A 144179-nucleotide genomic window follows, 5' to 3' on the forward strand; every position below is an offset into this window, starting at 1 on the left:
ATATATATATATGCCACATTTTGTGGTTTTGTATTTTGTCTGTGTTTTTATCTTTTTATTAAAAAGATCAGCCAGACATGGCAGCACACGCCTATAGTCCCAGCTACTTGGGAGGCTAAGGTGGGAAGATCACTTGAGCCCAGGAGTTTGAAACTAGCCTAGGCAACATAGCAAGACCCTATCTCTAAAAATACATGTTATATATGAAAAGTCACTGATTATATGTGCTCCTTCAACCTTTGATCTACATCTGCATTCAGTCTCAAGAAGTAAACTCGGTGCGGACAGTATTTCTCGTTTATTTCTGTCTATTTTGTATAACGTAGAGGTTTGTGCAAGGAGTTATGTTTTGTTAATTATATTTTTACAGGTTAATATTAAAATGAACTGGCATTCCCTAAGCACACACTGATGTAGATGTCCAATCTAATTTATCACTTACTCCTCTGGCTTAACGTTGAAACCTGTCTTTCCCTGCCCCACCTTCCATGGCCTCTGTGGCCAGCGCTATCTCTACCGCTGGCTCCTCCTGAGGCTTTTGGCTTTGTATTATGGGGTGGTTGCTGGCACCAGTTGCTCTGCACATCTGGGGGACCCTTCTAAGGGAGCACTTTTATTTTAAAATTAATTTACCTCGTTTGATTTCCTAGTTTTCAGCTGTTGTAACAAAACTGTTCATGCACTCAATCACTCAGATTTGGATGGAAATATTTGTCCTATTAGCCTGAGTAATAGCTAAGGCAGGACGCTCATTTACTCCCAACAAACCACCTGGGACTTGTAAAGGAGAAATGGTTTCCAAATCTCTATGTCTAGTAATATCCCCATTGCCCTAAGCCTATCTCAATGAAAGAATTAAAATTTGTTTTCCCAGCTGCCAGCTGACATCCCCAAAAGGGAAGCGGAGACAAATACAAAGGGATACTTGTGAGTAGCCCCTTTTATTAAAAAAAAAAAAAAGGCTTTTCATGGTTTTAATAAGAAATATACAAAAACAGCACTGAAATTCAAAACCAACAAAACGCTGCCCAAGCAGACCTTCGGGCAGAGGATGGCATGGTATGGAGAGGAGAATAGCATCGTAGCTAAAACATTGTCCCTGGCCCACTCCTCCTTGCCATTTTGCAAGTACATGACCTTGAGAATGTAACATGACATCTGTATACTTCATTAATTGCACCAATAAAAATAAGGTTAATTACAGTATCTACCTAATAAAATCAATGTGGAAATTAAATGAGTTTCACAAACACAAAGCACCTAGTGCCCCATACAAAGTAAGTGTTATATACATGCTGGCTACTGGAATTAGTATTTAAGAGCTTAGGATCCAGAATAGGCTGCCTGAATTCAAACCCTGAATCTGCCACTTATTACCTGCATGACCTTGAGCAGGTTACCTAACCCTTTGAAATGTGCTCCCGCATATGTTAAGTGGGGATGATAACGGTATGTCAGGGAATTCTTTGAGAAGCAATGGGTAAGCTATACAGTGTTTGACATTTAGAAGGTGCTCTGATATGAAATATAATACCTACTGATATTAAATATACAAAATATAATATATCATATAATATATAAATATTATATATAAATTTATATATAATATATATTTTATATGATATATAAATAAATATAAATATAATATATATTTTAACATATATTTATATATAAATATATCAGTGCATTTTTTTTGTTAAACTATATTGCAAGATATTTGTGCCATGTCTACAACAAACTCTTCTGGTATGAGCTGACATGGATTCCTGCACTCTTTCTTTCTGCCTTTTGGTTTCTTACAGAGTTTGGTTTTAAACAAATGAAATCCCACAGAGGACTATGTGGCAGCAAAGAATGCCATTCCTTATTAATATATCATTATTGTATGGATGAGGCAACATGCAACCAGGGGACCTTGGGCCTCAGCCAGAGCAGTCATCTCAAGTAACAAACAGGCCTAATTATAAGGTGGCTTTACCTAAAAGGTCAGCCTCAGCCCTGTCACGGGAGGCTGGCATCATAGGAAGCTTCTACTGTATTATATTGCACATCAGTATTAACATGTGTTCTATGACTGTTATGTGAATGTTATTTAGAGGGCTTAGCTTTCTGCTCTGTGTGCACAATCATGCACACACACACACACACACAAATGCTTTTAGTGGATGCAGTAGACCCTCTAAGTCCCATAATTCTGAAAGCTGACTTTGTTTGTTGCTTGGGGACTGATTTTGCAGGCTAGTTGCACTGTTGAAATGAGTCCTTGCTGCTTGTAAGTCTTGTTCCATAATTTCATTTGGCTGAAGCAGGAGACAAGTACCTCATTTTAATTAGAATTTCAAGCAAACTTCATTATGTTGTTATGTGTTATTCTACAAAAAGATACTGTATCAAGGACAGCTGTTGATGGAGTAAAGCATCCTGTTAACTCTGCCTGAGAAACAAAAACACTTTCATTCACTTCATCGGTTCTGTCGCTATGCTGCTTCTGACACATCCCATGGAAGAGAAGGATGTGCCCTGGAGCTCTCCAAGACAGCAAATGTTTGAAACAAGGTGCTAGGTAGTAATCCCAGGGCCCGTGAAAATGTGACATCACCATGTCATTAGAGGGCAAATTGCAGGTCCTATCCTGCTCTCTGTCTCTGCTGGCTTGCTACAAATCACAGTACTCTCTAAGGAATCCACTCTCTGCCTGTTGCTCTGAGGAAAGCTGTAGATTGTGTTGAAGAAAAATGGAGGCTGTGCTGCCTTAGACCTGCAATTAAGTCCCTGCTGCTCTCCAAACCAATGAGTCCTTCCAAGTAGTAATCTAATTTATTTTTCCCATTTTCTAAGTAATGCTAGGGTAAGCGTGTTCATCATTTTAGACTCACTGATTCTAATTCCTAATTCAGACTTGTTTGTTCAGTAGAAGGTAAACAACCCCTAAGCTATCACCCACCCTTATTTATTTGGAAAGAGAGAATTTCAGTGGGAGAAGATAAATAGCATGTCAAACATGGTTTGGAGGGGCTGCAACTGAGTAATTTCTAGTTTCCTATGTCTGTCTCCAGCTGTTGTGGCCCAGTGTGACTCTGGCAGCTGTGTGCTGGTTTGGCTGAGCTGCTATTTGGTAAAATCAGATCAATACTTGTAAGCATTTGTTTGATATAACAATCTCAGGCCAGTCCAAGAATTCACACATTGAACCACATGCATGGAAAGGACTGTTTTGCAGTTATCTGTGTGTGCATACAAGATCAACTGGTTGATGCCTGTAATCCTAAAATCCCCTAGAAAATGAAAGGAAGACCACATTTAGAGGATTGGTGGACTCGAGTAGCCCTGGGGATGAATCAATTCAATTCCATGAACATTTATTGGGTGCTACTATAGACAAGGAAACATACGATACATAAAGATCAGCAAAACACAGTCCCAATTCTTGAGTATAATTTAATACCAGGTTATAAAAACATCAGTAGTTAATTAATTATTATTTAGACTTGGCCTTGTTCCAAAAGGACTTAAGATGTAAGAATCCTCTTGAAAATATATACAGTGGGTCAAAATGAAATAAAATAAGATTACATGAGAAGAGTTTAGGGAAAATTAAGGGTGGGGAAGTTCAATGAAGCTGGAAGTTTGGAAAATGTAGATCATGAGAACTAATGCTTACTTACCAGTGATGGATCATAAATTTGACTCAGAGCTTCTCAGAAGCCTGAATAAAACTGGAAACAAAATGGATTTATTATATAATTGACAATGTCTATGTTGATCTTGCTCACGAAGGAGGAGGGCTATACCAGGTATGGAAATGACACAAATCTTTCTCACATAAAGATGACTTTGATTTGTTCTAGTCAGCAACTACAAAATAGTTACGTAGAATGCAATGATTTTCATAGGCTGGTAGCAAGGACTCTTTGTTGCTTATGTAACAGCCATTCTTTGTCACCTTTACCCTTATTGTAAATAACCCCTTCCACCATCATGTGCACACACACTGAAAATGCTAGATAATGTCTCTTGCAGACTCCCCTGGACATATGGCTTAATCATGGCCAATGGAACCCCAAAAGAAGGATGCTGGGAAGCTCCTGGTTGAGATTTTCCCCTTTGATAAAAAGACACACTGAGGGAGAAGCTGCCTTTCCTACCTTTGGATATGGTTATAAGAAGACATACCCTGAAAGGTGTCATCATCTTGTGATGAGGGGATGAGCATCTGAACTAAGCCTATATGCTGAGTTGGGAAGTAGGGCAAGTGTTTCATGAAGCCACAGAAAAAATAAAAGCTCAGATTTCTGCTCCAAAACTAAGATGGGCAAGAAAACTCATGCCAGAATGTAGAAAAAATTTGATGTAAATTATAAGGAAATAGATCTGGATGAGAAACATCTACTCAGGTTTCATAGAGATGATTTTTTAAAAAGAAAGATGTTTTTATGGCCCAATTAGAAAAGCCAAGTATTTTTTCCACCCTTACTATATGATGTTATTCTATGAAATGAGCAGAGTCCTGTTGGCCTTGCCCCTCCTTCCCATCTTATCCTTCTACATCCATGTTGAGAATGAAAACCCCTGTAAACAACTGCATTTGTGAGATAGACTGGACAGGAGGAGGGAGAAGAGGCAGCAGCATAGATAAGCTGGGAGAGGAAGGTCTTAAAATCCTCGTAGGTAAAGTCTATGGGAAGAAATAGGCAGATAACAATCATTGCAGCGGCACAATCTCTTGTTTTTCAAGCAGTAAACCTACTTGAATACCAAATAACCAGGCAGTAGGTGATGGAGGAAATGACACCCTGATAGAGCAGTGACACCCTAAAAACTCTGATAGGGACAGAAAATTAGACTAGAAGATATTCGTGTCAATCTTCCCTCCAGCTCAAGATCTGAGAAGGGAGTTCAACCATCAAACAGCTAGGCAAAGAGAATAATTCACTCAACCTGTCTTGATAAACATGAAGTCTGGATATATTTATCCGTGTTCTAGCATCAGTAAAGATACTAGAAACACAAATGAGACTGATGAAAACATATTATAGCATAAAGAAATGGGAATATTTGGCTCAAAGGAGTTCATCTCTGAAAATGATCTATGACACGATTAAGAAGATATTATCAAGAAACCATTGGGAATCCTTGAAAGAATGCCAAAAGACAGGCCACTAGAAATTAGGAGCTTAATGAGAAAGATAGCTCAGATTAAAGGTGAAATTAAAATTTAGATTAGTGAAATTAACAAGGAGCCCCAAAGATCTAAAAAGATCTAAATGGAACTTCCAGGTAAAGATGGAGCTTTGAACAAACACATCTAATTTTGCTCCCTCCGCAAACCCTTGTAACACTATAATAGAGAGATTTTGTTTGGTCTTGTTTTCATATAGTAGCCCACAAGGGTACAGAAAATGCAAGAAAAGAAAAAGTGGCAAAATTTTGATGCCATAAAACAGACAGACATATGGAAATAGACTTAACAGATCTGAGAAAGCGGAATCCTCAACTGTAGGTAGGGAAAGCTGAGAACCAACCCAATTTACACCACAGTCCCCCTCCAGAGACTCAGAAATTAGCAGCACTAGTCCTTCTAGAAGCCAGGATGAAACAGTGCAGGACAAAAGATCAGGAGGATTGAGAGAATTAGGAAGAAACTAGATCTCTGTGCCTTCCCTTTCCCTTAGATTGCCACTGGATGCCATCTCTTCTCCCCAGCAGAAGTCTGGAGGTTTACATTATAGACAGGGTAAAATAGAAACTCTCAGCTTAAAGACAACAATGGAGACCCCTCAGGTTTTGTACAAAAAATAGGAAGATTAAGTATCTGTTTGCAAACTGACTGCTGAGCACTAGTTTCTTCTTCCATTGGCTCCCAGAATGGAACTTTATTTCTCATGAAAGAGATGGATGAGTCTTCTCTAGGGGACATGATCAGCCCATGGTGCTGAAAGCCCCCAACATATAGTTGGCTCTCCTTTTCTGTGGTTCCTCATCCACAGATTCAACGAACTGCAGATTGCAAATATTCAGGAAAAAAAATGGTGCACATAAAAATCCCAATAATATATAACAAATATTTGCATAGCATTTACGTTGTATTAGGTATTATAAGTAATCTAAAGATGAGTTAAGCAGGAGGGTGTGCACAGGTTATATGCAAATACTACACTCCATTTTATACAAAGGACTTGAGCATCTGTGGATTTTGGTTCCACAGGAGTTTTGGACCAATCCCTGCTTATACTAAGCGATCACTGTATTGACAATGGGAATAGTAAGCACTCTTCAGTGATTCACAGAGGACAGTCTGCATCTAGGCACTCAGAGTTTCAGGCAGCCGTTTAGCCCTCTGCTCTTTAATATAAGCAAATAATCAAGGTTTTCCATAAATCCAAGAAAAGCAGGGGGTGGGGGAGGAGAAAACAAGAGGAAAAAGGAAACTGGATGAAAAAGGCAATGTGCAGGGAAAAGAAAACATTAAAAAGTAAACTGTAATTAGTATCTTTCAAAATATAAAAGATTTGTATACATGAAACAAGAACAGAGTGCTCTAAAAATTGAACAACGCAACAAACAAATGAAAACATAAAAAAACATAAAAAAGCCTTGGGTATAAAATGCAATGGAAAAATGTAATTTACATGAGTGTTAGAAAAAATCTGAATGATGCTGTGAAACTTTGAATCAGTCATATGAAAGTTAAACTTGAAAAGTGTTCCTGGATTGCAGAAGCGAAATCAAAGAGATTTAAATGGCAAACAGAAGATAGATATGGAAGATATGTAATGGAGAGCAAACACAGATCACTGGTGTTCTTAGATCAGTATAAATAGAAGAGAAACCAAAGCGAAGACAAGAAAAACATTTCTGAGCTGAGAAAAAAGATCTGTACTTACTGATTGAAAGCACCCACTACACTGAAGCAAAATGAATTTTGAAAGACCCAAATGAAAGTACATCCTGGCCAAACTTGAAAACTTGAAAGAATGAAGGGGATTTATGAGCCCCTTGGCAAAATAAATGAATAGATTAAAAGGAATACAAATAAGACTGACCTCAAATACCTTTTCTGCAGCTTGACATACCAGAAGACAGTGGACTAATGTCTATAGAATTTTAAAAATAAACAATGGCCGGGCACGGTGGCTCATGCCTGTAATCCCAGCACTTTGGGAGGCCAAGGCAGGTGGATCACCTGAGGTCAGGAGTTCAAGACCAGCCTGACCAACATGGAGAAACCCCGTCTCTACTAAAAATACAAAATTAGCCGAGCATGGTGGCACATGCCTATAATCCCAGCTACTCGGGAGGCTGAGGCAGGAGAATCACTTGAACCCGGGGGGGCAGAGGTTGCAGTGAGCCAAGATTGTGCTATTGCACTCCAGCCTGGGCGACAGAGCGAAACTCTGTCGAAAAAAAAAAAAAAAAGAAACATTATCATGTAAGAATTTTGTATGTAGCCAAATTTTGTATGTGAAGGCAACAGAAGAAAGTACTCACAAATATGCAGTGTATCATTCATGTGAACTTCTTAGAAAAAATTATTTGAAGCTGTAATTGAAATGCCTGAGAGAAAAAACAAAATTATCAAAGTTTCGAAATACGAAGATAATTGTGTAAACCATCTGGCTGCAAACATTGAACCGTTTAGAATTGAGAGATATCCAAATTAATTTTTGTAAATGTTATTATAAAAGTGGATGCCAATTTCAAAACTCATTTTTAAATTAGAAGATATATAATGGTTGGAAGGAAAAAAGAAGAGCGAGTGGGAAGATAGAAGGGAAAGAAGAAAAGGCAGAGGGAGAGCAAAAAAGTTCACTTTCGTTTTGATTACATGAATGATGACAGAGAGGTGGCAGGGTAAGTCTTAAACTACTGAGTTTAAGCACAATCTAAAATTGTGCTTAAACTCAATAGTTGTCAAGTGTTGTGCATTGGAATCAGCTGGGGATCTTTATGATCCACTGATGCCTGGCTTTCACCCTACAACGGTTTCTTTTAATTGGTACGGGGTGCCCGAAAGCTCCTCTGCTACTTCCAATGTGCAGCAACATTTGGGATCAACCGGCTTAATTCAATAAATAGAAAGAAGTAAGAATGGCAAGTAGATTTCAGCTTGTGCTCCAACCCTTCTTAATTGGCAATGACTGCCTAGGGCTTTGCTGGGGTCATATCAGGCTCAGTGGGAAACTGCTCTGATTCATTTATACGGTCTGCACTGGAAAAGGAGAGAATGACATCACACACTGGCCATCCCTGGGTTGAAGAAGATTTCTAAACTAAAGTAACAATTAATAGATTTAAAATAGGCCGGGCACGGTGGCTCACGCCTGTAATCCCAGCACTTTGGGAGGCCGAGGCGGGCGGATCACGAGGTCAGGAGATCAGACCATCCTGGCTAACGTGGTGAAACCCCTGTCTCTACTAAAAATACAAAAAATTAGCCAGGCGTGGTGGCAGGCACCTGTAGTCCCAGCTACTTGGGAGGTTGAGGCAGGAGAATGACGTGAACCCGGGAAGCAGAGCTTGCAGTGAGCAGAGATGGTGTCACTGCACTCCAGTCTGGGCGACAGAGTGAGACTCTGTCTCAAAAAAAAAAAAAAAAAAAAAAAGATTTAAAATAATGATAGATTCCTTCAAAAATATTGGAGAAGGTAAAAGTAAAAATCATATAGTTATGTGATAAAAGGCATTAAAAAGGAAGGAAGGAAGGAAAGAAGGAAGGAAGGAAGGAAAGAAGGAAGGAAGAAAGGAAGGGAGGGAAGAAGGAAACATAAGGAGAAATTTTTAAAAAGGTGGTGAAATATAATCAAATATGTTCATGAAGTCTATAAATGCAATTGGAGGAATCCCCTTCATTAAAAGAGAATATCTTTAGGTTGTATAAGAGAAGGGAAATCCACCTATGTGACATTTTCCAAAGACCCATCTACTATGAAATTACTAAATAAAAAATACATTAAAAAATTAAAACATGGGCAAACATATCAGGCAAATACAATAAGAAAGAATTCCATTACTAACAACAAATATGATATAAATTAAAGTAGAAATATTAAATGAGATAAAGATGTCCTGTCAGAAAGGATATTTCACAGTGAATATAAAACTGTCATGAAATTTTGTTCATCAGATAACATTATATCAAAATACAAAAAGTGAAATCTGCTATAAATTAGGAGAAATGGACAGAAGTACAATATCAATGGGACATTTTAACATACGCGTTTCTCTTTTTGACAGGCTAATAAAAAATATAAATCAGTTTATACACATAATCATAAAATACACCTTTATTTTCAATGTTAATAAAACACCTACTAAAACATAAAAAGATCATGCATCAATACAATCACAAAAAGGCAAAAGTATATAGTTCCTGCTCTCATTTATTGAATCAAGGAGACAATTAACACTGCAATTTAAAAAATTTAGAAATTAACAATGATGAGAATAGTACATATCACAAATGCCCTACGACAGATGTGACTATGAGAAGAATGTCATTTCAAGAGGAAAGTTTAGGTTGATGCTGAGGGTGATGGTGATTTCAGTATATAATAAAATCTGCCCATGCCTCTTATGTTCCTTCTTCTGAAGAAAAAATCTTGGATTCCAATTCTACCCCTAGAGCTACAGTGATATTCTCCTTTCTTCTTCATTTTGGATTTTGTGAAAATTTTAAAATTCTGCTCTGTGAAAGCAATGTGAACAGAATGAAACAAAAAAAAGCTACAGACTGGGAGAAAAATATTTTGTAAAACATATGTCTGATAAAGGACTTGTATCTAAAATACACGAAAACCTCTTAAAACTCAACATTAAGAAAGCAAACAACCCACTTAACAAATGGGCAAAAGATCTGAAACAGATACTCCACTACAGAAGATATACAGATGGCCAATAAGCATATAAAAAAGATGCTCGACATCATTTATCATTAGGGAAATGCAAATTAAAACAAGAAAGCAACACCAGTACATACCTATGGCTAAATGACTAAAATCCAAACAAACTAACAATTCCAACTGCTGGTGAGGATGCAGAGCAACAAGAACTCTCATCCATTGCTGGTGGAAATGCAAAATTTACAGCCACTTTGGGAAGATAGTTTGGTTGGTTACAAAGCGAAATAGAGTATTACCATACTAAACAGCAATTGTGCTCCCAGATATTTACCAACTGATTTGAAAACATATGTCCATACAAAAACCTGCACGCAAATGTTTATGACAGCTTTATTCATAATTGCCAAAAACTAGAATAACCAAGATGTCCTTCAATAGGTCAGTTGATAAACAAACTGTGGAACACTCATACAACTAAATATTATTGAGTAATGAAAAGGAATGAGCTAGCAAGCCATGCAAAATATGGATGAATTTTAAATGCAAGTTCTAAATGAAAGAAGCCAACCTGAAAAAGCCTACGTATTATATGATTCAATTTACATGACTTTTTGGAAAAGGTAAAACTATAGATATGGTAAGCAGATCAGTGGTTGCCAGTGTTGCAGGGGAAGGGCTGGATAGGTAAAGCACAGGAGACTTTTTAGGATGGCAAAACTATTCTGAGTGATACTGTTACAGTAGGTAGCTAGTCAGGCAAGGGCAGTGCAGGAGAGGGCTCCTCCTCCTCACCCCCAACCAGGAGTGTCAGGTGACTGTCAGGTGATGGTCAGGTGGTTATTAACTGTCTCTCTAAAATAATAATTGGTCATAGCTGGTGCCAGGGCAAGGCAGGCTCCCAGTAGAGGAAACCTGAAACTGGTGATCAGCAGCTTCTTAATAAGATCTCAGGAGCTGGGTGAGTGGGCTCAAGCATGCACATTAAGGGGCAGAATGGCAGAGTTTAACTGGTATATGACCTTCTAGGAAGATTCAGCTGGTAAGGGAAGAATGTCTCAAGTGAGCATGTGTACAAGTCCAGTAAACACACTGCACAGGTTCACCTCCCAAGCGCTAGCAGACCACTGTGCATGTGGACAGCCCACCCCAAGGGAAGAATCAGGGAAGTAAGAGATGCAAGACCCCAGAGGCATGCTAACGTATCAAACCCCAAGTCAAAGTTTAAACAGGGCATTTGATCTTGCAAGTCACCTGCTTGGCCCTCTTCCAAGTGTACTTTACTTCCTTTCATTCCTGTTCTAAAGCTTTTTAATAAACTTTCACTCCTGCTCTAAAACTTGCCCTTGTCTCTCTCTCTCTGCCTTATGTCCCCTCGGTTGAATTCTTTTTTCTGAGGAGGCAATAATTGAGTTTGCTGCAGACCCATACAGATTCACTGCCAGTAGGTAACAATACTGTAAGGGTGGTTCCATGGCATGATACATTTGTTCAATACACATAGAACCTTATAAGAAAAAGAGTGAACCTTAATGTATGTGGATTTAACAACAACACAAATCATTAGGCAGATGGGGCATCCTAGGATGGAATGACAAAAGAATTTAACTGCATCTCAAAAGCATGTAACAGCATTACCAATGTGTCAAACAACCTCATGGAAGAGGGTAGGGGAAAAGATACTGACCCAAATAGCTCTGGAAATGAGTGGGGTCTGTAAGGCAAATGAAAGTGCACAAAACTACTATACTCTAATTGATAAAGTTGTTCTGCATAGAAGTGTGGAACAGCATAACAACATACATGTATATTAGAATTGAATAATAACAGTAAATAGCTGGCAGATGGTGGGAGCTGGGTTTCTCACTGCAGGCGTGGTGATTTACAGATGAGCAAGGGAAGAAGGCTAGAATGAGCCATGTGGAAGTGGATTAGAGTTGGAGACATCAGTATGAACTCATGCTGACATGAGAGCCAAAGAGAGAAATATTTATAGATATTTGTATATATATGAGTTAGTATGTACACATCTATTTCCTTGCTCTGTTAGTTGAGAGGTACTAGAAAGACACCCCAGTAGCAACAAGCATACCTAATCCAGATTTAGTTTATAATTCCATTCTTCAATAAAAGGAACCAGGACTCCTGGGAGAAATGACTATTGTAAGCCTGAGGAAGGAAATATACAAGATGGGTCTGGAGTATCTTGTAGTGCCAGAAACTAGAGAAGTAAAAAACAAACAAACAACAACAACAAAAAACCCTGCCACAATAACAGTGGTATGTCAGAGAAAAGGAAGGGCTAATTGAAAGAACTTCCAGTGGCCACAGCCAGAACAATTTCAGAGGAACAAAATAAATAAAGTAGCATTGTTTATAATCAACAAGAAAAGAGACAAATCTCCCAAACAGCATTCCAAATAATTTTTGTACATATTCTGCCTTCAAGCAGGTGAGTATAAATCCCATTTCATAAGGGTGGGTTGTACATAGTGACTTTCCCACAAAGTGTACATTATGGATGGGGTGGAGAAGACAGGAACTTTGCAGTTGAAGAACCTGACAAAGGCAGTCTTATCAAGGTCATTAAGGTTAACATCAGCAGTGATAAGTTATGCTGATAGAATGTGTCCTTGATATGATGCAATGAGAATGGCACCTTGTCTCTGTGGTCTTCCTCCCTAAAACCAAAACCCCAATGTGATCATGAGAAAAACATTAGATAATTCTATGTGAGGGACATTTACAGAATAGCTGATCAGTACTCCTTTAAATTGTCAAGGTCAACAAAAACAAGGGAAGTCTGAGAAACTGTCATAGCCACCAGGAGCCTAGGGAGACATGATGACAAACTTTAATGTAGTATCCTGCTTGGGGTCCTAGAACCATAAAAGAACACTAGGTAAAAACTGAAGAAATCTGAATAAATAAAGTATGGGCTCGAGTTAATAACATATCAATATTAATCATCACAAATGTACCATACTAAGGTAAGATGCCAGTAGGGGTGAGTGGGTGAGAGATATATGGGAACTCTCATATTCGAAACTTTTCTGTGAATTTAGATCTATTCAGAAACCTATTGTAAAATAAAAAATTTATTTTACAATCTTTAATGAGAACTAAAATATAAATCTCTGTAGTGAAAAATCTATAGATTTCATTATACTGATGTTACTTCGTACCTGCCGTCTCCAGGGTCACATAGCCACTGATAAGAATGAACCAATTGAGAGCCTGTGCCAAGTGCCAGACTCTGAATCTGGGCCAAATAGACTGAAACCCTTCCTCCACATCTGTTTAATGTTTTTGACATTCCTTGTATCCTCCTTGCTGAATCTCCATAAACTAAAACCAAAAACTGCTGCTGTCCTAAAGCACCTGCAACTCCTCCTCACCCCATTCCCTCCAATCAGACCCCTCAGATACAGACAACAACATCAATCAGACTCAATGGGACGTGATGATCAGTTAATTTCCCCTATTACTAGCTCACTCCTTCTTCCCTGCCGGGAGCTTACAGCATGCTGAGTGGCCAAGGCCAGGCTACTTATGATAGAGTTGATTAACCAAATTAACCAAGTGCCTTGCTTGTGCATATTTTCTTCCCACTGTTTGCTCTTTGGCCATTTTAGTACTTGTAAACATATACCAAAGGCAGCAATAGCAACCAGCCCTGAGCCTTTGACATGGCATCGTACGTCATGGGGCACAAAATATATACATGTATATGTGTTAAAAAGAATCTTCAAGAAATCACATTAAACTGTTAATAGTGGCTACTTCTGAGAGGAAGAAAGGGAAAGGAAAAGAAAATAAATTTTGCTGCATTCTATTTGCTTTTTATTTACATCTGCAAGGATTTCTTTTTACACATTTCTATACTGGATTTTTTTCTACAGTGAACACAATAGTACTTTCGTAATTAAAAACCTACTTGACTGTGGGATATACACTGTTAGTTAGAATTGTTGGTGCTGACTCTCAATAAAGAAAGTATTTCTATTGTACAATGTGGATAGAATTCAAGGAATTTTGGGGGTGTCTTATATCATTATGGCCAAGGGTAAAGGTTAATGGAAAACTGGTATAACCTACAAATAGGCTCTCTCAGGGCTCAGAACTACACCAAGCAAAGAAACCAGGCAAGATAAGGTTTTGAGTAAAGGTAAGACAATGATGGAGTAGATAATGAAGAAGGAAGGTCATAAGTTGCACCAGTAGCATTAAGAACTATAGCTTCCGTTTCTCTGCCCTTGCTGCTAGAGTGTTCAAAGGCTTAATAATTTCATCATTTTCCCTTTTCTCTTTTCCCTTTGGATTTGGAACTATCATTGTTCTTTGTATCTTTTTTCTTCCTTTTCTTCATACTACTGTATATCAAGTCTGTTGGTATAATTATTTGATTCATTCACTGGTTGAAGAAAAGAGTGAAGAAGGAATCACAACAAAAGTACAGAAGAAATGCAAATCTGAGGGAGATTATGGTCTGTGAAGGGAGTGGTCCATTGACATCCTGTACCTACATATTGCTCTTGGTGTGACCTTGGGTTACTTCTTGTTGGAAAGTGTTTATGACTGCCTAGAGGAGTTTCTTTAGAGTTACATGTGTTGACAAAATTATGTGTGTTCTGAGCAATCAAAGGGTAAAACAGCAGAAATTGTGGGTGTTTCTTCCCAGATACATGTACAATTCTAGAAAAGTCATATATCAAAAGTCAAAGAAGTCATACATCTCCTTTAAGGGAACTTCCCCAGCTTATAGGGGTAGGACTCCTTAGTGGTCATGGTTCTATTCTGTGATCCTGTCCTTTTGGCCATAACGAATTGAAACAATCTTAAGTCAGACTGATTAGTGATGGTCAGGAGGGTGGTGTCATGTGATTTTAAAAATGGCTGCTGAGCACACATGCCTTAAGGAAAGGAAAAGACTTTGCTCACTGACAGGTCAGACATGTCCTAAATGATCCTTATTAATTTTGGTAAAGGGTATTCAATGGTATATGGTAAGATCAATATAGAATTTTCCTTTAAGAGAAATACAAGAAAATACAGCAGTAATGTAAATAATGATTTAAAGTTCTCCCAGAGAGATATGTCCCTATTAATGTATACCTATGTATAATGTATCTAAGATTTTTCATAGCACAGATATATTAGCTATATATAAAATAATTGACTTCATACACAAATCAAAACAGAAAAGGAGTGAGTTTGAGAGAGTAACAGGATAAGGATATTTTATTTTTTAGGTATTTCAACTTTAGTGAGCTCTAATTTACATACAACAAAATGTACATACATACAACCCATGTTAGGTGTACTGTTTGATGCATTTTAACAAATAAATATACACATTTAGTAACCCAATACAATCAAGAGAAAGCATTTCCATCACTCTCCAAGATTTGTGTCTCACACTCATAATTCGTTTGAAAATTATTTTTTTAAAGCTGCTATGAACACATGTTTACAAGTCTTTGTATGGATATTTAAAACAATTTTTCTCAGGTCAAATCTTAGAAGTAGAATTTCTGGGTTGTGTGGTAAATGTATAGAAACTGCCAAGATGTTTTCCAAAGAGACCGCACATCATTCTACATTCTCACCAGGATTTTATGAGTTCAGTTGCTCCACATCTGTATTAGTTTCTTCTCATGCTGCTAATAAAGACATCTGAGACTGGGTAATTTATAAAGGAAAGAAGGTTATTGACTCACAGTTCCACATGCCTGGGGAGACCTCATAATCATGGTCAGCACGGGAAAAACCTGCCCCCATGATTCAATTACCTCCCACCAGGTCCCTCCCACAACACATGGGGATTATGGCAGCTACAATTTAAGATGAGTTTTGGGTGGGGATACAGCCAAACCATTCAACATTCTTGTTGCTAACACTTAGTATGTCAGTCTTTTCCATTTTAGTTGCTTTAATGAGTGTGTAGTAGCATCACATTATACTTTTACATTTCCCTGATGACTAATGAAATAGATATTTTTTATGTGCTTATTTTCCATTCACGTCTTCTTTTATAGAATATAGGTTCAAATCTTTTGCCCAGTTTTTATTGCATTGTCTTCTAATGATTGAATTGTATGTGTTCTTTATATATTGTGGTTACAAATCCTTTGTTAGCTATATGTATTATGAATATCAGCAACCAGTCTGTGGCTTACCCTTCTGTTTGGAGAGTGTTTTCTTATAAAGAGAAAAAAATGTTAATATTAAGACCAATTTATTAATATTTTTCTTTTATAGTTAGTGGTTTTTGTGTCTAAGGAATCTTTGCTGATTCTAAGGTCATAATTTTTTTGCCTATATTTTTTCTAATGGTATAATTTTTAGTTTTTATTCTTAAAAATGTGATCATTCAGATTAACTCTAAAGGGTCAAAGTACAAGCAAGGAAGGGGTCAAAATTTGTTTCCTTTATTGACATCCTGTTTCCAATATTCAATTATTGGTTAAAATGACTACTTTTTTCATTGAATTACTTGGGCATGTTTGTTGGAAATCATGTGTGGGTCTATATCTGTACTCTTCATTCTGTTTTAATTATTTATATGTTAATTCTCACAAAAATATTACCATGTCTTGATTACTTTAGCTTTATAATAAGCCTTGAAATCAGAGAGTATAAGTCATCCAAATGTGCTCTTCTTTTGCAAAATTGTCTTGGGCATTCTAGATCTTTGTTTCTCAATATAAATTTTAGAATTAGCTTGTCAATTCTACATAAAACCCTGCTGGGGTTTTTATAGGGGTTGCATTAGATGCAAAGATCAATTTAGAGGAAAAGTCTTATTTGATCTTTGATATACTTCCTCATCTGTTTATGTTTTCTTTAATTTCTCTTAGCAGTGTTTGGTTTTCAGTGTACAGATTTTGCATATAACTTGTTAAATTTATGTCTAAGTATTTCATGTCCTTTGATATGTTTAATGGCACATTTTAAATTACTTTTTCAGTTGTTTATTGATAGTATATAAAAATGTTTGATTTTTAATATTGTATACTATTACCTTGATAAATTTGACTTATTAGTTCTAGTTTCTTTTTTTAATCTACTTTAGAATTTTCTACATGCATGGTCTGCAAATCAAAAAGTCTTTTTCAAATCTGTATATATCAGACTGCTTTTCAATTCTGTATGGTTTTTATTTAGTTTTCTCCTCTTATTGTATTGTATTGGCTAGCTCTTGCAGTACAATCTTAAATATAAGTGGTGATAGACAATCCTGCCTTCCTCTTCATATAAGGGAAAAACTTTTTTTATCACTAGGAGTGATATTTGCTCCTTTTTTTAAATAGATGCCCTTTTCCATATTGAAAAAGTTATCTTCTATTCCCAATTTGCTGAGAGAGTTTATTAAGAAGAGGTATTAAATTTTGTCAAAATGGTTTTTTTTTTCTGCTTCTGTTGAGAGATTCTTATGTGTTCCCCACTTATTATGTTAATGGAGAATTGCATTAATAGATTTTCAAATGTTAAACCAACCTTGCTTCCTGAGAATAGCTCTTTTTGGTCATGATATATTATACTTTGTATATACTGCTTTGCCCTATATCAAGAATAAATCAAGGATACATATTGTAGGTCTTAGAACAATCACTGAAAACATAGAACAAAGAGGCTTAGAGAATAAGAAATAGTGGAGTTGGAATTCATTATTGGAGTTGTTTCTCTTCATATCTTTCTCTTCTCCAGTACTTTTTCTTACAAGACAAATCCCAGCTACCTCATCCTGCCCAAATTCCAATCTCCGTATTTTAAACTTAGTAAGACCACTGTATTCCTTTTGGGTTTCCCCTCCCTGGGAAAGGAAAGCAGAAAGCTAAGGGATGAGTGTTCTGTGTTTAAAAGAGCAAAGAGTTAAATTGATGATTGTTTTACATTCATGCATTAATTAATTTTTTCAACAAACATTTTTAGAGTTAGGCCTCAAATATCTAGTCAAAGATAGTTAGTTTTTATTATAGCATTTAACATTTAAATTTTTCTGCCATTTAAAAAATATAAATGCACTACCCATTGTGTAGTACATTTATATGTTTGGGACATGTACTAATGGAGGAATATAAATGTAGGTTGGACTAGAGATACCTTTTTAATGCCAGAAAATGCCCTCAGATAGAAAGCCAGTGTGAGGTGCAGTGGCTCACCCCTGTAATCCCAGCACTTTGGGAGGCCGTGGCAGACTGATCGTCTGAGGCCAGGAGTTCGAGACCAGCCTGGCCAATGTGGTGAAACCCCGTTTCTACTAAACATTAAAAAATTAGCTGGGCATGGTGGCGTGCGCCTGTAATCCCAGCTACTGGGGAGGCTGAGGCAGGAGAATTGCTTGCACCCAGGAGGTAGAGGTTTTAGTGAGCCAAGATCGCGCCACTGCACTCCAGCCTGGGTGACAGAGTGACTCCATCTAAAAAAAAAAAAAAAAGTCAGTGTGAGTGTAGGGCTCCACTTGCTTTTGGCCTTCTACTGTGGATCATAGTACTGTATTGCCTATTGTCTAAAAATGGCTGGAAAAGTGCCTTGCTTTCTAGTTATTTTCATTGGGTGGGAAATTCTAATACCAGTAATTACGATAATGGCCAAAAATGAAAATCACATAATAGTGAGTTTTGACAACATAGTCATTCTACAAGTAGGTAATATTAATACATAAGCCTGTGATGTTACTGTTACCTGGAATATACAGCATCAAAGATTCGAACTCTTATTTTTAACATAAATAATTTTTTAAATGGCATAAAAATAAACTATCTTTGCCCAGATATTTGAGGCCTAACTATAAAAATAGTGTAGGTGAAATGATGGCTTGACGAGGAAAGTTCAACTCAAGATTGGGTAGCTATCCTTTAAAAACCAGTGAAAAGAAAAATCTGGTTGAGAGAGGGAACATGACTAAGCCAATTAAAAATGTACTTGTTAATTACTGAAAAACAGTGACCAAAGTTGGGGGGTTTTAAAAGATAAAAGTGAAATTAACTACTTTGAAGCAAGTCACTGAGGGGAAGAAATGGTGATCATTAGTCCGAGAACGTTTAGGTTAAGGCAGAGGGCTAGAGCCTCAGACCCCTTGAGAACTTTTCTGATTTAAAAATTCTATGATTAAAAACAAAAATTTTAAAAGCCATTACATTAATAGGCCTCATTTATAAGCCATCAACTAAAGTATCACGTATCGACATCCTGTTTCTAGTTTTTAAGAAAAGGAAAGGGAAAGTCTTTTCTTCATTGTGTAGTGCACTTATATATTTGGGACATGAACTAACGGAGGGATGTAAATGTAGATTGGACTGGAGATACCTTTTGTAAGATATTATAAAATCACATCATTATTATAAATACCACTCTACTTTCATATTTCTCATCTCATCAATTCTTCTCTACTTTCCTGTATTTGAAGAAAAACAAGAAAGTAACTTTCTGCATAATTCTCTATGCCTTTATTTTTTACTTTTTCTTACTTCTAAACAGCAACCACAGCTATCAGCAGTAAGCTAAGAGATGAGTGTTCTGTGTTTAAAAGAACAAAGAGCTAAATTAATGGTTGTTTTACATTCATGCATTAATTTATTCTTTCAACAAACTTTTTTTTTCTGCTGGGTCAGGAATGACAAATAGATTTCATATTTAATGTCATCTCCTAGTGACTGATAGTAGCTGATTGGAACCCTGTACTAAGAATGAAAACGCCTTTCTGGCTCAGCCAGATTGATTTTCAATTGAATCCTGCCCTAGACAATGAAGGAGGAAGTAGCACAAAGGTGTATTGCCATCTCTTCACAAGTCACCATACTTGCTTTAAGGGATATATGGTGTATAAGACAAAATCCTGTTCCTAAGACCAATGGGGAATAATTCTTGGAATAATGAGAACTATAAAAGCAATAATAGTGTATCAATGAGGGCTAGGTCAGAAAAACAGAAATCAGAGCCAGGCATTTCAAGTAGAAAGGGGCTTAATGCAAGAGATTGGGTAGTTATAAAACTATTGGAAAGGCTGGAGGAAAGCAAACCAGAGAAAGCTACCACCTAATTTCAGCTTTGCTTCCAGCTTTCAGAGAGTGAGGAAATTGCAAGATCATTTGAGAAATGCTGGCGCTGATTACAGCTGCCTACCGCATTGATGTACGTGAAACTGAACTTCAGGGAATCAAGCAATTCATTCAGCCGCTCATTTGAAAATGGAGCCAGGAATAGAACTCAGGTCTTCCTCTCAGTTCACCAATCTTTCTGTAATACAGCTTGGTTTCTTCTCATTCAGCTTGCACTGTCATTGTTCTGATGTACATACCCAAGTCTTTATCATTGTTTTGCTATGTCATTTCCTCTGAAGTCCCCAGCTTACTTTTTAACACACACACACACACACACACACACACACACTTTCCTGTACTATTAAAAACTATATAGGTTCTTGGAAATCTTACTTCTGGAGGTTCCACCCTACACCAAAGCAAATGTATTAATGTGCATCTATTTTTTGGATAGAAAAAATGTAATTTTGCTTTTGAAATAATCTGGCTACAGATAACTAATTTAATTTGAGATTGGCTATGATTTCTTGGCAATTACTTTGCATAGTTGGAAATTCTTGCAAAGTGAGAAAAATTTAATCTTCAAGTTGTTTTAAGTGTAATGAAATATTTAGGAGTAGTGAGCATGACAATTAATGAAGTTGGCCCAATGTTACATTTTGTAGATGTTTAAACATTTGTTAAATTCAGTTTTGCAGTTTTCCTCTTGGAACCAATGCTTTTTTTTTTTAGGCCCATAATGCTAAACTCCAGCTTTTCTAGTTCTAGTTGGCAGAAGTGGGCCAGGGCTGTCTCTCATGGATATCACCAAAGATAGCTTTCTGTGAGCATCTATGCACGCTGCTCCCACGGAATGGAATTTCATGGAATTTCAATCTCGTGAGTGGTGCAAGGTCAGAGATAACGAGGTCCACACACGTTTGTGTCTGTGTCTTTCTACAATGGCAGACTTCCACTGATGCTATTTAATCACAATAGCCATGGACTACATGGTTCCCAAGGAGGCAGTTCTCCTTAGTACTTTCTGTTTACTCAGTGGTCAGAGCCTTGGACACACAGGCCCAAGTCACTCCACAATTCAGTCAATATTGCAAACCCTACATAATAGTATACTTAATCGATATATAAATGCTATAGATTAAACATTCCACAACAAACAAAGTAACATTTAACATCAAGAGAAAGGGGATAGGAAAAAGGGGTTAACAAACTAGTCCAGGAGGAGTCACAAAAACAAAAAGCATCTCCTGGTCTGAGCCAAGAGGTCCTTCAGTCTTGCAAGGAAGAGTCTTTGATGTGGGCAGAGCCTTCAGCAGGAGATGCTGGGTTCACCACGAGTAACAGGAAGATGGTGTCAGTTAAGACAGCCATATCGAACTCCTGAAGCCCTGCTCTGTTTATGGCCGCAGAGTCCTCTGGTGAGAACTGATAGTGGGAGGGTGTGCTTGCTTATATCGTTATCTGGTTGGATGCAGTCTTTATAAATCAGGCAAAACATCTTATCCCTGTTGGCAAAGTGCCCTATGAAATGTAAGATGGAGTCTTTTTCTAAGATGGAGTTACTTATGGCAAGGGTGCGCTATATACTTGTTATCCCCAAACCCTCCCAATCCTGGTGCACACTCTTCAGAGTTTACCTTCTCATCAGCTCTTTCTTAAATCCACCCACACCACCACCTTCCTGTAGGGCCAATGCCTTCTTCTTCTATCATGAAAAATGTGAAGTTTGATTGAGAGTTATTTATTTACATGTCTGCAGCCCTTTTCAAGACAGGAATATTTTGAATGTTGTAAGAGTTTATTATCTCCGCACAGTTCCTCATGCATGTGCAACACACTACTAAAACATTGTATGTTAATGTAAATTCATTAAAGATACATTCAAGCACCTTCCATGTGCAAGATACTAAAGGGAGTTTATCAAAGAAGAGTTGACTACCATTCTTATCTTCAAGACGCCTCCAATTTTTCTTGAAGAATTTTAATGTATGAGATAAGAATAATTTCATTTCTTAGATTTTAATTTCTTGGTGAATTTAGTCAGTAGATTCACAATTCTGTGGTCAGTGTTGTAAGCGTGAACATTTGTAGCTTATTTTCATATGGATTCTTTTTAAAATTCAACATACAAGAAACGTGTGGACAAAAGAATGTGGCGAAGGGGTTAAATTGTGTTATTCTGGCATATTGACTATTTAAGTTAAAGGCACTCGAAAAATGCACGTACAAAAAGGTCACTTTGACCTTCATGTGTAAGATGAAATTCTTGTGTGAAAAATGCCCTCCCCAATACTAGAAAGATACAATATTCTCCCCAGGATGAGAAATCAAAACCAAGAGAATACTGTACAGACCTTGTTAGAATAACACTTACCTTTTAAACTTTCCTGCATCGTTTAGCTGCTTCTTTGCCCAATTCACTGTGTAAGTAACTGACTCTAACTACTTCTTCAGGTCTTCATTTCCTTCTGAGGACTCCCATGCACGTATAATTTGTATTATGCTTTTCTCCTATTAATCTATGTTATGTCAATTTACTTCTTAAACCCAGCTGGGAACCTAAGAGAGTGGAGGTGGGGTTTTTCTGCCTCTACAGTGGTATAATAATAATGTGTTACTTTACAGTAGGTTTTAGGATACCAAAACATGTTTAGGTACATAATTTTATTTGATCCATACAACTATGTGGCAAAAGCAGAGCTGGTAATATCATTCCCACTTTACGGATAAGTAAATAGAGGCTCCGAAGGCTGACAAAAGGCACAGTCAGAACTTAGGTCGACATCCAAGCCTAGCTTCACACTGTCACTACACACTTTGCCCCAGGTTCTAGAATGTTAAATTTAAGGCAGAATGGTTATAAATTAGCAAGTTGGATAATTCAGCAGTGAATGTAAATGAGAGTTATAAGATAAATGACATTTAGTGACATTAATTATCTGATTAAATTAAACCTGATATTTTAATCAGAATTTGTTTGTGCAGTGCTAGATAAAATGAAATGTAGTTTAACCTAGTTACTTTAAAAAATTCCAGTTACCATAACAACTTCTTGTGATTTCAATTAAAGGTGGTCTTTTCTTTATATTATTTTTAGAACTTTAGTTACCATAACAACCAGATGCCGTGTATTTGATCAGTTAAATCATTCCCAAAGAGTTAAAATATGATGTTCTCTTGGAAACAATCAAAATATGATAAGTGGTGTGTCAGGAATTAATGCCCAAATGGCAACGCAGACGCAATTTTTCAAGGAGCTCACATGTGAAATAAAAGACCAATGAATCTTCCTTTGTATGTGGGCTTATGATGTTTCTCAGTTGCAGAAATCAAAAAGAGATTATTTATCAATTGGAGGAAAGTGGAGATGTCAGGTTCTGGGGTAATATGAATTGTCAGAGCTACAAAGAGAAATGATGTAAATGATAAATTCATTTTCACAGGGTTTGGGGGCTTTGCTGGAAACGGTATTGCCAGAGCTTTGCCCAAGCTGGGAGTGGGGAGAGGAGTTTGGCTTCATACAATAGAAAACAGCTCTGCCTTTCTGTGTTCATTTCCTCCCCCACGCCTTGCCCTGTAAAGGAGAATTTTTAAAGGAGTCTCTTCCTATCTTTAGAAACTGGTTTCCTAATATCAATGAGGGGAGCCACCACTCCTATACTAATCGGCTCTGCAGTTAGTGAAATAGAGATTGGGAGCAAGATGACCACAGAGGAGGTCCAAAGAGGAAAAAAAAAAAATGAAAGCAAGAGAGTTCAGAAATAGGAGAATGGCAGACCAAGGAGATGAAGGAAAGAACACAGGCAAGGGGTAAAGCACCGGATGAGACAGCCCAAGTGAGGAAGGCAGAACAGAGCAAGGGGCAAAGCAGAAACCAGCCTCACTTGCAGCCATGTGTCCCTGGAAAGAAACGAGGAGGCAGAATCAGTTAACCGTGCTGACGGCTATCTACCTTCAATCATGTGAAAATACTTCTGACATATTGGGCCCAAATGCATGGCAAACGAACATCAGGAAAATTCCCTTGCTCTCCGAATCAAAGGCCTCACCTGTTTGAGGTAAATTGGCCCTGCTAGGCAGATGTCTTGCCTTATTTGATGGGCAGCCATCCACGTGGAGGTGGGTTAAGGACAAAAGATGCATCTGGTTGCCCTGAAGGAAGGGCCAGGTTGCCCATTAAGTGACAAATAAAGATGACCTCTCCCTGTTATCACCCTCTGCCCATGAAACGAGGAGAGAGCCACTTGTCTTGCCCACAGCCTGTGCAGAAGCAATAGACGGATGGTGGGAGTGTCAACCGTGGATTTCGGGCTTAATTGTAGTCCTTTTGCTTAATGAGGTTTCGTGAGGAGGAGGAGGTGGGGGATTGGTGTGTGCTCCTGTGGCTGAGGGTTATTTAATTAAAAAACAATAAAGCTGCCAGCTGCCGCTGGTTAACAATCTGGAACCCTCCCTTTCTTCCTCCCAGACGTGAACACAACACAGGGAGATAAAGCCTCTCTAACTGGCTTGTGAGCTGAGGCCCTGTTAGCACCCCCAGATCAAACCACCCGATTTTCTTCCTAAGCTCTCCTTGGTTGCCAAAAACATTGCTAGCTGATCTATGGAGAGTTAAAGACCCCCCTCATAGCCAAATTACAAAAAGGAAAACAAAACTCCTATTCACCCCTTTTCCTTGGTGCTTGTTTTGAGACAAAAAAATATATACCCTGGAGGCTGGGCGCGGTGACTCACGCCTGTAATCCCAGCACTTTGGGAGGCTGAGGCAGGCAGATCAACAGGTCAGGAGATTGAGACTATCCTGGCTAACATGGTGAAACCCTGTCTCTACTAAAAATACAAAAAAAATTAGCCGGATGTGGTGGCAGGCGCCTGTAGTCCCAGCTACTTGGGAGGCTGAGGCAGGAGAATGGTGTGAACCCAGGAGGTGGAGCTTGCAGTGAGCCGCGATCTTGCAGTGAACCAAGATCGCCCCACTGCACTCCAGCCTGGGTGACAGAGTGAGGCTCTGTCTCAAAAAAAAAAAAATTTATATATATACGTTATATAATGTACATTATATAATACGTTATATAGTGTACATTATATAACACGTTATATAACGTGTTATATAATGTACATTATATATGTTATATAATATACATTATATAATATAAAAATGTATATAATATACATATATAATATAAAAATATATAATACGTAATATACATAATATAATATTATATATAATATAAAAATATATATAATAAATAATATACATTATATATATAAACACACGCACACACCGTGGAAATGGACACATGGGAGGTGATGCAGAAAGGGGGTATCTTCCAGCTCCTGTCTCCTGTGTGTCTCCTGATATGAACACATGGACGTGGAGGCTCTCCCAGGAAGGATGCATAGTCTCCTACCAACAGGGTTTCTGTCCTCTGTGTCCAGGGCTTCACCACTTCCAACAGTCACCTGGGGAATTTGCTTTAAAAAAATACTGCTCCTCCCAGCACTTTGGGAGGCCGAGGCGGGTGGATCACAAGATCAGGAGTTCAAGACCAGCCTGGCCAAGATGGTGAAAGCCTGTCTCTACTAAAAATACAAAAATTAGCTGGGCGTGGTGGCAGGCACCTGTAATCCCAGCTACTCGGGAGGCTGAGGCAGAGAATTGCTTGAACCCGGGAAGCGGAAGTTGCAGTGAGCTGAGATCGTGCCATTGCACTTCAACAAGAGCAGGACTCTGTCTCAAAACAAAAAAACAAAAAAACGCTTCTTAGGCTCTTCCCTGGAGATTCTGAATAAATTAGTGTCTGAATCTGTATTTTTACCAAGGGCCTTCGTTGATGTTTCTGATCAGAAATGTTTGAAAAATTATCTTCTCATTACCTGTTTACTCGAGAGACCTGAGTGGAGACTGGAGAGAAGGGAGTGAAATGGAAAGTTCCTTCAATGGGGAGGGTTTAGCCTTGCGTATATTTCGCAGTTACCAACAAAGGCCCAAAGGCTGTCTGTGATTTCTCTGTTTAAAGAGATCCCTGTCTCCTAACACCTCCAGCTCGGCTAGGGAAAAGCAATGTAACAAAACTGCAGGGTGTGTTTCTAGGGAGTAAAAACTAGGTACTGATTAACTGTGGTATCTTAACAGCATTCTTGTTTGAAGCATCCCTGTGGCAAATTATTAACACACTATAGTGAGGCTTAAACCAGGAGACCCCCACCTCCTTACTAATTAGTCAAACTTCAAAAGTTCACTCACTAGTAGGTGACAACCATGTCTTTCTGCCTGAGGCTGTGTCACTTATAGCACTGAAAATCCCATTCTGGGAAACCTCTCAGTCCCAGGCAGACCAGGGCATGGATCACCTCTAGTAACCAGCTCACACTATTGGTGCCTCTCTTGGGATTATTCAGCTTTTCTTTCCCCGCATCCTAGGCGCATCATGAATTTCACAGGGGAATTGTGAATCTGGGGATACTCAGGCCTCACGCATGCATTCTCTGCACCCCACTTAGCACCCTCCTGAATTTTCTCTTCTTCAGCACCTATCAATTGGCTAAAGAGCCAGCTTATTCTCTTCCAATTGGCTATAGACCCCGCTTATTCTCTTCCCAGCTTCCAATTATCTTTTCCCCTGCCTAGTAAAAAAAGCCCTATATTCTCCAAATCGAGTTCTCTGATGACTTTTGATGTCCTCTTAAGTCCACCAAATAGGCTGGCCTAGGATTAAATAATCTTTGTAATTGCATTTTATTTGCATTTCAAATGTACAATTTGCATGACATTTGCTTATGCCTCAGTCAGATTGGTTCAGATCTCATCCATATTTATTTAGGGGGTGGGAAAGTGTAAGAGCAAAATATTGTGGACTCCTGGTCAGAAACGCTGACTCCAAATCCTGGCCTTGACATTTATTTGATCAGCAACCTTAGATCAATCAGTTTTGCTTTATGAAAAATTGAGATGGTTGAATTATTTTCCTTCCTAAAAATTATATGCTGAAGTCCTAACCCCCACGACCTCAGATTGTGACCTTATTTGGAAATAAGGTCATTGTAGATACAATTACTTAAGTTAGGATGAAGTCATACTCATCTAACTCACACTCTTCATTTTGGAGTAGGGTAGGTCCCTAACCCAAACTGACTGGTGTCCTTATAGAAAAGCGAAATTTGAAGACAGACACACATGCAGGGAGAACGCCATGTGAAGTGTGGGGTTACACTGCCACAGGTCAAGCAACTCTCAGAAGACAGGACCAGAAGGTAGGAGGAGAGAAATCCGGAAGGAACAGACCTTTTCCTTGCACCTGCAGAGGGAGCACGACATGCCAATGCCTTGATCTTGGACCTGTACACCTTGGAGTCTCCAGACTGTGAGGTTTCTGTTTAGAAATAAATTTCTGTTGTTTAAGCTACTCAGTTTTTGGTACTTTTAAATGGCAGCCCTACTAAACTAATGCAAATGGTAATACCTACTTCTTAGGATTTTTCTGAGAATTAAATATATAAGAATATTTATGTGAAAGTACTTGGTCCATAGGAGTCATTAATGAATAGAAGAAAAAAATAATAGAGACAGCAGTGAGTTACCAGAAAATGACACCCTTGGAGTTACCGTATCAAGGTTCAAACTCCATTTCCTTCTCTGTTATACCTTATATGGCAACTGCAAACCACTTCAGTCTTTCATCTCTTTGATCCTCATTTCCTCATCTGTAAAACGGATATAATAGTACAAACTTCCTAGGGTAGTTGGGATGATTAAGTAAGAGAACATGTGAAACTACATCAACCAGCTTTGTAACGAGAGGCCACGTGGCTTTTGTCCTTGCAATGTAGAAGGCACAAAAATGTAAACCTCTCTTCTCTCAGCAATTGCCTCTACCTTTGCCCCCTTAGCCCTCGACTGAGGCCAAGAGCTAAGAGCTGACAGATGGATGGAGCTTGAGATCCTGCCAACCGTTTGTGTGTTGGACATGACGGCACCACAAGGACTTCCCCTTTCCTTTCTTCCTCCCTGCCCACCCCCAATTCAAGAGCAAATTTCATGCTTCTTTCCTGAGGATCAAAAGAGCTATGACTCTGATAGTCAATGTTTTAAATCCCCTTTCCTTTCTTTTTCAGAAGAAACAATTTGATAGCTATAATTATTGCTGCAGACCCAATTTTTTTTTCACAGAAATTAAATATGTCTGTGGTAGTACTTCAATAGCTCAATGTGTTTGCTACGCTATTAAAATCATGTTTTTTCCTACTCTGTTGAAGAAATGAACAATTGAGTGCCAGATTGCAGAACTGAAGTTTTGTTTAATATTTACTGCTAGCAGCCACATTCGCTTCTGCAAAGGTATACTTATACCCAACAAAACCCCTGACGGCAATTCACACACAACCTTCCTCCAGGAGTAAGCATATACATACTGAAATATTTGTTCCAATCTTAAACTATGATGCCTTTTTACCAAGTGACTCCATTTATGGAAATTTATCTTAGAAAAATACATATTCAAGTGCACAGCAATGCATAGCTTTGTGTAACCAGCATGTTCAGTGGAGATTATTTATAATTTTTAAAGAAAAGTCCTAAATTCTAACAATAGGAAATGGATTTCATGAAGTACGTTTCCTCTTATTAGTTACACAGGATTGGCAGTCATTGAGCTGAGACTTTCCTGCTACATTATGAAGGTATCAGTTAGTTACAGCATCAGATCCATAAGCAATTTGCCATCAATCAGTGTCTCTTCCCATTTTTTCTATTTCCTACTGCTTCCTGGGCTGTCACAGAACCCATGCCATGGAATTCTCTGGAAGTGCCAACAATCTAATAGAAAATGGAAGCTTTGAAGGGACACACTACCCTTCTTGGCTTAGATTTTTCTCCAACAACTTCCATCTCATCAGTCAAGTGACATCTGCCTCAAATGTTGCCATTAAATCACCAGAAAGAATTTTGCTGAGAATTTAATTGGAAATATCAATGCTGGCACTCCAGTTCCTTTTTCAATATGATAAAAGTCCTCCTAGAAAAGCATCCATGTTGTACCTGTAAATCATGTCTCAAGAGGCTCAAGATTCCATCTGCTGGTGCAAAGTCTAATTTCTAGCTACAAATAGATCTTGTGTATATATCAGCATGGTTGGATGTAAAGGGCTGGTTGAGCCTCTCTGCCTTGGCAAAAGCAGGCAAGAAACAACAGGTCAACAACCTGGATACAAGTCACGATGTGGGTTGGGAGAGTGGGTCAACAAACACAAGGGATTATCTACATTATTTATGGACTTGCAAACAAATTTGGGATAAAAGGTATGTTACAATATGTACACACACACACACTCTCGATAGATAGATAGATAGATAGATAGATAGATAGATAGATAGATAGATAGATAGATGATAGGCAGATAGATAGATTTTAAGCAAGGGCCTTCTATTAGCTACGTGTACAGATGCCATATGTCCTGGGCATGTGCTATATCCTCAAATGTAGACATACGCTACTAGTTCTCACTACTAAATAAACCTAAGCAGTAGTTTCTCCCTGCTCTATGAGCTGGAAATGGAGACAAAGTTTGAATAAGTCTTGTTTCCAGTTGGCAGTCACTCCAGCTCAGGGTTTTTCAACCTTGGCACTGCTGACATTTTGGACCAGATAATTCTTTGTTGTGACAGGCTGTCCTGTACATTGTAGGATGTTTAGCAGTATCCCTGGCTTCTGCCTACCAGATGCCAGTAGCTGCCTCCTAGTCGTAGCAACCAAAAAAAGTCTCAAGATATTGCCAAATGTTCTCTGGGAGGTAAAATCACCCCTGGTTGGGAATCATTGCCCTGGATTATTCTTACTGTGGTTGTGTTGTGCTTTAGCAACTTAGTTAAACTGGAGCTAATTCTCTCCAGAATTTCCTCCCTTGTGTGGTTCCAGATTGGCATTGACCATGAGAGACATTTTGCATGAGATTTGGGAGTTAGAGTGAAGCCTCAACTGTTTGGGTATGCTCTGAAGTTTGGTGCAGAGCCCCAGGCACTGTGGCAGCCCATGCACACTGTCGCTGGTTTACTGGCTCACCTTGTTGGCATAGGTGGCACTCAGACCAACAGCTTCTCTAGATCTACTCCTTTAGTTTCTGAGTCCTGCGTCAAAGGGTACCAGCTTTCTTTCCCAACTGCTAGTCTACTTGACTATAGTGACTTCAGGCTCAACACTAGATGTAGAGGCAGCAGCCTACACAAGGGCTTCACCAGTGCCTTCCAGTGAAAAAAATCAAATCACTATAATAAATCCTTTATTCTATGTCACTCACAGCAGTTTTTCCTCTCTGATTGAACCTTGACAGATAGACTAGGTGGAGATTTCAGGTTGTAGTGACAATTTGGAGGAGACCTGGAAAACTTCCCAATATTTATTCTACCCCAGAAAATTAGTTTATGCCAAACATCTTGCCAGGGATTCGTTCAGGCTGAACTAAGTCAATTTAAGCCAATGAGATGCAAGAAGAAGCTTGTTTGGGGTTTCTGGAAATAAAAAGTCAGTCTGTCCCTATCCAACTAGAAATAAACACAAAAGTATGCTGTACCAGTTGCTGCTGGCAGCCACCATGTGACCATGTGGGGAACCAGCTTTAGGATAAAGCTGATACCACTGACAGCAAAGCGAAAGCCAAAAAGAACCTAGGTCTGAAAATATCTCTGAGCTGTGGAATCAATAAACCCTGAAGCCTTCTCTACTTCTGAACTTCCTTTTGCATGAGATAATAAATTGGCCTATGGTTTAACCAAATCTGGCTGGAATTGTATTCTTAAATTAGCTTTATAGTCTAGTTTAAACCTTGGATACAAATTATTCTCGTTTATTAAAAATGATTTGACCTGATCACCCTGAGATGAAGCCTCCGTTTCTTTTTAAAATATACTATACTGCTCTTCATCACCTCAGAACTAGCAGTCCGGATGGTCTTGCTTTGCTGCTTCTACCAATTTTGTTGGCGTCCTCAGTATGTAGGAAGAGGAGTCGAGCCTCGCTGCCAACTCTTTTAGCCCTAGATTCTTCCTAACACTTCTGAGCTAAAAGCAAAGGATGAAGAAAACTGAACAAATACATTCTCCAGGAAGTTCAGGCATGTGTGGACTTGTTTCCATCGGAACCAAGAATCACCCAAACAGCTTGGGTCTTCTCCAACTGTGATCAACAACAGTCCCGGGCCATCCACAACCAACAGGAAACCAACATACAATAATAGAGGCAGCAAAGTAAAACTCTCCCTGTAGTATCAAGGCATCCTCATACCTGGGGCAACCTTTGTCTCCTTGTCGACTGTAAGATCTTGGATACAGAGTAGATACCCTACTCTTTGGCTACTCGGTCCATGGACATACTGGGATGAAGTAAAAGAGTCACGAAGGGGCTGCTGCTAACAAAAGCTGCCTTTGTCTCCAAATAAATAGTGTGGTGAGTCCTGGCTGGATTTCATCTCCCATTTACTCCCTCTGCCTGGCATCTGTGCACCAGGGCACAACTGGTACAGCCCTCAGTGATGCCCTGGTCAAGAGTGTTGGGATCAGACAAACTAAGACTCTAAGCCTTATGCTTTTACCAGAAAGTGAGCATGTCATGCATCTTCCCAAAGCCCCATTGTCTCGTCAATAAAATGAAATAAGAAAACCTCTCATCATGTGCAGCACATGGTAGAAACACAATAAATATCATTTTCTTTGTCTTCTCCTCCCTCACCTCCTCACTGCCGCAGCTGACCTCCCTGACCCACACCTCCTCCTCCCCCGGGTATTCATCAGATTCTTCAGCTTAGCTGGGTGCTGGTCCTCCCTGCAGCTGCCCACACTCTGACAGCTGGAGAAGCTCATATTAGGAAAAGCCTACTGTCCAGGTTCAAAGAAAGCCCCACACTTCCTAGCTCTGTAAGTAAAGGGAGACACACAGCGCAGAGGGCCAGAGTGTCACACTTCTCGGGGAAGAAATGGAGTTGTCAGGAAAACTTGCTGCCATGTACCAGTGGTGCCTTCACCATGTATTCATGTCATGCCTGACTCTGGGCACCTAAGCCTGATGTTTCAACCCTGGTCACACCAATGATTGTCAAGTTCACTCGTAGACTAATGGCTTGAAAGAAGTATAATATGCACATGGCTGTGATCCAGCAACCCTGAGCTTAATCCTGCTCTAGTGTTGATTAACTGTGTGACTTCAGATAAGCCATTTCAGCCCAGTTTCCTCCAGAACCTAATTGGGGGATTATCTCACACCATCTCAGATCCTGTATCATTTGGGGGCAGAGGTGGAATGAGCACATTATGAAAAGTGCCTTCCTCTGGCCTGTTTTAAGGATTCAGTGTGTTTTAGACCAGATAATCCCATGAAAGTCTTGGTTTTCCCAAGAGTCAAACAGAGTGTTTGTACTAACCCGCACCACTGAGGTGTAGCCCATATTTGGTTAATTGAATATCATTATGTGCTTTGAAACTGTCGCTGCATTTAAAAATGCCTGTTTCTTATTAAGAAAAAAATATATACAATCACTCAAAAACGTGCTATAAGAAAGAAGCTGCCTGAAGAATATTTCTGCAGAGAAGCCAATTGTTTGGGAATTGGGATGCATTCTGCCACTTGTGAAAAGAAGCAAAAAGAGAAAAAAAGAGGAGAGAGATGAGGAGCACAAATATATTGACAGATGAGAAGAATAAATGTTTTTGTTGCATGCGCCATACAGAGGTGTTCCACACACCAAATTATGACATAACTGTTGGAGTAATGGCTGCAGCTGTTGCCTTTGTAAAGTGATCCACAATACCCCACTCTAATAACCACAGCAACGTGTCCAAGTCACTTCACACAATGAAGACAGCCTAATCCCATGCCACGTGAGCTCTGTGCCAGCCATGGCCATATCACAGCAGCAGGATCAAGCCAGGAATAATCATATCCTTAGGAAAAAAATCCCCTGTGTAACACACTGAAATCCCTCTTAAACAAAGCAAGCATGTGAATCTGCTAGTGAACAGAAAAATCCCTTGACGAATTGCCAAGTAAGAGTAAAGGGTAAACATTCCATATGTTGCCCCCATTTCCATGGGATAATAATTTCTCGAAGGAAAAATTGGCTCTGATGAAGTAGGAAGATGCTGCTGGGCCATATTCATTCATTCATTCATTTGCTCAACAAATATTTCTTGAGCATTTACTGTGTCTTGAGCATATTCTGATGTACACCAGAAATTCAGTGATGATCTCAGCAAGGGAGGTCCACATTGAATAAATAACAAGTAATTCACTGCAGTTGTGATATTGCTCTGAGAAAGAACCTGGTACTGAGTGTGAATTACAGACTCTATTTTCTCTCTAGTGCAGGCTGAACTGTACAAACTTGAAATCACAATAAGCCTACTTAGCATAACAAAGGACTTGGGAGTTGGTACCCGGGGAATAAGAAGTTCCATTGAAGATTAAAAAAATCATCTTTTAATGTTTTATTTGATAACATGTTCCTGTCATTGAATATTTGAAATTTGGCAGTGAATGTGTCAGAACCAGCTTCTCAATTCAGGAAGCGATAAGCACTGAAGGTAATTGTAGATATGGAAAAATCCCCTTTAATAAAGACAGGAAAACACATTTCTATATCTGAGTAGGTTCCTGTAGCAGCCAAGATCACGGGCTCTGGAATCAGCCTGCCTGAGTTCAAGTCTGTCTCCACCACTCGCTTGCTATAGAAGCCAACTTGCTTAAACTGTCCAAGCCACAGTTGCCTTATCTGTAAGATGGGAATAACTATTGCCTCTCTTACAGGGCCATTGTGAGAATTAGGTAATTAATACACATAAAATGTTTTAAATAGCATCTGGGGCATACTAAGTGCTATGTTATCATTGCAAATACTACTGTTACTTGCAAATACTACTGTTACTTGAGCCAAAACCTAGGATCCAACACTGTAGCTATATTATTTATTATTATTATGTCATCTCTAAATATTTTCTTTCTTATTTTTTGGGAATCACTCAGATTTAAGTTGTTCCTTGATCTCAACCCTGGATTTCTGTTTCTTCCAGATGTGAAAACCTCTTGACCCTTAGACCATCCTTAATTGTTTTCATTTAATCAGTCAAAAATATGAATGCACATATATAGTCCATCCTTGAGTGATCATTTTCCTATTTCTCAGGTTTTGTCAAGAATGGTTTTGCTAAAAACATCACCTTCTGCATGGGCCAGAAATCACACAGCGGAGGTGCCACCAGATAGCTCCATAACTGCTGTGTCACTGTTTATGAGTTAAAATTAAGCAGCAGACGGCACTACCTAACTCCTCTAAACCTCACCCCATTTCCTGGCCACATGGCCACCTACAAAGAATATAGACAATTTGGAGGAACCATGGAAAGGTCAACCATAAATATATACATGCTTTGTTCTTGAAGAGTGCAGTCAAATATATGAAGCCCCCAAAATAAAAGAAAAAGTCTTAGGAAGTCAGATAAATAATTAGTTTTTTAGCCTTCAGCATTCATTGTTTATGAAGGGTCAAGGACATTTCTGACATCTTGAAAGGCTGTTGGGACAGCAGACTGAATTTTTGGCATAGATGATAGAGGAAATTCTGCTGAGATTTGATCATTTGTGTATTCCAAGTTCCTCCACACAAGCCGACTGTGAATGAAAGCAACACTAAAGATGTGTGAGCACTATGGTTATTTGTGTATGCAGTAAATACAATTTACTTCTGAAGAAACAGTTTGCTGTTTATTCACTGGGGGGAAAAAACAACTTGATAACACTGACAGAACAGGAATATTGTGGATTAGGTTGCAGGAAAGTTCTCTTTAAAATGCTTTTGAAAGGACAAATAAAAGCAATTTTACTTCTTCTTCCTTTTGTAAATCTTCACTCCATTCCCTCATCTGTTCTTTCCTTTCTCTTTTCTATTTTCTTTCAGCTTATTCTTCTGCACTTTTCCCAAACAGAGTTTTCTGAGAGCATATCAGCTAATTAGTTATTTCTTCAACACTATTTCTATGCCTGACTCCCAACCTCCCGGGAGCCCTACAGAATACCTTGCTGCATCCTTCATTTACCCATGAAAGATTCTGGGAAGAGGTGATTAATTGAAAAATGGGGAAAACTATGTTGTGTTGAGAGAGACAGAGCGCATGTCAGTATCATTCAGACCCAAGTTCTTGTGCCTGGTGCTGTTTCCCTTCCATGTACAGAGGCCCCACGGAAACCTGCTACATCTTCTGACTCCGAAGGAAGCCTCCTCTGGGTCAAGGCAGCAAGTGAAGCCTGTTTTGCCCCTACCCTACGCGCTGCATGCTCAAATCTCCCCTGCTCTCATCACCCTTACTCTTGAGTTCCCAAAACAAAGGCATGGTATTGCCTGACAGGTACCACTTATCTTTGGCCAAGCAGGCTAGTGATGCCTGCAGATAATTCTTGCTCATTGCTGACACTGTAAGTTAGTTCCAAATGGCGTTCTGAAGGCGCTACCTGCTGCTTTTGGTGATCAGAGGCCTGTCTTCCAAAACATACTGCCTTTCCTCTTGTCTTCTACCCATCAGAAGCACATTTTCTTTTGATTTCTGGGGGAGTCTCTCTGATGCAGAGTGTTGTTGGGCATTTTGCTATCGTGGTTTTCCATTTGATAAAATAATTGAAGTGATATAGATGCTACTTGGCATCCGGGAGGGTGGATAATTTCCTTTACAGGGGTTAAAAATACAGCCTCAACCCCTCCAATTCACTACAAGTTATGGAAAATGAAGTCTTTTTTGGTGAAATGAAGTTCTGCCCACACTGGGGAATAATTGTCAGCAGCCACCAGCAATGGAAAATAAGGAAGCTATGACCAATTTCAGGTGTGCAAAGCCACGTGCTATTAACAATAACAGCCCCCCTTTTTGTGGTAGGCCTGATACCATGACCAAAAATCACCACATGGATAAGAAACTGGGACCATATTTGTGGTGGACAAAATTCCATCATAACTGCGTCACTTGCATATTCAGTGTATACTGACTCTATACATATGCCCAATCAGCCCAAATTAATTTGTACACATATGACATTCAGTGTTGCAACAAAGTGAACATGCTAGTTTAAGCCATAAGGAATCTACCCTTCCAAAATTTTGCTTTTCTTGTCCACTCAGAGCAGGATGTTTCTCATTACAGAGTTGTGAAATGGGAACCTTTCCTTTCTTGTGAATAATAAATAGAATCATGAAAACTAAAAAGAATCTGATGGAATCCTACAAGTGAAGCTAAGATGACATTTAGTTAGCAGAAGTAAAATTATTTCTTCAAAAAGTCAATATGCTTTGTGAAACTTTCCATATTTTTAATTCACTTGCAACAGATAATTAGCTCATATATTTAACTAAGCCTGATACATTTTATTCAGCATTTTTTAAAGGAAATCACGTGCTATTTTATTCTTGCACTAGTTCAGCCACTAATACAGTACACAGAGACAGCCTCCACTCCCCTAACCCCTGCCTCTCCTTAAAAGGCTATTTAGGGCTCCGTTTTCAGCCAAATGATCTGAATAGTATTTTCTCAATGCCATGCATCATTTTCCCAGTGAATCTTTAACTTATCCCAGGGAGGGGGCAGAAGGTGAGAGGAGGAAGGGGCAGAAAGACAAGGGGCTAAAGGAGCATTTGGAGTGAGAAATTTCCATTTGGCTTCATTCTGATTGACTGTGGGTGACTCTTGGTGAGTGCCCATGGCCTCTTTTCTTCCTTGTCAAATGGGAGTACCATGTGTGATGGAAATGCCTTGCCAGGCAGGAAGGCTTTCAGGAATGGAGGGGGCATAGGAGACATAGCATTCCCCCCTTAAGAACCAAAAATAGACCACATTTTAGGGGTTGGGGGTTGGGATAAATTTTCTATATTTTGTTTGATTTGTATCAGAGCATTCTCTCAGAGTGCTCATAAGTTGCAGAGAAACTAATTATGCATAGTTACAAATATCATGCAAAATTTTATTCATATCTAAAGTGTTCTTCCTTCCTATTTGTTCCCCTTTCCTTTCTCTCTAAGGAGTCTCAGGTCCTTCTCTCTTCTTACCACCTTTCTTTATTTTCAGTACTTCTCTGTTCCCCATCACAGAACTTGCCTTCTTTCCTTTTCTGTTTCTGGTCAATCCTTCAGGAACCACCTCCCCCTCCTCCCCACAGCCCCATCTCAGATGAGAACGATTTTGCCCGCACATTTTCAGCAGGCAGGGCACATCATGAATATGTCTATATTAAGGGAGGGAGGACCAGATTGTTTACTTTCTCAGAAGGCTAAACATCTCTGCTGGGAGTCCTTGACTATGTGCTTAAGGACACAGACAGAAAGGACAAAGGGCAGCAGAAAGTGCTCCTGCCACTGTGATTTGCATCTGAGTTCAATTCTACTTTGCTTTAAAGAGTCTCATTTGAATACACAGTACATTAGCTCCACTCCTGCTTCCTATCCAATATGGGAAATACATTCATAGCTCAGTAACCTCTCCCCCGTCTAGTCCAGACAGTTGGAGAGAGGGTGGGGAGGGGGATCCAGCAACTGCAGAGAAATTGTATTTCAAATGAATGTCTTTTCATCAATTGCTTATGTATCCCTCAGCTGCACTGCACGATGAGATTTGCATATTTTTTCTTCCTAATGGAAATAAATATAGGATGAAGATTTTGTTTTGTCCATTTAAAAAGATGCTTTGCCCTGTGTGATTGGGGCCTTCTAAATATGTGAGGGGAAGAGATGACTTGTTAGACTAAGGGAAATCAGAAGAATTTTAGATGACATGTCTATCATTATCATCTGTGTGAAGAACCCTGACTGGAAATTTTCTCCAGAATACTTTCTGGCAAAAATTAATAAGTAGATTTATAATGTAAGGCTATGTGAATATAGTCACATGAAGGACCAGTGATCTAAACCAAATCAGTCTGCAGAGAGCCCTAAATTATGCACGAGGCTGAAATGACATTAATGCACATTGTCTATTCCCTTTCTTTTCCATTTTCATGGGAATTAATACATGCCTCAGGATCTTTGTGTATATCTTCTTAACCCCTTGTCTTCTTCCAGGCTGAGAATGCAGGAAGGTAACTAAAGATTAAGTGTATTTATGAGTATAAGGGTGATATTGTCAAATGTTTGAACATCATAATAGTCCTTTTTTAAAAAAAAAATCAAGTTAGGACCTATATATTTGAAGTATAGTATTAATAAGGGAATAGTGTTTTTTTTTAAAAAAAAAAAAACATGCCAGAGCTTGTATATACAGCCCAGAATTTTACGTATCAGTGCCTTAAAAGTAGACAACTTAGAAAGCCAAGTTTTTGTCATTTTAGCTTTTAATTTTCAACCATGGTTTTGTTTTGTTTTGTTGTAACACCATAGTCAGAATTGCTACTAAAACTTGTAGTAGTTTTGATTGAATATCATCAATGGAGGAAATTTTTTGTCATGTGAGTGTAGATTTGATTTTGGCAAATAGTCAAATATATCTGGACCCAAGATAACTAGTGAATGAGCAGCTACGTGTTAGTTTAAGTAACATCTTATGTCTACTGAGCTCAGTTAATTTCCTGGGGAAAATTGCAAGATATGTGGAAATTCACACTCACTGTGCCTGACAATTCCTCATGCCTTTAATCAAAGAATTGTAGCATTAGAAGAAACCTTAGGGGTTACAGAATTCAACCTCTTAGTTGAGGGAAATAAAAAGGCTATTATAAGGGTAAAATTTTACTTAACGCAATGTTTTTTTCTTGACTGTAGAAGTGCAAGTAATTATCATTTTGTTTAACTAGTTATTAAATAGTGGTAACATTCGGATGCTGTTCACTTGCTGGGAAATGCATGTATGTGTGTGGTCAATGCGTTTGTGTTTGTATTTATAGGACATTTCAGGGCATCTGCCCAGCTCTCAACTTACAATGCTTTACTTTGGGACTGTCCTCTTCCACCCCACATCTGATCCTTGAAGTCACAGGTGTGGGGCCCTGTCAGCCATCTTGGAAGTGTAACACCTATTCTTAGAGATGGCTGATTGGACCAGCAGTAAAACCTGACCCAGGGCAGGCCAATCAAATCCTCTCTTGAGAATCTGGAATTTGCACTTAGGCAGGTTTTCAGTATGACTGCATCTGTAACAGAGAGTTGGAAATTAAAGTTTTCTACATAATTCCATAAGAAATGGGAGTAAGGAAAGCTTGTTTATGGAAAAGAAAAAAGTACAGAAGATATGAAGAAAAATACTTTTAAAATTAGGTAAAGGGAGAGAGTACTGGCCGTGCATCTCTGAAGGTTCCAGTTCCCACTTAGAGTTCTTCTTGAAGTCTAATTACATCACTGCACTTAGGTTCCTTGAGCTACCACTGCATTCGTAAATAATATATTTTAAAATGTTTATTTTTCTTTATTAATTTAAATTAAGTTGACTTTGCTACTTTCAGCCAACCAGATTATACTTAAGGGATTATGCATATATATTAACCCTCAAGAGGAAACTGAACAAGTTAACCTCTCTCAGGAACCAAAGTCTTTTTCATGAAGACCTGAAGGGTTCCCTGAGAGGAAATTGGAATGGGACAAAAGGTCAGGCCCTGGGCCATAAGGTTTGAGGCACGTGCCAAGGACAGCTTTTCAGAGAAGGATTCCCTCTGAAGTATGGGAGACTTGAAGCATCTGGACCATGGCACATTGATTGATGATTGTGGGAAAGGAACAATTTTGGGTGTGATCTGCACGGTCCTATGAACAGGTTCTTATCTGACACAGTCCTAGGGAAACTGGGAAGAGCAAATATAACATTGTCATTCTCCTGTATTCAACTGATTTAGCAATGGCCCCTGCATTGGCCAGAGTAGAAGATAAAAATCCAAACTCTAAATAGACACATAGTCCAGGCATGGTGACTCATGCCTGTAATCTGAGCATTTTGAGAGGTTAAGGCAGGAGGATTGTTTGAGGCCAGGAGTTCGAGACCAGCCTAAGCGACACAGTGAGACCATGTCTCTATTTTTTAAAAGTAAATAAATCAACAAATAAATAAATAAACACACATAAGGATCATCATCCTATCTACAGCTTCACCCTCATCTTCCTACTCACTTTATGATCCAAAAACACAAACTACTAATGTCCTCTCCTTCACTGCAGACCTCCATGCCTTTTGCACATGTCATTCCCTCTGCTTGCAATGCGGTTACCACTCTACCGGTCCCCCCTCCATCTTAGCTTCCTATTCCCTTCATCTGGAAAATTCCTGTTCAGCTTTCTAAACCCTCTCCAAAAACATTCTACTCTGGGAGGCCTTCCCTGGCCAGGATAGAATTAATCCGTCAATTCTCTACACTGCTTTAGTACCTCATCAATACTTCCATCATTGTCCCGTATTGCGCTCTATTATAATTATTTCTGTGTTTTCTTCCCAGCTAAACTGCAAACAATGTGAAGGCAGGAACCACGTCTCATTCACTTTCGAACGTCCAACAATGAATAGTAGTATGTGCTCCATTATTGATCTGTAGCACATGCTCTGGTAGTTAACACCAGGTATGTGTTTAATAAATGCAGAAATAAATGAACTGAAATGGCATAAAATAATCTTTTGAGGAAGCTCTAAAGTAGCGGTCCCCAACCTTTTTGGCATCAGGGACCGGTTTTGTGGAAGACAATTTTTTCATGGGCAGCAGGTGGGGATGGTTTTAGGATGATTTGAGCCCATTACATTTATTGTGCACTTTATTTCTATTATTATTATATTGTAATATATAATGAAATAATTATAAAACTCACCATAATGTAGAATCAGTGGGAGCCCTGAGCTTGTTTTCCTGCAACTAGATGTTCCCATGTAGGGGTGATGGGAGACAGTGACAGATCATCAGGCATTAGATTCTCATAAGGAGCCCACAGTCTAGATCCCTTGCAGGTGCAGTTCACAATAGGGTTTGCACTCCTATGAGAATCTAATGCTGCTGCTGATCTGAGAGGAGACGGAGCTCAGATGGTAATGCAAGAATGGGGAGTGGCTGTAAATACAGAGGAAGCTTCACTCGCTCACCCACTGCTAACCTCTTGCTGTGCGGTCTAGTTCTTAACAGGTCACAGGTCACTTCCTGCGGGTGGGGACCCCTGCTCTAAAGTATTTGTTCTAGAGTCATCCCCTACCTTAGTGAAAGTAACTTTTGAAACTTATTGCATTATTAACTATGTTGCCTGTTGCTTCTCTAGGAGGTGAAGTAGATGTCACATGCAGGAGAGTTATTCAGGGCTATAGTGCTTGACAGGGATGTTTCTGTGTAAGGATTTCTTACCAGTCTGGGGACTCATAATAGTGAATGAAATGACAGTTATTTTCCCCTGGTTTATCTAGCCCTCCTTAATATGACTGGAAGAGGTTATGCATTGGCCCAAAACCCCGAAACTCTATGAAGCAGGAACAATGTCTGTTTTTTGTTCGCCATTGTATACACAGCATCCGAATACCAACTAGGTAGCCAAAAAAATATATGTTAAGAGAGAAAGTGGGGGATGGGGTGACATGGAGAGAGAGCTAAAGGGAAGAAGCAAGGAGGGACTTTAGGAGGAAATTTAAAAATTACTTGAGAAAAACTAAATTCACTCTCCAAAGTGGACCACACACAGCAAAATCACAGTTCAGTGTAAACACACAGAGCACAACATAAATATTGTAAAGTACTATTCTACTGTTTGCCATGCATCATTCCTTACCAAGGCTTTGGTGAAGGTCTTGGGTTAAGTGATATTATCAGGCCGTAATCAAGATCACTGTGCCATTCTGTATCTCCAACCCAACTCCCTTCCTTGAAGATCCTGCACTGGCACTGGTGCTTTGGTGTGAATTTCAAAAATCTTTCAGGGGCCGGGCACGGTGGCTCACGCCTGTAATCCCAGCACTTTGGGAGGCTGAGGCAGGCGGATCATGAGGTCAGGAGATCAAGACCATCCTAGCTAACACGGTAAAACCCCGTCTGTACTAAAAATACAAAAAATTAGCTGGGCGTGGTGGCAGGCGCCTGTAGTCCCAGCTACTCGGGAGGCTGAGGCAGGAGAATGGCGTGAACCCGGCAGGCAGAGCTTGCAGTGAGGCAAGATTGCGCCACTGCACTCCAGCCTGGGCAACAGATCGAGACTCCATCTCAAAAAAAAAAAAAAATCTTTCAGTTACTCTGTCTGAGTAAATGAACACTCAGCCCCTAAGCTTCAGTCTTTCTTTCTCAAGGGTAAAGAGTTCAGTAATGTTACTTCTCTACACATACAATTTCTGGTTTCTTCTCAGCTGTTCTTACCCAAAACCATGTTAACATTGGAGCAGTGGGCGTCCCGCAGAGCGATATATTTGTAAAAAACCTCTCTTCTCTCAAAATACCTTCTGCCTTTGTATCAAAGGAGTGGCATAGATATTCTTGGCTTTGGGAGCACACATACTCACAAAAAGTGTCTTTGAGGCTGAATGCATCCCCTTCACTGAAATTCTCTTTCTTCTATAATTGTTCACTACCTCACTTTTAAATCTTACCTTGGCTTTGGAGCAACGGTTTAAAAGTGGTGGCAACTGTTCAATGAAATGTTGCCATATGACTTTTCCAATTAAGAGTTTTGTGGCAACTGCAGATGCATTAAATCATGAAATGGAATAATGGAAAACCTGAGCTAAAAAGATTATATAAAAGATAATCTAATATAAAACTTTTATTTTACAATCGACCTAATTTAGTCCTTAAGAAACTGGGGACCCTGCCTAAAATTACAGATGAAGCCAGTGGCAGAACAAAGAGAAGAATTTTAGTGAGCTATACTCCAGGCCAGGTGTTTTTTTTTTCTATATAATATATATAGTAAAGGCAGGTAAGGCCCGATAATACATGGCATGACAGCGAATGAGGCTAAGGTCAAGTTTTTCTGATATTTTAGACTGGAGAGACCTGAAGGCAAAAGTTGACAGGGTTGTAGAGCGGTGAAGTGAAAGGTCTTTGAATTTCTGTTTGAATTCCCCATTCAAGATTAGTTATGTGACCTTGAGAACAATAGACTTTTCCAATCCTCAGTGTTTTTATCTGTTAAAGGAGCCTAATAAGGGTGCCTATGTCCTACAGTTGTGAAAACTAAATAGTAATGCATACAAGCAAATAGCACAATGTCTGCACATAACAAGTACTCAAGATAGTAGAGTCCTATCTTAACACATTTAACCTGGGCTAATTCAGCCTGACATACATCCTTAACAGAACAAGAAAAAAGAGAAATAAATATCTATTTATTTGTGTGTGTGACTTGGAGTAAGCACAAGAAGGGATCTATGAGTTTGTGGGTCCCACAGTCAGTGTCAGCCTCTGCATGCCTCTCATACTGTGAGCATCTCTATGCCCCCTAGAAGGTCTTTATAAAGTTTATGTTTGTTATACACCAAGTCCTTTAAATGGAAGCCAGAGACTTCATCTGGTGCACACATGAGGAAACACCAATCTGCTTTAATAATGGAAGAACAACTAAAGTTAGGCTTATGCAGAATTGTGGTTGGTTTGGTCTCCAGCATGACTCTCTAAGATATCAAGGGGAAAAACTAATAACATGTCATTTTTGCCTTAGGCTTTGACTTAATATCCAAATTCCTTCATAAGATACATTGGCACTTTAAATGCCATCATTGTCAACATTATCGTCGTCATCCCCATCAAACATCATCTCTACTAATAGTCTGTCAAAACTTTCTATTGTCACTTGGAAAACCCCTCTTTTGGCATTGTGTTCAGATTTCCCCTTAAAAGATTACACTTAAAGCATCAACCTTTTTCACACATTGTATAATCAGAAGCATTTCGAGAACACCTTGGGAAGAGATGCAGCAGGTCTTCCAGGCCGTCTCAGCACATATTTAGTGACCAATTCCAGGGCCCTTCACCCCTCTTTCAGGATCAGGACTAGGGGAGGCCAGTGAGGCACTTGCCTCAGGCACAAAATTTAAGGCAGCACAAAGAACTCAGTAATCACATAAATGGTATCTTAATACAATATTTTGAAAAATAAAAATTATGCAAAAAAAAATAAATGGTGAATAAAATATCAAAATGTTAAAGACAAGACAAATGCTACTACCTTTTTCTTTCTTATCTGACCCCAAATGTCTTGACCCAGCATTGACTTTGTGTTCCTGGGCCCTGAGCACTCCCCTGAGTATATCCCTAAAATGTTTCCACCCTTCAAAGACCCCAATGTGATTGCAGAATCACAAGCTCAGCTCAAGTTAGTTATTGATTTCACAAAGTGTATTCTATAAGCCAGGCACTATTCTAAGTGCTAGAGATAGCATAGTGAATAACCAGACAAAAACCCTGTCTCCATGGGGCTTGCATCTAAGTGGGAGGAGGAAATAGAAAATAAAGAAATAAATAAATGAAATACACAGTACTTCAGATGCATTAGACGAAGATGATAGGGAATTCTATGGGTGGAGCTAGGAACTGAAATTTTAAATAGGGTGGTCAGAGAAGGCCTTGCTGAGAAAGTGACATTGAGCAAAAAGCTAAAAGAGTGAGGAAACAAGTAATAGGTTATTCAGAGGGAAATTACCCCATGCAGAGGGACCAGCAAGGGCAAAGGGCCCGATGATGGGTGATATGGTTTAGCTGTGTCCCCACCCAAATCTTATCTTGAATTGTAGCTCTCATAATCCCCATGTGTCATGGGAGGGACCCAGTGGGAGGAAACAGAATCATGGGAGTGGTTTTTCCTGTGCTGTTCTTGTGATAGTAAGTCTCACAAGATCTGATGGTTTTATAAAGGGCAGTTCCCCTGCACATGCTCTCTTGCCTGCCGCCATGTAAGACACGCCTTTGCTCCTCCATTGCCTTCTGCCATGATTGTGAGGCCTCCCCAGCCATGTGAAACTGTGAGTCCATTAAACCTCTTTTTCTTTATACATTACACAGTCTCAGGTATGTCTTTATAAGCAGCATGAGAACAGACTAATACAATGGGTTTTCCAGGATGGGCCCATGAAATATAGCAGCTTCGCTGTCAGAAAGGAGGGCTTTATATAGGTGGAGGGTAAAATTCCATGCCTGACAGAAATTGGCAATAGTGAAGTAGATTTCTGGAAGGAGGAGCAGCCATATGGAGGTGATAATACTGACAGGAAAGTGGGAAGGAATACAAAACAACACTGAGTTTGGGAAAAACAGGAACCTCTTCTCACTTCTTATGCTCTTTCTGATTGCTATAGTTTGGATATTTGTTCCCTGAAAACTCATGTTGAAGTTTGATCCCCAATGTTGGAGGTGGTGCCCCATGGAAGGTGTTTGGGTCATGGAGGTGAATCTCTCAGAAATAGTTTATACCCTCCCCGCGTAGTGAGTGGGTTCTCGCTCTGCCAGTTCCCGAAAGAGCTTGTTGTTAAAAAGAGCCCCGTCCACCACCTCCCCCAACCCCCGGCTCTTGCTCTCCCTTGCATCCACTCTCACCATGTGACCTCTGCACACACAGGCTCGCCTTCATCTTCTGCCATGAGTCTGTGGTCATCACCAAATGCAGATGCTCAAAATTTTGAACTTTTCGAGACATCAGAATTTTGAGCCAAATAAACCTTTTTTTTTAAAATAAATAAATTACTCAGCCTCAGGTTTCTTTCTTTTTTTTTAGATGGAATCTCCCTCTGTTGCCCAGGCTGGAGTGCAGTGGTGCAATCTTGGCTCACTGCAACCTCTGCCTCCTGGGTTCAAGTGATTCTCCTGCCTCAGCCTCCCTGAGTGGCTGGACTACAGTGCCACCATGCCCAGGTAAGTTTTTAAAAAATGTTTAGTAGAGACAAGGTTTCACCATGTTGACCAGGCTGGTCTTGAACCCTTGACCTAAGGTGATCTGCCTGCATCGGCCTCCCAAAGTGCTGGGATTACAGGCATGAGCCACCACGCCTTACCTCTGGTTTTCCTTTTTAGCAACATTAAACAGATTAACATACTGGTGATTAGGAAGAAATGTCAGACCAAGGGCTCCAGCAAGTAATTTCTGATCTGTACTTCAATTTCATAACCAGAAAATCATTAATTATTTCAATGACTAACAGAGCTTTCCCTTGTCCATATAATGTTGACCATAAGATAATAGTATAGAGTAATGGGACACAGAGTCCAAATTGAACATCTCAAGGCTTATATCAGCAAACTGGTTAATATGGACACAGCTGTGGTTGTCTTTCAAGCTTTATTAACAGACTAATACAAATTCCAATTTCCAAATATATGGGCCAAATTCCATATATATGGGCAATATGAATTGCAGCAATGTATACACAATCATTGCTTCAGACTTTCTTCTGGGACCAGAACTGTAGCATCCTATAATGACTAGTCTTTCTTTTAGTTTTCAATCAAGAAATGACAAAAAGATTGATTATAAAATATAATATAATATCTGAAACAGGACTGTTATACCCAGATGGTTGGTGTTGGATTCTGCCATGGTATAGTTACTTTATATCATTTGATAATAAAATATCCAGAATTTCAGGCAGTAGTGTCAGTCTACAGAATTGTCAAAGATTTTGAAGATGTTTACAGTTTAAAGAACCCCACATTGTTCATTTTTTTTGTTAAACTTGATGCTGTAATTCTTGAACAAATCTCTTCCCTGACCCAGAGATGAAAGAACACTGCTAAAAAATTTTCTCAGGCAAATTCACGGATTTGTGCGTCAGAAGAGAAAAGACTAAGTGTGAAGACAAACCTTATGCTGAGGAGGCAAGATAAATCTAACAGAGTGGCTGAACCAATACTTACGGCAATGGCAGAGTGCAATCGTTTTCAAAATAGCTTTTTTCCAAAAATTGTTTGGATTTAATTTCCAGTTTATATAAAATATCATCTCACAAAATTCTAAAATCATATTTTACTTTGTATATAATTTCTACTATGAAATAAAAAAAGAACTCTGTCTACCCTCATTCCAAATTTGCTTAGAGCCAACTGTCTGTATAGTTTCAGCCTTAAATGGGAACAGGTATACTTCAAAACCACTCATTTTCCTAGCCTTGAAAAGTATCTCAAAGTTCTCCACATTATTAATATTCTCTGATAGAATAGGAGAGGATATTATTCAGAATAGGCTAAGCTATGGTGTAGTTACCAATAAACCTTAAAATCTCAGTGGCTTAATTGAGTATACATTTCTTTCTAGCTCACACAAAGTCCAGTATGTGTGAGGTAGTCTCTTTTGTCTTGTCAACACACCATCAGGAACGTGAGGCCTCCAAGGTCACTATGATAGAGGAAGAGGAAGCTGGAAAATCACAGGGAGGGATTCTACTTACGTCCAATAGTCACGACCCAGTCACATGACCTCATCCTAACTACTAGAAAGGCTGGAAAGTCCTCAGGAGCATAGGCATAGGGCACCAGCAGCTCTGCCTCAATCTGCTTTATGGTAACTGTTAAAAGAAGAACTTTAGATACATTTAACAAAGTTTAATCAAGCAAAGAACTATTGGCACATCAAGCAACCCTCTGAACCAAAAGAGGTGAAGAGAATTCTGCCTTGCAATGTGGGCAGGCAGCATTTAGGAACAGAAAATTTAGGAACAGAAAATGGAAGTGAGATACAGAAACAGTTTAAATGGCCACACTCTGCATTTGCCTTATTTGAACATAGTCTGATCAGTTGGCCACCTGTGACTGACTGAAGCTCGGCTGCTATGATTGGTTGAGATTCAGCTATCTGTTACAGGAGTACAGTCCTGAATTAGGCTTTCAGTTAGTTCTTGTACTAAGTTAGGTTGTAGTTTGTTCTGTAGGGACCAGAAGTATGGAGGCAGCTTCAGGCCAAGTTAGTTTAATTCAACATTTCTGAATACCCCTCTGTCCCTTTATCCTACACATAGATGTTAGTTGCCCCTCCCCTCCCCTCCCCCTATGTGAACTAATCCTTAATTCAGTGCATTTAGCTTAATGTCCAGGATCTCTGGGTAATACACATTATTGTCTATCAAATCTAGATGTGGCTTCAGAGACTTATGAACTTTAAAAAGATGAATTCTCTCTCCCATCCAATGTGCACTGGTGGAATGGGTACCACCCTAACCACCACCTTAATAAATGCTCCTATTAAGAAAAGAAAGGGAGGAACAAAGCAGTCACAGATCTGGAATTCTGAAATCCTGATGGACACATTTTGAAGATTCCTATCCTGGGTGATGGATGTTCCTGGATTAACCCTAATTCCGTCCTCCAGGAGGTCTTCCCTTATTTATTATCTTCTTTGTCATCATCTGAAATTTGTGAGGAATCATCTCCTCCTCTGGGTTGCATAGCTTCAACACCTGCTTCTGCTCACGGAAGGTTGAGGGACCAAGGGTTGCTGTATGTCTCAAAGCATCAAAGGCCATTTTATACTCCATACTAATAGATTTTTAAAAATGTTTATCTTATTTTAAGTTCTAGGATACATGTCCAGGATGTGCAGGTTTGTTACATAGGTAAACATGTGCCATGGTGGTTTGCTGCACAGATCAACCCATCACCTAGGTATTAAGCCCCATATGCGTTAGCTATTTATCCAGATACTGTACCTCCCACCTTGTCCCCCTCCCTCCCCTGACAGGCCCCAGTGTGTGTTATTCCCCTCCCTGTGTCCATGTGTTCTTATTGTTCAGCTCCCACTTGTAAGTGAGAACATGCAGTGTTTGGTTTCCAGTTCCTGTGTTAGTTTGCTGAGGATAATGGCTGTCAGCTCCATCCATATCCCTGCAAAGGACATGATCTTGTCCCTTTTTATGGCTGCATAGTATTCCATGATGTATATGTACTACATTTTCTTTATCCAGTCTATCATTGATGGGCATTTGGGTTGATTCCATGTCTTTGTTACTGTGAATAGTGCTGCAGTGAACATACGTGTGCATGTATCTTTATAATAGAATGATTTATATGCCTTTGGGTATATACCCAGTAATGGGATTGCTGGGTCATATGGTATTTCTGGTTCTAGGTCTTTGAGGGATTGTCACACTCTTCCACAATGGTTGAACTAATTACATTCCCACTAGCAGTGTAAAAGTGTTTCTATTTCTCCACAGCCTTGCCAGGATCTGTTGCTTCATAACTTTTTAATAATCATCATTATGACTGGTGTGAGATGGTATCTCAGTGTGGTTTTGACTTGCATTTCTCTAATGATCAGTTATGTTGAGCTTTTTTTCTTATGTTTGTTGGCTGCATAAATATCTTCTTTTGAGAAGTGTCTCTTCATGTCCTTTGCTCACTTTTTAATGGAGTTGTTTGTTTTTTTCTTGTAAATGGTTTAAGTTCCTTGTAGATTCTGGATATTAGATCTTTGTCAGATGGATAGACTGCAAAAATTTTCTCCCATTCTGTAGGTTGTCTATTCACTCTGGTGATAGTTTCTTTTAGGCTCTTTAATGTAATGAGATCTCATTTGTCAATTCTTGCTTTTGTTGCAATTGCTTTTGATGTTTTCATCATGAAATCTTTGCCCGTGCCTATGTCTTGAATGGTATTACCTAGATTTTCTTCCAGGGTTTTTATAGTTTTGGGTTTTACATTTAAGCTTTTTGATGTGGGCATTTAGTGCTATAAATTTCCCTCTTAAAACTGCTTTAACTGTGTTCCAGAGATTCTGGTGTGTTGTCTCTTTGTTTTCATTGGTTTCAAAGAAGTTCTTGATTTCTGCCTTAATTTCATTATTTACCCAGGAGTCATTCAGGAGCAGGTTGTTCAATTTCCATGTAGTTGTGTGGATTTAATTGAATTTCATATTAGTGACTTCTAATTTGATTGCACAGTGGTCTGAGAGATTGTTGTGATTTCAGTTCTTTTGCATTTGCTTAGGAGTGTTTTACTTCCAATTATGTGATTGATTTTAGAGTAAGTGCCATGTGGTGCCAAGAAGAATGTACATCCTGTTGTTCTTGGGTGGAGTGTTCTGAAGATATCTATCAGGTCCACTTGATCCAGAGCTGAGTTCAAGTCCTGAATATCCTTGTTAATTTTCTGTCTTGATGATCTGTCTAATGTTGACAGTGGGGTGTTAAAATCTCCCACTAATAAGTCTCCCACTATTATTGTGCGGGAGTCTAAGTCTCTTTGTAGGTCTCTAAGAACTTGTTTTATGAATCTGAGTGCTCCTATATTGGGTACGTGTATATTTAGGATAGTTAGCTCTTCTTGTTGAATTGATCCCTTTATCGTTATGTAATGCCCTTCTTTTTTTTATTTTTATTTTTTATTTTTTGAGATGGAGTTTCACTCTTGTTGCCCAGGATGGAGTGCAGTGGTGCAATCTCAGCTCACTGCAACCTCTGCCTTCCGGGTTCAAGAAGTTCTCCTGCCTCAGCATCCCGAGTAGCTGGGATTACAGGTGTCTGCCATCACACCCGGCTAATTTTTGTATTTTTAGTAGAGACTGGGTTTCACCATCTTGGCCAGGCTGGTCTTGAACTCCTCACCTCATGATCCCCCTGCCTCGGCCTCCCAAAGTGCTGGGATTACAGGGGTGATGTAATGCCCTTCTTTGTCTTTTTTGATCTTTGTTGGTTTAAAGTCTGTTTTGTCAGAAACTAGGATTGCAACCTGTGCTTTTTTCTGCTTTCCATTTGCTTGTTAAATTTTCCTCCATCTCTTTATTTTGAGCGTATGTGTGCCTTTGCACATGAGATGGATCTCTTGAATACCGCACACCAATGGGTCTTGACTGCTTTTCCAGCCTGCCAGTCTGTGTCTTTTAATTGAGACATTTAGCTCGTTTCCAGTTAAGGTTAATATTGTCGTATGTGAATTTGATTCTGTCATCATGATGCTAGCTGGTTATTTTAGAGACTTGTTAATGTAGTTGCTTCACAGAGTCATTGGTCTTTGTACTTCAGTATGTTTTTGCAGTGGTTGGTAATGGTTTTTCCCTTCCATATTTAGTGCTTCCTTCAGGACCCCTTGCAAGACAGGCCTGTCTGAAAGGATTTTATTTCTCCTTCGTGTATGAAGCTTAGTTTGGCCAGATATGAAATTCTGGGTTGGAAATTCTTTTAAGAATGTTGAATACTGGTCCCCAATCTCTTCTGGCTTGTAGGGTTTCTGCTGAGAGGCCTGCTGTTAGTCTGGTGGGGTTTCCTTTGTAGGTGACCTGGTCTTTCTCTCTGGCTGCCATTAATATTTTTTCCTTCATTTTGACCTTGGAGAATCTGATGATATGTCTTGGGGTTGATCTTTTCAGGGAGTATCTTACTGGAGTTCTCTGGATTTCCTGAATTTGAATGTTGGTCTGTCTTGTTAGGTTGGGGGAAGTTATTTTGGATGATATTTTGAAGTATGTTTTCTAACTTGGTTCCATTCCCCAATCAGTCATAGGTTTGATCTTTTCACATAATCCCATACTTCTCAGAGGTTTTGTTCATTCCTTTTCATTTTTTTTTTTCTCTAATCTTGTCTGCCAGTCTTATTTCAGCAAGATAGTCTTCAAGCTCTGAAATTCTTTCCTCTGCTTGGTCTGTTTGGTTATTGATACTTGTGGTTGCTTTGTGAAGTTCTTGTGTTGTGTTTTTCAGTTCCATCAGGTCATTTATGTTCCTCTCGGAACTGGTTATTCTGGTTAATGGCTCATCAGTTGCTGGTGCAGGATTCACTCACTGCTTTTGTCCCATTTGGTGGGAGCCTCTGACCACAGTTGTTCCTAGTCAGCCATCTTGGCCCCTCCCTTTTGCGCATAAAGTTTTGTGGGGAAAATAACATCCTTCAAAAATTCAGTAGACCTTTTATCTATTTGATTCTAATCAGTTCCATGTGCTAATAAACACATCTAAAGTTATCTTCTAGATATAGTCCTCAAATTTACTCTTTTCTTACCTCTATTTTTTATTTTAACTTAATGGTGGCTATGTTCGTATTTCCAGTGTGGAGAGAAAGGTCACTCCTTTAATATGATCTGTGCTCAGAATAATATTATTCACATTTTGCCAGATATTTGCTGATCAAAATCTTTTTAAATTCCACCTTCACCTTTTGGAATCTAGAAACAGTAGGCTTTTCCAATCTTACAATGCCTCAAATTTCTGGACTTGATTTCTGTTTATAAACTCATCAGTTCTCTTCTGAACTCATCTCTTCTATATAACATCTTGCCAAACACAGCCAATAGGAACAAACACACAATACTAACTTATTGTTTTCCAACCTTTTCCCCTAGAGATGTCACATCAGTAATCATATAAGCCATCTTGCAAATTATTGCAGGAGCAAATTTTCAAATGTTTTGCCACTGCATGACATAAATGAAGACTTTTCCAGCCTCCACTATAGGTTTCTTCACCATCTACTGGCCACCCATGAATCCAATGCTATGTGCTAGTAGCTTAAGTACCAGAGATGTAATGAAAAACAGAAACAAAAATAAAAAATCCCTAATTTACAAAATGGTCAACCTCCCAGCTTTCAGTGACATTGACAATGAAGACTATTTTCAGCTCACACAATGTGTAATGCATGGTAGGTAGCTCTCTCCTATCTTACAGCTGTGTCATTGTGAATACTTGGCCTCCAACATTGCTGAAGTTTTGGAATGAAAGGGCTGGATAACCACACTGGGAAACTTTAGGGATGCTCTGGAAGAGGCTTACATTATTTTAACTAATTTCTCATTGGCCAGGACCCCATTAATTAGTTCCAACCAAACTGTAGGAGAAGTTAGGAAACATCTTGGAGCATATGGATTTAAAGGAGAGTACTCAGTCTCTGTCACATATATCCCCAAAGATATTACTACGATTTAAATGTTTGTCCCCTCTGAAACTCATGTTGAAACTTAATCCCCAATGTGGCAGTATTGAGAGGTAGGGCCTTTAAGAGGTGATTGGGTCATGAGGACTCGCCCTCATGAATGAATTAATCTATTCATTGATCAATGAATTGTTGATTAATCAATGAATGGATTAATGGGCTATTATGGGAGTGAGATGTTACAAGAGAAAGGGAAGCCTAAGCCAGCACACTGCTCCCTCACCATTAGATGCCCTCTGCCATCTCAAGACTCTGCAGAGAGTCCCTACCAGCAAGAAGGCCCTCACCAGATGTGGCCTCTTGACCTGGCACTTCTCAGCCTCTGTAACTGTAAGAAATAAATTCTTTTTCTTTATAAATTACCCAGTTTCGGGCATTCTGTTATAAGCAACAGAAAACAGACTGACACCAAATCCAAAATTATCCACACAAAAAATCTAAAGTTTTGCACAAGTTGTTTTACCATTAATTCTTTGTGTTCTCAACTAGAAAATGAGCTTAATTTTATTTAATCATAATAGAATGATTGTGAGGATTTAATACCATGACATATAAAATCTTAGCATAATATCTGATGCAAAATAGCCTCTTTTAAAAAGGTTAATAAAATCTCAATAGAGTATTTCTAATTTGTTCTAGGTTTTATGCATAGGGATATTCAGGCTTAATATTCAGACTTAGCATTCTTTATAAAATAATTACAGAAAGCTGTTTTGACCATTGGCAGCCCTGCAAGTCCCCTTTCAGTAGTATGTGGATTGCAACATTGACGTTAGGGTTTTAGCTTTTTGTTCTGCTCTTGGCATTCCTTAGTGGTGTTTTTAAAAGCCCTAATTGAAGTGTAGGTTGGTTAACTACTGAAGGATGTGGTAGGAAGGACTGACCCATGAGCTAGAGGGAATAATATTGTCTCTGGATTGGGTTGCCCTTAAGGAAGTACTTAGGATAAGGATTTCAGTGCAATTAGTTTATTTGGGGGTGATCCCAGGAAGCATGGTGAAGTAATGGTGAGCTGAGAAATCAGGAAGGAAAGTAAAGGCTGTAAAAGGTGTATTAATGACTGGGCTACCATGTGGGAAACTATGGGCTGCCTGGGACCTTCTAGGTCACTGTGGAAGACACTTCATAATTGTCCCATCAGGGCTTGAAAAACCTGGGTGTTTATCCATCAGTTCCTGTCTCTCCATGGCTGAAGTTCTTTTTCTCTATCCTTACTCTCCAGCACTTCCAGCCTGCCTTGTGCACAAATGAGCATGCCAGAGGAACCCCACAGGCAGAGAGAAGCAAGACACCATTAGCATATCTGGGAACTATATGCAAGTGACCTCTGGAGTGGGCCTGGGGGATGGGTGGGACCAACAGCAGAAACCTATGTTTAAAATGATGCCCCTCAGAATTTCTCAATCACTGGGGCCATGCATCCCAAAGCCCTTCCTAGCATTCCTTTTTTATTATTACCAACTTGTGAATGTACCTTATAATTTGGAAATTATGATTTCTGACAAGGAATGAAAAGGTTACACTTGCAAAATTTGCTTTATTTCCCAGTCCACTGCTGTGTTTTCTCTCTGTACTAGGTTCTGTTACTCTTTTCTTTCTTTGTCTATATTTTGTAAGGACCAAATTCTTCTTTGGTAGGAGCATATTGAAGGGCTCAGACCTGCCCCGCTGGTACATTCACCCAGTTGGTACAAGGGTAAGCCACTGAGGTTATAATCCCAGGATGTGGCAGACAGCAAAAACTTCTAGCCTGTTAAACATTTTCTGCATGCCCCATTCTCAATCCCTCTTTCCCTTTTATTATTTTCATTATTTTTAAACTAATTTCTATTTGCTTTTTTTCAATTTAAAATGTTAAATTTTAAACATTTTAAAATCTGGGTTAGAATCCCCTTTTTATTCTGAATTAAAAAGTTACATTTTTCATAACTCAAACAACAACATTTTGGCAGGAAGTTAGCAGAAACATATGGGCCTCCGCATTTTGATGCCCAGACTGGCTTCTGCCAAAACATTTCTTTGCTGTCATATAGACAGCAGCAATGTTTGGGACTGTTGGGGAATCATCCTACACAGCTCAGGATAGGAAATGCTTCTGCTTAACAGCCTTTGTGTGTACAGAGGGACTTCCCACCCAGATTTTGAGAATTCCCAGAAGTGAGAGGGATGGAGAATCAGTCATCATCCCCTTCTTCAAGCTGCACAACTCCAGGCAGTGTCCCTTAACTTCATCAGCCCACAGAGAGTAATAGGATGGCTGGGATAGGAAAGGAGAGAGTATTAGTCTACTGCAAACCAGAAAACAGAAACCACTCTATTTTTCAAAAGTGAGAATTTAATTCAAGGGATTGGCTGCACAGGTAATGGAAGACAAAAATGAAATAGGAAAGAGTGAGACAACTCAGAGATTAGCCAAAGTAGGAAGCCCCTTACCACCTAGGAGTGGAAGGGAAAAGGGAAAGGCAGAGTTACTCGAGCTCCATGGAAGTGGGAACCATGATGGGCTTGTCCGATGACATCCTGAGCCAAGGAAGAGACTCAGTGACTGCCAGAGACACCTCCTGAGCAGACAAGGAGAGGAAGAAATACTCTGGCCTCCCTTCCTCCCACCCTCCAATCTTCTTGCAGTGCCTCATGCTAAATGAACCATAAGGCAGCGGACATGGTAGCCTGGGATGCTAGCCTGCAATATAGAGCAAGGAGAAGACTGGGAAGGATCTGAGGGCAAATAGGCCAAGACTGAGTAGCATAGAGTGGAAAGAATGAAATTGCTGGGATAGAGCAATGCATCCAAACCTGCAATTTTTTTTTTCACAAAAATGGCATAGTTGGCTTTTTTAATGAACAATTTTTAAAGAAATTTTTGAAATTAATATTCTTTTTAGTTGACACAAAACCATTGTACATATTTCTGGGGTACAGTGTGATATTTCAATATATGTATACAATGTGTAATGATCAAATCAGGGTAATTAAAATATCAACCTACAGTGCTACAGAACACTAGATCTTATCCCTCCTAGCTGTAAGTTTGTATTCATTAACCAACTTCTCCCTATCCCCCTACTGTTCCCAGCCTCTAGTAACTACTCCATTTCTATGAGATCAACATTTTTAGTTTCCACATATAAGTGAGAGCATATTTCTCTCTCTGTGCCTGGCTTGTTTCACTTAACACAGTCCTCCAGGTTCATCCATGTTGGCAAAAATGACAGAATTCCATTCATTTTTATGGTTGAATAGTATTCCTTTGTTTGTATATACCACGTTTTCTTTATCCATTCATCTGTACATGATCTCTTAGGTTGATTTCATATCATGGCTATTGTGAATAGTGTTATAATACACATAGAAGTATAGGTATCTCTTGGACATACTGATTTCTTTCCTTTGGATATATACTCAGTAGTGGGATTGCTGGATCATATAGTGGTTCTATTTTTAGTTTATTGAGGAACCTCCATTCTGCTTTCCATAATGGCCATACTAATTTTCATCCCTATCGACAGCAAATAAGAGTTCCACTTTCTCCCCATCTTGCCAGTATTTGTTATTTTTTTTGTCATATTGATAACAGCTAAGATGGTATCTTAACAGATGATATATGTTTTGATAACAGCCATTCTGACTGATAAGATGATATCTCATTGTGGTTTTGATCTGTATTCCCTTGATGATTAGTGATGTTGAGCATTTTTTCATATACTTGTTGACCATTTGTATGTCTTCTTTTGAGAAACGTCTATGTATTAGGTTGGTGCAAAAGTAATTGCAGTTTTACCATTGAAAGTCATGGCAAAAACCGCAATTACTTTTGCACTGGCCGAATAGATAATTTGCATATTTTTACTCTTATGGTGATGATGATGATAATGATGATGATTTTGCTGTTAAGTTCCTTGTATACCCTGGATACTAATCCCTTGTCAGATAAATAGGATGCAAATATTTTCTCCAATTCTACAGATTGTTTCTTCACTCTGTTTATTGTTTCCTTCACTGTGCAGAAGCTTCTTAGCTTGATATAGTCCCATTTGTCCATTTTTGCTTTTGTTGTCTATGCTTTTGAGGTCCTGTTCATAAAATCTTTGCTCAGACCAATGTCCTGAAGAATTTCCCCTATTTTTTTCCTAGTGGTTCTATAGTTTTGGGACTTACATTGAAGCATTTAATCTATTTTAAGGTGGTTTTTATATATAGTGAGAGATAGGGGTCTAATTTTATTCTTCTGCAAATGGTTGTCCAGTTTTCCTAGCCACCATTCATTGAAGATTGTGGTCTGTCCCCGGTGTATGTTCTTGGTGCCTTTGTCAGAAATCTGTTGGCTGTAAACAGGTGGATTTATTTTATAAATCTCAATCTGTTCTATTTGCCTTTGGGTCTGTTTTTATGCCAGTAGCATGCAGTTTTCATTATTCTAGCTTTGTAGTATACTTTGAAGTTAGGTAGTGTGTTGTCTCCAGCTTTGTTCTTTATTCTCAAGACTACTTCGTCTAGTTTGGGTCCTTTCTGGTTCTATAAGAAATTTTAGGATTGTTTTTTCTACTTCTGTGAAGAATGTAATTAGTATTTTGAAAGCAAGTGAATTGAATCTGTAGATTGCTTCGGATAGTATGGTCATCTTAATGACATTAATTTTTCCAATTCACAAACATGGGATGTCTTCCCATTTGTGTGTGTGTGTGTGCGTGTGTGTGTGTGCTTGTGTTTATGTTTATGTGTGTTTGTGTGTGTCCTCTACAATTTCTCTCATTAGTGTTTTATAGTATTCTTTATAGAAATCTTTAATATCCTTGGTTAGATTTATTCCAAGGTATTTTATTTTTGTATCTATTGCAAATGAGAGTTTTTTTTATTTATTTTTCAGCTAGTTTGTTATTAATGTATCAAAATGCTACTGATTTTTATATATTGATTTTGTATCCTGCAACTTTATTGAACTTTACAAGTTCTGGTAGAAGCTTTAGGTTTTTCTATATATAAAATTATGCCATCTGCAAACTGGAACAATTTGACTTTCTCCTTTCAAATTGGCTGTATTTTGAACTCTTGTCTAATTGCTCTGACTAGGACTGCCAGTACTATGTTGAATATAAGTGGTGAAAGTGGACATCCTTGTCTTGTTCCAGTTCTTAGAGGAAAAGTATGATGTTAGCTGTGGGTTTGTCTTACATGGCCTTTATTGTGTTGAGGTATGTACCTTCTACACCTAATTTATCGAGAGTTTTATGTTTTTCATGAAAGCATGTTGAATTTTATCAAATGCTTTTTCTGCATCTACTGAAATGATCATATGGTATTTGTCCTTCATTCAGTTGATGTGATGTATTACGTTTATTGATTGTGTATGTTGAACCATCTTTGCAGCCCTGGGTTAAATTCCACTTGATCATTGTGTATAATCTTTTTGATGTGCTATTGGATTTGCTTTGCTAGTATTTTGCTGAGGATTTTTGCACTTATGTTCGTCATGAATATTGGTTCATTGTTTTCTGTTCTGTTGTGTCCTTGTCTGGTTTTGGTATCGGGATGATGTTTGCTTAGTAGAATGCATTAGATAGAATTCCCTCGTCTTTAATTTTTTGGAATAATTTGAGAACTGGCATTCATTATTCTTCCAATGTTTGGCACAATTCAGCAGTGAAGCAGGTACATCCAAATCCCCATTGATTTTTCTTGAGCCAACTCAGTGCTAAGAATGTTGGCACAAGAAGGAAAATAATAATCACATCACCATCATCTGAAATTTATTGAAGTCTGTATGTTGAGATAGCACTTTACACCAGTTATGTCATGGGATCTTCATTATATACTGATGTATCATGATATCCTCAATGAGTATATGAGAAAACTGGGGCAAAAAAAGGTTAATGATTTGATCTAGTAAGTGGTGGAACCAGGATTCAGAAACAAGCAGTCTGGCTGCAGAAAAACTTCTCCACCCACTTCATCACACCCCTAAGGCCCCACTCCTCACCATACCAGCCAAACTTTTGCTCTGCTGCCTTCACTTACCAGAGATCTGAAGCTCCTCTTATGTCATTCTCAGAGAGGCCTGAGGCTCAAACCATGATTTGGAACCCTCTTCTGAGGATCCCTCTTGAACAACTATCTCAAAGTTACTTCTAGGGTACCCCAGCAAGAAATACTATTTCTTGGCTCCTATATTTCTACACTGGTTATTGTTTTCTATGTTGCTTTTTCTTGCTCCCTCCCTCCTTGTGGCAAAATTTGCTAATTGGGGGTTCAGTTTTTCCATTTGCTAACTGTAAAGCCATCTTATTTTCCCCCTTAATTTGTGCCAACAATTTCTGCCAGACATGTACCTAGGTTATAACCTTAAATTATACATTAGTAACCATCCATCTATCCCAAATCCTTGGTATAATTATCTTGATGATGTTTAATTTTAGGTAGCTTGGACCTTAAGTGTCAATTACTATTAACGTGGAAAGCAGAGGCCAGTAGGTGTCAAGAGTATAGCTCTTTAGGCAGTTTTGAGCTTGCAGCTAGGGAAACTCCAAGCTGAATTAAACTGGGTATGGAGATTACATGGGATAGAGTGCTTTCTGCAAAGAGGCCCAATCTGCAGGCCGATGCTTACATTGTCAATGACAGGAAGTATTAGGCCAGTGAGTGGGGTGGTAATAGAACATCACATAGGAACCACAGCAAGACTTTATATATGATAAAACCAGTCTACTGAGGACTGAGGAAGAGCAAGAATGTCACACTGAGGCATAGAAAGCCCCAGACAAAAAGTAGAATAGTCAGTCAGTGTCAGCAGAGTAGGAAGCTCGGCTGTGGAGGGGGACTTCATTCACTCACCCATTAAGTAGGTGCCAACAAAACTACAGAGGTTGGAGGCACTAAAGTCAACTTGCGCTTGCCCCAAGGTGTCTTCAGGGTAAGAGAGAAGGCCAGAAGTCAACACACAATTAAAATAAAGCACAATGAATAACATATCAGGGTAGGAGGGAAGCACAAAAAAGAAGCATTCTAATTAGCAGGAAGAAGAAATGGCACACGATATATTTCTTAGGTAAGGGAGAGCTTGTCTCACTCAGGAAAATGAAAATGGGAGTCATAAGAAATGACATTAGAGATTCATGCCTCCTGAATTGTTGAGAAATCATGTTATGAGATGTGTTTTCTTTCCCCCCAAAGCCAGTGGGATGCTGTTGAAGGGTTTTCAGTTGTGGGGGGCACATGAACAAATGTGGCTTTAGAAAGGTTGTTCTAACAGTGTGACAGATGATGGATTGGAGAGAAATCAGGCTAGCAGCAGGAGGGAAGCTAAGGGATTGTTTCAATAAGCAAAGAAATGAGAAAGATCTGGAACAAGATATTAGCAGGGGGAATGAATAGAAGGAGTATGTATAAGAGATTAATTAATCCTGTTTGAAAGTAGTAGTAGGAGAGATCTAGGCTTATGTCCAATTTTCAGGCTTGAGAACTTTTCAGGTAGTTCTATTCCCTGAAGTGGACAACATAAAATATGAAGTCAGTTTTAGTTAGGTTGGGTTTGGGCTGCTGTTGGATAGGCATAATTCAAGGGGGATCCTGCTATGCCATTAGGAAAAATATCTGAGCTGGTAGTAAATATTTAGGGAACTATTAGCTTTGGCTTGGGCCACTGGCGTGAAGAAATGTCATTACTCAGGGAAGGCATCAATGAGAGGAATGCAGAAATTGAAACTCTAGGGAATACCGACAACTCAAGAGATGAGAGATGAGGAAAAGGGGCCAGAGAGAAAAGAAAAACAATTCAGTGTCATAGGAGTTAAGAGGGAGGATTTTCGAGAACATTGCCAAAATGTTGGCAGTGAGATAAGAGCTGAAGTGTTTTCATTGATTCTGGCAAATAGGAGGTCACTTGGGCCTTTTTCCATTTACTCTATACTGGTGGGAATTAGGCTCTGTGACCTTGAACAAGTAATTTAATAAAAATCTCTACTTCATAGAGCTGTTGTGAAGGGTAAATGAAATCTCTGCCCATCTAGGAAGGACCTATTGCTTTCTGTAATTTACTTCCTATGGACTTATTTGCATCCACAGTGTTTTAATATGTTTTCAAACATTATGATCTTGGAGAAAGATGGCCTTTTTAAAAAATGGTGCTGGTGCAACTGGACATCCACATGCAAAAAAAATGAACTGAGATGCAGACCTTATACTCTTCACAAAAACTAACTCAAAAAGATCATAAACCTAAAAGTAAAACAGAAAACTATGAAACTCTTAGAAGATAATCTAGGAGAACACCTGGGTGACCTTGAGTATGAAGGTGACTTTTTCGATACAACACTGAAGACACAATCCATGAAAGAAAGAATTGATAAGCTGGACTTTATTTAAAATTAAATATTTCGGCCCTACTTAAAAATACTGTCAAGAAAATGAAAAGCCAAGCCACAGACTGAAAGAAAATATTTGCAAAAGACATCTGATAAAGGACTATTATCTAAAATATACAAAGAACTCTTAAAATTCAATGGTAAGTATCTTACTCTGTTCAGGTTGGTATCACAGAATTTTATCATAGACTATATATCTTACAAACAAGAGACATTTATTTCTCACAGTTCTGGAGGCTTCAAGTTCAAGATCAAGGTGCCAGCAGATTCAGTGTCTGATGGAGGCCTGCTTCCTGGCTCATAGACAACCATCTTTTTGTTGTGTTCTCACATGGTGGAAGGAATGAGGGAGCTTTCTGGGGTCTCTTTTGTAAGACAATGAATACTATCCAGGAAGGCTTTATCCTCATGACCCAATCACCTCCCAAAGACCTTAGCTGCAAATACCATCACACTGGGAATTAGGTTTCAACTATGAATTTTAGTGGGGCACAAATATTCAGTCTTCAGCAAAGAAAAAATGAACAGCCTGTGTTAAAAATGGGCAAAAATCCTGAAAAGAATCTCATCAAATAAGATATACAGATGGCAAATAAGAATATGAAAACAGCTCAACATAATATGTCATTAGGGAATTGCAAATTAAAACAATAACATACCACTACATATCTGTTAGAATCGTCCAAATTCAAAATGCTGACCACACCAAAATGTTGGTGAGGATGTGGAGCAATGGGAACTCTCATTCATTGTTGGTGAGAATACAAAATACTACAGCCACTTTGGAAGACAGTTCGGCTGTTTCTTACAAAACTAAACATACCCTTACCGTACAATCCAGCAATCAAGCTCCTTGGTGTTTACTCACTGAGTTGAAAACTTATGTCCACATGAAACTTGCATACAGATGTTTACAACAGCTTTATTCATGTTTGCCCAAACTTGAAAGCAACCAAGGTAGCCTTCAGTAGGATAAATTGTGGTATGTACCGGCAAAGGAATATCCAGTGCTAACAATAAATAAGCTATCAGCCACGAAAACACATGGAGGAAACTTAAATGGGTATTACTGAGTGAAAGAAGCCAATCTGAAAAGGCTACATACTGTATGATTCCAACTATGACATTCTAGAAAAAGAAAAACTGTGGGGTCAAGAAAAAGATCAGTGGTTGCCAGGGCTTAAGGGAAGGGAGGGGTAAATAGGCAGAGCACAGGAAATTTTTAGGGCAATGAAACTGTTCTCTACGACAGTGATGGGTGCATGTCATTACACATTTGTCAAAACCCTTAGGATGTAAGACACCAAGAGTGAACTCTAATGTTAACTATGAACTCTGGTTGATAATGGTGTTTCAATGTAGGTTCATTAATTATAACAAATATACTACTCTGGTATGAGATGTTGATAGTTGGAGAAGCCATTTGTGTATGCGTGTGTGCAGGGAGTGGGGAGGCTATATGGGAACTCTCTGTACTTTTTGTTCCATTTTCCTGTGAACATAAATGTGCTCTAAAAATAAATCTATTAGAAATATGACTTTATTAAATTTAATTTTTCATTTTCACCCTAGGAACAATGATCTGTTAAAGTCTGCATACTGACTGGAAATGGAAATCCAAACAGCACATATCATAGTTTAGAATATTGCTCCAAACCTTTTACTAGATGATTCAGAAGGCTGAGAGCTGTGGAGGGGGGTCAGCACATTTTCTCCAAAGTTTGGGAAAGTACTTTATATTTTAACCTTAAATATGACGTTAGTGGGAGGTCTCCTTACAAGTTAGTAAATCCGATAAAATTGGTAACAAGGCAATGATTTTCACTATCTCTAGTTTTATTCAACTCTTGTACTTGTAGTCTTAGCCAGCATTAAACAGCGAGAAAAAGAAAGAAATAGATATAGATTAGAAAGATAAAACTGTCTTTGTTTGCACATGCTATGATTGTATCCATAAAGAATCAAAAGGAATGTATAATCTATTAAAATGAGTGGGCTAAGAACGTGAATAGACATCCTCGAAAGAAGATATACAAATGGCCAAGAAATATATGGAAAAATGCTCAAAATCACTAATGATTAAGGAAATGCAAATTAAAACCACAATGCAATACCACCTTACTCCTGCAAGAATGGCTATACTCAAAAAATAAAAAAACAGTTGATGTTGGCATGGATGCAGTGAACAGGGAACACTTCTACACTGTTGGTGGGAATGTAAACTAGTACAGCCACTATGGGAAACAGTGTGGAGATTCCTCAAAGAACTAAAAGTAGAGCTACCATTTGATCCAGCAATCCCACTACTGGGTATCTACCCAGAAGAAGTCATTATTCAAAAACAATACTTACACATGCATGTTTATAGCAGCACAATACACAATTGCAAAATCATGGAACCAATCCAAATGCCCATCAGTCAATGAATGGATTAAAAAACTGTTTTATATGTGTATATATATATATATATGAATACATATATAATGGAATACATATATATGCATATATATATATAATGGAATACATATATATATATATATATATATAATGGAATACTATGCAGTCATAGAAAAGAATGAATTAACAGCACTTACAGTGACCTGGATGAAATTAGAGATTATTATTCTAACTGATGTAACTCAGGAATGGAAAACCAAACATCGTATGTTCTCACGGATATGTGGGAGCTAAGCTATGAGGATGCAAAGGCATAAGCATGATAAAATGGACTCTGGTGACTTATGGGGAAGACTGGGAGGTGGCGAAGGATAAAAGACTACAAATATGGTGCAGTGTATATTGCTTGCATGATGGGTGCGCCAAAATCTCAAATTCACCACTAAAGAATTTACTCATGTAACCAAATACCACCTGTACCCCAATAACTTATGGAAAAATAAAATTAAAACATAAATAAAACAGAGTAGAAGCAAGGTGAATTAAAAAAAAACCCACCAAATTGACCTATAGATTTAATATAATTCCAATCAAAATCTAGCAATATTTACTTACGTAAATTGGCAAGATGATATTAAAATTTATATGGAAAAGCAAAGGACTTAGAATGGCCAAGACAATCTTGAAGATAAATTTACCGTATGTACACTGTCAGAGTTTGAGACCTTTAATAAAGCTATGTAATTAAGACAGTGTAGTGTTTGGATATGAATACATAGATCTATGGAACATAAGAAAAATCCAGAAATAGACCCACATCCATTTAATTACTTGATTTCAACAAAAGCCCCAGTGCATTTCAGTGAAGAAAGGGATGTCTTTTCAATAAACAATGCTGAAACAACAGGGTGTCCCTATGGGGACAAAGTAAATGTTGACCCCTAATTCATACTGTACACATAAATTAATTTGAAATTTATCAAAGACCTAAATGGAAGGACAAAAACTATAAAGTTTCTAGAAGAAAACATCAGTGACCTTGGGGTGAAGAAAGATTTCTTGGGTGGAATGCAAAAAGTACTAACCACAAAAGAAAATGTAATAATAATAGGACTTCATAAAAATTTTAAACTTCTCATCAAAAGATGTGTTTAAGAAAGTAAGAACGGAAGCCCTAGGCTATGAGATAATATTTTGAACACATATATTTGACAAAGGATTCATATCTAGAATATATAATGAACTGCAAACCAATAAGAAAATGACAAGTATTCCATAAAACAAATAGCAAAAGACTTGCTAGGCACTTCATAAAAGAATATATCCAAGTGGCCAGTAAGGATACCAAAAGACATTCAACATTATCAATCATTAGAGAACAGAAAACTAAATGAGATGCTATTATGCATACACAAAATAGCTAATACTTTAAGAAGATTGTCAAAACCAAGTGTTGAAAAGGATGCAGAGCAAGTGAAACTCTCATATATTACTGGTAAAAGTACAAAAGGGTAAAATCACTTTGGAAAATTGCTTGGCAGTTTTAATAAAGTTAAATATATGCTCACTTTTTGGCTAGCAATTTTTCCCCTGGCTATATTCCCCAAATAAGTGAGTGCATGTATGTCCACAAAAAAGCGTTCAAGAATGGTCATAGAAGCTTTATTCATAATATCCCAAAATTGAAAACAGCACACACATCCATCAACAAGACACTTGATAAATACAGTTTAATACATCCATACAATAGAATACTATGCATCAATAAAAAAGAACAAATCACTGTAACAAAAAACAATATATATAAATATCAGAAACACATTGTACAAAATAAGTAAAATACAGAAGTTATATACACTATGATTCCATTTAGATGAGGTGAAAAATAGGTCAAGTTAACATAAGGTAATAGAAGTCAGAATAATTCTTACCTTTGGGGGAAATTATTGACTGAGCAAGGCATGAGAAAACTTTCTGGGACAATAGGAATGTTCTTGATATGCATCATGAATATTTGAGATGTCTCTCTCTCTCTCTCTACATGTATATATATATTTATATATTTATATTTGTATGTAAAATTCATCAGGTTGTACACTTAAGAGTCAGACTTCTTACTATATGCAAAAATTTAAAAAAATACATAATTCTAAAAGGCTTATCTCTTCCTTGGTGATAGAATGTTCAAGATGCAATAACTCATCTTTTATATTGGAGGTAATGTCATGGCACACTGCAAACAACTGGACCCCTAAAGACATCACCAATGTGGTCTTCATAAGACTTCCTTCATAAGATTTCCTTCTCACCCTGGTATGCACATGAGTTTCAGAGCATTCAGAGTGCTTGACATTTCCTGCTCACCAGGTCTGGTTAACATGGTATCATTAATATGTTGGACCAACATAACGTTCTTTGCAATATGAAGACTACCATGACTAGCAAAGTAGCATTGCTCGGACACAGCTGTAAATGAATGTGTACTGCTGTCATTCCCAAGAACTTCTTTTGATCCTCCTTCATGACAGGAATGGAAAAGAATGCATCTCCTAGCTCAACAGCTGCATTCTGTCCACCAGATAGAGTTTTGGTCTATTTTAGTAAAGATAACACATTTGGCATAGCAGCTGAAACTGCGGGTCCCACTTGTTTAAGTTTATGGTCGTTCACCATGCTCTGCCATGAACCATTTGATTTTCAGGGTGTTCTATTTTAACTCATTTCAGTGAGTTGAAATAGAATATGATGTGCCACCTCAACATCTTTTAAGTCCTTGAGAGTGGTGCTCATCTCTGCTATTCATCTGGGACATGTTATTGCTTAAGTTCTAATTTCTCGCAGGGATGGAGGTTATTGGTACAAATTTAAGAGCTTCCTATATTAGTTTTCTATTACTGCTGCAGCAAATTACCACAAATTTAGTGCTTAAAACAGCATAATTTGTTATCTTACAGTTCTGGATATTAGAAGTCCAGAATGGGTCTCAATGAAATAAAATCAAGTTTTCAGCAGAGCTGCATTTATTCTTGAGGTCTAGAGAATTTGTTTCCTAGACTTTTCCAGCTTCTAGAGACTGCCTGCATTCCTTGGCAGGCGGGGAAGAACTCTCATGAACCCTTCCTCCACCTTCAAAGCTAGCAGCGTAGCATGTTGAAATCTGACTTCTTTTTCTGCCTCCTTCTTCCGTTTAAAAGGACTCAGGATTGTCGGGAGCCACCTAGATAATCCAGAATAATCTCTTCAACTGAAAGTCAGTGATTAGCAACTTTAGTTTCATCTGCAACTTTAATTACCCCTTGCAATGTAAACTAATATAGTCATAGGTTCCAGAGATTAGGACACGGACATATATAAGGGGCCATTATTCTGCCTACAATACTTCCACTAACTTCCCTTATCATACCACTCCTACTTCACAAAATCAAGTCATAAATATGAGGGTTCTACCAAGTTCTAGGTATATTCATCCTGATGATGCATCTGGGGGCTGGAAAAACATCATCATAGGGTGGGACAACATATTCATTGTATTCACTGTGAGATAGACCTGGGATAAGACTCTATTTATCACATGGCTTCCATAGCCCATAGGTATTTTGATTCTCTTCATTTATAGGTATCATCTACAACTCAGTACCCACAGCCCTTGAAAAATCTCCTTTCCCCGAGTGTACAATTATCTGGTAAATGAACATAAATCCATTGGGAATGGATTGGGAAAATAGCTACTGTAGCATCATAGCATATTTCCTCAAAGGGAAATAGCCTTCCCTTCAATTAACTCTGGGCCTGAGAACGGTGTGAAAGATCATGATTTTCCAATATGGCAGCTTTCTGCTGACCCACAATTGATCACCAGCTGCCCAACTTCCTTAATGCTAAATATACCATGGTCTATTGAACATCTTCACAGATTCCTATGGATCCAGGGCTCCTTATTGTCATTCCAGCTGCACTGCCTGTTATGGAAATTACGTTCACTTTACTTCTGATGGTTAAGTGTTACCACCTGGCCTCTCTTATGCCAGAAGTTTATCATCTCCATTGATACTAAGTAAGCCAGGTCTGTAACAACCTCCCATGCCACCCCTGGCCCACAAATGCCTATAACTATTAACTCCTTCCATTCCTCATTTTTTTAGGGAGGGGGTATCCTCTGGGCCCTCCTGGGGAACATAGATAGCTGGGGTTTGTTGTTGTTGTTACTTTTATTTTTGTTTGGCACATCTCTGATCCTTTTCATCCCTTCCCTAGTACTCTGCCAAGAGTTCTGGAATCTCCATTTCATTTACTATAAGCCTCCAAAAATGGTAGGCTTAAGAGTTAAGAAGCCATTTGTTAAGCTTGGCTCCAGAAGTCCTTTCTGGGATGTTAAATCTTGCCTGCACTCATATCAATACACTCTTTCCCATCTAACCTTGTAATCATCTCCTCTGAGCAGTTGCAGGATGCATTCCCGGGCATGTTGTCCTGAAACACGTCGGTACACATAAGTCCTTCAGTGAATAATTCCTTTTCTTTCTGTAGTGTGAACAATACTTCCTACTTGCACCATACTAAGAGTTGACCCTAGTTTTTGGTGTAGACCACAGATAGGCAAACTAAGACCCTTTGGCCTGATACTTAAAACTGTTGTAACATTAAGGAACACAGCCACACTAATTTATTTATATATGGTTTAGGGCTGCTTTCATGCTATGATGGCAGAGTTTAGTAGTAGTGACAGGAATCATATAGCCTACAAACACTGTAGTATTTACTATCTGATTCTTTCAAATAAGTTTGCCAATTTCTGGTCTAGATCAGCGCTGTCCAATAGAACTTTCTGCAAAGATGGAAATGTTCTATCATCTGTGCACCATCCAATGTGGTAGCCACTAGCCACGTGTGGCTATTGACTTACTTTAAATGTGGCTACTGTGAATAAGACCAAAAAATTTGATTGTATTTTACGTTAATTGCCTTATAGTTGTATGTGGCTAGTGGCTATTGGATTTGACAAAACAGATCTAAATGCAAAGAAAGGAGTCAGGAAGGAGTAGAAATTTTTTTTTTTTTTTTTTTTTTTGGCTTTTTTTTTGCTGTTGTTCTTTTTTTTTTTTTTTTTTTTTATACTTTAGGGTTTTAGGGTAGAAATTTTAAAGAGAAAAAATACTATCTTGAAGGGAATCCATCTCAAGTAAGTATTCTGTATGGCCTCTGAAAAATGGAAGGTTGCTTCCTACTAGCCAGCAGAAGGAGATTACCCTACCTGTACCAGAGGGCCCAGAGGAATCTCTGGGCCTTGGCAGTGGTCAAGCACATCAACCCAGAGGTTCTCATTATAGGTCTTAGGGTCTGTCCTGACTTTAGTGTAGGAGACACTGTAGTGTAGGAGCTGTGGACTTAGCCTTTTTTCAGTTCAGCCACTAGGTGCAAGAGATAGTGGTCTGTATAAACATGGCACCCAGATATTTTGCACAGCCTTCTGGATGCAGGAGATGGTGGCCTCTATAAACACTATTATTAAAGCATTCTAGCTTTCATATGATGTCCTGAATTAATAGACTACTGATCTCAGTCTGTTACTTTCTTTCCTCCTGTGGCTGTTAGCAACAGCTAATTCCCCAATCCTCATAATTTCTCTTGCCCTATATTTTTCAACCATTAGATCTATTGCATAAGCCAGTACATTCCCTTCTTCATGTTCCCCATCTCAATCCACCATAGGTGTAATCTAAGAAATTGTAATGGTATGCCATGCCAGAGGTAATCATTGCCCCATTTACCAGTTGTAGGAGCTGTTCCATCTCACCAATCAGCTTCCTATAACCACTCTTGGATCAACTTTCTTAGAATGGGTTGCCCAAGAAGCAGACCCCAAGACAAGGATTTGAGTGCATGTGGTTTACTGGGGAATGACTGCAGGAGACAAGAATAAAGCGAGACAGGAAAATGTAGGAAGCGAATATAAGGTGTATTAATAAGCAGGTTACTGTGCAGGACAACAGGGGCTCAATCCTGCCGGGACTCCTGGGAAATGGTGTGGAACACACCTCAGACTTGTCCTCTTACATTACTGATGGAGGGAATCCTAAAAATATGTTAATTCTTTGGCACTTCTGTCTGCCTTGTGCATTGGAGGACATAAAACTCTAAGGTGGGGAGTTGCAGGTGCTTTCCTTCTTTCTATTCAGGAATGGTGAGTGTTGGGATGACTTGCGCAGGGAATTGACAATATCTGCCACAAAACTGAATATCTAAAAAACCACGAGTCTGTTATGGTTCTCAAACAAAAAGAGGGTAGTCGAAGCAATAAAAACAAAATCAAAATGAAACATACACACACACACACACACACACACACCTCCTTGGTCAGGTTGGAGGTAACTTGTATATTATACTACACTCTCACAATTGATAATTTGGGGAAAATTAAGCATTTAACCTAACTTAATTAACTATTTGCTTTAACATGCTTCAGAACAAAAAGGGGGGAATAAATGAAAGAAGTGAAGGAAAATCTTGATAGATATTGAATCTGGATTGAATCTGCCACTTGGAGTGTCACTATACTATTGTGTCTTTTTGTTGTTGTTTGAAATTTTTTACTGAAAGTCTTTTTCTTTTCCAATCCCCTCTAGAACTATCATTAGCCTTGGGTTGTGTTCTTATAATCCTGATGACCTATTATTAGATAAACAAAGCACAAAATAATGCAGTTAAACTGCAAGTGACAGCTTTTCTCCTAAGACCCAAGTTCCAAATTATGGTTCTAGTTCTTGCTTTGATCACATTACAATCTTAAAGTTTCCCTAATGAATTGATCCATTTATATATCTCCAGTGCTTGTTATGAAATCTTGCACCTGTACATACCTCATATGGATTTGAAAAGCAACGAATGTGGAGTTCCCATTAGAGTGTACATAAGGCACTAAGTGTAGACACGCTTTCCAGCTTCTTTTCCCCTTCCCTAACCCAACTAGGAAAAGCTCCTTTTAATTTCTTCCTATTGTAAATGTATTACCTGAAATGGCCATTAAGTTAGCTCATTAGCACCCCCAACATATAAGCAGTATTTAATTTATCAGATTAACTACTGGAAACAAAGTCCTGAGGCAACGAGACTTCAGTTGCCTAAATGTTGACAAGTTGGTATAGAAAGTAAATACATAATACTTCATCTTACACTTGTAGGTGGATATGCACTTTCTGGATTGCTTTTGTTATCAATCTCATTTAACTCTCACAGAACTTTAACAGAGGAGGCCCAATAAGCTTAAAGCATGGATCCAACCTCAACCCACTAGAAAATGGTGGACCTAGAATTGGTGGTTGAGGAGCCCCGAATGAGAACACTAAAGAACAAGAGAAGAGCAGAGTGAGGACATCTTGAGTAAGGTACGGGAGGTGTGGGTGCTTGTGCCCTTCATAATGGGGCCTCCTTAGGCTGCCCCGGTGGGCCTGGGGTTTCCATTTCTATATTTGTCCTCATCTTCTTTATGTTGAACCACAGAACAATCCTCTTGGTGTCCTGAAATCACCTAATGTTCCATTCTGAAACAGGTTCCTCAGAATACTCACAATTGTGTTGTTTTTACACAGTGAGCTAAACACACAATAAGATATTTCAAATTTTCTCAAAAGCAGCTTTAAAATTATATCTATGGAATATGATATGATTCTGGAAAAGTCTAGCTTTAGTTTTCCTCCTCTCTGCTACAATGTGATATTTGAGTTTTTTCTCCTTGAAAATCTATTGATAATTACCCCTGTTTTAGTCATCTGAAATCCAGGACACAGTAAGTTTTAAAGATAAAATGTAGCCTACTGTCACATCCCTTCCTGTGGAAAACAGGAAAAAAGGGAAAGATTCTTATCTATTTTCCTGATTTTATGAGAAAGACATATTTGTAGCTTTAAAATTTTAAACATTAGAGAAGGGTAAAAGTTAGACAGTGAAGTTTCCCCCACAATCTCGTTTTTCAGCATGAACCACAGTGAATGGTTATGCAGCTCTTCTTTTAGACTTTTTACTTTACAGAGTTTACAAAGCACTTTCACGTACTTTATCTCGTTGAAACTTCACAACAGCAATATTCAATTATAAATGTGAGATTGGGGAAATTGTTTTCCAGTGAACTTTAATAACCTTCTCACAAAAGGGAGCTACCATGACTGACTACCTTCTAGTCACATTTTTGCAAAGCTAGGCCGGCATTGATTCACTGTGACCTTTCGTGCTCAATTCATACAGCAAAGAGCCGACTGGGCTGTGGAGAGCAGAATCAATCCAAAATCTGCTAAGTATTTTGGTTCTATCAACTACAGCCTTAGCTAAATACAAAACATTTGCATGGGTAATAGATAAAGATGGAGCAGTCTTCCAGAACACTATAAAGGAGGCTTCTTCAGCATCACTAACAAAGAAAAATGTGGGGCTAGCGAGTCTAAACTGTAAAATATTTAATTCAAATTAGAGTAAATTGTGCTATTTCCTCCCATGTAAGTAGACAGAGATAGTCCTGCACCAATTACCACTGGATATAAAGTAGCTGTTCTCAAATTAATGGAATAAAACAAGTCCCCCCAGGCTAACAGCATAGTCTTGGGGTTAGCTGCTTAATTAGTGGGCTCTTTGTTCTAATAGATCTCATAGACAAGATCTTGAAATCAAATCTAGGAGGGGGAGGAGAGAGTCAGTGTCTTGGGTGAATCTGGTTACCATATTTCTAGACTAAACTAATGGAAAGATAAGGACCTTGATTCCAAAGAGCCAAATCAACCTTATCTCTTGAATTTGTATATAATGAACTGTTTATTTTGGCCCAGGAATCTGCTTCAAATAACCCATTATGATGGCCAAGGACTAAACCATAATTACATTTCTCTCCAGGACAAACTGAAGGATCTTTCCTTTTTTTCAGTCTTCATTCGTTTTCCAAATTGTGAACAAAAATGTTTACTAGGTACTCTGGCCATCTTTATTATCGTGGCTTTAATGTTTGACACTAGTATGTTTCTCTTAATCTCTTTGGTCTCAACCTGAAACAGGAGGAAATGGTGACACAAGTGGATTTCATTTCCAGTGAAACAAAAAGGCAGCAACAAGTCTCTAAGCTCCCTCGCCTCTGAGCAAAATGCAGAGTGACTTGGAGTCCTGTGACCTAGCTTGCAACGTTGTAATGGTCCTGATAGTGATTCATGTCCTTACAAAACAAACAGCTATCTTTCTAACCCTTCACAACTTAGGCGGGGCCTCCACCACAGAGCTGCCTTTGGTCGGCTCTGCAGACTTTGATGATGAGACTCTAGCAGTCAGTCTAAGAGAGAAAAGGACATTCAGGGAATTTTAAGTGGTTTGGATCAGCATTTGTCATATACAATTGATGTTCATTTATATTTCACTAGCCAAAATCTAATGCTGTCCAAAATTGGGGAAGAAATATTTCAAATACTGATCAGGCCCAATCTTGCTTTAATGTAAAAAATGAGCCTTGTCCTACCTTTTTTCAATCCTAGTCTCAGAAGGGAGATTTAATATTTCCTGACAGTGCTTTAAATTCTTTGCTGTTCAGACTTCAATGAATCCACAATAATTATGTCAGTTAAACCAGCTTGGTTTTTCCATAGGTGTCTTAAGTTTAGGGTGCTTTTTGAACTCCGTATCATGGCATTCATTCTTTGATATTAGGTTTGTTAGAGAAAGGGCCAATACTCAGATGGATCACCACTTAAACATTTAACCCATTTACCTGTAGTTGTTGTTGTTTTTAATCTATTGATTTAGTGGTCTACAGCTTCCCAGCCCCCTCCTTTCCAGGAAGTTTAATTACACAGAATCTAGGAGCCATTGCTATTCCCAGTGGAGAGTTTCGGGGAAGGCCAAGTGGTTTTTAATTCTCAGAAGATCGAGCCATAAAGACTCCAGTAGTTTATCATTAAGCACTGACTTAACATTTAGTGTCTTACTAAGCTTTTTATAGGAGCCTTTGCCATTTTGATGAATGAGACTGAAAAATTATCTTTGTTTTACAGATGGAGAAAATATATCAATATACCATTGTTTAGGGGTGGGGAGAGAAGTACCAGTTTCTTCAAGTGGAAATTAATTCTACCTATCCTTCAGCACCCTCTCAAAAATATCCAACAACTTCATCATAGTTTTGGCTTCAATCAGTGTGTGCATTCTTCCTGAATCATACTCTCCAGTAAAACAAGATCTTCTTGATAGGCTTTGTTGGCAATATCCAGCCTTCACCTTGACAACAATTAAGCCAGGGAGCACAATTGATAATGAGTTTTCTTCAGAAGAACGCCAAAGGGCACTAAACACATTTACACAAAGTCATAAAGCAAGTGCCGGAATTAGAAGGCGTCCTCTCTATGTGGGTGGGGTGGTGAGCCTGGCCTGGGGAGGAACGTGGTTTGCTAAGTAGAGGCCTGGGGATGGTAGATACAGACCTTCCTTATTTCTTCAGAAGAACATATCAGAATCACCCATGGGAATCCCCGCACTGGACTCTCTTAGCTTTTTAGAAAGCATAAGCAATGCCACTAGAAATCATTGATCCTATTTAGGAATTATTTCATTGCTTTCTCATAATTTGCCATGTAAAAATAAATTAGAAGTCATGGAGTGGATGCTTACTAATAAAAGAGAAATTATCAAAGAGATGAACATAAATAGTAATGAAATCAGCATGGGCCTGCAAAGTACCGACATTGCAGGGTCAAAATAAAGGAGGGATGAACAAGACAAGATTTGCTTTGAACTTCTTAGTCAACACTTATTTTGTTTTCTTTTAGTTTTCTAGGAAGCAGCTTTGTTATTTTACATTTGACCACCTCTTATTAAATCCAAACGTTTACTATTTGATGCTCTGTTTTTTAACCCTGCCTTATTCTATGTGCAGACTGCTCCAAGAAAAATATCAGCAACTAAATTTGCTATTTTCACTCTAAGTGGGGACATTTTCTATGATATTAATAGTCTGACTTAGAAAAGGCTACTTAAGGCAATGAGTGTGGACAGTTTGTCAGATTAACACTGAGCTGGGATGCTACAGTGGTAAGACTTTGAAATTTGGGAGTCAGAGAATACAAGCGCTCCTTCTGATTTTACCTTTTGCTAACTGCATGGACTACTTAACAGAATGTCTGTAATTTAAACCTCCCTTTAATGTATAGGCAGTATAAAATTATGCAAATGTCAGTTAGCTTAAGCCATTCCTGAGGGGCAGTCATTTGCCCAAACCAAAAATTCATACCCTAGGTGTCATCACCTAGACTTCCAGTTAGAAGCCCACCTTCCAGAGGTGATTCAGCTATCTTAAACTCCCAACACCACCCAAGTTATTCTTAATTAGCAGGGTGCATGTTAAAAATGGGTTTTCGTTGGTGAAATTAATAGCTTGTCAATTAGCATTATGGATGCTAGAAATGGGGTTTCACTGGTGAAAATAGTGATGTTCAAATTCTAGACTCTCCCTGCTTGCATAAACAGAATAAAAATGTAGAAAACTCTGTGTCCTATACCTTTAGGGATATTTTCTGGAGACTGATTTCCGCATTGTTCTGAGTCTGACCATTGACTCAGTCCTCAGTTCTTGAGTTGCCAGATATCTACTATAAGACTAATTGAAACCAGCTTCTAGAATATGATCGTATCTGCTTCAAGTGAACATTGCATGCACCAGTGCAGTTAGAATACCTAAAAGGCCAATATTATCAAATTTATAGAATAGGTTACATGAGCTGTTTTGTGACTGCTTCCTAATAAATGTTTAATATACATTTTTATATGTGGCCAAATTTGGTCAGAGATTTGCTTTCAATATAAACTAGTGAAGAGGTTTTGGGGGAGACAGTTATTCATCACCCATGTCTAATTATCGGTAGTTACTGTTATTGACACAATCATCTGCAACATTACCCTCCACTCAGCATTTGATCTCGCTTTAGCTTGTCCCAGATGTTCTTAATGTTACCTAGGTGCCTATGGGCAATTAGAGGGTAAAAAACTCACAGATCTCCAGACTACAGATCCAGAGGGATTCAGTGTAGGCACAGGGCTCTCCTGGAAATAGCAGTCACTTCAGGACCCTATAACTTGGTCTGACTATTGCCTGGTCCTTGCCCCCAAGTCACAGAGGCTGTTAGGATTTTTCCTGTCCTCTCCAGAAAAATGAAGACCCTAGAGGAGTTCTCATCAATATTTCTTGCCAAGTTTCTTTCACAAAGCCATGATCAAACCCTTTGGCAAGTGCTGTAAGAACAGAATACAGATATGGATATTCTGGGGCGGGGGGGGGGGGGGGGGGGGTGTGGTCCTGTCATAGATACAGGTGATGATGATGATGATGATGATGATGATGATTACTGTTAATGTAATTTCCACCTGACAAAAAAACCTATATTAAAAACCCATTCTGTTTGACTGCACATAAAATAAAACTCAGGAATATTGGCCTAAGGCAGTTAGGTTTGTTTTCTTCATATTATAAATCCAGAGTTGGGAAATGTGAAGATCAATGATGCTGTCAGAGACCCAAGGTCTACATTCCTGCTCTGTCATCATTTGTTCATGGCTCTTGTCCTCATGCTTTGAAAATGGCAGCAGCATCTCCAGGTGTACAAGGAAGAAGGAGAGAGGTAAAAGGGCTTTCACAAGGTAAGCTTTTGCCAGTTTATTTAGGAAAGAAATCTCTCTCCTGAAAATTCCACTTACATTACATTGGCCAGAACTTTGTCATCCCCTAGCTGCAAATGGGGGTGAAGTTATTTTAGCAGAGCATATCACTGTTCTGAACAAAATGAAATTCTGACAGGGAGAAAGAGAATGGATATTGCCAGATAACTACTAGGGTTTACCATTCCTACTATTCATCAGCCACTTTACTGGGTACTTTCCATATCTACAATCTATAACCTTGCAAAGTAATAATTTTCCATATGATCCACTGAGGAACAAAGACTTTTACTAGCTTGTCCAAGAAAATGGTAGATAACTTGACTGACAGAAATTATTATAATAACAGTTAACATTGCTCAAATGCTTGCCATAGGTCAGGTATTTCTCTGGGTGCTTTGTGTACATTGACTTGTTTCTTCCACATAGAAACCCCTGAGGAAGGTGTTTTCATTGTCCTCATTTATAAGATGAGGAAATCAAAGTTTAGAAAAGTTAAGGAACTTGCTTAGAATCACACAGGTTATAAGAGGTGAAGCTCAAGTTTGAACCTAGTTCTGTGTGACTCCTTAGCTCTTGACCACTGATTTGGTTTGGCTGTGTCCCCACCCAAATCTCATCTTGAATTCCCATGTGTTGCGGAAGGGACTTGGTGGCAGGTAACTGAATAATGGGCAGGTCTTTCCCATGCTGTTCTCATGATAGTGAATAAGTCTCATGAGACCCAATGGTATATAAGGGGGAGTCTCCCTGCACAAGCTCTCTCTTTCTGCCTGCTGCCATTCATGTAAGATGTAACTTGCTCCTCCTTGCCTTGCCTCTGCCATGATTGTGAGGCCTCTGCAGCCATGTGGAACTATAAGCCTATTACACCTCTTTCTTTTGTAAATTGCCCAGTCTTGGGTATGTCTTTTTGAGCAGCGTGAAAATGGACTAATACAGTAAATTTGTATCAGTAGAGTGGGGCATTGCTGAAAAGATACCCAAAAATGTGGAGTGACTTTGGAACTGGGTAACAGGCAGAGATTGGAACAGTTTGGAGGGCTCAGAAGAAGACAGGAAAATGTGGGAAATTAGAAACTCGTTGAATGGCTTTGATAACAAAGCTGATAGTGATATGAACAATAAGGTCCAGGCTGAGGTGGTCTCAGATGGAGATGAGGAACTTGTTGGGAACTGGAGCAAAGATGACTCTTGTTGTGTTTTAGCAAAGAGACTGGCAGCATTTTGCCCCGCCCTAGGGATTTGTGGAACTTTGAACTTGAGAGAGATGATTTAGGGTATCTGGTAGAAGAAATTTCAAAAGCATCAAGGCATTCAAAAGATGATTTGGGTGCTGTTAAAGGCATTCAGTTTTATAAGGAAAGCAGAGCACAAAAGTTTGGAAAATTTGCAGCCTCACAATGCAATAGAAAAGAAAATCCCATTTTCTGAGGAGAAATTCAAGCCAGCTGCAGACATTTGCATAAGTAACAAGGAGCTGAATGTTAATCCCCAAGACAATGAGGAAAATGTCTCCAGGGCATGTCAAAGGTCTTCATGGCAGCTCCTCCCATCACAAGCCTGGAGGCCTAGGAGGAAAAAATGGTTTTGTGGGCTGGGCCCAGGGTCCCCATGCTATGTGCAATCTAGGGACTTGGTGCTCTGTGTCCCAGCCACTCCAGTTGTGACTAAAATGGACCAAGGTGCAGCTCAGGCCATGGCTTCAGAGGGTACAAGCCCCAAACCTTGGCAGCTTCCACATGGTGTTGAGCCTGTGGGTACACAGAAGTCAAGAATTGAGGTTTGGGAACCTCTGCCTAGATTTCACAGAATGTATGGAAACACCTGGATGTCCAGGCAGACGTTTGCTGCAGGAGCAGGGCTCTCATGGAGAACCTCTGCTAGGGCAGTGAGGATGGAAAATGTGGGGTTGGAGCCCCCACACAGAGTTACTACTGGGGTACTGCCTGGTGGAGCTGTGAGAAGTAGGCCACCATCTTCCAGACCCCAGAATGGTAGATCCACTGACAGCTTGCCCCATGTGCCTGGAAGAGCCACAAACAGTCAATGTCAGCCCATGAAACAGCTGGGAGGGAGACTGTACTCTGCAAAGCCACAGGGGCAGAACTGCCCAAGACAATGGGAACCCACATTTTGCATCAGCATGACCTGGATGTGAGACATGGAGTCAAAGGACATTATTTTGGAGCTTTAAGATGTGACTGCCCTGCTGGATTTCAGACTTGCATGGTGCCCACAGCCCCTTTGTTTTGGCCAATCTCTCCCATTTGGAATGGCTGTGCTTACCAAATGCCTGTACCCCCACTGTATCTAGGAAGTAATTAACTGGCTTTTGATTTCACAGGCTCATAGGTGGAAGGGTCCTGCCTTGTCTCAGATGAGACCTGGGACTGTGGACTTTTGAGTTAATGCTGAAATGATTTAAGACTTTGGGGGACTGTTGGGAAGGCATGATTGGTTTTGAAATGTGAGGACATGAGATTTGGTAGGGTCCAGGGATGAAATGATATGGTTTGACTGTGTCCCCATCCAAATCTCATCTTGAATTCCCATGTATTGTGGGAGGGACCTGGTGGGAGGTAATGGAATCATGGGGGCAGGTTTTCCCATGCTGTTCTCATGATAGCAAATAAGTCTCACAAGATCTGACAGTATTATAAGGGGGAGTTTCCCTGCACAAGCTCTCTCTTTTTGCCTGCTGCCATCCATGTAAGATGTGACTTGCTCCTCCTTGCCTTCGGCCATGATTGTGAGACCTCCCCAGCAATATGGAACTGAGTCCGTTAAACCTCTTTCTTTTGTAAATTGCCCAGTCTCAGGTATGTCTTTATCAGCCGCATGAAAACAGACTAATACAACCACTCTCCTGCACAGCTTCTGCAAAACACATCAAACTGTGCACAGAAGTACCATCTCACTAGTGTTGTAGAGGTATTACGTGAACAGGCTAAAGGTCAAATACCAATCAGGTAGCCAATCAGTACTCCAAATTAGAGAAAGTAAACAGAGGAGCCTCAGAATGGAAACTGAAGATTCAAGAAATAGCAAGAAATGAGTAATGTCCAGCTGATGTCTAACTGTGTGCCAGAATATGCATTTAGTGATTTCTCTTGATGCAAAGGGCCCTTTTCCCTACATCAGTGTGTATTTTGATGAGGTCACATGGAAATATCTATCACAGATGACAGCTGCTCATTGCCCACTTAATAACCATACTCCAATTCTTCTTTACTAAGAGGACCCTCATTTTACTATGGGCAACATTAGGCTGAGTTAAAATGACTCACTCCATAGATTTCCTTTCCCTTCCTGGTAGCTATATGACACAAGACTGGCCAATGACAATTAAGTAAGCATGGGTTTTGGGTTACAGCTTTCTGGAAAGTTATTGTGAAAAAGGTTGGTGGAGAAACAAGTAGGGAGAAGAGAAGAAGTCCATAAAGTATGGACCCTAGGCATGGATGGCTTTGCTTCCAGACAGAAGAGAACTTATGAGAAGAGGGAAAGCAATATCTCCCTGCTTCTCAGAACTTACATTCTTCCCATATGAAAAAGAGAACCCAGTTTGTGACCATCTCTTTAGATTCACAAAATATACCAGCATTCTAAATTAGGATTTTCCTTGAGAGCTAATTCTTTGGAGATGTGCTCTTAGAATACAGTCATAATCACCTATAGCATATATTTATAATACACACATGTATACATATGACATACATATTTATGTATAACATTAGACTCTGTTACCATGGAAACTATTATAGTACTAACAAATTTCCACTGTAATATGAAATAAGAAATTCAAATGAAATACCAAGCATTTGTTTAAGCACAAATAGCTTTAGTAATTAAATACATAGAGACAATACAGAAAACTGCAAATTAATACTTAGAAGGCTTTTGCAGTATGAAAGTCAGCTTTGATGTTGTTTTCCCTTTTCCACTGCATTATGTTATACATCTTTATAAATTAAATTTGGCATTGGGTTAACAAGAATAGATCTGCTTGCTGCATGGGAGCTTTCACACACCTAAAAGCTGAGCTCTTATTCTAGATAGTTACACCTTCCATAGCCAGTGAGAAAGATTTTATGGCTCCTTTTATTACTCAGAAGGAGGACTTTTATAAAAGAAAGCTCAAATGTGAAGTTGGTCTTACATCCCCTATTTCATTCAGACAATATGTAGAACTACCCCTGGGGTTTTGAATATATTAACATCCTTTCACAATTAACCCTAATGGGACAAGTGTAGCATTTTTTTTCCCAAGCAGATATATTCAAAGCTGAAAAATACATAGTGTTTAAATAGATCTCATTATATCAGCTACACCAAATCTCTCCTCTTTATATACGGAGGATTGTACCTCTCTTCACTGTCATGCAACATTAAAATAGGAAGGCATACACAAGGATGACATATATTTGACAAAAAATTAATGATTTGTACATCACTTTAATGCTTCAAATCTGCAATTCATGTATGCTAATTAGTTCATAATGGGCTGTTGAAGAACAGAACTGTCATCCTGCTGCTTTGCAGGTTTCTGGAAGCTCCGATTCAGCACAGACTTGCCTGGTTGGCTGCTGGATTCTGGGCTGTAACATGGCAGATCTGTGATAGCATCCCCCCCCCCTCAACACACAATTGTTTCCTGGATGTGGTGCTTTAATCTATCAGAGTTATGATGGCATATCTCAAATAAGTGGTTCCTGGGTGCGGCAATACATACCAGGAGCAGTAGCATGGCATCACTATATCTAAATGATTGATTTCTGGATTTTAGACTGTCAGGCTATACCTCAGAGGGCAGCTGTCAACTTCCTAAATGTATGAAGTTGTATTATGCAGCACATTTTGAAAATGTATGTACAACTTTTTTTTATTATTTACAGATAAAAAGGGCTGTAAAACTTGGAGAGAGGAAACAAAGGGGACTAGAAAGATCAGATGTCTTTTCTTACTGTGAAATCACGTATATCTCCCCACTGCAAGAGACGCAGCTACTCGTCGCTTTTTCTGAGATCTCCTTTGGTCTTTGCACTGCAGAGGCAGAGACAAAGACTCTCACAACAGCAGGAGAGTGTGAGGCTGGGCTGCTTCACCAAACAAATGGAAGCACCAGGGCTTATCGGAAGCTGGGAGATTTGAAAACAAGTTGTTCTGTTTTTATTGGAGTGCAAACTGATTTTCCCTGATTCCATGATAGAGCCTTGACCCAATGTATTTCTCTTATCACACCTACTGATCTGTAAACCCAGCTTCTTTGCATGTCCAGAGTTACAACGACACAAAGGAAACAAGAATCGAATTGGTTTTCAGGCTCAAAGTAATCAGTTAGTTCCTGATGGCTAAAATTTTTGTCTTGAAGACTCCAGAATGAAGATGCATTTGTTTTAAAAAATGATTTTTTACACACTAGAAAATATGAACTTGACATCATAATAGAAAAACTGAGCCAGGCCAGGGAAACCATACTCCAAATGTAGTTAAACTATGGAAGGATTTCAGATTTTAGGAATAGTCACTTGGCAAATATGCAAAATAATGGTGTATCATCAAAGGGAGTCTCAAAGTGCTCAAGTTAAAGAATTTTTGTTCAGACATGTGTTTAAGACCTTTAAACATGCATAGAGAAAAAATTGTTATTAGAAGAATTGATACTTAAAGGTTGAATGAATGATGTTCTTCAAATAATGCTGTGGCTTGAAAGACATAAAATGACATTTCAACCTAGAATTCTGTATGTGGCTCTCCAGCCAGCAACAGGAAAGCCTATGTTCAAAGTAACCATAATATTTTATCTACATTAACATTTGAATAACATTTTCTTGTGAGGAAAACCAAACCACAAATTTGAAGCTCCCTTCTATGGTTGGGTTATTCAAATTTGCAGATTTAATGTTGGGTTTTAGTGAATATTTAGAAGTGGGATGGCTAGGTCATTTGGGAGACGTATGCTTAGCCTGTTGAGAAACTGACAATCTGTTTTCCAAAGTCATTGTACCACTTTACATTCCCACCAGCAATTCATAAAAGACCCAATTTCTCCATATCCTTGCTGACACTTAATGTGGCCAATCTTTTTAATTTTTGACATTCTAGTAAGTATGTAATTGTATCTTGCAGTGGTTTTGTGTTTCCCTCATAACTAATGATGTTAGCATCTTTTCATGTCCTTATTTGCCATGTTTATCTTCTTTAGTGAAGTAACTCTTCAAATCCCTTGCTGATTTTTTACTTGAGTTGTTTCCTTATTCTTGAGTTTTGAGAGTTCTTTATATATTCTGGATACAGCCTTTTATCACATATATGATTTGGAAATATTTTCTCTTACTCTGAATCTTCTTTTTTCATTCTCATAGCACTATTTTTTTGAAAAGCAGAATTTTTAACTTTCGATGAAGATATATTGATATCAATAATAATATAGATGTATATCTTTTGGTGTCTTCTTCCTTCTTTAATCGGTCTGCCAGAATTTTATCTACTTTATTGTCTTCTCAAAAAACAGATTTTGTTTTCATTGATTGTTATCTGTTGTTTTTGTCTTCTATTTCATTGATTCGTGCTCTAATTCTTATTTCCTTTCATGTGCTATCTCTACCTTTCATTTGCTTTTTTCCTGCATGTCAAGGTAGACGCTGAGGTCATTGATTTTAGACGAAAGAGAAATGAAATCACACATGCACACAAAGACTTTTATACAAATGTTCATAGAAGCTTTATTTTTAATGGCCCAAACCTGGAAACTACCCAAATGCTCATTAACAGGTGAATAAATACATGAATGTGCTATTATTTATATGACAGACTACTACTCAGCAATAAAAGGAGACAGATTATTACACAAACAATGTGATGCATCTGAAAATAATTATGCTCATGAAAGAAAACAAACAAAAAGAAGACATACTATATGATTTCGTGGATATAAGATTATAGAAAATATAAAGTAGCTTATAATGACATAAACATATTAATGGATGTCTAAGGATGGGAATGGAAGAGTAGTAGGGAGGTATTCAAAAGGGGCACCAGGAAACTTGGGCAGTGGTGGATATGTTCATTAAGTTGATTGTACAGAGTGTTTCAGGGATGTACACAGATGTTAAAACTGATAAGATTTTATATTGTAAGTGTATGTAGTTTATTGTATGTCAATTATATCTCAAAAACCTGTTTAAAAAGTCATCATTACAAAAATGATGAAGGCCACAGAAAAGGAGAAAATATGTGCAATAATTAAATCTGACTTGTATCCAGGATATATAAAGAACTCTTACTCTTCATGAGACAAATATCCCAATAAAACAATAAGCAAAATATTTCAGTAGACTTTCATAAAAAGTATATATGTGTATATATGTATGTGTATATATGTATATGTGTGTATATATGTATATATATATATACACACATATACATATATACATATATAAATATATACATATATATACATATATACATATATATATACACACATATATATATGAATAGCCAATAAACCCATGAAAAGATACTCAACAATATTAGCCATCAGGGAAAGCAAATCAAAACCACAATGAGATATCACTACACATCCACTAGGATAGCTGAAATTAAAATGAGTAATGATACTATAAAATGTTGGTGAAGATGTGAAGAAGTTGGAATTTTAATCCACCCTGGCAGGAGTGTAAAATGGCAAAATTTCCCTGGAAAATTGTTCGACAATTTCTTTAAAAGTTAAATATATACAATCCCTAGGACGCAGCAGTTTCTTTCCAGGGTATGTACCCAAGAGAACTGAAAGCATATGCCCATATAAATAAATAAATATTCATGGAAGTTTTATTCAAAATTGCTCAAAACTGGAAACAATCCCTCTTGTCCTTTGGGAACTCCAATTACATGTATATTTGATGTTTGAAGTTGTCTCTTGGTTCCCTGATACTCTGTTCATTTTCATTTTCTTTTTTTTTTATTCTCTCTGGTTTCATTTTGGATAGCTTTTATTGCTATGTCTTCAAGTTTACTAATCTTTTTTTCTCCAATGTTTAATCTGCTGTTATTTTTCACGTCACATATTGTAGTTTTTATCTCTAGAAGGTCTTCCATGCCTCTAGTCATCATGTGCCATCTTTCCTCTAGCTTCTTGAACTGTTGTACTAACTCTTTTAATGTCCTGTCTAGTAATTCTATCATCTGTGTGATTCTTATGTCAGTTTCAATTGATTGATTTTTGTCCTTATTACAAATCATAATTTCCTACTTCCAAATGCCAATTTGGAATGTTAATTATCCTAATTGCTGAATGGTTATCAGACATTGTAAGTTTTACCTTTTTGGGTGGTGGATATGTTTGTATTCCTGTAAATATCCTTGAGGTTTTTTTCTGGGATGCACTTGAATTACTTACACTTCGATCCTTTCAGAACTTGCATTTGAGCTTTGCGAAGTGGAACTAGAGCAGCCTTTAATCTAGGGGTATCTTTGTTTCAAGACTCAAGCTAAGCCTTTCTGAAAACTCGACCCAATGCCTGTGAATTATGAGGTTTTCCACCCTAGCTGGTAAGAGCAGGAACTATTCCTGGCTTTATGTGTGGCCTATCACTGTCCCTTTCATCTTTTGAGAGAGTTCTTTCCCCAGACCTGGATAGTGTTCTCTGAAATATACAGGAATCAGGATTCAGCTGAAGATGGAAGCAGAGCCCTCAGTAGATCTCTGTTTTCTTCTCTCTATTCTCTACCCTGTAAACTCTAGCCATGCAGACTCTTGTCTCTTCCCCACTCCAGGAGGCCACTGTTCTCTGCTGGGATCTCACTCTGTGCCTCAGCCAGAGACTCTCTCCAGACAGCAAACTGGGCCAACTGGGGCTCACTGCATTTGTTTCCCATCATTCTGGGTTCATTGTTTTTATTACTAGAGTCCAAAGTCTTTCTAACCATTGTGCCATATATTTTGTCCAGTTTTTAAATTGTTTCAGTAATAATAAAAAATACAACATCTGCTTTTCTAAGTAACTCTCAATCTTGTAAAGAAGTAGGAAATTTACAAATAATACTTTAAGATAAAAGAAAAGTCAAATGGTAAGTTAAGTGGAGAAAAAAGGGTTAAGTATAAAAATGGCCAATAGCTTCTGGTTTGAAAATGGAAAAGGATATTGTGTTAGGCAGAAGAATGTCCTTCCCTGCCCCAAGCCCACAAAGGTGTCCAAGTCCTAATCATGGAAACTGTGAATTTTACTTTATATGGCAAAATAGTCTTCACATATGCACATATGTGATTAAGTTAAAGATGCTGAGATGGGAAGATTATCCTGGGCTATTTGATTGGACCCAATGTAATCACAATGTTCCTTAGAAATGGAGGGAGGAAAGCCAGAAAAGAAGATGTGACAATGGAAGCAGAAGTCAGAGGGATAGGATTGCAGGCTGTAAGGGGTCCATGAGCCAAGAATTGACAGCAACCTTCAGAAACTGGAAAGGGAAGGGAATAGATTTCTCTAGAACTTTGAGAAGGAACATAGCTCTGCCAAAATCTTGATTTTAGCCCAGTGGGACCCATTTTGGACCTCTGAACTCCGTGACTATAATAAATTTGTGTTTCTTAAACCATTAGGTTTGTAATAATTTGTGACAGTAGTGATCAGAAACTAACACAGATGTTGAATAAAATGGTTAATTTTTGCTCCTGTCCAACAGTGAAGTTGTTAGGGTAGTAAACCACCCATCTGCAGGAACTTCCTCAGATAGTGGTGATCGTCATTCACCTGCTGGTATATGAAGGACTAAATTCAAAGTGTGTGTCATTTGTCATGAGTCTCTGTTACTATAATAAATGTCTGGAATAAAATTATGGGTAGCTATTAGGCAGATGCTTGTAGCAACATTGGCTTCCTGTGAGTCAGAAGAATGTCCCCAGCCTCCACCTCCACCTCCAGAGGGACCCAAATTACACAAGAGTCGAAGGGAGGCAATGGCTTTACAAGACCTGGAATTAGAAATTTTATAATATTTTTAACACTGTAAAGGGCATACCATTATCCCCCTTGATAAAATTTACGTCCATTCTTCAAACATGCTACCTGTGTTCAGAAACATGGGTTTCAATATTTTAAAATAGGGGATTTGGCCTTAATTTTTCTTCAGCTTGATTTCCCTTTGCTTGAAGTAATTTTCCAGCATTTATCTAGTGAACTTCTGGTTATGATGTTTGGATACTTTTGTCCCCATCTGAGGTTAAGTCAAATAGATTTTATTAATAAAAATTTCTTAATAAATAGCATAAGTTGTATACAGACTCCAAGTTCCCTCTAGTCCTTTGCCCAGATAATTAATTGTATTCGAGGATAAGCAGCCAATGAGATAAAAGTCAGAGAACTGAACATTCTCCTTCCTTACCTTGGTTGAAATGGAGACACATGGTGCATGGCTGTCACTCTGGGTTGTAAAAGTTCTCTCTGCATGTGGGGATATGCACAGATGAGCAATTAGCTAAATGTGTACATGCATTGTATTAGAGAAGAACCTTGCTCCTGGCTAAATCAAAGCGTTCTTTATTGAGGCTAATTCCAACTTACTTAGCTTCTCTGTGAGAAATAAATAATGTTTCACAGCCTCATATGTCCAGGCAATGTGCTGTAAGTCCAAGCAAGGCTATGTAGAAGAGACAATGGGCTTAACAAATTGTCTACTAGTTTGTTTGTTTATTTATTTACTTTGGTGATTTTTTTTTTTTTTTGGAGTCAGGGCTTCTCTATAAAGTCCTTATGAAGCAAGCCAAGACAAAAATTCAAAACAGACCAGATAGAACAAGAAGTTCATGGGCATAATTAGGTTTAAGATCTTCTAAATCTGGTGATTTTATTTGCCAAATGGGTAGTGTGCCTATTTCATTTCAGTCTTAGTTCCTTTTCTGCTGCTGTAACAGAATACTACAGATTGGGTAATTTATAAAGAAAAGAAGTTTATTTGGCTCATGGGTCTGAGGGCTGGGAAGTCCAAGAGCTTGGCACTGGCATCTGGTGAGGATATTCTTACTGCATCCTTAATTGCTCATCTGTGCATATCCCCACATGAAGGCATCACATGGCAAATACATGGATAAACTCGAGACAGAATAAATAGAAGCCAAGCCTATCCTTTCATCAGGAGGACATTCTTGAAATAAGGAACCCACTCCCACAATAACAGAATTAATCATTCATGAAGGTGGAACCCTCATGATCTAATCACCTCTTAATGTTCCCACCTCTTAACACTGTTGCACTGGGTATTACGTTTCTAAGGTATGAACTTTTGGGAGATATATTCAAACCATAGCAGTATCCACATTCAGATTGTGTCCATGTAGAAACAGAACAACTGATAATAAATTTTTCTCTTCTTGACCAAAAAAATTGTATCAAGAAAATGGTTTGGCTGACTTTATTTTCTCTACTTTTATTTTTGTTAATTGGAAGAATTCACTTATTTCACTTATTTATGAAAGTTTTCTGTTTGAATTGTATTCAGTGTACATTTGATGTGTCTCTGTTTTGAACATACACACACACACACACACACACACATTCTGTCTTTAATCTCTTCCTCCCATCTCCTAAGTAGGGAGACTCCCAATATGGCAGAAGCTAAAACAATACTAGTATAATTGAGTTGCAATTATTCTAAATTTTTATGTTATCATCTGGCTTTTAGAATACTGTCATCAAGTTCTCCGTTGTGGAGTTGCCCATGAAATAGTGATTCTGAGTTTGGGAAAAGAGTTTATAGTGATCTGGCTTAACATATTAACACCATAATAGAACAAACTAAGGAAAGAATCTCAGAGCTCAAAGATTTGTTCCTCAACTAACTCAGTCAAACAATAACAAAAGAAAAAAATGAACAAAATATAGGAAATGTGAGAAATATGGGATTCTGTAAAGAGACCAAATCTACAACTTACTGGTGTTCCTGAAAGAGAGGGAGAGACAGCAAGCAACTTAGAAAACATATTTCAGGAAATTGTCCATGAAGGCATCTGCAACTTCACTAGAGAAGCCAACATTTAAATTCAGGAAATGCAGAGAACCCCTGCAAGATTCTACACAAGAAGACCATCCCCAAGACACATAGTCATCAGATTATCTGAGGTCAAAATGAAAGAAAAAGTGTTAAGGGCAGCTAGAGAGAAGGGGCAGATCACCTACAAAGGGAACTCCATCAGACTAACAGCAGAACTTTCAGCAGAAACTCTACAAGTCAGAAGAGACTGGGGGCCTACATTCAGCATTCTTATAGAAAAGAATTTCCAAACAAGAATTTCATATCCAGCCAAACTAAGCTTCATAAGCAAAGGAGAAATAAGATCCTTTTCAGACAAGCAAATGTTGAGGGAATTTGTGGCCACCAGACTTGCCTTATGAGAGGTCCTGAAAGGAGCACTAAATATAGAAAGACCATTACCAGCCACTACAAAAACACACTTAAATACACAGATTATTGACTCTATAAAGCAACCACACAAATCTGTATAATCACCATCTATAAACATGATGACAGGAACAAATTTGCACATATCAATATTAATCTTGAATGTAAATGGGCTAAATACCTCAATTAAAAGCCACAGAGTGGGAAGCTGGATAGAGAAGCAAGATCCATATGCTGTCTTCAAGAGACACATCTCACATGTCATGACAACCATAGGCTCAAAATAAAGTGATGCAGAAAAATCTACCATGCAAATGGAAAAAAAAAAAGGCAGAGGTTGGTATCCTAATTTAAGATAAAACAGACTTTAAGCCAACGAAGATTTTTAAAAAGACAAAGAAGGGTATCACATAATGGTAAAGGATTCAATTCAACAAGAAGACTTAACTGTCCTAAATATATATGCACAACACAGGAGCACCCAAAATCATAAAGCAAGTTCTTAGAGACCCATGAAGAGACTTAGATTTCCACACAATAATAGTGAGAGACATTAACACCTCACTGACAGTATTGGACAGATCATCAAGGCAGAAAACTAACAAAGGTATTCAGAACCTGAACTCAACACTTGACCAAATGGACTCAATAGATATCTACAGAACACACCACCCCAAAACAACAGAAGATGTATTCTTGTCATCACTGTGGCACATAATCTAAGAGAAACCACACAATTGGTCATAGAATAATCCTCAGCAAACTAAAAAAGAAACAAAAATCATATCAACTGCACTCTCAGTCCACAGTACAATAAAAATAGAAAACAAGACTAAGAAAATTGCTCAGAATCATACCATTACATAGAAATTAAACAACCTGTTCCTGAAAGGCTTTTGGGTAAATAATAAAATTAAGACAGAAATAAAAAAAGTATGAAATTAATGAGAACATACAACATACCAGAATCTCTAGGACAGTCATAGCAGTGTTAAGAGGAAATTTTATAGCACTAAATGCCCACATCAAATTTGATGTGGGCATATTTTGAGTTAGAAAGATCTCAAATAAAAAACCTAACATCACAACTAGAGGAACTAGAGAAACAAGAGCAAACAAACGCCAAAGCTGGCACAAGATAAGAAATAACCATAATAAGAGCTGAACTGAAGAAAAAAATACAAAAGATCAATGAATCAAGGAGTTTGTTTTTTGAGAGAATTAATAAGATAGGCCACTAGCTGGACTAATAAAGAAAAAAAGAGAGAAGATTCAAATAAATATAATCAGAAATGACAAAGAGGACGTTACCACTGTCCCCACAGAAATTAACAACAACAAAAAAAACACCCTCAGAGACTACTATGAACACATCTATGCACACAAACTAGAAAACCTGGAAGAAATGGATCAATTCCTGGACATATACAGCCTCCCAAGACTGAACAGTGCCAGATCTTCTTTATACATCTGGTAGAATTTCGAATTCAAAATGAGTTTCAAAACTGAAGCAGTTAAAAAAGCCTACCAACTAAAAAGTGCCCAGGACCACAGAGATTCACAGCTGAATTCTACCAGATGTATAAAGAAGAGCTGATACCATTGCTACTGAAAGTATTCCAAAAAATGGAGGAGGGCTCTTTCATAACTCATTCTATGAGGCCATCATCATCCTGATACCAAAACCTGGCAGAGACACAACAAATAAAGAAAAATTCAGGCCAATAAATAGTCTTGATGAACACAGATGCAAAAATCCTCAACAAAATACTAGCAAACTGAATCCAGTGGCACATCAAAAACCTAATTTATTAAAAACAAGTAGGCTTTATCCCTGGGATGCAAGGTTGGTTCAACATGCACAAATCAATAAATGTGATTCTCCACATAAACAAAACTTAAAACAAGAACCACATGATTATCTCAATACATGCAGAAAAGGCTTTTGATCCAACATCCCTTCATGTTAAAAACGCTCAACAAACTAGGTATTGAAAGAACATTCTTCAAAATAATAAGAGTCATCTATGGGAAACCCACAGCCAACATACTGAATGAGCAAAATCTGGAAGCATTTCCCTTGAAAACCAGAGCAAGACAGGGTGCCCTCTCTGTCACCCCTATAGAACATAGTACTGGAATCCTGGCCACAGCAATCAGGAAAGAGAAAGAAAAAAAAAAAAAGGCATTCAAACAGGAAGAGAGGAAGTTAAACTATGCCTGTTTGCAGATGATATGACTGTATACCTAAAAATCCCCATAGTCTCTGTCCCAAAATTCCTTGATTTGATAAACAACTTCAGCAAAGTTTCAGAATACAAAATTAACATACAAAACTCAGTAGCATTCCTATACACCAACAACATCCAAGCTGACAGCCAAATTAAGAACACAATCCCATTCACAAGAGCCACAAAAAGGATAAAGTACCTAAGAATACAGCGAACCAGGGAGGTGAAAGATTTCTACAAGAATTATGAACCACTGTTCAAAGAAATCAGAGATGACACAAACAAATGGAAACATATTCCATGCTCATGGATAGGAAGAATGAATATTGTTAAAATGGCCAGACTGCCCAAAGCAATTTACAGGTTCAATGCTATTCCTATCAAATTACCAAAGACATTCTTCAAAGAATTAGAAAAATCTATTTCAAAATTCATATGGAACCAAAAAAAGCCCTAATTGCCAAGGCAATCTAAAGCAAAAAGAACAAAGCTGGAGTCATTACATTACCTGACTTCAAAATATTCTAAAAGATACAGTATCCAAAACAGCATGGTACTAGAACAAAAACAGACAGACCGATGGAACAGAATAGAGAGCCCAGAAATAATGCCATACTCCTACAACCATCTGATCTTCAACAAAGTCAAAACAATCAATAGGGAAAGGGCTCCCTATTTAATAAATGGTCCTAAGATAACTGACTAGCCATAAACAGAAGATGAAACTAGACTCCTTATACTGTACACAAAAATTAACTCAAGATGGATTAAAGACCTAAATGTAAAACCTAATACCAATACTACAAAAACTCTGGAAGATAACCTAGAAAATAGCATTCTGGACACAGGATCTGGCAAAGATTTCATAACAAAGACACAAAAAGGAATTGCAGCAAAAACAAAAATTGACAAATGGAACCTAATTATATCAAACAGCTTCTGCACAGCAAAAGAAACTATCAGCAGAGTAAAGAGACAACCTAAAGAATGGGAGAAAATATTTACAGACTATAGATCTGACAAAGATCTAACGTCTAGCATGTATAAGGAACTGAAACAAATTTACAAAAATAAAACAAGCCTGTTAAAAAGTGAGCAAAGGACATGAACACTTCTCAAAAGAAGAAACACATGTGGCCAGTAAGCATATAAAAAACATGTTTAACATCACTAATCATTAGAGAAATGCAAATCAAAACCACAGTGAGACACCGTCTCACACCAGTCAGAATGGCTATTATTAAAAAGTCAAAAACTAATGGATGCTGGTGAGGTTGCAGGGAAAAAGGAATGCTTACACACTGTTGGTGGGAGTGTAAATTAGTTCAGCCATTGTGGAAAGCAGTGTGGTGATTCCTAAAAGAACTTAAAACGGAATTACTATTCCACCCAGCAATCCCGTGATTGGGCATATACCCAAAGGAAAATAAATCGCTCTACTGTAAGGATACATACTTGTGTATGTTTATTGCAGCAATATTCACAATAGCAAAGACATGGAATCAACCTAAATGCCCATCAACGAAAGATTGAATAAGGAAAATGTGGAACATATACACCACGGAATATTATATAGTCACAAAAAAGAATGAGATCATGTCCCTTGCAGCAACATAGATGAGCTGGAGGCCATTATTCTAAGCAAACTAATGTAGGAACAGAAAACCAACTACTACCTGTTCTCACTTATAAGTGGGAGCTAGTTGAGAACACATGGACAAAAAGGGGAACAACAGACACCAGGGACTACTTGAGAGTGAAGGGTTGGAGGAGGGAGAGGATAAAAAAACTACCTATCAGGTACTATGCTTATTACCTAGGTTACAAAATAGTCTGTACACAAAACCCCCATGACATGCAGCTTAACTATACAAAAAACCTGAACATGTACCCCTGAACCTACAATAGAGTTAAAAAAAAAAAAAAACAAAAAAACATAGCCAGCTTATAGAAGCACTGCAGGGGCATAAATCTCTTAGAAGCCTGTTGAGCTGGAGGATGCCTGCTGATTCACGTGAATTCTGGAGTTTGTGACACAGGTGAGAACACTTTTAAAGCAGGAGGCGTTCAGGAGTGTTTGCTCCTAGGTGTTAGATGATTAGGCAAAGAGAATCTAACAGAAAAAACTCAAACAGAATGGTAAATAACTGAATCACTGTTCAGGTAATTTTTTTAGAGCCATTTTGATGAGACTAGGAAGTTCAGGTAAAACAGGCCCTCCTTCCTCAGTGGTTACCACAAAAGGTGATCCAGTCTGAAACGTGGAAATGAAACTGAAAAATAAATATTATAAAATCTAAGCAATTTGCATACAAGTGGCTTCAATGCTATTATTTTATCCAGCAAATGAGTTATTTAGCACCTATTTTGTGCAAAGTACCTTCCAGGCAGAGTTCAGCACTGGACATGACAGACATGGTTCCTATCCGTTATGGAGCTTAAAACCTTGGGAGAAGTCAAATGTGGTAGGCTCAAAGTATGGTCTCCCAAATACAGCCACGTCCCGATCCCCAGAGCCTGTGAATATGTTACCTCACACGGTAAAGGAAACTTTGCAGACGTGATTCCATTAAGGATCTTGAGATGGGGAGATGATCCTAAATTATCAGGTGAGCCCAATGTAAGCATCAGGGTCCTTATAAGTGGAAGGCAAGAGGATCAGAGTCAGGGAGAGAAGATAGAATAACAAAGCAGACGGCAGGGAGGAGAGGTGTTTTGCTGCCAGCTCTGAATATAGAGGAAGAGGCCATGAGCCTAGGAACACAGGTGATGTGTTGCAGTTGGACAGGGCAAGAGGATGGGTCCTCTGCTAAGGCCTCCAGAGGGAGCACAGCCCTGAGGACAGCCCTTGTTTTTGACCCATTGAAACTCATTTTAGATTTTTGACCTCCAGACCTGTAAGATAATACATTTATGTTGTTTTAAGCCAGTAAGTTTGTGGTAATTTGTTACAGCAGCAATAGGGGAAATAATACAAAAAATAAGCAAATAATTATCTGAAATCCTGTATCACTATCGTTGTGATTGGTGCCGTGAAGGAAGAGCAGAGAATCCCATTAGGAGGCATAACAGAGGTCGAACCTAAGATGGGCTGAGCTAACCTCCCTCGATTTCGCTTTTTCTGGAGGAGGTCTAGGGTGAATTGACCAGGAGAGGATGGGGGTGCTGTGCTGCAGGCAGAACAGCCTCAGCAAGGCTGATGCCTAAAGGAATCTGAGACAGTGGAGGCTGGGCGAGAAGGCCAGGTGGCTGCAGCACAGTAAGCAAGGGGATGGAATCGATTCTGGAGGGCTTCGTGGCCTGCAGAGATTTTAGACTTCGAAAGGAAGAGGCAGCCACTGAAGAGCTGTGGTAGGTGGGTGCCAAGATCAGGTTTGTGGTGTTTTTAGAAGATCACTCTGGCTGCTCTGTGGCGAATGAATCTGAGAAAGTTAAGAGCAGCTGAGGAGATACAGATGAAGACCATTGAATTCCTCAGAACACAGGATGATTACAGGAGCTTTCACAAGGGTGGTGATGAGGGAAGCAGGTCTATTTTAGAGGGGGAATCTCTAGGACCACTGATTGATTGAATCAATAATTCTTTTTTTAAAATGGCTAATCATTATGTGACTCTGTCATGTTTATCAATTCTTCTGTTAACATTTGGGATTTGTCCAGTTATTGGCTATTATAAATAGCTTTGCTATCAATATTCTTGTACAACTCTTGTTATGAATATATATTATTTTAATACGTAAAAGTGAAACTGCTGGGTCACAAAGGAGTTGTATATTCAGCATTGTGAGAAGCTGCCACACTGTTCTGAAGTGGACAATTTTACACCCCCTTTGGTGATTTATTGGACAAGAAAAAGCATAACAAGAAAAAGTCAAGAGTGTTCCCTTGAACCAAAGAACAACATGCTGGAACCTTTAACCAGCTCCCTGTTTTGTGTGTTTAGGGAGACAGGTGAAGATAAAGCCATAGGTCTATGAGCACATCCCTGTAGAGTCAAAATCTCTTGTTTCCTTGGGTAGAGGAAACAAAAGATAATCTCCTAAATTGCCACCAAGTTTTCTGAAGAATTTTGGCCTTTTGTTTTCTTTTTATAAGTTTAATCTTAAGCTATGTATATAATATGGATAAGTTATAGCCAGTGTTCAGACTACATTGCACAAAAACAATAAAAGTAAACAATTCAACAATTTTCCAACGTTCCCCCTCTTTTGTCACCTTCCATATAAACGTGGTCATGAAAAGAACATAGGCTTTGGGGTGAATTCAAACTCACCGTAGTCCTAGCTCCAGCTTTTACTTGCTGTGTGATCTCAGGCAAGTTACTTAACCGGAGGCGTTTTCATCCGTTTTCAAACTGGGTATAATAATGCCTATTTTGCTTATCAACTTAAGGAGTTTTGGGACTGAGACGATGGGGTTTTCTTTTTTCTTTTTTGAGACAGTGTTTCGCTCTTGTCACTCAGGCTGGAGTGCAATAGCACAATCTCAGCTCACTGCAACCTCCGCCTCCTTGGTTTAAGCAATTCTGCCTCAGCCTCCCGAGTAGCTGGGATTACAAGCGCCTGCCACCATGCCTGGCTAATTTTTGTATTTTTTAGTAGAGATGGGATTTTACCATGTTGGCCATGCTGGTCTTGAACTCTTGACCGCAGGTGATCCACCTTCTTTGGCCTCCCAAAATGCTGGGATTATAGGCATGAGCCATTGCACCCAGCCAACAGGGTTTTCCAAATATACAATCATGTCACCTGCAAACAGAGACAATTTGACTTCCTCTTTTCCTATTTTGAATACCCTTTATTTCTTTCTCTTGCCTGATTGCCCTGGCCAGAACTTCCAATACTATGTTGAATAGGGGTGGTGAGAGAGGGCATCCTTGTCTTGTGCCGGTTTTCAAAGGGAATGCTTCCAGTTTTGCCCATTCAGTATGATTGATTGATTAATTGATTGACTTATCTCTTTCTCTCTTTCTTTCTCTCTCTCTTTCTCTTTTGCTCTCTCTCTCTCTTTCTTTCATGGTTGTCATTGTAGAGATCTTTCACCTCCTTGATTTTATTTATTCCTGAGCATTTTATTTTTTCTTAAGTATTTTATTTATTTTTGTAGTTATTTCAAATAGAGTTACTTTCTTTTTTTATTTTTTATTTTTTATTTTTTTATTTTATTTTATTTTATTTTTTTATTATACTTTAGGGTTTTAGAGTACATGTGCACAATGTGCAGGTTTGTTACATATGTATCCATGTGCCATGTTGATTTCCTGTACCCATTAACTCGTCATTTAGCATTAGGTGTATCTCCTAATGCTGTCCCTCCCCCCTCCCCCCACCCCACAACAGTCCCTGGAGTGTGATGTTCCCCTTCCTGTGTCCATGAGTTCTCATTGTTCAATTCCCACCTATGAGTGAGAACATGCGGTGTTTGGTTTTTTGTCCTTGCGATAGTTTACTGAGAATGATGTTTTCCAGTTTCATCCATGTCCCTACAAAGAACATGAACTCATCATTTTTTATGGCTGCATAGTATTCCATGGTGTATATGTGCCACATTTTCTTAATCCAGTCTATCATTGTTGGACATTTGGGTTGGTTCCAACTCTTTGCTATTGTGAATAGTGCCGCAATAAACATACGTGTGCATGTGTCTTTATAGCAGCATGATTTATAGTCCTTTGGGTATATACCCAGTAATGGGATGGCTGGGTCAAATGGTATTTCTAGTTCGAGATCCCTGAGGAATCGCCACACTGACTTCCACAATGGTTGAACTAGTTTACAGTCCCAGCAACAGTGTAAAAGTGTTCCTATTTCTCCACATCCTCTCCAGCACCTGTTGTTTCCTGATTTTTTAATGATGGCCATTCTAACTGGTGTGAGATGGTATCTCACTGTGGTTTTGATTTGCATTTCTCTGATGGCCAGTGATGATGAGCATTTCTTCATGTGTTTTTTGGCTGCATAAATGTCTTCTTTTGAGAAGTGTCTGTTCATGTCCTCTGCCCACTTTTTGATGGAGTTGTTTGTTTTTTTCTTGTAAATTTGTTTGAGTTCATTGTAGATTCTGGATATTAGCCCTTTGTCAGATGAGTAGGTTGCAAAAATTTTCTCCCATTCTGTAGGTTGCCTGTTCACTCTGATGATAGTTTCTTTTGCTGTGCAGAAGCTCTTTAGTTTAATGAGATCCCATTTGTCGATTTTGGCTTTTGTTGCCATTGCTTTTGGTGTTTTAGACATGAAGTCCTTGCCCACGCCTATGTCCTGAATGGTATTGCCTAGGTTTTCTTGTAGGATTTTAATGGTTTTAGGTCTAACATATAAGTCTTTAATCCATCTTGAATTAATTTTTGTATGAGGTGTAAGGAAGGGATCCAGTTGCAGCTTTCTACATATGGCTAGCCAGTTTTCCCAGCACCATTTATTAAATAGGGAATCCTTTCCCCATTTCTTGTTTTTGTCAGGTTTGTCAAAGATCAGATAGTTGTAGCTATGCGGCATCATTTCTGAGGGCTCTGTTCTGTTCCATTGATCTATGTCTCTGTTGTGGTACCAGTACCATGCTGTTTTGGTTACTGTAGCCTTGTAGTAGAGTTTAAAGTCAGGTAGAGTGATGCCTCCAGCTTTGTTCTTTTGGCTTAGGATTGACTTGGCGATGTGGGCTCTTTTTTTCTTGATTTTTTTCAGCTAGTTTGTTATTGGCGTATAGAAATGCTACTGATTTTTGCATATTGATTTTTGTATCCTGAAATTTTGTTAATTTTTTTTTATTAGTGGCTTTTTGTTTGTTTTGTTTTGTTTTCAGAGACATAGTTTCATTCTGTCACCTAGGTGGGAGTGCAGTTGCATGATCATAGCTCACCTGCAGTCTGTAACTCTTGGGCTCAAGTGATCCTCCCACCTCAGTTTCCCAGGTAGCTGGGACTACAGGTGCATTCCATCATGCCCAGCTAATTAAAAAAAAAAATTAGTAGAGATGGGGTCTCACTATGTTGCCAGGCTGGTCTTCAACTCCTGGGCCCAAGCAATTATCCCACCTTGGCCTCGCAAAATGCTGGGATTATAGACCTGAGCCATTGTGCCTGGCTATGAATTCATTTATTAGTTTTAATAGTTTTTTGGTGGAGTCTTCAGGTTTTTCTAGATATAAGATGATGTCATCTTCAAACAGGGACAATTTGACTTCCTCTTTTTCAATTTGGATGCCCTTTTTTCTTTCTCTTGTTTAACTGCTCTGGCTAGGACTTCCAATACTATGTTGAAGAAGAGTGATAAAAGTGGACATTCTTGTTCCAGTTCTTAAGAGGAAATACTTTCAGCTTTTCTCCATTCAGTTTGCTGTTAACTGAGGGTTTCTCTTATATGGCTTTTATTATGTCAACATATGTTCCTTCTATACCTAATTTGTTGAGCGTTTTTTTTTTTTGGACAGTCTTGCTCTGTTGCCCAGGCTGGAGTGCAGTGGCGTGATCTCAGCTCCCTGCAAGCTCCGCCTCCTGGATTCATGCCATTCTCTTGCCTCAGCCTCCCCAGTAGCTGGGACTACAGACGCCCACCACCACGCCCAGCTAATTTTTTGCATTTTTAGTAGAGATGGGGTATCACCGTGTTAGCCAGTATGGTTTTGATCTCCTGACCTCGTGATCTGCCTTCCTCGGCCTCCCAAAGTGCGGGGATTACAGGCATGAGACCCGTGCCCGGCCTTGTTGAGTGTTTTTATCATGAAGGGATGTTGAATGTTATCAAATGCTTTTTCTGTGTCTATTAAAATGATCATATGGTTTTTGTACTTCTTTCCATTGATGTTATACATCACATTTATTGGTTTGCATGTGTTAAACTATCCTTGGATCCCTGCAATAAATCCCACTTGACCATGATGTGTTATTTTTTTGGTGTGCTGCATTCAGTTTGCTAGTATCTTGTTGAGAATTTTTGTACCTATGTTCATTAGGGATATTGGCCTATAGTTTTGTATTTTTTTGTTGTGTTCCTATCTGGCTTTAGTATGGGGGTAATGCTGGCCTTGTAGAATGAGGAGAAAGAAGTCCCTTCTTTTCAATTTCTTGTAATAGTTTGAGAAGAATTGGTTTAGTTCTTCTTTGAAAATTTGGTAGAATTCAGCTGTAACACTGTCTATTCTTGGGCTTTTCAAGATTTCTGTTTGGTTCTTTTTTATGACATCTATCTCTTTGATAGATGAATTTGAATGAATTGAGTTTCTCATTCAGATAATGAAGTGTTTTCCTGATTTCTTTGTACTGTCTGTATTCTTTGTATTTCACTGAGTTTCCTTAAGATCATTATTTTGAATTCCTTTTCAGGCATTGTATAGATTTTTCTTTTCTTGGGGTTTGTTACTGGAGAATCAATATGTTCATTTAAAGATGCCATGTTTCCTTGCTTTTTTATGCTTTTTCTGTTCCTATGTTGATATCTGTGCATCTGGTGTACCAAACACTTCTTCCAATTTTATTCAATAGCTTTTGTAGGGAATGACTTTTTCTTATAGATCTGTCTATAGTGCCATTTGAGTAGGGTGCTTTGGCTTTGGTTCTGGGTGGGTGCACTAGTGTGGTCTCCGTATAATTTCTTCAGCTATAATCAATATCAGCAGTGTCCTGTGAGTTCCTCAGTAGTTTAGGTTGTGGTTTTTGTGAAGGCTATGACAAAGCTTTTCTGGGGATGGGAACCCTAGGCAGGCCATTTTTGGGTTCCTGGGGCAGGAGAATGCAAAAGCACTGACTGGGCAAGTCCTCGGTCTCCCTTGAAGCACATGTGGGGACCAGTAGTGGTGGCAATGATCCAGGTAGGCTTGTCCTTGGGCCCCCAGGCAGAGCTCAGGGGCACCACTGGGGATTGTTTTGCTTGCAAACTTGTAGAGACCATATTTCACCAAACCAAATAATACAATTACATCTGAGACTCAAACTTCAGAAGCTAATTGCTCCTAGACTATTTTAAATAAGAAAACTGAGGTCCCAAGCTGCTAGTAGATGCACATTCTCTCCCCAGTGAGAAGAACAGAAATCTTGTCTTAAATTACACTATACGTTCTGTATGCCAATTTTCTCCTTCAGATCTTTCCCATTCCTATTTTAGCCTCCAACTTTGCAACTTCTGGCAAATAAATTCCCCCTCCTCATCAGTCATCACTCACTCAACAGAATTCTTTCTGTAAATTGTCCCTCAAACCTTCTCAACAAAAGAGAAAGTATTCTAGTTAGGGGTATCATTTGAAGTAGATTTTGAGAATTAAAGAGGTGGTGCTAACAAGAAAGGACATTGGGACAAACAGGCTTAAGCCTGAACTGTCTCTATAAACCAGGATGTATAGCCACTGGTTTGGAAAGCTAAGTGGGTCTACATAATTCAGCAATGGAGGAAGGACTGTGGAAGGCAGACCTACTAGAATGAGAGCTGAATATATGGAACTCAAAGACAAAGCAGACTATAAGTTTCAAGGGAGTTTTGAGAGTTTACAAGACAATGATGATCTTAAGTAGCTTTGGCTTATAAGAAAATTGGAGCAGTGAGGAAAGGGGATGTTAAAAAATGCCTTGATGAATTACAAATTGATTCTTCTTTGATTACTTTCTTACTTAGGGAATAAGAGTACCTTGTGTTTAGGAGAGGGAGTATAGCTAGTTCAATGATGGTTCACCCCAAAAGATACATTCAACCATAACCTGTGAATATAAGCTTATTTTGAAAAGGGGTCTTTGCAGATATGTTAGGGTCTCAAGATGACATAATCTTGGGTTATCTGGGTAGGCCCTAAATGCTATGACAAGTATCCTTGTAAGATAAAGGCAGGTGGGGAGAAGAAAGCCATGCGAAGACAAAGCAGAGATTGGAGGTCTACAGCCACAAACCAAGGAATGCCTAGACCTACCAGAAGCAGGAAAAGACAAAAACCTTCTCCTTTAGAACCTTCAGAGGGAGTGAGGTCCTGCAAACACACAATTTCAGATTTCTGGCCTCCAGAGAATAAATTTATATTGCTTTAAAGCCACCCAGTTTGTGGTGATTTGTTACACAGCCACAAGAAACTAATTCAGAGTGGGAGGTAGACGGAGCCCATAAATACAAGACTGTTGTTAAGTGGGCCTTTGGGTAAGTGTGGAGAGGCAATTAATATATAGATGTGGAAAGATGTAACTGGGTATGAATTACTGTGAAATTCCAAGTAAGTCCAGGCAGAGGGGGATCCAAAGGCAGGGAAAAGGAAAAGCAAAAATTATCTATGAGGCCATCTCCCCTTGTAGGACTACTGCAGGGGTGACCCCAGGACAGTTTTCTCATGCTGCTTTCATTATCCACCTAGTTGGAAAACAAAATCCAGTTAGACATTAGGAGAAAACTACTTCCTTATCTCTCCTGCAGGTTCCATAAATACATGCAACTTCTTCATTTAGTTCAGGCTCATTACCAGTAGAGCAACCCACACAGTTCAGTTCTTTTAATCATTTTTCTCATTATTTTTTGTTCTCTGTTTCAGTTGTCTCATATTTCTTCACTTCTGTCAAGCAGTCCCTTGGTTATACATTTTTCTTGTCATTCGCCTTGGAAAAGCAAAACTAAACAGCATAATTAGTATTGCTTATATGAAAGATGTGACTTTTAGGGGGAAAAATTGCTATGGATTGCTGATCCATGTTGTAAACATCTTTGACTCCTTTGAGTTTACTGCATTTCTGGTCCCCACAGGGACCTTCCTGGGGTCCACAGGAGCTCTGACTGTCAAGAAATGGTGACTCAACCATGGCTGTAGCAGAGCAATGTAGATGAGGGGCATGACTAAGACCAGGGCTACATCACACCAAAGTTCGTGTTGTAGAGAGAAGCCTGTTCTCTGCAATGCTTTACAAACCGGGTATCTATGTTTAAGCTTTTAAATTCAGGATATTAAAAAGAGGGTATGTAATTCTGAAAAAAAATGACAACTATTTGAAACACAATCTTTCTAATGCAACAGTACTTGATGTTTGAGTATAATTTTCCTCTACAGAGTCTAAAAAGAATGTTTTCTACATGTGGTTCTTGAACTACACCCCCTCCCCTCCTCCGCCCTCCAGCATCAGGAGATCAAACATCTAAATTTGGCTCAAGAAATTAAAATTGGGTTTTGAATGGAGAGAGGTAGTTAAGACCCCATGTTTCCGACGGAAATAATCTGCATTTTCAAGAGCAAACATTTTCCAGTTCTATGTCTTGGTCTATATGGCATCAGGGCTGTTAGGATCAAATGAGAAAGTATAATATGTAAGAATCAGGCACACAGTAACTGCTTACTAATATATTCATTTTAACAAAACCGTGGTGGGATTTCTACACAGCGTGGAAGGGAAAGTCACTTCTTTTTTCTTTCTGAAGTCATCAATTCTATGGTTTAAGTAGTTCAGAAAAATTAGGGTAGGATCACAGCAGCCCTTTCTGGGCTCATTGCTTCACAGCCCTCCTGTTCCACTGGGAGGACGTGGCTCTGCCCACTTTGTGCCAGCCTTCGACCATGGGCCTCTAGGCTGAGGTTCCCAAGTGTGACCTGGTGTCCAGTCTCTCCAGGTATTTGTGCAGCTATCCTTATTCGAATTCCTTTCACCATGGTGCAGACCTATGCCCTCCCAGGGCCTAGAACAGTTCAGTCTTTGAAGTCCTTTAAGCCTGATAAACACTTCTAGACAAACCAGTCCAATGGCTTCAAGGGCTCAGAATTTAAAAAATAACAGCTTCTCAATTCTCTCCTGGATCCAGGGAAGCTTAGGCCACTGGACACAAATCCCTGACCAACTTCCAAGAGACAGAAAGAGAAAACACTGTTTATTCTTTCACAAATGGCCTACAAGAGAGAAAACACAACTTGATTCATGTTTTGTTTAACCAATTAGCATTCCAATGTTCAATAGAGAGGTAGCATTGCAAGGTTCTTAGAAGCCTGGACTAGAAAGCCACACTTTCAAGGTTCAAGCCCTGATCCACCACTTATTGGAAGTCTGTTCTTGGAGCTCCGGTTGCCAGATAGAATACAGGATACCCAGTTCTATTTGAATTTCAAATAAACGATAAATAATTTTTTAATATAAGTATATCTTAGATATTGCATACAATATTTGATTTGTTAGCAAGAATTTGTGAGCAGACAATATATGTGACATATTTTTATTAAAAGATTATCAGTTCGCATTCTGAAATTCCAATTTAACTGAGCTTTATTTTTATTTGCGAAATCTGGCAACTCTTATCATGTACAAGGCCTTTAACCCTTGTAGACCTCAGTTTCCTCATCTGCAAAATGGAGATAAAAGTAGTATTTTCTGAGTATCTAGGCCAGGTGCAGTGGCTTACACCTGTAACCCCACTACTTTGCGAGGCTAAGGCAGGAGGACTGCTTGAGGCCAGGAGTTCAAGACCAGCCTGGGCAACATAGTGAGACCCTGTCTCTACAAAAAAATTTTTAAAGAATAGCTGGGCATGGTGGCATGCACCTGTCATCCTAGCTACTCAGGAGGCTGAGGTGGGAGGCTCTCTTGAGCCCCACAGTCTGAAGCTGCAGTGAGCCAAGATCATGCCACTGAACTCCAGCCTAGGTAACAAAGTGAGACTGTCTCTAAAAAATAATAATATTGTCCTCTAAGTATTCAGCTCATGGAATCGTTATAAGAATTCAATGTATTAATATTTGTAAAGTGCTTAGAACAGGACTTGGCAGACAATAGAACTAATAATTGTTAACAAAATAAATAATCTGACCAACCTTTTTTTCAAGCTGTCAATACATGCTTTACAAAAACAACTGTGCCTTGTTCTAGAGAATGAGGGATTGAAATCTCTCCCAGAAACAATGATGGCAACTATCTTCCCAGCCTCCTTTTTCTCTTCCCACAGTAGTGTAGGCTGTTAATTTAGACAACTGTTTATACCCACCCCCATTCTGGTCCCTCCCATTACCCCAGCGTGAGAGTAGAATGGCTTTTACACTGGCAGATGGTAGATAAAGGGAGTGGGAGGAGGGAGGTGAACACTCAGCTGCATGCATGCCCCCACCGTTGTCACCACTGCTGCCCCTCCCACTTGTCCCTCACAGAAACCACAGGCTCCATTCCATCCCTCACTCATCTCACCCCCTCCCCAAACAACACACAAGCACAAGAACCTCATGCTGGACTGAATGCCCATGGAGTCAATGCCTTTGTCTTTTCCTAAAGGGTCTTAAAATGGGGAGTAGGTGGAGGGTGAGGAAGGAAGAATGTGGAGTGGGAAGGGCGCCTTCGTCATTCAGAACCGTCTACTGAGCCACATCTTTTTGAGCCATGTGGTTTTGCCTTCTTGTTAATAGCACACAAGCCTATTGTGAATCAACAGCACAGCATCTTCTGCAGGAACCTGCAAGGTCAAACAGGTGCTCCTTCCAGGAATGTCTCTCTAGGCTTCAGGGATGGATTCTGTTTTATTCTATATTTCTTGTTTTTCTCCACAGTGGAGAACTAGAACTGGAAAAAGTACAGAGTCAAAGACAGGAAGTCAAGAGGGAAGTTGAAAGGCTGCAAAGCAAATGTTTTGCCGTTCCCTGGGTGGTCAGGCTGTGCCACAGGATAGGATATGAGTCCCACCAAGGTTAAAAGGCAAATAAGTGCCACACTGGGAACAGACCAGCACATGGCTCAAGGTCATTGATGACAAACAAAGCACACAGCAGCCTCAGCATTTACTTAGAGCAAGAGACGAGAGAGCGCTCATGGAAACATCCTGCCCCTTAAAACACCTCCGTCCCTGATGGTGGGTGGGTCTACTCTGCAGCCCATGACAGCAGTTTTGGCTGCATGTGCCCTATTGTGTGCTGCAGTAGAAAGACTCCAGCTTTCCCCTGTGAGCTCTGACATGAAGAAAACTGGGCACACATCTGACAGCCATTGATGGACGCATGCACTTAAGCAGAACAAAGGAGTACACAATGGGTCCAAACAGGGAAAATAACTTCCACACCAGGTGGCAAGCCCAGCATAGGTGGGTGGGCTCCTTAGCTCTTGGTAAAGAAGTGTTCCCAGCCCAGAGCTCATTCTTATGTGGCCAACTAGGGATCAAAAGACTGCACACACAAGACTGCCATTCTCAACAATAAGAAACAAGACCCCCTTGTCAGGAGAAGGCAAAACCACTGGAAAAGGAGAAAGGAAATTGTGTGCTAGTTACTAAGTCTTCAGAGGATAAAAAGAGAGGACAGCCAGACTCAGATTCTAAGGAATTCAAATCAGTACAGGTCCCAGCAATCCTCCTTCTGACTATTCATGTCCCCAGACTCTGAAAGCCGCATTCAGCCTACACTCCTCAGTCTCTGGAACTGCAAGAAGACCCTCTTCCAAGCTGCAGAAACCATTCAATGGCTTAGAGGCGGCAGAGTCTCTGCCTTCTCAACCTAGAATCTATGGTCCCACCAAGAGTGCTTCAGCAGGAGGAAGAGAGAGCATGGTGTCCCTGTGCTGCACACATATCGTTGTCCTGGTATTCTGGTTACATACTGTTACATTAAAAATCACCCCAAAACCTAGAAGCTCAAAATAACACACAATTCTGCAGGTTGTCTGGGTAATTCTATTCTTTGTGGTGTCAGATGGTTGTAGTCATCTGGAGGGTCTACTGGAACTCAGTGCTGTTTGTGGGGGGCTTCAGTCCTATTCCATATGGGTTTCTCCACATGGCTGCTTGGGCTGCCTCCCAGCATGGTGGTTGGGTTCAAAAGCAGTATTCCAAAAGTGAGAATATCAAGATGGAGAAAAGAGAAACTTTCAGGTCAAGAAAGGGCTGGAACTAGAACTGGCACAATATCACTTCCAACATATTCAATTGGTTAAAATAGTTATATATCATCCCAAGCTGAGAGGTGATTACACAGGGCACGAATACTGGAAGTCATGGTTTATTGGGAGTCATTAAACGAAGAGTCTACCACATAGGTTTTAGGTTTCCAGTACCCCAAACCATATTCTGCCTCAGGTATACTATTCAATTCAACACCTATTCATTGAATATATTCAACTCACTAATACTGTTTTCTTTGAAGCGGAGGTTGTTTCTACCTTTAAAGAGCTCACAGTTTAACAGGACAAACAGGTACACAAATTCCAGTAAAAGGTATAATATGAGCCCTTGTTATTTAGATAAATCAGAAAGGGATTTAATGGAGGAAAATGTTGTTTTGAGAATTATGAGAAATTTTTGTGGAACATCTTGAGAATGTGTTTTGGATATTGTGAACCACTATAAAAATATAAAATACTGCCATTGTTAGTGTTGTTACTGTAAAATTACTGCCTCTTCAAAAACTGTTTAGGGGCTTCTGTGTCCTTTAAGTCTAATGGGCCAATCTATTCACTTCTTAAGGGGATACTGGTGAGTAGTCTGGGATCCAGAGTCAACTCACCTGGGTTAATGTCCTAGCTGTGTGACTAGACAAATTACTTAACCTCTCCATGCCTCGATGTCATGACCCTAAAGTGAAGAGAATGATATCCTCTGCATAAGATTTTTGTGATTTAATGTGTATGAAGTACTTAGAATGATGCTTGTCACATTTTAAAAATGCTCAGTAAGTGTTCATTGTTGTTGAGGATTATTATGGGCTGGCTCATGCCTCTACCCCCAAAGATGTTCACATTCATAGGAACCTATAAGTATGTTACCTTACATGGTAACAGGGACTTTGCAGCTGTGATTAAAGATCTCGAGATGAAGAAGAGTATTCTAAATTATCCAGTAGGCCCAATGTGTATTCACAAGGGTCCTTATAATAGGGAGGCAGGAGGGTCAGAGAGTGAGATGTAACTGTGGAGGCAGAGCTTAGAGTAATGGAACGAAGGGGCTACGAGCCAAGGAACGTAGGCAGCTTCTAGGAGCCTAAAAAGAAAGAAAAATATTCTCCCCTAGAGCCTCCAGGACCATATCCCTGCTGACGTATTTTGGACTTCTGACCTCCATAACTGCAAAGGAGTAAATCCATGTCATTTTAACCTACTCATTTTTTTGCTACTCGGTTACAGCAGCAACAGGAAATTAATGCAATGAGGATGATGCCAATGCTGCTGTTGCTGACAGTCTGAAAACCAGAACCTCCCTGACACAATGAAGAAACTGAGTCTATCCAACCAGAGAAGTGCATGCTCTCTAGCCCTAGGGAGGTCTGTCAGGTAGGGAGCTTGATAAAAACTAGGCAACTCTGTGCATTTGATTAAATCACCCTGTCATCATTTTGTTTAGATTTCTAAGCCACTAGTTCAAACATCAAAACAATGCTAACTACTTTGCATTTATATTTTATGACTTGTTTTTGATCATTTTCTTCAAAATTTTATTATGAAGTCTTAAGTTTTACTTTAATTATATATTTTGTAAAGGTTTCCATCATGCTTAAGTATGGTTTTCTCATGCATTGAGGCCATTTCAGGGTTCTTTTCCCCTTTGAATTATATATCCCCAGACATGTTATGTAGCAGGCAAGGGGAAGTGTTCAACATGCCAAAATTACTAACAACTTACATCTGCAAAGCACTTTACAGTTTACATGATTCTTTTGTCAACTTCATTTCATTTTATCCTCTAAACATTCTTGTGTGCAGAAAACTAGACTTGAGGAGGTTGAGAATGAATTACGGAAGTAGCATAGATAGTAAGTCTTAAAGCCAGGTTTTAATGCAAGTCTCTTGATTCTAAAATCAATACCCCTCAGAGGGACCTTCAAAGGCTTTTCAGAAAAAATTTCAAGAACTTATCTATTTGGAAAATAAAGCTTCTCATCTCTCCCTACTTCTTTCCTCCCCTACTCATTTAGGAAGGACCTAAAACATCCTACATGTGGAAATGCATGGATGACGTCTTCCTGGCTGTTATGGTAAGTCCATGTCCGAAGACTGGTTCATTAAACCATGTATACTCCATAACTCACGATGGGGGCCGACTGCTAATTTTTTAACACTATCAATAGGTGACTTATTTCTTAGGGACTTGGGACTATGAGTGGGGGTTGTGGAGTGACAGAAGATAATATGACTTCCTGGCTAACAGTCATTCTTTCAGAATTGTTCTACGTTCAATTTTCATTTAGTGCGCCAAAACTCTAAAATGTTCGATAAAAAAACTTAGCTGTGGCCTTTCAATATGTTCACTGGGAAGGGAATATAAATTTAGGTTTTGGAGCTTTGGTTTGGGGGACAAAAGGAGATATTGATCACCCCTAAGAAAACTGTGAGCACTAGAGGAGATGTTTGGAGATTTATTTTACAGCAGTCCTTACTCAGCCTGTCATGTCATATCAGATTTGGGAACAATTGTGGAGGTAGCATTAAACAATGAAGAAATGCAGAGCAGTCTGAAGGAACCCTAAAAAGCCTGGCACTAAAAGTTATAAATGAACAGAATTGGAGACATTACCACCAGAAGAGTTAGACAGCCTTAAATGATAATGACAATGAATCTTACCCTTTCCATGAAGCTTTTCCTTTGACCTGAACCAGATATAACTTCTTCCAATGACGAAGTTCAATAATACCTAAGTTCTAGCATTTTTAGGGCTGAAATGGGATCCTGGAAAGCATCTAGGGGAAATGGAGATCTAGCCAGCTGGCTGAGTACAAAATTAAGGTTAATAAAAAATAATGACCTTACTATAAAATTGAAAAAACAAATTTGACAATACAGTAGGAAAAATCCCACTTATAAGAGTAACCAAAGACATAATACCTAGCAATACATTTAACAGGAAAGTGCAGAATCTATGCAAGTGAAACAAAATCTACTGAAGGATAGAAGAAAGGTCTGAATAAAAGGAAAGTTATGTTCCTAGATGGAAATCATGAAAATGTAAAAGATTTCAATTCTTCAGAAATTAAGCCTTTAATTCAACATAATCGTCATTGAAATTTGTCTAATTTTCATTTAATGTACCAAGGATGTTCTAAAATTCATATGGAAGTGAATACAGATAAAAATAAGACTTTTAAAAAAGGAACAAAGAGAAGAGGCATTGCTCTAACAGGTTACAACACGTACTATAAATCTGTAGCCAATCAACTGATGTGATTTCAGCACAGAAATGTATTTTAAAAATCAGTGAGACAGAAAGACAATACAGAAAGAAAATATGTATCTATGGGAATTTTGTGCGTGATAAAGGTGGTATTCAAAATTAATGGATATGTTATGATTATGTTCTACAGCTAGTAGCAGATACCTGAAAAACTGTAATTTAATCAAACAGGGATTTACTCTCCTCACATAACAAGATACAGAGGATTGCAGTTAAGGGCTATTGCACAGCTTTGGAGATCCGCATTCCCTTTAGTTTTTTAATCCTGCTCCTTATCCCAAGTTCTTGCTTTCATGCTCACCACCTCATATGTACATTGCTGCCCTTTCTTCAGTGGTGCATTCCCCTTTCAGGGAGAAATAAACAGGAGGAAGAGCTAGGTTTTAGATGCAGAACTTTTCCAGAAGTCCCAGCAGGGCTGAGGCTTCTGCTTCCATTTCATTGGTCAGAACTGTGTCATGTCCTCTCTGTAGCTTCAAGAAAGGATGGGAGAGGAGATGGATGGATGAGAGATGGATGGATGGGAGGAGAGATGGACAGATGGGAGGGGAGACAGACTGATGGGAGGGGAGACAGACGGATGGGAGGGCAGACGGACAGATGGGAGGGGAGATGTTCAGATGGGAGGAGAGATGGATGGATGGGAGGGAAGATGGATTGATGGTTAGGGAGATGTTGGTCAAAGGATACAAAATTCCAGTTAGACAGGAATAAGTTCAATAGCTCTATTATACAGCATGGTGACCTGAGTTAAGAACAATACATTATACTCTTAAAAATTGATAAGAGAGTAGATTTTGAGTGTTCTCACCACAAAAAAAGTTAATAAATATGTGAGGTAATACATTTAGTAATTAGCTGCATTTAGCCATGCCACAATGTATACATATTTCAAAACAACATGGTATATATGACAAATATATGCAATTTTTATTTGTCAATTAAAAAATGGAATAAAAGGGATAGGACAGGTAGGTTCTTAGCTGAGCACAGTGACACTGTAAGCAAATAGTAAGTTTGTCTTTTCCATCAAGAAGAAAGGGAAACTGGGTAGGAAGGCATTTAACAGCATCTGCCTCACTGGGCCAGCTTCATGGATGTGAGGCTTATGCAGTCACATAAGACCCCATACTTGGTGTAACGCCCTTTATGGCCATTTTGGAATGCTTAATTGTTTTATCTTTGAACTTGTATTTTATAAGTGAAGTCCAATGGGACAATGGAACCTGTGCATGAGCAGAAGAGATATGTACAATATGCATGCTCCCTGGTCCTTGCCCCATTTCCGTGTAGCATTCATGATATGCCAGGAGCAAAGAATTCTGGTAGACTCATGATGCATGGAAATTTAGTGAGACTCAAAATGAGTGCAAAGGAAGGTTGTTACATCTATAGCTGAAGAAGTGGGGGTGCTGACAGCCCCGAGAGGCTGTGCTTTCTATTAAAACCAGAACCTACTACAAACTGAGAGAAGGCAACAGTGTGTAAGAAACACAAATGATCTAGGAACCCTATCATCTCCTTTCTAACTCATGTTACTTTTCCCTGCATGAAGTAAACTCTTAAGCCTTTTCAACTATGATTACATAGGGGAAAGGAAATAAGGAAGAAACCCAAATTCCTTTTCTTATCCATTGTTCCTTATCAGTAAGCCAAAGGTAGAGAGGGTCGGTAGAATATTAATGTATGAAAAAGGTGAAGTCAAAAGAGTCAACTTAGTTTTGTACAGTGTTTCCACTGTTCTGTTAAGAACGAAATACATATGAATGTACAAGCTGTGACATACAAATTATGTCATTTCAGTGATTTCATATACAAGTTAGGCACAGGGTATAAGCATGCCTAGGGCTGTACAAACAATCTGTAAAATCCTGAGAAGACCCTAAGCTTTCACCTTTGGTTAAGGAAATCTCTGTTGAGTCATTAGCCAACCGTAAAGCTAAGTGAGTAGACTTCAGTAGCTTTGACATGCCAAAGAACAGAGACAGAATTAGTTCAGAAAAGTCACTAAGCAAACAACTATTACTACAAATAACAGCAAAAACAATAAACTCTGGGGAGAAAGGAGGGTCTGATTTCCAGAGCTGCTACATTACATTATTTGCTGAGAAGTGCAATTGAAGAAGAAGGGATGTTTGATGGCTCTCAGAAATAATGCAGAAATTTTGAGTCCCTGGGTTTTACTGAGTTTCCACTAACTAGCAGTGTGGCTATGGGAGAGTTGTTCAACTTTTTTGGGTTTCTGAGATTCCAACTGTTAAATGAAGGAGTTGACAAGACAATCAGAAACTTTTAAATATGTTCAAAGAACCAAAGGAAGCGATGACTAAATAACTAAAGGAAAGGAGAATGATGTCTTATGAAATAGAGAATATCAATTTTAAAAAAGAAATTATAACAAGAACCAAATAGAAATTCTTGAGTTTAAAAGTACAATAACTTAAAAAAGTCATGAGAGGGATTCTACCACAGATTTGAGCAGGCAAAAGAACCAACAAATTTGAAGATAGGTCAACATACATGATCCAGTCTGAGGCACATAAGGATAAAAGAATGAAAAAAGATGAACAAAGCCTCAGAGACCTGTAACGTGCAAACATATGCATAATAGGAATCCCAGAAGGAAAGGAGAGAGAAAAGTGGGCAGAAATAATTGCTGAAAACTTCTAAAACATGATGAAAAATATTAATGTGTACATTCAAGGACTCAAAGGGATTCACAACCACACACATCATAAGCAAACAACTCTAAAGATAAAGAAAAGAAAGAATCTTGAAAGCAGCAAGAGAGTAGTGACTTATCACATACAAGGAATTTCAGTAAGATTAACGGTCAATTTTTTTATCAGAAATCATGAAGGCCAGAAAACAGTGAGACAACTTACCTAAAGTGCTGAGAGAGAAAAGGTGTCAATTAAGAATTTTATATCAGACAAAATTATCTCTAAAAAATGAAGAAGAATTGAAGACATTCCCAGATAAACAAAAACCAACAGAGTATTGATGTATATTTTTTGCAATACTTTTTTTCTTCTATGTGATTTAAGGGACAACTGCATAAAGCAAAACTTATAAATCTGTGTTGATGGGCATACAATATACAAAGATGTAATTTTATTACAATAATGGCACAAAGGAATTTTACAAGAACAAAGTTTTTTTTTTTTTAAATTATACTTTAAGTTCTGGAGTACATGTGCAGAATGTACAGGTTTGTTACATAGGTATACACGTGCCATGATGGTTTGCTGCACCCATCAACCCATCATCTACATTAGGTATTTCTCCTAATGCTATCCCTGCCTCCAACCCCCCAAAAGGCCCCAGTCTGTTCTGTTCCCCTCCCTGGGTCCATGTGTTCTCATTGTTCAACTCCCACTTATGAGTGAGAACATGTGGTGTTTGGTTTTCCGGTCTTGTGTTAGTTTCCTGAGAATGATGGTTTCCAGCATCATCCATGTCCCTGCAAACGACATGAACTCACCCCTTTTTATGGCTGCATAGTATTCCATGATGTATATGTGCTACGTTTTCTTTATCTAGTCTATCATTGATGGGCATTTTGGTTGGTTCCAAGTCTTTGCTATTGTGAACAGTGCTGCAATAAACACACACGTCCATGTGTCTTTAGAATAGAATGATTTATAATCTTTTGGGTATATACCTAGTAATGGGATTGCTGGGTCAAATGGTATTTCTAGTTCTGGATCCTTGAGGAATCGCCACACTGTCTTCCACAATGGTTAAACTAATTTACACCCCCACCAACAATGTAAAAGCATTCTTATTTCTCCACATCCTCTCTAGCATCTGTTGTTTCCTGACTTTTTAATGATTGCCATTCTAACTGGCATGAGATGACATCTCATTGTGGTTTTGATTTGCATTTCCCTAATGACCAGTGATGATGAGATTTTTTTCATATGTTTGTTGGCTGCATAAGTGTCTTCTTTTGTGAAGTGTCTGTTTAGATCCTTCACCCACTTTTTGATGGGGTTGTTTGTTTTTTTCTTGTCAATGTGTTTAAATTCTTTGTAGATTCTGGATATTAGCCCTTTTTCAGATGGATAGATTGCAAAAATATTCTCCCATTCTATAAGTTGCCTGTTCACTCTGCTGATAGTTTCTTTTGCTGTGCAGAAGCTCTTTAGTTTAATTAGGTCCCATTTGTCAATTTTGGCTTTTGTTGCAATTGCTTTTGGTGTTTTAGTCATGAAGTCTTTGACCATGCCTATTACCTGAATGGTATTGCCTAGGTTTTCTTCTAGGATTTTTATGGTTTTAGGTCTTACGTTTAAGTCTTTAATCCATCTTGAGTTAATTTTTGTATAAGGTGTAAGGAAGGGATCCAGTTTCAGCTTTCTGCATATGTGTAAGGAAGGGATCCAGTTTCAGCTTTCTGCATATGGCTAAACAGTTTTCCCAACACCATTTATTAAATAGGGAATCCTTTCCACATTGCTTGTTTTCATCAGGTTTGTCATAGATCCTATGGTTGTAGACATGGGGCATTATTTCTGAGGCCTCCGTTCTGTTCCATTGGTCTGTATATGTGTTTTGGTACCAGTACCAAGCTGTTTTGGTTACTGTAGACTTGTAGTATAGTTTGAAGTCAGGTAGAGTTATGCCTCCAGCTTTGTTCTTTTTGCTTAGGATTACCTTGTCTATGCAGGCTCTTTTTTGGTTCTATATGAAATTAAAAGTAGTTTTTTCCAATTCTGTGAAGAAAGTCAATGGCAGCTTGATGGGGATAGCATTGAATCTATAAATTACTTTGGGCAGTGTGGCCATTTTCATGATATTGATTCTTCCTATCCATGAGCATGGAATGTTTTTCCATTTGTTTGTGTCCTCTCTTATTTCCTTGAGCAGTGGTTTGTAGTTCTCCTTGAAGAGGTCCTTCACATCCCTAGAAACAAGGGTTTTATATACTGTTAAAATCAAGTTGTATTAATCCAAACCAGACACTTTTAAATTAAGATATTAATTGTAATCCCAGGGCAACCACTAAGAAGATAACCCAAACATATATAGTAAAGGGAATGATAAAAAAATGGTATATAGAAAATAATCTATTTAACACAAAAGAATGAGATGATGGAAGAATAGAGGAACAGAAAGCATGAGATACACAGAAAACAATTAGATAATGTCAAGTATAAATCCTATGTTTACTACTTACAGTAAATGTAAATGAAATAAACATTCCAATCAAAAGGCAATGATTGGTAGAATGAATTTTTAAACACATGATTCAACTATGTACTGTCTATTAGAGAGGTACTTTGGATTCAAAGACACAGAAGATTGAAAGCAAATAAATACAAAAATATATCATACAACAGTACCCAAAAGAGAACTGGGGTGACTATACTAATACCAGATAAACTAGGCTGGGCGTGGTGGCTCAAGCCTGTAATCCCAGCACTTTGGGAGGCCAAGGCGGGCGGATCACGAAGTCAGGAGATCGAGACCATCCTGGCTAACACGGTGAAACCCCATCTCTACTACAAATACAAAAAATTAGCTGGGCGTGTTGGCGGGCGCCTGTAGTCCCAGCTACTCAGGAGGCTGAGGCAGGAGAATGGCGTGAACCCGGGAGGTGGAGCTTGAAGTGAGCCGAGATAGCGCCACTGCACTCCAGCCTGGGTGACAGAGCGAGACTCCATCTCAAAAAAAAAAAAAAAAAAAAAAACCAGATAAACTAGACTTGAGGACAAAAAATTGTTACTAGAGACAAAGAAAGATATTTGATAGTGATAAAAGGGTCACTCTGCAAGAATATATAATAATGAAAGTGTATATACATATAACAGAGCTGCAAAATATGTGAAGCAAAACCTGACAGAATTGAAGGGTGAAATACACAATTAAATAATGGTAATTGGAGACTTCAATATTCCTCTTCCAATAATGGATAGTGCAACTAGACAGAAGATAAGTACAGAAATATAACACTTGAACAATACTATAAACCAACTAGACATTTATAGAAAACTCCTAACTACAGAAGAATAAATATTTTTCTCAAGCACACATGGAACATTCTCTAGGATAGACCATATGTTAAGCCATAAAACAAATCTCAATAAATTTAAAAGGATTTAAATAATACAAAGTATGTTCCTCAAGCACAAAGAAATAAAATTAGAAAGAAACAGTCTGGGAGCAGTAGCTTATACCTGTAATCTCAACACTTTGGGAAGCCAAGGCAGGAGGATTGCTTCACCCCAGGTGTTTGAGATCAGCCTGGGCAAGATAGCATGACCCCATGTCTAAAAGGAAAAAAATTACCTGGGCATGGTGGCACATGCCTGTAGTCCCAGTTGCTTGGGAGGCTGAGGAGGGAGGATCACTTGAGCTGGGGAGGTTGAAGCTGCAGTGAGATGTGATCACACCACTGCCCCCCAGCCTGAGAGTCAGAGTGAGACCCTGCCTCAAAAAATAAATAAAAAAGAAAATTTGGCAAATTCAGAAATATATGGAAATTAAATAACATATTCCCAATGACCAGTGAGTCAAAGAAAAAATGATCGCAAGGGAAATTAGAAAATACTTTGAGATAAATAAAAATGAAAACAAACATACTCAAAACTTACAGAATACAGCTAAAGCTGTCAGGAACTTTTGCTCTACCCGCATTATTTGAAATTTATAAAAATGTGTTCAAGTGCCATAATTTCAGAAAGTTTCTAATTGTTTTGTCAACTCCTTCATTTAACAGTCGGAGTCCCAGAAACCCAGAAAAGTTGAACAATTCTCCCACAGCTGCACTGCTAGTCAGTGGAGAGTCGGTAAAACCCAGGGGCTCTAAATTCCTGCATTATTTGTGTGACCCATCGAACATCCTTTTCCATCACACTTCTCAGCAAATAATGTTTTCTTCACTGCCACAGAGTATAGTTAACTGCACATTTATTTTATCTAAATCACCAGACTATTAGGTCATAAAGTGTGAGGACTTTCTTGTATTTTCCGGGGTGCATTAGCATAGTACTTTGACTAGCAACTGTGAAAACACATGTTGGGCACCCCAATATAGGCACTGGGCTAGGTGGTAGAGGTAAAAGGTAAGTAAGACATGGTCTTTCCTGTTGAAGAAGTCATTTATTGCGCCAAGTGTTCAATAACTTTTTTACCGATTAAGTAAATGGATTTCGAAACTTAAAACTTGACAGTCCCACCTACTTAACAACACTTGATTTACTGAAATTCTTTAAAATACCATATTTAAAAACTCAGCGTGAAGAAAGAGCTAACCAGAACACCAACTTCTCCAGCAATATATTAAAACCATGAACGACCATCCCAAACTTACATTTTTCAGACCAAAAAGGTCTAAAATAAGGACAAAGAAAAGCTTTTACCATCCAGACAGGCATTTTCCACTGACAAATGAGATCATCTGCTTCCCAGTAGGTGGGTCCTGGGGGACACTTCTTGCATTTTGAAACAATAAACTTAAAAGAGATTTATTTTTTAAATGTTGCTAGCATTAACAAGAAAATACATCCCTAGTTCAGAAGGTAAATTTAATTACGGATGCAGTGTTAAAATACACAGACGCAGAAAGAAACCTGTAAGAAATGAATTACACTGCTGACTGGATTGATCAGGACCCGGTCTTTAAAAAGAGCAGTAAGACCTGGGCTTTTCCTTAGCTCTGTTACCATCAGACACACACAAGTTCTGATATGAAGGATTGTGCCAAGCTGCCGCAGAGCTGAGATACAAATGGTTTTTATTGTCTGTGGGCTGAGAGTATAATCCTGCTGCAAAATGTAGCTCTGGGAAAGACCCTGCACATTTGCTTTCAGAGTGACTCTGTCTCTTGATGCTTGATGGATGTCTTTCCCTAAGCAAGAAGAAAAGCTCTATTATTGACAAGCTCAGTGGCAAAGGATAAAGGCTGAAACAGCTAGAGGAGAGTGCATGGATGACAGGAGGTTTCAGAAAATGGACCTAGAATCAGTGAATCACAGAAACACGAGGCCCAAAGAAGGATTTTCATTTCAACATTAGTGATAGCCCAAGTCACTGAATTCAGATTTTTAGAAATCTTAACTTAGTATGTACTTGTTAGTGAACATTTGATGACTGTTTTAATCAGGATTGGATAGGTTATGCTGCTGCTAAAAAGAGAAAACAAATATCTTAGTGGGTTATAATAACAGTTTTGTTTCTTGTTAATGCAACGTCTCTCGCAGTTTTGCAGAAGCATCTGCCCAGTGTAGTGGCTCAGAGACCTAGGCTACTAGAGCTGCCACCATCTCAAACCCTGCTGATCACCATGTCAGAGGAAAGATTACTCTGGAAGGTCTTAGCCTGCCAGTTACATGATCTGGCCCAAAGGGACACATATCAGTTCTGCTCACACCTCATTCAACAGAACTAGTCTCATGCCCCCACCCAAACTTCAAGGGGCAGGAAATGCAATCCTCTTATATACTTGAAGTCACATAGCCAGAAATACTTGGTGAATGGCATCAATGACTGATTATCACTGTTATCGGTGATGATGGTGATAGTCAAGGCAAAACAGAAGTCCTAGCAGCTTTAGTAAACCTCTGCCTGTGCACCATCAAACCTTCAGCAATAATTGTTTAAACTCTAGAACTATGTGCCAGGATCTGTATTACCAAACTCCAGATATTTATCCCATTATTTTGTGGTTCTATCCTATCCCATCATTTTCAGCCCATCATTTATCTACCCACATGCAGTTTGGAATCATAACTTCTGTGTTTCCATTGATTGCAGAACCCACCATGTGGATAAGCTATGACAGCATAATTAGCTCAACTGGAAATTGCAGGTGGAGTAATTCCAGAACAGGTTCTGCTACAATAAAATATGGGGTTTAGTATGATTTGAAGTTTAATACCTGTAAAGAAAAGGCTGCAAACTCAAATGCCTTCAGGGGACAGACAGGTAACATAATTGCGGGAAAAAGCCACTTTTAAGAGGTTGGGGTATTGGGGGCCAAGCTGAACCAGGGAGAACATGGCCTATCTAAAAGGCAAAGTGTCTCCTCTGGATTCTTAAGTAAAATCTAGGTTTTGAATTTTGGCCAGAAAAAAATCTGTTTTCTAAAATTATATTTTATGAACCAAATAAAGCATGTCCATAAGCAAAATTTTAGCTGCAGGCTACCAATTTGCACCTTCTGCTGAAAGGTTTGGATGATTAAAATACATCCCACAAGGCTGATTATTTCCTGCTAGGCACCATGCTCACGTTTTAGGTAGCTGCCGCTGGGTTAGTGATGGAAGGTGAATATGAAGCCGCAGGCTGTGATGAAGTATGCCTCGTTAGCTTTGGGTTACTGAAAGAAATGAGGAGAAAGTACATGAGGATTTCCTTAATGCACTACCAATCCTTCTATAGAGATACCACTTTTTAGTAATGCTAATATCTCCTTTTAAACACAGGAAAAATTGAAAGGCACATGCAAACAAACTATAATATCCAGTTACAGGTAATATAGGGCCTAACAGTAAATTTCAAGAGTGCTAAATTATGTTGTGATAAAGTTTTATCTCATCCATTGGACTTCCTCAGGCTTCAGCCTTGGCTCCAAGCTCCTTCTCAAAATATAAGTGAGTGTAGCTTAGTAGTTTCAGAATATAGACTATAGAGCCAAATACGACTTTCTCAACTGTGTGATCTCAGGCAGGTCACTTAACTTCCCTCTGCTTCAATTTTCTCATCAGCAAAATTGGATACTAATAGTATCTTCCCCTTAGGTTTGCCGTGAGGATCAAAAGAGTCAATAATACATGTAAAGCGCATAGAACCTTGGTGGCACAAAGCCAACGCCGAGTGAAAGTATGTTATGTTCATTTCTTAACACTTTCTTATTAACTAGAAAATCCTGTGGTGTTTACTTCTTGCTAGAGAAAACATTTTCCTTTTTTTCCAATAAATTTTGTCCTTGCAGCTATTCTTTGAGTGTCATTCAGTCTCTCGAAATAGAGGAATGTCTGTAGTAACATCTTGCCAGGAGAGCCTTTCTTTTCTTGGGACTTTTCATTTCCATTTCACAACATGGTTCTGGTCAGTACTTCTTTGGAGGGACTTCTGATCAGCCCAAATCTTGCTGCCTTTTTTCCCATATCCTGCCCCTTAAACTCCAATCCCACACCCTGCCCCTCGTAGACACTTTAAAATCCACTTGAACACCACAGATGAATCATTTGGCAAAGTAAACAATAATTTCTTCACAGGGAACTCCTCAGGACTCTGTGGTGTTTTGACCATCTGCAGCCATGGAAACAACAGATGAAGTGTATGGTCATTGGAATGCTTTTAACTCGTGCTTCCTGTGGCAGAGACTACTAATTGCTTCTCAGTAGCTGTTCTCCCTTTCTTTATAAGAAAGTTTTAGCTGAGCACATCACTGCCCCACTAAAACATTTCCCTTGTGGCTTGATGTTGCCATGTGAAAGTCCTGAGCACAGAGATGTAAGCCCGAATGCTATGTGTGTGCCTTCCAGGAATTCTCTTTAAAGGAAGAGTACCAATTCTTCCTTCAATCTTTCCTCTATCGTGATACCTTGGATATGAATATAGTGGCTGGAGCTCCAGCAGCTATTTTAGACTATGGGATTTAAGACAGCAATTCTCAAGGTATAGGCTGAGGACACAGAGAACAAGTCTTGCTCAGGAGGCCCACAGAATCCTCCCTTTTCCAAATATATATCTATTTCAAGCCTAGAATTTTTTTCATAAATTTCAACCAAAACAATAAATATATTGCAACAGATTGCATACAGTGGCATATATGAAATTCAAAATGCCTTCTATTAAGCCAGATAGGGATTTATAAAAATGTAAAAAGGTTATTCTTCCCACTATTTTTTTTGTCTTAGAAAACATAATTATTTTTCACAAATCCGTGTTATTACTAACATGCAGTAGGTTTATTATTTTTATCTTAAAATGAATAAAATATGTAAACAATTTCTCAGTTTTAATTTTTACTATAGTAACTTACATAAACAATAGCTCTTTGCAGGCCTCAATGACTTTTAAGGGTGTAAGGGGATCCGGAGACCAAAAAGCTTGAAAGCTGGTTTAATTCCACACTCTATAAATAATGGGGAGATGAATTACAAAGTGTGTGAGTTAATGTCAACTTTTTTTATGTGAGCAAAAGTTAAAATTCTATATGTGTAAGTCACTATTATTGGGGTGTTTCTGTTATATCAAGCGAAACTTAATTTTTTTAACAGAACCTTCATACTTCCATTATTTGAGTTGAGACCATGGCTAAGAGCAAAACAAAGCAATTAAAAGCTGACGATTTTTGTGAGACTCTTGGCTGGGAGCACTAGTTTAAACAAGATAGTGTGAAACATGCAATCCTGGCTTTTTGTGTGTGCCTGGAATGTCATAAATGTCTAAATGTGTATTCTGCAGAATCTCTGCATCCAGTGAGCCCTTGTGACTCCACACCTAGTTTTAAGGGAACAGAACTGGCTGTAGCAGCCTGACACTGGTGTAGCCAGGGTGGGAACAGGGATATTCTCGTGTGTCTGAGGACCACGTTCAGTCACACGGCTGCCCCGGTGCCCTTGGCAGAGTGCCTAAGATGGGGCCAGGAGGGGTGGAGCAGAGGCCGTGCCACTGGGAAAGTGGCCCTCCGTCTCCAAGGCACCTCCTCTGTGTTTCCTGCCTTCACAAAAGACACACAAGAAACCCAGTGGCTGATCACTGCCAGGAAGTAAGGGACACAGAACCTAGGGCTGTGGGAAAAGGGGACCGGGAGGCCGGGGGAGGCCCTCCCATTCTGAGCACAAGCCTTAGGAGAGTGCAGAGGAAAGAATAGCAAAAACTCCCTATGAGGCGAAACCCACTCTCTGCACCAAAAGGAAGAGACTCTGGTCTGCCATATAAAGTGCACACAATTCCCCTCAAAGGTGCTGGACTTCACAGGGCTTCTGCTGATCATTTCTAAAGTTCAATTTGCTGCTGGATCTTAAACCTGGTTTTTGTCAACCACTCAGTAGAGGTGGGGCAGAATTTTTTTCCCCCTATTTGCAAGTCTGTTTTAAATACTACATTTTAAATCATAACTCTCTTGAGAATAATATGGCAAATTTACTTTCTTTTAAGGCCCACCTTAAAATACATCAAATCACTGTGTTTTCCTCCGCTCTAGATTTTCTTCTCTTTCATTACATTGCCATAAGTAAATGCCTGCCTGTCTGTTGACCACTGTACCTCCAGCACCTATGATACTATGCTGGGATAGGGCTGGAAATGCCCCTCTACATATGGTCTGCTTGCCATCGGCAAAAGAAGTTGTTGTGCTTCGACAGAGACACGTTCTGTGAGGGCCTTCTGTAAGCCTGATGACCATAAGCAAATTATTTGGAAGAGATTATTTAAATTGTACAGTGGCAGGATTTAAATATTCAGTTGCAGTAAGTTTAACTGATTAAGATATTTACTTTTCAGATGATGTAATAACTGGAAAAGCATATCAGTGGGAAGTTGTCTGACATGTTTGGTTGAGAGAATACACTTGGAAAATATATGGAAATGGTTGATTTTTTTTGCTAGCTCCCCCATAAAGTAGCTGCTTCGTGCCCACTGAAATGGAGCCATCACACAAGGGTTATGAAATGTATCGTGGGGGTGTCTCTGAAGAACTCAACCAGGGAGACCTGTCCTTGTTCAAGCTAAATGCATCCCACCAGGGTGTGCAGAGCTCACAGCTGCGGGGCCCACCTTCTTCTCAGACGGTGATGTGTGCTGTGCTGGGTTTCCTAGGTTGCAAACCATGAATCCCTTCAACGGGTCTGTGGGATGTCCAGGACATAGAGGCAGTGGGTAGCAGAGATAAAGTGTATTTAAGTGCGTGTGTGTGTGTGTGTGTGTGTGTGCATATGTGTCCATGTTTTACTGTGCTATGCAGTGGATTGGAGAGGCAGGACTCCTGGATTAAATAAAGACAAGTCAGTCTTCAGTCATACTATTTGGAAGGAACTTCAAAATAAGTGCCCAGCACATAGTGGGCTCTCAGAATTGTTCAATGAGTGATTACAAGGTCGTGGTAATAACATTTGCAATCCAAAAGGAAACTCAGATATTATCCTTATAAATAGGAAATGGAAGCCCAGAAAGGCTTAATGAATTGCCCAAGGCCATACCAAAAGTTAGTGGTGGCAGAGCCAGCCTAGAGCCTAATTCTCACGGCTGTTAGTGAGTGCCCATCTCCCTATGCCATACCACCAAAGCTAGCCAATAAACAAAACAACCTTGAAGGCATTTTGAACCCACTTTCTGTGTCCCCATATCATTTATCATCATTTATTAAAATTATGTACTGATCTCTTTCCTCCACTCAATTGTGAGCTCCTTGAAATAGGAACTTTAATTCAATTTTTTTCTTCCCTTGTGCCTAGACCCACTGCCTTCCACGTAGAGGGCACTTAATAACATAGAAAATTCATATTTATTTTGAATTTGTCCTGACCATCCTTATAGCCATCTCATATTAATAGTTGATGATAAAAACTATAATTGCCAAGGTCCCTATGCCACACCACCACAGCTAGCCAATAAACAAGAAAACAACTGTGAAGGCATTTTGAACCCACTTTCTGTGTCCCCATACCGTTTATCATCATTTATTAAAATTATATACTGATCTCTTTCCTCCACTCAGTTGTGAGCTCCTTGAAATAGGAACTTGGATTAATTCACGTTTTAATTCATCTCATGGCAAACCTATGGGGAGATCCAGAAGTCAAGGTCCAGCCAAGGAAATGGAAACCATTCTACATCTTTACAGGGGGTATTTAATAAAGGAAATTGGCTACACAGTATGAAAGAACCGGAAAGACAAACAGGGTGGTAAGTCACCTCTGAGATGATAGTAACAGGAGGCTGAAGATAAATTGGGAGAAGGTGGTGTTACTGGAGGTGTTTGATGGGAACTAGGGCAATGGAGGGAATGGATTTCCTGCAGGAACTGGAGTCATGGTGGAGATGGCCCAAAGCTGGAGATCCCACAAGAAGCAGAGAAATACTCTGGCTTTCCCCACCTGCCACCAATCCCTTGCTAGTAAAGGGAGAAGGGAAAGGGAGATGGCCTCTGACAGTGTGCTTGGCACACCACTTGCCCCTAACATAATGGAGATCTTTATGACCATCCACTTTCCTTGGTTCAAATTCAGCATTCACCAAGTAGCCCTCACACCTAAACCTTAGTTCTGTTTCCATGTAGTTAATCTCAACCAAAAGGATGAAGAAACTTTATTTTTAATAGTTAGTCAACTGATCCATAGGGGAGGAGAAAACACCAATCAAAGCCATTTAAGTTTGTTCAGCAGTTTCGCTTCCTTTTCTGTAAATTACAAATGAGGGACCTAAAGCTTTTTTTACCTGAGACAAATAAAGCACATGTCCCAGCACTCCTGTGGGAACCTAGGTGTCAGCAAGAGAAGGTGGTCATGATGCTCCCCAGCAACAGTCATGGAGTTGCTTGGATTATTTGACAAGTTCCACATTGGGGTCATCTTTTACATCTACATTTTTCTCTCCCCTATTCTTCCCCAAGAGACAGGATCTCACTCTGTTGCTCAGGCTGGAGTGCAGCAATGCTATCATAGCTCATTGCAGCCTCAAACTCCTGGGCTCAAACGATCCTCCCACTTCAGACTCCTGAGTAGCTAGGACTAGAGGTGTTTGCCACCATGCCCAATGAATTTTTTTTTTCTTGTAGAGATGAAATCTCACTATGTTGCTGAAGCTGGTTTTGAACTCCTGGCTTCAAGCAACCCTTCTGCCTCAACCTTCCAAAGTGCTGGGATTACAGGTGTGAGCCACTGCACTTGGCTTCTCTCTCCTTTTTTAAAGAAAAACATACAGAAATAAATTTTGGACCAGAGAAAGAAAATAGGATATTCTGGGCTGGGATTAGGAAAAAAGGTAAAGAAATAAAAGGAGAGAAAACTAAAGCTCTTTCTTGCTGAGCCCCTGCTACTTGCTGTCTCCAGCAGTCCTGGCCTCATCTCTGAGAATGTGCTTCCAGAGAGAAACCCAGAAGGAACTCTCAGGTATGTGCATAGTTAAATTTGTTGATCTCAACAGTTGCAGCTGATGGCTATTGACATTTAGAAAAAAAATGCAGGCCAGATCAAATTGAGATTAAACCAGAGTAGCTCTGTGGGCCAAAGGTGCCCCTGCTCCCCCAGTCTGCCTGACAAACATACTATCAATGCATATTAGATGCTATCAGGGAATTATTGCTAGCGTTCTTAGGCATGATACCGGAGAAGAAGAATTGGCCTAGTTTTAAGAAATGCATGCAGAACTATGTAGGGGTGAAGTGTTGATGATGTTTGTAATTTATTTTCAAATGATTCAGCAAAAAAGTCATATATATGCATATATATACATGTAAATGTAGATGGTTAAGTGATACAACTGAAAAATATTAACAGTAAATCTAAGTGGTGAGTATAAGGATGTTTTGTTCTTTCAAAGTTTTTATGTTTGAAACTTTTGGTAATAAAAATCAGAAAAAGAACACTAACTGCTGTCTACTTGGCAATTATATATATATTTTGTTGTTGTTGTTTTGAGATGGAGTCTCGCTCTGTCACCAGGCTAGAGGGCAGTGGCGCGATCTCGGATCACTGCAACCTCCGCCTCCCTGGTTCAAGCAATTCTCCTGACTCAGCCTCCCAAGTAGCTGGGACTACAGGCGCGTGCCACCATGCCCAGCTAATTTTTGTATTTTTAGTAGAGACAGGGTTTCACTATGTTGGCCAGGATGGTCTTGATCTGCTCGCCTCAGCCTCCCAAAGTGCTTGGATTACAGGCATGGGCCACCATGCCTGGCTGGCAATTATAGTTTTTATCATCAACTATCAATATGGGATTATTTTAATATAGAAATCCACATCTCTTGAGTTTGGTAAGTTTGACCCAATTAACTAGAATCAAAGTGAGAGAAAGAATTGACTTTTCAAATCTGATAAGCTTGAATGATCAAACCCTTGGCTAGAGTTGGCGACGATGAAGCAGATATTAAGACCCTCCAAAATACGGTGACATTCCAAGTACTCTAATATGAATGCCTAGTATACTGACTTCAGTGGAGGGCAGTATTCTCAGTTGTTCATTCATTCAGCCTGTGAGTACCTTGCTATAAACCCTAGGATTGGGGAATAGGCAATGTCTACTCTCAAGGAGCTTCCAGGCCACAGAGGAGATGAACATGGAAACAAATGTGGGCAGCACAGTGTGATCAGAGCAATGATTCAAGAAAGCACAGGACAAGAGGAAAAACAAAGGAAGCAGTGGTCACTTCAACTGGCCATCAATGAAGGGCCAGCAGGCAGGATTCGAAAAGGGAGCATATCAGTCAGGTCCTGGCAAGAAAGATATGGCACACTCAAGAGGCAGGAATGATAGGGAGATTAATGAAGGAATGACTTATAAAAGTGTGGGCAAAGTTAAGGAAACCAACAACAGATGGTGAAGCTACCAACTGTGGGGACCCTCTACCACCCTGAGGCCTAAAAGGAGCCAGAGGAAGGAGTTTTAGCTTTTGGTAGAAGGATGCAGCCAGCCTGTAGGGACCCAATAGGGAGGGAGGCAGGGGAGTAAACACCCTAACCCTGACTTCCCTCCCACCCTCTCCTCTCCCCTCCCATAGATGTCTCCCTCTGGCTGAGCCCTATTTGAAGCCAGGAGACCAGAAAGCTCAGTTGATGCATCTCTAAGGTTCACACTCCAGAGGCAGAGGGCAGGGCAAAGAAGGTCAGGGTAGCAGAATACACAAGTTGGAGATGGACCTTGAAATAGAAGTAGGAGAAAGGGGAGTCGTAGAGAGGTGACCACTATAGGTGACCACTTTCCATTGAAGGACATCCTAGAATAGTCTCGGCCACAACAAGCAGGCTTGCATGCTCAGGAAATGTCAGGCTTCTAAGAATGAGCTTTGAACTATTTTGCCAGTAGAATAAATAAATGGGGTGGCTTCCCTCCCTCATATAGAGTTGGTAGCTTCTCTCTCTCTCTCTCTCTCTCTCTCTCTCGTGTACTCTTCCCTAGGGTATGTTCTTTTTACCATTTTGTCATTCTTACATATGCAAAATAGATGGATTTTAAGTTCTTAGGGAACTGTGATTGGCACCAGTCCCTTAAATTTATTTTGACATGATGGTGTTGGTTTGATTATCATGTATATGAGCTTCATGTTCAGCTTCTTGAAGGCGCTATAAAGTTGGACTTCCCTTAGGATCGTAGAGAGTGCTCTGCATATTGTACATAATGAAAGCTGTTTAATTGTTTCATAGGCAGGGTAAGACTAGCAACTATGTTCTTAGATCAGAGAAACTTTGATAGCTCTTTTGAGAACTAGTTGTGATTAACTATAGTACTAGATTGAAAATTAATTATAGTTTTCTTAAATAGTGATTTCCAATCTGCATAAATACAAAAACTTCCCCCCGAGTGTAGAATGTATTTACAGAGTTTACACAGTTATAGGTTTAATATACACTAATTCAATAATGACAAAAAGTTGCTCTGAATTAATATATATTTATAATTTATCAACAAAAGCAACCATATTAATTCAAAGTGGTTGTATCTATTATTTAGTAATTATTTAATGCTTGGGGTCCATATGGATCATATAACTCTTTGCTATAATTCCATAGTTAAGACTCCTCCAATTGTAGATGACAGATATTTTGCTCAAATTACCATAAGCAAAAAGGGAATTAATTAATTGATATCTGAGACATTCAAGAGGAGGCACTAGTTTTAAATAAGGCCCAGTCCAGGCATTCACATGATGTCACCATGCCCTTCTCTCCTTCTCTTCAGCTCTTCACTGTGCTTTCTTCTCTGCTGGCTTCCTTCTGCAGCTAGTTTTCTCTAGTTAGTGGCAGAGATGGCCACAGCAACTCCAAGGCTGTTCTGTCCTTACAGCCAGTGAATCAGGATAAGAGATCAACCCCTTTCTCACTTAACATCCATATTAGTCCCCCATTGTGTGTTGCTTTGGCTGTGATTGAGTTAAATGCCCACCTCCAACTCAAAATAGTATCCAGAGAGAAAGAAACTGGATTTGTCAACCAAGATAATGTGAGGAAAGGTGGGGCTGGATGGTTTAATTGGGGCTGGACAATAAAACAACAGGAAAAATTGCTGGGCAGATGAAAAATTAGCTGATGAGGGCCGGGCATGGTGGCTCATGCCTGTAATCCTAGTACTTTAGGAGGCTGAGGCAGGTGGATCAGTTGAGGTCAGGAGTTTGAGACCAATCTGGCCAACATGGCGAAACCCCATCTCTACTAAAAATACAAAAGTTAGCCAGGTGTGGTAGCATGTACCTGTAATTCCAGCTACTTGGGAGGCTGAGGCATGAGAATTGCATGAACCCGGGAGGCGGAGGTTGCAGTGAGGTGAGATCGTGCCACTGCACTCCAGCCTGGGTGATAGAGTGAGACTCTGTCTCTGTTTAAAAAAAAAAAAAAAAAAAAAGTTAGCTGATGGGTACTACTGCAATCCACAGGCTATGGGTAATACTCCTTTTCTCCTTGTATTCCTTTCTCTCTCATTCTTTCATACAGTTGTCTTACAATACCCATATATCAGGTATTGTAAGAAGAGTAACACACCAGTGAGCTATAAAGCTTAGTAGTATTTTTTTAGTCCCTTCTTTTTTTTTAATAGTTGTTTGTAGGGATTCATACCTTTCCTACATATACATTTATTCAACAATATTTGTTGAACAATTAAAATATGCCAAATACATTGATTTTGTAACCTGAGACTGCTAAAGTTGCTTATCAGCTTAAGGAGATTTGGGGCTGAGACAGTGGGGTTTTCTAAATATACAATCATGTAATCTGCAAACAGAGACAATTTGACTTCCTCTTTTCCTATGTGAATACCCTTTATTTCTTTCTCTTGTCTGATTGCCCTGGCCAGCACTTCCAATCCTATGCTGAATAGGAGTGGTGAGAAAGGGCATCCTTGTCTTGTTCCGGTTTTCAGAGGGAATGCTTCCAGTTTTTGCCAATTCAGTATAATATTGGCTGTGGGTCTGTCATAAATAGCTCTTATTATTTTGAGATATGTTCCATCAATACCAGTTTATTGAGAGTTTTTAGCATGAAGGGCTGCTGAATTTTGTCGAAGGGCTTTTCTGCATCTATTGAGATAATCATTTGGTTTTTGTCATTGGTTCTGTTCATATGATGGATTACGTTTATTGATTTGTGTATGTTGAAGCAGACTTGCATCCCAGGTGTCAAGCTGACTTGATTGTGGTGGATAAGCTTTCTGATGTGCTGCTGGATTCGGTTTGCCAGTATTTTATTGAGGATTTTTGCATTGATATTCATCAGGGATGTTGGCCTGAAATTTTCTTTTTTTGTTGTGTCTCTGTCAGGTTTGGTATCAGGATGATGCTGGCCTCATAAAAGAAGTTAGGGAGGATTTCCTCTTTTTCTATTGTTTGGATTAGTTTCAGAAAAAAATGGTACCAGCTCTTCTTTGTACCTCTGGTAGAATTCGGCTGTGAATCCATCTGGTCCTCGACTTTTTTTGGGTTAGTAGGCTGTTAATTGCTGCCTAAATTTCAGAACTTGTTATTGGTCTATTGATCGATTCAATTTCTTCCTGGTTTAGACTTGGGAGGGTGTATGTGTCCAGGAATTTATCCATTTCTTTTAGATTTTCTAGTTTATTTGCGTAGGAGGTATTTATAGTATTCGCTGATGGTAGTTTGTATTTCTGTGGGATCAGTAGTGATCACACTGATTACCCTTTATCATTTTTTATTGCATCTATTTGATTCTTCTCTCTTTTCTTCTTTATTAGTCTGGCTAGCAGTCTATTTTGTTGATCTTTTCAAAACCAGCTCCTGGATTCATTGATTTGTTGAAAGGTTTTTCGTGTCTCTATCTACTTCAGTTCTGCTAGGATCTTAGTTATTTCTCGTCTTCTGCTAGCTTTTGAATTTGTTTGCTCTTGCTTCTCTAGTTCTTTTAATTGTGATGTTAGGGTGTCAATTTTAGATCTTTCCTGCTTTCTCTTGTGGAATTTAGTGCTAAAAATTTCCCTCTAAACACTGCTTTAAATGTGTCCCAGAAATTCTGGTATGCTGACTTTGTTCTCATTGGTTTCAAAGAACATCTTTATTTGTGCTTTCATTTTGTCATTTACCCAGTAGTCATTCAGGAGCAGGTTGTTCAGTTTCCATGTAGTTGTGTGGTTTTCAGTGAGTTTCTTAATCCTGAGTACTAATTTGATTGCACTGTGGTCTGAGAGACTGTTTGTTATGATTTCCATTCTTTTGCATTTGCTGAGGAGTGTTTTACTTCCAATCATGTGGTCAATTTTAGAATAAGTGCAATGAGGTGCTGAGAAGAATGTACATTCTGTTGATTCGGGGTAGAGAGTTCTGCATATGTCTATTAGGTCCACTTGGTCCAGAGATGAGTTCAAGTTCTGAATATCCTTGTTAATTTTCTGTCTTGTTGATCTAATATTTACAATGGGGTGTTAAAGTATCCCACTATTATTGTGTGGGAGTCTAAGTCTCTTTGTAGGTCTCTAAGAACTTGCTTTATGAATCTGGGTGTGCCTGTATTGGGTGCATATATGTGTAGGATAGTTAGCTCTTCTTGTTACATTGATCCCTTTATCATTATGCAACGCCCTTCTTTGTCTATTTTGATCTTTTTGGTTTAAAGTCTGTTTTATCAGAGACTAGGATTGCAGCTCCTGCTTTTTTTTTTTGCTTTCCATTTGATTGGTAAATATCCCTCCATCCCTTTATTTTGAGCTATGTGTGTCTTTGCATGTGAGATGGGTCTCCTGAATATAGCACACCAAGGGGTCATGATTCTCTATCCAATTTGCCAGTCTGTGTCTTTTAACTGGGCAGTTAGCCCATTTACATTTAAGGTTAATATTGTTATGTGTGAATTTGATCCTGTCATTATGATGCTAGCTGGTTATTTTGCCCATTAGTTGATGCAGTTTCTTCATAGTGTTGATGGTCTTTACAATTTGGTATGTTTTTGCAGTGGCTGGTACCAGTTGTTCCTTTCCATGTTTAGTGCTTCCTTCAGGAGCTCTTGTAAGGCAGGCCTGATGGTGACAAAATCTCTCAGCATTTGCTTGTCTGTAAAGGATTTTATTTCTCCTTTGCTTATGAAGCTTAGTTTGGCTGGATATGAAATTCTAGGTTGAAAATTCTTTTCTTTAAGAATGTTGAATATTGGCCTCCACTCTCTTCTGGCTTGTAGGGTTTCTGCAGAGAGATCTGCTGTTAGTCTGATGGGCTTCCCTTTGTGGGGAAGCTGACCTTTCTTTCTGGCTGCCCTTAACATTTTTTCTTCATTTCAACCTTGGTGAATCTGACGATTATGTGTCTTGGGGTGGCCCTTCCCAAGGAGTAGCTTTGTGGTGTTCTCTGTATTTCCTGAATTTGAATGTTGGCCTGTCTTGCTAGGTTGGGAAGTTCTCTTGGATACTATCCAGAAGAGTGTTTTCCAACTTGGTTCCATTCTCCCCGTCACTTTCAGGTACACCAATCAAATGTAGATTTGGTCTTTTCACACACCAATAACAGACAAACAGAAAGCCAAATCATGAGTGAACTCCCATTCACAATTGCTAAAAAGAGAATAAAATAACTAGGAATACAACTTACAAGGGATGTGAAAGACCTCTTCAAGGAGAACTACAAACCACTGCTCAAAGAAATAAAAGAGGACACATATAAATGGAAAAACATTCCATGATCATGGATAGGAAGAATCAATATTATGAAAACGGCCATACTGCCCAAGTAATTTATAGAGTCAATGCTATCCCCATCAAGCTACCATTGACTTTCTGCACAGAATTGGAAAACATCTTTAAACTTCATATGGAACCAAAAAAGAGCCTGCATAGCCAAGACAATCCTAAGCAAAAAGAACAAAGCTGGAGGCATCATGCTAACTGACTTCAAACTATACTACAAGGCAACAGTAACCAAAACAGCATGGTACTGGTACCAAAACAGATATATAGATTAATGGAACAAAACAGAGGCCTCAGAAATAACACCACACATCTACAACCATCTGATATTTGACAAACCTGATAAAAACAAGCGATGGGGAAAGGATTCCCTATTTAATAAATGGTGTTGGGAAAACTGGCTAGCCATATGCAGAAAACTGAAACTGGAAACCTTACTTACACCTTATACAAAAATTAACTGAAGATGGATTAAAGACTTAAACATAAGACCTAAAACCATAAAAACCCTAGAAGAACACCTAGGCAATACCATTCGGGTCATAGGCATGGGCAAAGACTTCATGTCTAAAACACAAAAAGCAATTGCAACAAAAGCCAAAATTGACAAGTGGGATCTAATTAAACTAAAGAGCTTGTGCACAACAAAAGAAACTATCATCAGCGTGAACAGGCAACCTGCAGAATGGGAGAAAATTTTTGCAATCTACCCATGTGACAAAGGGCTAATATCCAGAATCTACAAAAAACGTAAATACACTTACAAGAAAAAAACAACCCCATCAAAAAGTGGGTGAAGGATATAAACAGACACTTCTCAAAAGAAGACATTTATGCAGCCAACAAACATACTAAAAAAATCTCATCATCACTGGTCATTACAAAAATGCAAATCAAAACCACAATGAGATGCCATCTCATGCCAGTTAGAATGGCGATCACTACAATGTCAGAAAACAATAGATGCTGGAGAGGGTGTGGAGAAATAGGAATGTTTTTACACTGTTGGTGGGAATGTAAATTAGTTCAACCATTGTGGAAGACAGTGTGGCGATTCCTTAAGGATCTAGAACTAGAAATACCATTTGACCCAGCAATTCCATTACTGGGTATTTACCCAAAGGATTGTAAGTCATTCTACTATAAAAATACATGCACATGTATGTTTATTGTAGCACTGTTCACAATAGCAAAGACTTGGAACCAACCCAAATGCCTATCAATGATAGACTGGATAAAGAAAATGTGGTACATATACACCATGGAATACTGTACAGCCATAAAAAGGATGAGTTCATGTACTTTGCAGGGACATGGATGAAGCTGGAAACCATCAGTCTCAGCAAACTAACACAAGAACAGAAAAACCAAACATAGGGTGTTCTCACTCATAAGTGGGTGTTGAACAATGAGAGCACATGGACACAGGGAGGGGAACATCTCACACTGTTGGGGGTGGGGCTAGGGGAGGGAGAGCATTAGGAGAAATACCTAATGTAGGTGACTTGTTGATGGGTGCAGCAAACCACCATGGGACATGTATACCTATATAACAAAACTGCACATTCTGCACATGTACCTCAGAACTTAAAGTATGATTTTTAAAAAGCCCAATAAAATGATGAATATGAATCCTAAATCTGAAATCTTTTTGTTTTTCATTTTCCAAAATCTAAATTAAGAATTCTTTATTCTGAAACATGAATAGCATTGCATTCATTCAAAGTAAATTTTCATTTCTGCAGTTATCTGTTGGTATTAGTGTTATTACAGAAGAAATAATACAATGTTTTACCATAAGGAAAGCATGTATATTCATTTTTAGTAACTGTGACTTCTTAAAAACATTCACAATCTCTTATAAAATATTTAAGAGACTATTTTTAATCTTGAATAATTATGTCGTATTTTTATCATGGTAATGAGGAGGTTTTAAAACGGATTTTTTTTTTACAATTATGATTACGTATTTTGCTTGTAAGTGTGAGTTATAGTATTTGAATCTTAATGTCTTAGTGCATTTTTTGAATTTATAGAAAAGACTGTACTCTGTTGACCTTTTTAATATTCTGCTCTCTCATTGGTTACCTATCCTAAACCTTTCTTCCATATTAGTAGGAACTGTTTCAGGGGGAGGAGGAGTAGAAATGCCAGCCAGTCAGAAACCAGATTATTAAAAAGGTCAACATCATACAGTTTTCTGCTACAATTCATAAAGACATTAAACATCCAGTATTTCATCTCAAGACCAAGATTGTAATGAGAATGGAAAATGGCACAACATTAATTCATCTTCATGACAAATATTGTAATGAGAAAGGAAGTATGCAAGCTACAAATATTTTGTTACCATTTAAAAAATATCTAATATTGGCCGGGCGCAGTGGGTCACGCCTGTAATCCCAGGACTTTGGGAGGCCGAGGCGGGCAGATCACAAGGTTAGGAGATCGAGACCATCCTGGCTAACATGGTGAAAACTCATCTCTACTAAAAATACAAAAAATTAGCTGGGTGTAGTGGCGGACACCTGTAGTCCCAACTACTTGGGAGGCTGAGTCAGGAGCCTGGGCAACAAAGTGAGACTCTGTCTCAAAAAAAAAAAAAAAATCTAATATCTTTTATAATATAATGAGAGTAAATTTGTACTTCCTAAAGTTGAGTCTTCTCACTAAATACTTAGTGCCTTTTAAATTAATAGGACTCCTTTGGGAGTATTCTGAAATTAGTCTTAATCCCTAAGAGAGCTACTAGTATGGCTAGGTTAAAATAAATATAAAAGACATTCATTATACAAATAAATAGAAATTTTATTTTGGCTAATATTTCACTGTCATTAAAGTATTTGAACTAAACTAATTATAACTTTCTCATTTTAAATGGTTACTTTGTTACTACCTTTATATCAGCATAACCACTAAATAAAGTAAAATTTCTTAGTGATTGATTTTTCCATGTGCATTATATGAACAATAAATACAGAAATAAGGGCTTATATATCAGACTTTGAGAGAATTCAGGCACTGAATCAATTCAAATCAGGTAGGAAGCTCCACATACATTCAATATAGTTTTGTGTTTTTTTTTTTTCTCTGTGTGCTTGTGTGTGTGAGAGAGAAAGAAATGAAAGGAAGGAGAGGGAAGGGGAGGAGAGGGGAGGTAAGGAGAGGAGAGAAGAGGAGAGGAGAAGGAAGGAAGATAAATAAATAAAACAGAGAGAGAGAGAGAGAAAGAAAGAAAAAGATGGGAGGCAGGAGAAGAGAATCAGAGTCCTGGCAGGATTCAGAATCCAGCTCAAGTTGTTTTAATGAAGGGACTGATTGCTGATTGCAGAAGTGTGAACCAGAGTCAGGAATCAGTGAGGTGGCTGCAGCTAGAGACTAGAAATAGTAGAAATTTATTATTACCCCTAGGCAGAAGGGCAAGGAGAGGAGATATTGTTACCAGAGCCCAGTAAGAGCTGTAGCCCGGAATGAGGAGCTATGGACAGGTTCAGTAGTAAAGCCATGACCAAAGCAGGGAAAGAACAGGGAATAAATACCTCTCTTCCTGCCTCCCATTGATTGAAGCCAGCTGTCAAAGAAGCCTGGGTGCATGAGGCACCAAGGTCAGGCTCCCTGGTTCAGAGCAGGAGAGAGAAGGAAAAGGAAGGGCAAGGATGCAAGTGGACAATGAGCAACAGAAATGTTGAAGGGAGATTCTGAGGAGCTTTGCTGAGGTCTCTTAGAGTGAAAAGGAACACGGTGGAAGGAGGTAAGAAGGGCTGGAACAGAAAATGAAGATGGGAAAGGAGAGGATGAAGGAAAACGAAATAGGATATAACTCTCTGGGTCTGAATAGAATTTTGGGGAAGTTATTTCTCTTAGAATATTATTTGGAAACCTGCCTTAAATGATGTTAAAAAATAAAAACCTGCTAAACAACTGCATAGAACATCTCCTTGCACATTCATTTTGAAATGGGAGATGATGCTGACAGGTCGTGAACATCTATATTTGGAGTTTTGTTGTCGTGTTTCCCTCCCTCCCTCCCTCTCAGCCTTAAAAAATATACCCTATAAAATATGCCACTCCAAGTTCTGCAATGTTCAACCAAATCTTGGTACAGTGATGCCAACTAGACTATTGAGTGACTTGTTAACAAGAATGTAATCACTGCCTGCCTTTTTGCCATAGCTTATTTACTACTAACAAATATCATCTTGTGATGCTAAACAGTGCCTTTCACCCACTGGATCTTGGAGTGCTTTATGAACTAGGAACGCAAGAGTAGCTGAAATAGGGCTCTCTCTAGGGTAGAATGAGACAGCTGTTAGCTTTGCAAAAATGTTGCACAACAGCCTGAGTGGAAACCAGGGAAGGGTTCTCAATCTAATTGAAACTGCAAGAAGAATTTAAGTTGATGGACTAATTGCTGAGGCTGGCATTTATTCAAAAAACCAGGGCTTATTCTTTTCAGACAGTGAGTGACACAGCAACTTAGTTCCATTTAACAGATCCTGTTGCTTCCATTTAAGAGATGAGGAAACTGAAGTTCATGAGCACAAACTGTGTTTGAGAGAACTAGACTACAATGCAGGTCCTTTGAGATTTTGGTTGCTATTTATCTTTGAGTCACATAGTAAATAGGAGTATCAGCTGCAAAACAATGACTTAGTACCAATGTGAGAGAACACACCCATGGTATGCACATTTTTGCAGAAATTGGGCTACGCTGGGAAGGTCGCCATGCAATCCTGACTCAACTTGACCCTGAAAGTCAGTCAAGTTCCAAGAGCTGGAGGTGATATAAATGCAAAACACTCATGCCTTTAAGAAACAGCAGATCATGAGTCAATGAAACTTTAAACTGATTAGTTTGCAGCAGGTTCCTCTTGCCTAACACTTCTTTCATGCTGGAATGTCACATTAATTGGTTCTTAATTGAACAATGTGCTTCCAATTTTCAAAACCCAGCAGAGTATAAAACGGAAGAAGTCAGACTCTTGCTCTTTGGAATAGAAAGTCGTATGGGTAAAGATACAGTTCATAAAGATTAAACTCTCACAGAGGTTGGAAGCTGTCACACAAGCACTTCCCCACTCAGTTCATAAGGTACAGCTCTTCAGGTTTTCAAGTTTTACATGGAAACAGCTTAATGCTACTTGTTTGGAGGAGAGAATGATCCTAGGGTGTAAGATGATTGACTAAAACTTCCTTCGCTACTTGATTTCTGGAAAACTGAGATCTTTTAATGTAGCTGTGTGTTGTGTGTGGTTATTTCCTCTGTAAATAAATAGCTTGATCTTAATTTTTGTTTAAAATAAGCGACCATTGGGAAGTAGCTGGTTAATTCCTGGATCCAGGAGTTTCTTATCTGCAATTAAATGTGGGTCAAAAGGTCTACTTTCCACCTAAAATTAAAAACCTGTTTGTTCATGTTCTCTCTTTGGAAATGTTCCATGTACAGGCAAGTTTATTTTTCTATTCTGAAGAAATATTATTTTTAAACAGGGGCTGTGTTCTGAATTCATATGATGTGAAAAGTCAGAGATGGAAAGAAAGTTGGTTTCTTGGAACAAATAAACCTTAAAAAAAACTCCAAGTTTCTGAGCTGTTTTTCCCCAATATTGCTGTGTCTTGGGGGGAAAATCAAGCTGAATTCCTTAGATCAGGATGCTTAAGAGTTAGATATTTCTTTCAGTCTCATCCGTATCATGCTTTTTCATCTTACAAGTCAGAGAGAGGTTTTTCTAATTGCATCTTCAAACATGGATCATTCGTCAAATTTGACTATTTCTGCCTTTTGCATCAGAAGTAGAAATTATACTCTTTCTCCCCCTTGCATCATAAAACATGGTTCCATGTAGCACTTCGTTTGCAACTGATAATGCAATAGTTAGAGACTTTGCTTCTTTCAGGGATGCACTGGTCCCATGGTTATTGTAAAAGTAGATAGAAAAGGGAAAAAAACAGTCCATGAGACAATGCCATTTTAACTACAGTCTCTCTGAACATATTGTGTGTGTTTTGATGACATTAATATATTTTGGATTAGGATACAGTGAGATTGTGATAAAACCCCCTTTAGATCACCAAAGAATAAAATACAGCTATTGCTTCTCATTAATAGAGAATCCTTGTAGAATTGCATCCTTTAACAACAGAGTCTGAAATAAAGGTCAACCAAAGGTGTGTCTAAGGAACACTCAGTGATCTCCAGCGAGCTAACTAGGATCATGCCCCACTGTGGAAGGCCTCTGATTCTCACTCCTTGTGGCAATTTACTATGCCAAGACTCTGATCACACATCTTCAAGCTAATTACTCTCATTCACTCAACATCCATTCCTTCTGCCCTAACAAGACCTCCTTAAGCATCACTGGGACTGAATCTGCATCTGAGGCAAGCATGGCAGCAATGCTGCCACAAGAGATAAATGTTTCCCTGGGTACAAACTCAATAATAAGTGAAACATTTGACAAAGAAGAATGCCTTTGGCAGCCCTGCTCAATCTCTCTAAGAAATTGACACTGTGGAGTACAGGCACAAAGCCCAGATAATGACAGCTACAAAAAGCTTTTGTAGGCAAAGTAATCAGGCCCATGTCAACTGGTCTTTCCTTTCGTGATCTCTTGCCTGGACAGTTAGTGAAACCTGACCAATGAGCTATTTTTCAACATTTGTGGCAAATCATCTATCAGTGCAAGGTGATACTCAACAGCAATGACCTAAAAAGTGTGGTGGCAGGAGCAATGAGAAAATGGCCTCTGGTGTGAGGATAGTGTTGCCTATGGTAGATTAGGACTTTTAGGACCCTCTTGCCACCTATTGCTCATCCAGCAGAATTCAGTCACTCTTAGTAGGCAAGTGGCTGTGCTCAGCTAATTTCTGCACTATATACTTATGACATCTGCATTGCTTGCTGTTTCTGGGGATGGGAAGGATACAAAGATCACTCTTTGGGTAACTTCCTCCAACCCAGTTGTTTCGTCTGTAAAATAGGGATAAACAGTTATAGGTAGAAATTATCATTATTCAATCCAATAATCTGCTCAAGTCATTCATCAATTTGGAAATCTTTCTCTTTCAATACATAGAATGCCCAGGCTCCATGTTGGCCACTGTGAGGGACTATCACTGTGAGGTCCCTGCTGAACACCAGGAGTTTGCTGCTAGAGGGGGATATGTCACATACATGTCACTGATAGAGAGGCAGATGAGTTTCACAGAGTTAGTATAAACAGGAAGGCACTTCAAGAAGCACTAGAGCACCTGATGTGGAAATTAAGAGGAATTAAGAGGAAGGGCTCCTGGGAGGTGGGCATTTGAGGCTGGCCTCAAAGATGCGTGGAGTGTAAAGCTGTAGAGATGGAAAGTAAACAATGCAAATGGGAATACCATGACAGAGAGGCTCCTTGTTAGATGAGTAGGATGTCTGAGCCCTAGAAAGCACGGTCTGGGTATGCATAGGAAGCTTATTAACAATGGATTTTCTGCTCTGACATTTCTAAACTGTTTATATACACTTAACTTAGAGGGACAGTGTGGTAAGTAGGTAGAGACAGGGACTTGAGAATCACAGAGCCTAGGTTTATATTCTAACTCTGCTACTCACCAAGCTCTATGACCTAGGGCAAGTTATTTAAACTCTTTGTACCTCAATTCCATCAGCTATAAAATGGGTATCATTGTAATACCACCCCTTAGAGGATGGTATGAGGCTGTTATAAAGATTAAATGAATTATTTAAAACATCCAGAACAGGCCTAGAACACAGTAAATGCTCAATATGATCTTTCTCTTCTAGTTCTCACACAACCCTGTGAGGGTAAGTGCGAATGACAGAGGAGGAATTAGTATCATTCAGAAACCACACAAAGGCCTGGCAGAGTTAGCAGTCACAGCAAGTCCCTCGTCTCTCAAAAACATGCTTCGTACACCCGAATGAACCCAAAGTGACAGAAACCTCAGGCACGCCTTCTGTCCACTGATGATTCACACAGTGGTTTTACACACACATACACACACATATACACACGACAGTTTGGCAACGTCTGGAGATGTTTTTGGTTGTCACAATTTGGGGGATGTTATTGGCATCTAGTGGGTAGAGGTCAATTATGCTGCTAAAAATCTCGCAATGCAGAGGACAATCCCCTGCAACAAATACTTATACAGCCCCAAATTTCCATTGTGCTGAGGTTAACAAACTGACATAGGGCTCTCTCTCGAAGAGGCATTCATGTTTACTTCAGCAAGACTCCCTTTTACATAAAATGCTTTGCTGAAAACCATCAAAGCAAAGGGAAAGTTGTGCAGCCAGTGAAAAATCTAAGTGTTGATGAAATTGTTGAAGGTTTTCCTCTTGAAAAGGATGTGTGTGGTCATGAAAAATAAAAGCATACCTAGCAGCATGGGAAAAGAAAAGAGAATCACCTGAAACCACTGTCTACTAAAGAAAATTCTAAAAAGCAGTTCAGCTGCTATAAAAGGCAAAAAGCACATGCCTGCTGCCTGCAGCGTTTAATCCAGTGTCTCACACACACACACACAGATACATACATGTCTAGTCAACAAAAATAAGTTATTTCCAACTGCAGCTCAAGTCTAACTCAACTGTTGAAAGTGCTAGGAAAAAATGTCTCCCTCTTTCTATAGCTAATCATTTGATCTGTAAATATCACTTATTCCATTGACCGTCCTATGATTACACTTTTTCTTTTTAAATGGCCATTAAATCAGGTATAAAAGAGCCATTAGTTTCTACTACAAATAGTCACAGGCACTAAATACTTCATTGTTTGAATTAGTCACTGTAGTTTACACAGATGAAATTCTCTTCAAAGCTGTGGTTTTATGCCTTCTGTCAGCCACTCTTATCTTCCCCCAGTCCTGGGAATAATAACTCAGTTTCCAAACACATTAAATGCATTGTTAATAGTACCTGCCTCCATAGCGCCACCTCGATGGACTGATCTACCTTGTTGTGCTGTCATAAATTTGAAGGCATCTCATAAAAGCTGCCATATCCAGCCAGATATTCTTGTTCGGAGACTTACTAAGCAGTTCAGAAAAGCACCTCACCTTGCTCATTTTCCCCCACTATCTCTCTCATCTTTGCTCCTGGAGATGCATCATTATTAGATCTTAGTAATAATAAGAGTTATTAAAAACGGCATTTGTATGAAACTTTACAATCTGTGAAGCACATTTAAGTATTTGATCCTCATAACAATACTTTGAGCTTGGAGTGGCAGCTCTTAGAAAATTATCCCAGTTTTGTAGGTAAGGGAACACAATATTGTGTACTTACATCATGTAAAAATGGCGTCTAGGGCCTGAGGCCAGCTTAGGTGAGCAGGATCTCCAGGAGATGTTCTCATGGGCCTTCGTTTGTCTTATTTGGGTTCCCTGTGAAGCAGAACCTGAGACATAGATTAGAGTTTAAGTGGTTTGGGAGATGATGCCAGGAAGTACCAGGAAGGGAGTGGGGAAAGACGACAGGGAAGGGAAAGGAGATAGTAATGGGTGATTTATGGAGCAGGTCACCTGTGGACACTGGGGGCTCACTCATGCCGTGCTGAAGAGTCTGGGAGATAGTGTAGAGTGATCCACTGAACGCAGAGGAGCGGGAGTACCAATCCTCCAACCGCCGCCCGTTATTGTCTGAAGGCTGTTCTTTCCTTTGAGGCTAGAGGAGATTGACTCTGGCACTCTGTCCAGACTCAGGGAAAGCCCCTGGCATTTCGGGTTCTGAGGACACTATCCCTGGCCCAGTAGAAGGCTGTTCAGAGTAGGTGCTGCTTGAAAAACATCCCTTAGTCTCTTCCCAGTGCATGTAAAAATCCTAATTACTCACTATTCACTGTCTTTTTTGTACATTCATTCTCTCTGATATGGCAAAACTGAAATGTCATCGAGGTGACCATGATTTTCATTGGGAGGATATTTCATTGGGAGGATTGCCTGAGGACACTAAGGCAGGCCAATGGAGGCAGGAGTGCCCAGGGGAGTGCAGACACCTGTCTTCAAAATCAGCACTATCAACTACAGTGCCAAACCTACTCAGTGAGAACATAGAGGTGGACCTTAGCTCACTTTTCTGTGCAGTTCTTGTCTCCAATTTCCTGGTGATGTTTATCTTTTTTATCGTGAAAGACCCCCTCTCCACTTACTTCTGAGTTTAGCACCCTCACATGCTCTCCTTCCCCACTTACTGGTGGAATATCTCCTTCTCTCTTTAAGGTTTCTTCTCAGATTATGAATATACTGCAAGGCACAGATGACTGATAAACTGTCTCGCTTCTTAGGAGGGAAAACACATTGAAGTCTTAATCCACATCAGTCTCTGAAGGTGGTCCTGGGCCCTTATATTATTTGGTTTGGCCCACTCAAAGTTTAAAATATTAAATTAGTTGTCAAATTTTTGCAATATTAAAAGATTTAACCTACAAATTGGAATTTCCTTCTTCTGCTCAGTCGATAACTCAACCCTCTTGAAGGCAAGACAAGGATCTGCTGGAGTCGAGTGGAGACTGCCCATCTAGACAGGACACACACTCTCCAGTTAACCACATCCCTGCCACCCTTACACCCAGCCATCTTCACCTATTCCAGCCACTTGCCTCCTTCTGCAGGGTTTTGAATTTATGATATCTGGCCTATAGCCCTTAGAGAAGTGAGAGAAGATTCACAGAGGTCGTTGCCTTTAGTTGCTATCCTGTCAGTGTCCTTGAAATCACACCATCTAGGATGTAATTATTCTTAGCACTTACCTAACCTTCTAGCTCTGTAAGAAAGTAGCAGAGGGTTTTCTTTTTCTTTTCTTTTTTTTTTTTTTTTTGAGATCTTCATATAAGGAATGACCCAGATGATTATATATATAATCTACATTTAATTTTCATTAGAATTGTCCTAGGTAGTGCTTGAAATTTAAATCCTGTAAAGTAGAAGCAAATCTGTGTTTGCAATAGAAATTGCCAGAAGAAAGAACAAGGAAGACATTTAGATAATTTCATCTGGGTGTGCAAAGTCATCACAAGATCCATCCTTCCATTATCTGGAAGTTGGGAGCCACCTGTTTTTCATGACGGTCTGACGGTTGGAATGAGAAGCTGTAAGTTTAATTAAGTTATTCGTGTAGGAGGAACGCGCTTTGCAGCAGCAGTTAGATTATTAATGGACTCCTATATTGAAGTGTTCACATTTTTGAAAGGCTAATTACAATATAATTTTAGTTTTAAAATATTGCTTTGTCAAGGGTAGAAGTTGTGTCATGTATTATTAAGTGGTACTTTACTTTTTCAGTCTTGAGGGAAATATGGGTTTGGTTATGGTAATCTTTAATATCCAGTTATTTCCCTCACTTCCCCACTTGTTGCTTCTAACTCCTGGAAAAGGAAAATATGCTCCATGGCTATCAAGTACCAAAAAGTTACACTGGAGTTATCTTGGATTCTTCTGATTTTTTTAAATAAAGAAAGCCAACCTGCTTATAGGTTGAGTAAACTCAGTTTCACATTTGTCTTTGCTACCTGAGACCCATGATTTTATCAGCTGTACAATCTCAACATTCTAGGGGAAGACTGAACAGGAAATTAAGGGTTCTAAGAGGTAGCTGCCTAATGAGCTAATTCTGGAATCCATTCTACTATTACCTGGTTATAGATGCACAAGTAAGGCTCTAGTTGATTGTAATGGGAATCGCATGTTTTTTTATTCAATGACCTAATTTAGAGTCCTTGTGTTGGAAGCTGTGTTTACTGCATATTCCAAACTGAAATCAACACACATTCCTTCCACCCACATATCCTCCCAATGAAAATCATGGTCACCTCGATGACATTTCAGTTTTGCCAAATCAGAGAGAATTCATGTACAAAAAATACATTGAATAGTGAGTAATTAGGATTTTTACATGCACTGGGAAGAGACTAAGGGATGTTTTTCAAGCAGCACCTACTCTGAACAGATTTCTACTGGGCCAGGGATAGTCTAGTGGCTGTGATTAGCTAGGTTTGTCAGCTCTAAAAGCTGCCCACCAGCCCAGTGCCTCCATGTTCTTCTCTGGACAAGCATTGCAGCGGCTGGCTGAGTACATTGCAATGATGTAAGTCTCAAATTCCTCCCATGAAACTGTGCCGTGTTTTATTTTTAAAAAATCTTTCTGCCTGAAGGAAGTGCTAGAACGAAGGAAAAAGCCTTTGTTTGACCTGGAAGATGACGAGTTTCTTAGGCTAATCATGTCACTCTTTTGTGGAAAAGCTACACTTTCTCCTGTGCCATGGTTGGAAAATTGACATGGCCAATCCCTAGCAGCGAGCTGCGATTCTGCCATTCAATCCTTTGTGTAGTCAATTGCACCAAAATTCCATCATTGTGGGACCAGAAGGGTGCCCACAGAAACCAAAATGACACAAGGCATTCTCTTACAGGAGTATCCCAAGGCCAGGGATTTTCCCACATCTTTTTGGGCCTGTGGCAGAAGTCTAATCTTCCAGCTCTACAGGAAAGTAATAGGCCGGGCGCGGTGGCTCACGCCTGTAATCCCAGCACCTTGGGAGGCCGAGACGGGTGGATCACGAGGTCAGGAGATCGAGAACATCCAGGCTAACACGGTGAAACCCCGTCTCTACTGAAAATACAAAAAAAAAAAAAAAAATTAGCCGGGCGTGGTGGCGTGCGCCTGAAGTCCCAGCCACTCAGGAGGCTGAGGCAGGAGAATGGCGTGAACCTGGGAGGCGGAGCTTGCAGTGAGCCGAGATCGCACCACTGCACTCCAGCCTCGGTGACAAAGCAAGACTCTGTCTCAAAAAAAAAAAAAGAAAAAAAGAAAATAACAGAGGGTTTGGGCCTGTGGCAGAAGTCTGGTCCTGCACGTTCTCTTCTCCCCATTCCCGACACGCTCTGATCTATTGATAGAACGCTTCTCTCCAAACCATCAAGAGCTAGTGCTACGCTATTTGGTGGCAAATCTACCCTACAGGCTTACCCCAACCAAAGCTTCCCTCAATAATTGTTTAAACATTCTCAGTTCTAACTTGTGCTTGTGAGTCAGCACCTCACCCTGGATTTTGCTCTTATGTTTTATTATGATAGTCCAATTCTCTGATCCCTCCAGCTTTAGCTGCTTAATTGCTGAGAGTGGAAGGGAAGAAAACTTCAACCACGTGTGTGTATCTATTTGCAATATTAAGAGGTTTAGAAGGAGTAAGGAGGAAGGGAAATGCCAAACTGCTCATAGGAATGCCCCAAGACTGGTGAGGCCATGGCAGTGGGTGAAGAAAAACAGCCCTTGTTGAGCAACAGGTATGAACAAGACTCTCTGATATGGTTCTGCTTGGGCTTAAAATTGTCTAGAGTTGGTCAGAGTCATAGGTGAGTCTTTGATCTTGAAATGCAAGAATGCCAGATGGCCGAGAAACAGATTGAACTCAGAACCTTGTATACTAGAAGTTATAGCTAGTAGCTATAACCAGAAACTGTGGGAGACTGAGCAAAGTCACTTGATTTACTCAGATTGAAATACATGCAAGTTAATGAAGTGAGTGATAAAGCAAGTGATGGCTTGGTATTAAGGTCTCTTTGGGATTTCATTACA

Source organism: Symphalangus syndactylus, chromosome 8 (genome assembly GCF_028878055.3).
Source record: "Symphalangus syndactylus isolate Jambi chromosome 8, NHGRI_mSymSyn1-v2.1_pri, whole genome shotgun sequence".
NCBI lineage: Eukaryota > Metazoa > Chordata > Mammalia > Primates > Hylobatidae > Symphalangus > Symphalangus syndactylus.